General features: G+C 40.9%; 3 protein-coding genes across 5 annotated transcripts; 2 read left to right on the forward strand and 1 right to left on the reverse strand.

The window, feature by feature from the left end:
• Window positions 1-1373: 1373 nt before the first annotated feature.
• GPR149 (G protein-coupled receptor 149) lies at window positions 1374-35253 on the forward strand. Of its 3 annotated transcripts, none has more exons than XR_008734368.1 (5): window positions 1374-2843; window positions 3888-4080; window positions 6030-6493; window positions 28724-33589; window positions 35016-35253. XR_008734368.1 is itself a non-coding variant. In XM_005440150.3 (4 exons), exons 1-4 carry the CDS (start codon window positions 1875-1877, stop codon window positions 29294-29296), a joined length of 2199 nt encoding a protein of 732 aa, XP_005440207.2. In that variant the 5' UTR covers window positions 1374-1874; the 3' UTR covers window positions 29297-35253. The 3 variants fall into 3 exon arrangements, 1 of the variants encoding a protein (XP_005440207.2); XR_008734369.1 differs by having other exon boundaries at window positions 28724-33105; window positions 33422-35253; XM_005440150.3 differs by having other exon boundaries at window positions 28724-35253.
• A 114-nt stretch (window positions 35254-35367) lies between these two features.
• On the forward strand, window positions 35368-55885 carry DHX36 (DEAH-box helicase 36). The gene is made up of 25 exons (XM_005440179.4): window positions 35368-35625; window positions 35761-35882; window positions 36692-36893; window positions 37603-37641; window positions 38918-39088; window positions 40050-40129; window positions 41121-41195; window positions 41333-41499; window positions 42084-42165; window positions 42656-42796; window positions 44103-44205; window positions 45768-45855; window positions 46738-46793; window positions 46895-46959; window positions 47446-47589; window positions 48252-48369; window positions 49017-49115; window positions 49856-50029; window positions 50331-50417; window positions 51066-51149; window positions 51253-51352; window positions 51439-51529; window positions 53091-53211; window positions 53787-53939; window positions 54938-55885. The coding sequence occupies exons 1-25, from the start codon at window positions 35407-35409 to the stop codon at window positions 55121-55123; spliced, it is 2967 nt and encodes a 988-aa protein (XP_005440236.4). The 5' UTR covers window positions 35368-35406; the 3' UTR covers window positions 55124-55885.
• Window positions 55886-62048: 6163 nt separating this feature from the next.
• ARHGEF26 (Rho guanine nucleotide exchange factor 26) lies at window positions 62049-120703 on the reverse strand. The gene is made up of 14 exons (XM_005440180.3): window positions 119488-120703; window positions 117956-117995; window positions 115848-115993; window positions 109514-109570; window positions 105643-105803; window positions 89137-89289; window positions 88510-88639; window positions 86583-86657; window positions 85370-85459; window positions 78903-79057; window positions 70579-70788; window positions 65512-65579; window positions 65146-65250; window positions 62049-64316 (listed from the first exon to the last, which is right to left on the reverse strand). The coding sequence occupies exons 1-14, from the start codon at window positions 120454-120456 to the stop codon at window positions 64174-64176; spliced, it is 2502 nt and encodes an 833-aa protein (XP_005440237.3). The 5' UTR covers window positions 120457-120703; the 3' UTR covers window positions 62049-64173.
• Between the last annotated feature and the right edge of the window lie 23476 nt (window positions 120704-144179).

Genomic DNA, 144179 nt, shown 5'->3' on the forward strand with positions numbered 1-144179 from the left:
CAGATCCAGAACTGTGTCTTTTGTGGAAAACAGGATGGATGCTCCTCTCTTTTGTGGATTTCTTACATGAAGGTTGACTATTGGTCCTGATAGATAACGCAGAATCCTCAAAACAGGAGCAGCTGAGATGTGAAAGGTAGAATGGAGAGGGAAAGGCTCTCGGTCAGGCTGCATAGGAGGACCATGGCTTTACAGCAGGTACTGCAGTGAGGACAGTTCTATGGCTGTACATGGGCTTGACTGGAAGACCTAGCCTGTTTTGGGGCATGAGCCTTCCCACTGGAGATGAATGAGGGATTATTCAGATAAGTTGTCATTTCCCTTGGCTCTTATTGTGTTGTGGTCTTTTGTCGCATGATACAGCTGCAGCCATGCATTCTCTTCCACTGCCTGTCCTGTTTGGGGCTCCAGCACCTCTGAGAATCACTGCCTCCAGCCCTGCCCTGCTCTGGCAGGAGGGAAAACACCCGAGCAATCCAGCTGTTGCCTTGACATTGCTAATGCATTTCAAAGTGGGTAGAATTGAGCAAGGACCAGGTTGTTAACACAGATTCCTAAATGAGTGGATTTTTAATGTTACCCAGACTAGCAAGTAATTGCGGCAGCCTTACAATATTACCCTTAATCAGAAAATACTTGTCCTACATCCCCATCGTGTATTTGAACTCAGAGTGGTGCCAAAAAGAAGAGAAAGGCAGAGTCCCTCAAGAAGATTGCATTGAATCTGCATCTGTCCTCTTAACAACTGAGTATTGGAAATTTTGTTAGTTTCTCAGTTTCACCAGTTTCACTTTCTCAAGAGAAAACATCCATAAGGTGTCAAAATGCACTTGGCTGTGATTCTATCCATGTATTCAACTAAAGCAGACAGTCTCAGCATTTGACGCGGGTCACATTTGAGTCATGCAGGGAATGGAAGTTTTATAAACCCCAGACTGACTTGAGATGTCGCATAGGCAGGCAACACCTGGCAAACGTGCATGGCACTTACCTGCCATTAATGAAAGGTTGTCACTAAGTTACTAAAGAGTTAGCATCCGTGTGCAGTGTATGCACGTACACACTCACACTTGCAGTGGGAGCAGGAATACAAGAAGGCAGGCAGAGCAGACACATCCATTCTGTTTCAGCTTCATAAAAGGTGCCTGTGGCTTTTCCCCTTGCTAAGCTTGGAGTACAGAAGTGCAAAAAAATAAAAGCAGCACTCTAGCTCATGATGCACAGCCCTGGAGCAGCCGTGGGCTTTATGGGAATGACATTTACAGCTGACATCAGATCTGAGTATTTGCATTGGATTTCAGTGTCAGCATTGGAGGTGTGGCTTAACAGGGACACTGCTTCAGTCTTCTGATCCAGCTAAGAGGCAGCTCAGCTCTGTCTGAGAAGATACTCCCTTCCTCTCTGCTATCCTGCTTGCATCTGACTCCTCCCTCCTGCAGCTCAGAACAGTGCAGGGTGAATCCAACAGCCTCTCCTTTCTACTATGTTTCTTCCTGAGCTACTAGAGCTTGGATATACCTGATATTCTGCCTTCCTTTCAACTGAACTTGTGAGTAAGGCACATTGCCTGATATCTGTCAAAAGTGAATGGCATGTTATTACCTGAAGAACCTAAATTAACCATCTTCCAGTACTGAAAGGATTTTGAAGAACTGCATTTTTTTCAGCACCTTTGATACTTGTTGTTGCCTGATTTTTGTAGGGCATGACTTTTTCTGGTTATCAAGGGTGCTTTCACCTGAATATTTCATCAGATGCCGCAAAAGAGAGTCTAGGAAGACAAAGAAACTTGTGATGTGGAACTAACTTCTGGTTTCAGCTAGTGAAAACTTGCAGAGTCAGTGAGAAGGTAAAGAAAAAATTTGCCAAGGACAATGTCAGCAACGCCTAGTAATTTGTCACTTAATGGGACAAGCTTCTTCGTGGAAAATCGTAGCGTTATGGATAAGCCTAGTGAGCAGAGAACTTTGAATGTCTTTCTATTCTGCTTGACTTTTATCATGGCATTCACAGCACTTCTAGGCAGCATTTATTCACTAGTTTCCCTGCTGAAAATGCAAAACAAAACAACGGTTTCAATGATTGTGACCTCTTTGTCAATAGATGATTTGATCAGTGTTGTGCCAGTGATTATTTTCATGCTCACCCAGTGGTCAAGTGATGTCTTCCTCCAGCCTCTGTGCACCACCTCAGCGCTTGTGTATTTATTCCAGGGCATTTCTAGCAACCTGAAAGGTTGTCTTCTAGTTTCTTACAACTTCTACACCATCAACAAAACTGAGACAATATGCTGCAGCACTTCCAAGCAACAAGTGAGTGTGGTATGGGCCATTCTTACTATTTGGGTCATCAGTTTGCTGATCTGCATTTTGCCTCTCTGTGGTTGGGGCGCGTACATCCCCACCTCCTGGGGTTGCTTCACTGACTGTGCCAGTTCCTACATCTTGTTTTTATTTACTGTCTACTCGCTGTGCTTCTGCCTTCTCACAGTGCTGTCTGTTCCTCTAACTTACCAGCTGTTGTGCTCAGATGAGCAACAGCTATTACATACTGATTACCAGGAAATCTCTCGAGGCTACATCACCCCTGGGACACCTGCAGGCTGCAGTACTACTACCCCATCTGTGTCACTGGTGGACCCTGTGGATAAAACCCTGAAGCATTTCCAAAATGCAAGTCCCAGTTCGGAGGCAGTTTTGGGGAAAGGTGTGGCTGAAAGCAGTGCACTCGAGCCCCGTTGCATGAACAGCATACAGAGCAGGAGCTTCGCAGTGGGCTTCGCCCAGAAACGATTCTCACTGATTGTTGCATTGACAAAAGTAATTCTCTGGCTTCCAATGATGGTAAATTATCAGATTGATTTACTTTCTAATGCTTACTTACATTTAAATGGGATGTGACTTGGTGTGCCGTGTATTGAAACAGGTGAACGGTAGGTATTGCAATTGTTCCTTATAGTATAGTTTGTGCCAGCAAAAGTCTTTTTAAGCAGGTCTGTGTCACTACATGAATTTAACTGGCTTTCAGCAGGTTTGGCAGAGCCTGATTCATCAGTATGTTACTCTGTCATCACATCATTTGTATCACCTGAATACAGGGATGGCTGAAGTCCACCCTTTTTTACTGCCACCCTTCTATACTGGCAAGCATTTGTTCAGTATTATGGGGTCTGTGAATTGTACTAAGCTAGCTCTTCTGCCCCTTCTCACAGCTGTGAGTCACGTCCTTTGCCAGACTGGTTAAAAAAAAAAAAAAAAAAAGAGTTTGTTAGAAAAATGAGGTTTGCTTGCATCTTTGTAATCTCTATAGCATTGGTTGGGGCAGGAGGCGTGGTGGGGAGGGAATGTTGTCCATGTCCATGCACTGGTATATTTGAGAACAGGTATAGTTGTGTCTAATTAGAAAGGAGTGTTGAGTACACAGAACATGGGTCGGGGACAGTTACCCTGTCGCCCCTTCCCAGGATATGTATAGACTCAGCACCTGAGATTCTCTCAAAGGAAGGAGAGCATTACAGAGCATCCGCAGTGCAGCCTGGTGTGGTGCTAAGCTCTTGCTTCTGTTCCCCATCAGGAGCTGGAGTTCCTCAATACCATGCAGGAGAGACTGAACTAGCAGCCTCCTCTGAGTTGCTTGTTTTAGTAGTGCTCAAGCATCTATATTTAGCTTAAGCAAGGATTTTTCTGAGAAATACAGAACGAGGAGAGCCTCTGTCAGTGTGTTTTCTCCACTCTGTTAGAAACAAAACTGTTAGGCTTGACAAATATTAATGACAACCTGTGTCCTTTAGTTGTGTCATATTCATAGTGAGATGTTCTGTTTATTCCTGGAAGTATCTCTTTTATGTACCTGAAGAGTTTTAAATTTCAAAATGCTTTGCCTTTCAGATACAAATGGTTGTCCAGCACATCACCGGCTTTCAAAGCTTTCCATTTGAATCCCTTAGCTTCCTGCTGACTTTGCTGGCTTCCACAGCCACCCCAGTATTTGTCCTGTCAGAACACTGGATCCACCTGCCCTGTGGCTGTATCATTAATTGCAGGAGGAACTCATACGCAGTGTCTTCAGAAGAACTCAAAAGTAAGTATGGAAAGGTGATGCAGCTGGAATATATCTTGCAATAAAGAAGGTAGAAAGTCAGTGCCAGTAACAGTACTTTGTACTCCTTGAAATAATTTTCCTGAATGGCATAAACATTACTCAGAACAATATGTGAGACTCGTAACATTAATGTGAGACAGCTGGATGGAAATCATGGATGCTGAGGCACAGAAGCTTGGCTGATTTTCCCAGGTTACTGTCAGATCTTTTAGCAGAGCCCAATGGACTCTGAATCCTAGTTTTTCTCTCCTCTCCTACTCCGGAAAAGATGTATTTACTAAAATCTGAGTTCTACTAACCACATACATGGAACATGCTAAACCTGTTTCATGTTGTGGGGGGAAAAAAGCATGCTAATTGCAAGCAAATTATAAGAAGGAGAGAAGCTATTGTTTGTACAGCTGTCACAAGGACACCAAAAAGCACATAGAGAAGAATGTGATTGCTGGGAGGGGCCTGTATCTCACTGTGTTCATTCTGCTTGTTGAAAGCTGAGGGACTCCTATGCAGTTTTTGCCTAAAAATATTTCCCTGCATGTTTATAAAGTTTACCTTAGTGTAACAGAGGATGCCAGGCCTTCACTGGCAACCTTGGGATCTTCTAAAACCCTGGTTTTCTGAGGGCCTCCATGTAAAACCAGCTGGAGGAATAGAGCAGTTCAGATGGAAGGGACCTAAAAGGCTCCTCTGGTCCAGTGGTGGAAGTTAAGAGCTAAATTACGTTCCAGATTCTGAGGATCTGAGTGTTGTTTCACATTCTCTGGAGTGACAGTCCTCTAACATCATCGGGTGAATTCTTGTCGTTCACTGCATGTTTAGGAAGAAAGCAAGCTCCTGAATCCTCGAGAAAAGCCATTCTCCTTCATGGCTTTCTCTTGCTTTGAACACATTCTTCAAGTGCAAATGGCTTGTGCTGTGGCTGATGCTGTTGTAACCACTTTCCTGGAGAGGATGACTGCAGTTCATCAAGAGGCAGTTTGTTTCAGATGTATTTAATGACACTATTTAGCGAGATAAATGTACAACAGATAGAAAAGTAGCAATTGTAAAATTATTTAAAATAAATCGGTGACTTTTAGATATGCGTACTAAAGACTATGCTCAAGTTTTAACTCAGTGACTGCTAAGGTCAGAATTTCACCCATAGTAAGCACACAAACTGTTGAGCAGAAATATAGGTTGTGTAAATGTGTCCTCATACCTTTTATTTTACAATTTAGCATGAAAATTTTGGTGGGAAGGTGATTTCATTAGTTAAATAAAAAACACTTCTTTAATTTCTACATAATGTGAGATGAAGAGGAGGATGAAGAATCTCAGGTGGTTTGTGTCAGGAGGAATAATGAAGGGGTATAAATAACAAATGAGAATATTTAATTGCTCAGTTACTGTGTCAGATTAGTTGAAGCAATGAGTTTAGAACAGAGAATGCACAAAAATTTCACTGTGTAAATACTTCAAATATTTATTTTTTTATTGTAGAATTCTGTTTTTCTTGCTTAACTGTTGATATTGAAGGTTAGTTAGTTAGATCTTCAGAAATGTTTTATCATTTTGTACGATTTTTTACTTTTAGGAATGTAGCTGAAACAGGCTGTGAAAAAGTGTTAAAACATTTAAGTATTTTCTTCTTTTGTGTATGGCATAAAACATCATATATTGTGTGGTTTTGAAAATGGCAGATGGTCTACCAGTTTCTGGGAATGCATTAGCTTTGGAATGCATAATTACTGAATTTATTAAGAAGGCAGTGTAATAACATACTGAGAGGTCTTTTGTCTCAACAATTTATTCTTTTTATGGATAGAAAATTGTCTGTTTCTAGCAGTAGTTAAATAATTTATTCCAAGTTTTAGAATGTCGTTTTCATTGTGTATGCAATCTCATTTTTATTCTTTTAATACGACATTTCTTTCCTTTCTGCTTAGCGAAACGTAGGGGCTTCGAATTCAACCTGTCATTCCAGCAAGGTTATGGAATCTACAAAATATCCCAGGAACACCATCACCACCACGATGGGGATGGTCAGTCGATGTCCTATCACAGCCTGGTGAGCTACGACTGCGATAGCTCGACAGAACCTGGCAGAGGCAGCGATGCCCGCCCCCGGGCCGGGCGGGCGGCGTTCAGCACCACGGCCCGGGCGGACAGCTCCCGGGGCGGCGGGGGCGGTGGCGGGGGCGCGGCCGGGACGGAGCCCGGCGCGGGGGGCAGCACCGACCGCCTCTTCCCGGACAAACCGGCGCGCTTGGAAAGAGAGGAGGTCAGAAATTTTGATCAGTCGACTTTTTCTGAAGGACCAGAGAGGAGGTTGTCTCATGAGGAAAGCCATAAACCTGAACTCACAGATTGGGAATGGTGCAGGAGTAAATCGGAGAGGACCCCTCGGCAGGTAAAATACAAACTTGCCCTTATTTTTTTCTGATACTAAGATTTACCTTACAAAACAATAATTTTTACTTAAATTGAAATTACTATTAGTCCTATTGTTAGTGTAGTTATTTTTAGTAAGAATCATACTTAGTATTCTATATTTTAGTAACCACACACCTATTTGCAGATTCTCATCCTGCAATAATTTCTCACTTGTCTTCTTAATCATGGGGTTGTAATTATTATTACTATTTTGTGTGCACCTTCATGATTTGTATGTGGTAAGAATTCAGTATGAATTCTGTTAATTCATCATAACAAATAGGGATTTTCTCTCAAAAGACTACATTTTCAAGAGTATTTCCAAGCATCTGGTGACTTTCTGTGTCATGCTTACTTTTTGGGTAGAGGAAAAAAGAGAACTACAAAATCAAATCTGAATGGTAAGTCCACAGAGAAATGCACATTTCAGTCTGGGCACAAAGATTCCTTTTAGATTCAGACAAAAATATTCCCAATAATATATTGCTCTTCCCTTTCATTTAGATTGTGGACAGTTATTGGAAGAAGAAATGCTAATAAACAGATAAGTTTTCAGGAGCTCTTAGGAGAAAGTGAAGTCGGAGTCTTAGTACATCAGCACTTCGGGCGAAAGACCTGTTAAATCTGTCCATAACCTCAGCTTGTGTATTCCTTTGCACAGAGGTTCTGATTCTGCTCTCTCACATTTGCTGTGTGCTGTATTGAATCCCACAGAGCTTTTCAGATTTTGGGAGAAGGGGACTGTCAAAACGATCTAAAATTAATAGAGTGCTGCAATCTTGCTATGTACCTTTCACCTAAAGGGGTGCCCTGTTGAATGAGCCACCGTTGCCATAAAAGTTGGGGTTTGCTTTCAGTTATCAGATTGCAGGACTAAGGTCTGTGCCACTTCAAAAACTTTACTTTTAATTTCTATAATCAGTGTTTGTTTAAGGGGCAAAGTGTCTCAACTGTTGCAGGTTGAATGCTCTTAATGAAAGAAGGGAAAGAGTGTTAGCCATTCCTTGTCAACTGTCTGTTAAGCAGGCAATGAATGTGAGGATTTTCTATCTCCTACAAATTCATGATTGTGAACCAAAGTTTGAACATTGGCTGTTAACTGAACTGAGTGTTGGAAGGTGCAGTGTGGAATTCAGCTGGCATTTACCATGACAATCAGTGGGAGTGGGTAAGAGTTTGTGTTAAGTCCATGGGACAGGCGCTGCAGAAAGCTTTAGGTTGGAGAGGGTCTCTGAAAGTCACCTAATCCAACCTCCTGCTCCAAGCAGGGCTGATGTCAAAGCTAGATCAACTTGCTCTCTACCTTTGGCACATACATAGGTAAGATGTATAAGCTGTATTTTATATCTAAATAAGGGAATCCCTCTCCTTCTGATAAACACAAGTTTATCATGTGAGTCAAAGTAGGAATTTGTTTGATATTTCAAATTTAACTGATTATCCCTTTCATGAAAAAGCAAATGTTCACTCTGTTGCAGTGTGCAGTGATGAACTGCTGTGTTTGTGGGCAAAAGTAAATGGTGTCTCAAACTGGTTTTAATCTACTAGTTCGTGCTAACCTCCTGTGTGCCATGTAGCATTTGCTTAATAAAGTCAGTATATCACTAGGTTCATCCTTAACTGTGGCTCTCCTTGCAGTAGTTTCCAGGTGGTGTTTTAAAAAAGTAAAAAAATCCCTTTTCCCATCTCTTCTGGCTGCTGTTTCAAATTGCTAGACCTGTGACTTCCATTACAGCAGGTGTGAGCACCTCTCTGTGAAGCAGCTGTAACAACTGCACGTGGACGGCTTTGTTTGCCCTGGGGCTTTATATGTCACATTTGGACATACTTCACTACTTTCATTACAAGGAATCCCAATTCATCCTTTTCTGACATTTCCCAAGTTATAACCCAATGTGCAGTTGCCAGGCATTAAGGCTTCTGTGGTCTAGAAGTTCAAGGCTTCTGAGTAACAGATTGCACTGTTTCTGACATTCAGCATGAGTTCCCAGAGCTTCACAGCGCTGACATTTGCTTTGCTGCTGAAAAAGGGCAGAATATGAAACTCCAGCAAGCATTGTAAAATTAACTTTAATGCGTTTCTCAGATGTGTGCTGGATGAAAGATCAATTTGGGGCAAACATTAAATAAGTTGAAACCCATCCCTTTTATTTATCCTGTCTGGAAGTCTCTAAGTATCTGAGAAAAGTCACTGTATCCTCATTACTGTCCATTTTTCACCATTGTTAAAAAAGGAGCCTTTACCTAGAATTTATTGGCCATGTACGTATGCTTAATTTGTCAATTAAGCTAGCCAACTGGGGAGAAGGTACCAAAGCTTACAAAGAAACGGGTGATTATCCAAATACAGTAAAAGTTCCTCATTGTTACTACTTTCAGACTATACATGCTTGATCACAGAAGTAGATACATATGTTCTTACTAGAGTACTTCCAGCTTTCTTTTCAATAAGCAGAACTTGTAATAACTTACAGTAGGGGGAAGAATAGCAATTGCACGTGGATTTTCAGCTTAGGCAGTGTGACAAATGTGTCCTTACATGCTGAATTTCCACATAGCAAAGGGCATAGATGCTCGGCATGAGAGCTTGAGAAAAACATAATATCAGTCCTTCTGCATGTACTTGTTGCAAAACAGACAGTGAATTGTCTTATAAAAAATTAGAATGCATTTTTCTCACATTAAAATTATTTTGTAATTTCTGTTGTACTACCTGTTTGAAAGCTTTTGAATTTAAGAGCACCCATGATAGCCCTGGGAGCAGCCAGGTTGGGGTGCTCTATTTCTCTGATGCTGTTATAGGGGTTCCCCCTCCTGTTGTTGTGCCTATGTGCTCCTTTGTGTTCATGGAGAGAATCTTTTACTCATACAGCCCAATAATTTGCATTTCTGCAGCAAAATGGAGAGCAATGCAGTAATCAAATCTAGAAAGTACCATGCTAATGGAAGTTACAGTTGATAGAACTATGGCCAACTTCAGCCAGGTATTAAAGAAATCATTGTGAGAGTTGCTGCTGCTGAATGGGTGATACAGTGTGCATTGCTGTAGCTGACAGGTGTCCCATTTTGAATAAAACCTGCTTTGCCAAGTGCAATAAACCAGAACATTTTGGACAGGGCCAGAAAGGTATAATAGTCTCACCCTGATCTCCAAACAGCAGATAGCCAGGCATGCAGATTTTTCACAGGGGACAAGTATTTCTTACCAGCAGGACAAGTAAACCCTTTATAGTATAATCCTACTGCTTCCATCAGTGCATCAGCACTGATTTTGCCATGAAGGTGAAGCACAACGTAACTGTCTCAGTCTTCACCTGGTGCTGGCCACGGCATCTTCCTGTACAGCACAGGTCAGCAGAAATGAGCTGGGTGTCACCAGCTTTCTCAGGGCCTTCTGTTCTGCTTTTTTATTAATCCTTCTCGTAGCCACTCTGCAGATTGAACAGGAGAGGACAGAGAAAAGGGTGACAAGATGTAGCATGCAAATAAAAACATGCTTGAACAAGATTTGTTTTGTCACAGAGTAATTGCCCAAAGTTTCTCTGAGAAAGCTCAGGAGGAAAAGCAGTGACATTCTGGAGAACACTGCAGTCTGAGCATGCGGTGGTCCAGAAACAAACCCAGTGCACATCCTGCTCAGGGTGCCTGTGGCACCAGGTTTATGCTTTACAAGGTCACCTACTACTTCAGCCCTTCAAGTGGCACAAGTTACCTGGGACAGAACCTGGCTTGAGGAAGCTGTTGGCACAAGTGGCAGTGACAGGAGTCAGAGCTGGCTGTGCAGAATGGTCTGCTCACCATTTTGGTAGCGGGATGGGTATGAGAGGAAAGGAAAGGCAAAGAGGGTTTCTCCCATAAAAAAGAGTGCACCCATGGTCATGTTCTGTTTGAGGGAGGGACCTGTCTGAATGCACAGGCCTGTCACTCTATATTATTTTTAAAAGCCATGAAATCATTAAAAGGTAAACTGTTAACTTGAAATAAATTCTGCTTTCTCTGTAGACCCCATTATTAAGTGTTGCTTATGTAAGGAAATGTAACTAGGATGTATACTTCTCCTGCAAATCACCTTAAGGCCATATCAGATTCCAGAGTTCATACCGGTAAGAGAGGTTTTTACTGGCACAAATTTATAAAATTGGCATTGATTAAAGAAATTTGCTGCGTGTGTATGCACGCATGTTGATTTATATTAAGCTGGTTAATTAGTTGTGCTGGTTTTGTAGGCATCTGCAATGATCTGGAGGGTGAAATACATTAATCTGATAACACTGAAATGCTGATGCTACTCAGGAGATGCAGTGCAGCTGCATTCCATGTGGAGCGCTTGCTTGGCCCATTGCTTCTGAGAGGTAGCAGGGATTGCACCAGCCCTCCATTGCCTTGCAAGTTGTTCTTACCAGTGAACTGGTGATGAGATCTTGCAGCTATTGGTTTTCTGCTTCTGTTTGCTCAGAACTGGGGAAAAGCAGAGAAAAGCGGGACAGGAAAGAGAGAATTCAGTCATATGCATGAATGTAGCTTAGAGTGAAAGGGCTTTATTTCTGCTCTGACATAAACCACTCTCCAAAGCCACTGAAGTAGTGCTGGTCAAATGCAATACAATTCAAGAAAAATCCATCTTTTATTAGCCTTCTTTTTTGAGGACTGTCTAATTTACTATATACCAATAAATATTTATTTATTTATTTAGCATTCACTAATTTATTCCAGTTCCTCACCCTGTCTTGTGCTGTTGTCTAGTTCTAGTGACTGTGCAGTGGCTGCTGTTCAGGCTTTTAACAGCCTACAAATAACTTACTGCAAAAGCACGATACGAACCATTCTGTTTTTAATTCCCAGAAATATCCATGTGTGCTGACTGTTTTCCCTTCTACTTACCAACAAAACCCCGGATTATTTTGCCATACTCTATTATAAACTCTGTCTGTACTGGCAATACTTCAAAATTCTCTGCGGTTTTTTTCAGGCTGCCATCAAAAAGAATTGACCTAATCTCATGGAAATGGGATGGTCCCTTGCCTAATTGTAGACATTGCTGCTCTCACTGAGAGCTGATCCTAGTTCCAGTCTTAAAAAATTGGGTTACATTAGGAGTTGATACTGTGGGCTGAATTCCACAGGCAGTTCCTCTACCCCTGTGGCTTTATGTTACTGACAATCTACTGGTTTCTTCTGAAACCCAGATGCATGTTATACAAACACTGTGAGGCACTAAAAACTGGAGGTCTAGGCCTGTGGAACTGCAATGTCTCTAATATGTTTCATCTGCCCAGGAGGAATGTGTGAAGCTGCAGGCACTCTGCAGTGCCCAGTTCTCCTCGGCTCATTAGGCTGCTGGCTGTCATGCTGGGAGGGTCCAGGGAAAGGAACCCCAGGCTGAACTGGAGATGGGAATCTGCTTGCTCTGCCAGTACTGGATCCTCTTGAGGTTATAGAGGGAAGGTGGATTTTAGCTCTGTCCTGGACATAATCTGGATAAACTCGGCTGAGCTTCCCCCAAGTCAGGCTGGGGCAAAATACATGTACAGCCCAGTGGTACTACAAGCTGCTGCTGACTGCAACCTCCAGTTGGTCCAGCAAAAAAAGCAGCTGATACCGCTCTGACTGACAGCGCATCCTTTGCCTGCCACTTGCCTGATTAAAGGCAGGATTGCCTTTGCCTTCTGGAAGGAGCCTAACACCAATGCCACTATAAAGCCAGTAGAGATGCAGTGTTTGCTTGTTGCTTTTTTTGTTGTATGGGCTGGCAGTCCATTGCACGGAGTAGGAAGAAATGTCTGATCAGATGAGGCTGAGCCTGGGGCAGACTTCAGGAGTTTCCCTGCCAGGACTTCAGTGCTGGAGCTGAGAGGAAGCCAGAGCTGGGATGGGGATGGGGTGGGGGCAGTGGGGACTGGTATAGCCTTTCTGTGCTGTGGGAGAGAGGACATGTACAAGAGGAGGTGCTAGGAAGGAGCGGGAGGATACAGCTGTTCTCTTGGGTTACTACAGTAAACCCATCCTTGGAACTCCCTTTATAAATGCTTTTATGTGTGCTATATCACAGTCCTAAAAGAACGCAACAATTTTCTTGGCTTGTGTTTGGCCTTTCTTCTAGTCTTCTTTTCTTTTCATAGCCAGAGCCTGATACATTGCCCCACTGTAGCAGTACTGCAAGCAGCAGTACATTCCTTTCAGCAGAACAAAACCTGGTGGCAGTTGAAGGGGGACATCACAATGTGGCTTCCTGTGACGGAGAAGCAAGTGGAAGGAGCAACATGGCATAATAAGCATAAAGCACATTAATGAGGACATACAGTTCTTTAATACTGGTTTACATGTTATAGAACTTTGGATAGACGTGCCTTCCTGCGTGTCAGTATATGAAGAGGTAATTCCAACTCTCTTCCCAAGCTCCTTCCTACCATGTCTTGTCCAGTTTTTCCTTTCTTTCTTCAGCACTTTCCAGTAAATTTACTCAGCCCTTTCACCTGATAGCTGTGGTTTTGCCTCCGTTTCATCACAGGGAAAATAAACGCAAAAATAAAGCTTCCATAAATCTTGCCTTGCTGCAAAGCTAGCATATGGCAGTGGCTGTGCTGATGAAAAGAAGGCAGAGGTGGGAATACTGGGTGCAGTGCTGTGTACTAAATCACAGTGTTTACAGGCAAAAGTATCCTCTTGGGTTGCATCCTAAGGGTAGGGACACAGCTGTGTTTTTCCCATTAACACTAATGGAAGTCAAGAGGCTGAACCACAGGCTGTGCTCTGGAAATGTGCCCCTTTATGTTTCTGTCCTACAAAGCCGTCTTGCACATTTCCTCCTGGTTCTGCTTCTGTAGCAGGAGGTATTCAGAGGTGTTAAATGGCTATAGTCATCATGCTGATGGTCATATGTACTACTCTGTCAGTTAGAAAGGTTACATTTCCTATTTTGCTACCCTCAAACTTACAGTATATACTGGGCTGTTTGGCCCAGTGTGCTTACCGCTTCTTAATAGTAAAAAAAAAACCCCAACCACCTCTGAGGCAAAGGACTTGCTGAAATCTTACTGAATTTTGTGTGATGATTTCCATCTCATTTGAAGGTGGTTTGCACTGCTTGGTAAGGGTAAGGATCTAGTGAAAGGCCTTGCATCTCTGATGCAGAACTAAGAAAGGAACTAGGACTGCTGGTCTCCTCTCAGTGTTAGGCCAGGTACAGTTGGAAATCGTGTCTGGTGTTCTGGTATGACCAAACCACGCAGCTGCACTGTGATTAAGAATTAAAATGTGAAAACTGTGTGCTTAGTAAAACCTGGTCAACACCTTGACAAAAGAGAACTAGTTTCAGCTGAATGGAAATTGGCCAGCATTGAAGACTCTGTGGTTTGAAATTTAAACCCTGCCCATAACACTTGCAACTGGATCCTTGTGAATATGACTTTGGTTTTGCTGATTTTAAAGTTACCAGACTCGCATAGTGAGATAAAGGCATAAGGATTTCATAGTTAAACACACAACCCTGCAGTTACTGTAGAGGTGGTCCTCATTGATGGCCTCTACACACACCGTATGAAGGGTGAGAGTTGCAGGCTGACCTGCTGTCTGCATGTCAGCAAGCAGAGGTGTGATATTGGACTAGTGTTAAAAAGTACAGCTCTTGCCAATAAACCAACCTCTTAGCTCAGGTAATAAACTGGGGTTGGCTTTGGAAGTTGGAAGATCAGAAGCAGATGTGGGTTGGTTAGCTTTACCAACTCAGACTTTATCAAAATGGGGGAAAAATCCAAGCACTTTTTACTAAAGATTGTAAATAGTGAGGTTAGTCAACAGTGGGTCTCATCCAAAGCACCTCATGTCCAAATATCCCAGCTTTTAGTCAGGTAAATATTCCATTCTGTTTAGTGGGGCTTTGTCACAGTTGGCATAAAGCTTTCACTTGAAAAACTGCTGGTACATTTTGTGTCTGATGCCAGCAACCATTCCAGTACCTCAGGGGAAGGTAAGTCTTGGCAGGACTGAGTATTTTTCTGTGCTGTCTGCTGAAAGGAGGTGCTGTTCCACAAATGGAGTTCAGAGTTCATTACCTGCTGTGTGAAAAGCCAGTCTCACACACAGAACCGAGATACCATTTATTGCATGTCTGCACAGAGGTGGGTGCTAGGTGGCAAAGCCACAAAGCTAGCCCACCACTCACACAGGGTAAAACATTTCATACAGTTTGAATAATTGTTTTCAATTGCATTTAGTCAAACCTAATTCTCATGGGTTCTTAGGAGTGTTACATATCTACTATTAGTTAATTAACCACATTTGATTTTAATAGGAATATAGAGTTATAAGAAATATTTTAGTGGAATTTGTGTTTGTGTAGCAACCGACAGCTACTATGAAATCCTCCGTACCAAGGCCGAAGGGATTGGTCAGAATCACCTAGTAGGAATGTTTAGAACTTAGATAACAGTTTCATGATTGGATACAGTGTTTATGCGTAGCCTAGGAGAGTGTATTGAGATGTCAGAATGTAGAATTAATGGGAACTGGGGAGAGCTGAATGAAGCAACTCGTAGTTACCTGCCAAGAAACAGTGAATGTAGGTAAAAGGTAATTCTGGCAGGGGGCATCGCGACCACCGACTCATGTACCACCTACCCGAATAATACCCAGACCCATTTCTAGACCTTTCTAACCTTTACTGCACAGAATCGGATATGGGAGGAGAGTATGTTAATGATTTTTGGGAAATACTATGTTTATGCATGAATACTTAATGAATATGTATAAGTAAGTCCTATATAAGGTGTATGATTTTGAAACTTGGTGTACGTTGATCGTGAGAGCAATCACTCGCGCACCTGCCTGTTAATAAAGAAGTGTCTGCTTATCTGCATCACATTGATGTTGATAAATTCTTTATTCCACGATTTCAGTAACAGGAGCCTCGTCTCCGTTTAAAGGTACAGCATTATTTTTTCCATCGTGTTCTGTGGGGAGGGGGGCTTTGTTAGTAAGGGACTTACTTTGCTCTAGGAAGTATCTTTCAGTATGCTAATTAGGATAGTTCACACATAGTTCAAGTAATTTTCTGTTCGATCTCATTAACCATTTGGTTCTCCTTGAGCTTATCTTGTTATGCCCCAGCTTGACATATTTACCATGCCTATCTCTTCTCCCAAGGCCATGTTTTGCTAACTATTTGTAACATCCTCTGTTTTTCAAATTCTTTCTTGTTTTCATTATAGATATTTACATACTTTGTCTAAATTTCGAGTTTGATTTAATACTGAGCCACTCGACTACAGAGGCATAGTGCATGCCAGCTGGCCTGCACTGCTCATTTGCCTGAAGTCAGTCAGGGAAACAAGGGATGAGAAGTCTCTCCCTACATTACTTTTTTTCACCCTCTGAGGAACAAGTGATACTTGCAGAAGGCTGCCCATTTTAATTTGTGTTGTGAAAGCAGTAGTTTTTATTCTGTTATTTTCAGACCTTAAAAAAGCAGTTAGAAAGGTATCACTTGATTTAGCTTTTTGAAGAGCAGGGTGCCAGACTATGCATGTGATGCCTCTGATTTTCTGTTGAAGCAATGTGCTACCTGGAAGGTGGCGCTACCCTGGAGTGACAGTAATGATGCTGTAACTGGTTGTCTCCTCATTGTCTGTTCTGGGAGTAAAGAGTTACTCCATCAAAGTGGTTTCTCTGGAATATAAGTGTCATGAAAGGAGAATGAGACAGCAGGTTTTATTTAATACCTATATAGGCTAGCTATAATTGAGAGGGAGATAAAAAATGGTACTTGTCATTTCTAACTCTTGCTGAGCCACATTTGTGAAAGATGCCTTTAACATCTCATAAAATACCAGTGTATCTCCCTGTCATAAAGAAATTGAGTGTAAATATGTCATGTATTTTTTTACCTATACTTAAATGCCTTCAGGCAACAGAAATCTCCCAGGCTTGCAATATGTTACAGGCTTTCTGCTTGGTTTTTTTCTTTGACTTGATATCTCATCTATGGGTTGCCTCAAGCAACCTCTTTCAAGAGACTGTCTGTATAGAATCTGTTTATGTGCCCAGCAAAGAGAAAGAGGGGGAAGCTGTGTAATTTCACTGAGGCAGAGTCAGTGCTGTATCACTGTATGTCTGCAGTTTGAAGGATTTTAACAGTGACAAATACACAGGATCTTTCTCAATCCAGGAAGGTATAAACATTCCATTGAACACCAGGCACAGCACAGAAGCTGAGGTATGAATGGACTTGAAGATTGTATTTGCTTTCAACTGGCCTACAGAACTGTACCATGCTGGTCTGCTGCGATGTTCTTGTCTGGTCTCTTCCCACAGGTGGTGTTCCCTTGGCTGGAAAGTCAATGTAGCAATTTACCATCACCTTCTGACTTTGCTCCAAGTGGGACAAAGTGGTGTGGTCCTTGCAGTGCTTGCTGACTCTCTGCTTGCAGTTAAACTGCAGTTGGCACTCTGTTGAATTGCACAAAGGGGAGAAATACTGGGTGTAAAAACATTTGCCCGGGAGGGCAAGGCTGGATATACACAATTTGGAATAGCGCTTCCCTCATGCTGGCACCCTGGTGTGAAGCAGCTAGCTTCCTATGCCTGCTGTTTATTCTGTCTGGTTCAGACAAATAAGCAACAGCTCTCAGATCTGTTGCTTAAACAGGTCTTCATGAATGCTAGGCACAAGTATACATGCACACACAGAACTAGAGAGAAGAAATAAAAACCCAGGCTGTGCAGAATTAATGAGGGTGAATAAGCCTTGTGGAGCTGACCAGTGACACTGTTATATCAGCGTCTCTTAAAGGAATTGATCCTGCAAAGAGCTGCCACTGATTGGTAGCAGTGTTCCTTTTCTGAGAGAACAGACAATGCTACAAACAAAATCAGTATCAGACTGACCAAGGGACCCTTGTACATTTGCACTAGTACCACTTAATGGAATAGGAGTTTCAAAAGCATTGCAATTTACACAGCTCCCAATAAAGCCATTACACTCTAGGCTGATACATTCTCCATCTTTTAAAGGCTTCTACTGTTCTTCAACCTGTTTTTCTTCATTATATTTCCCTAGTAAGCAAAACCACCATTTCAGTTTAACTTTACAATACCTGCCGCTGAGCAGAAAGCCTGTTATGATGCTGACAAATGAACTCAGAACTTTTTTCCAGGACTGGCAGTACACACATCAAATAAACTTCACCAAATCTGGTGAAAAGCGTAAGGCCCAATTTTGCGGCTGTTGCCGAAAAGAGAATGGCTGTCAGCAGATCATCTCCTGTGTAAAGAGTCACCACTTCCTGGTAGCAAGGTGATGGAGGGAGCTGGACCAAACATCCCAAGCTCTGATTTCTGTACCCACCACATGCTGCCCAATAGACCTCTTCTCTCTTCTGCAATACTGACCTTCTTTAGAAGCTGATAATGCAATCAGCCCTGTCAGTCAAGACATAAGAAGTCATTCTCAGATATTCATGGCTGGAAAGCTTTGACAGATAGATAGAACTATGCAAAAGTCATGTTCTTCTTAGTGTGGTATGTAGATTGCAGAGTTGCACCTTTCTAAAGCAGGAAATTTCAGTTCTGTGGACACTGACACTGCTTTAATTGGAGTCCGGTTGACAGAACCCTTATTGAGAGTCATCAGTACTGTGCAGTGGAGATGCAGGGCTGGAGCTATCTCTACAGCTAGGAATGATGTGGTTGCCTCAGTGCAGTTCTAGCCTCATTGGTCTGCTTCTACAGCCTCAGGTAGCTTCTCCGCTTGCCTCTGTGCGTGAACATAGATATACACATAAACCATGATCTTAGGCTTCAGTTGCATGGTCGGTTGTTGCCCACATTCACTGTACCACATGAGGAGACCGCACAAAGTAGAATTCCAAGAGCTAGAATTTATTTGCCCAGGTAGCCACAGTGCTGACATTTTTATGCTTTCAAGTGCATGACTTCACAATTTAAATGTTCCTCTAGCGTAGAGTTTGAAGACTATTTGCTTCTTGCACACACTCCAAATATTTATATTCCCGCAAAGAATTAAAACTAACACTGAATTGTTAATTCCGCACACACTTTTTTACCTGAAAGTGCAAATAAGCTATCAGAAATTGTCATAAATATCTTATACTGTGTTGTGAGAGCAAATGCACAGAATTACATAAAGGCCAAGTCTGTAATTATTCTGAAAATCTTATTAAACCTGACAAGCATACACATCAAAACAGACACATGTGTTTTCCCAGTTATTTTTGAAAGATCAGTGTAGGATTTGAAACAGGTGTCCTGAAGGCAAGAAGTTTGGTGAAAGCCGGACATATCACCAAATCCCATCAGGCAGGCCTGTTTCCATATTGAAGAGAGTTGTTTCTTGTAAAATCAGCTATTCTGTCTGTTAAGAAGACTATTTAAATGTAATAAGACTTGAAACAAAAATCTTTACATGAAAATACAGATTGTTTGTAATAATTCTACCATTAAAAAAATTTACCGTAAGCATCTAGACTTCTGTGGGACATCAGCAGTTACAGACAACAGAGAAACTGAAGCTCATGGCAGATGGCTCCCATCAAGTCCAGCAGCAAGGAGAGACCTGAGATCATCCAAATGGCCTTAAAGCCAGGCACCTTCTGAGCTTCTGTCCATGCAACCCATACCACAGGGGGGTCACTAAATGTGCCATATGCATTATTTGTGGAATATTAAAGGGCTTCCTGTTGAGCTCATTCACTTCAGCACCAGGCAACTGAGTACCGAAGTTCTGGTTATGTAGATGCAAGTATTCTTACCTTGGATGCCTCTGTTGCACTTTCTAATTTGCTCCAAATAAAAGTCTGTCCACATTAGGTAGGCCAACAAGAAACACTGGTTTTCAGGTTATCTGAGGTGAGCTTGTCTCTTCTTTCAGTATCCTATTAGCCCTAAATTTACTGCAGTCAGCCTCTCAAAGGGCAAATCATTGCAGTAATTAATTTTACTGCAGCTAACTTATTTTTAGGAGAGTGGAAGAGTAAGTCTCTGTTTTAAAATAAACGGAAAACACATTGACTCTGGAAAGAAACATCAGGATCCTTACTGGAAACATTCTAAAAATAGAACTTTACATCTAGAGCTGTATTCCACCAAAGTAATTAGGAATGCAAATTATTTAGAACTTTCTTTAGATTGCTGATATTTCTGTTTGGGAAGGCAGCATGGCCCAATTGGAGCGGTGTTGGACTGGGACACAGCAAAACCTGTGCCTGTTCTTGGCTCTACCACTGTGCCATTCTGCAGGCTTGGGAGAGTCACTGTCCATTCTGGGACCTCACATCAGAGCTCTCCTACCTTTTCCAGAGATGAGATACACACTCTAATATGATCTCTACTTCACTGTAACACTGACGTTACAACTATATTATTATTCCAGGGCCTGTGATTCATGATGCGAAGATTGGGCATCGTGAGGGAGAGTCTACAAACTACCTTGTGCTTGAGTCTGTTGCCCAGACACAGGTGTGTAGAAACAGTTGAGATGCGCTCAGGTGTCCCACCTGGCCTCCAGCTGCTGCTTCAGGAGGCTGTAGGTCACCTATTAGTCCTCTGTTACATTTGAAAGTTTTTTGAGGATATCCCAAATCCTCTGTGGCATCTCTGATGACACTAGACACCTATGCCTGGGCAACAAGTTCAAACTAAATGTCTGAGTATGCAGCCTTCTTGCATAGTCAGGGAGGTTAGCTCCTAACTTGGGTGCACTTGAGTATCCTCCAAACAAATTTTTTTCTTCCCCTTGATCATGTAGGGATTCCAGGCTCTTAGGCATTTCCTTTCTTCCCCCAATTAACCTTCTTTTTTTTCTCTCCACTGGCCTTGACCATACTGCAAGAGCAGTTTATTCTCTTTAAAATCAAATAGCTGTGAGCTACATGAGGCACCACTCAGGTCATGTGGCTCTGAACAGTTTATCTTGTATTTCAGTTGCTAACAAGGATTACCTAGTAAGGATCCACTTCTGGAACAGTCTCAGCTTTGTTTTTAGGAGGTGACATATTAATTGATGTGTGTTTGGAGAATGGAGCTGTTCATGCTTTTCTTTCCCTGCTGTGCAGTCATCTGCTGTCTGAAACAAAAAATTACCAGGAAGTCCTGGGAAGTGTGTGCTTATCTAGAGTGGACAATGGTCTCTGCAGGTGCTAAGCATTGGAGAACTGGGACCGCTGAGTTTAAGATCCTTGTAACAGGATGAATCCAGTTACACTTAATACAAAATGCAAAAAGTATGTAGAAATGTTTGGTACTCGGAATATTAATGTGTCAGCCTTAAAGAGTTTTCTAGGCTTCCTCTAGCAGAATAAATCCTTGATCGGTTGTAAACTAGAGTTTTAAATTATTGTGAACATCATACGTAAATACATCAGAAGCAGTAATCAAAGTTGATTGCAGTCCTGCATTCCTGGCTTCTGTAAGTGTCCAGCTCTGCAAATTGCTGATCCGCTCCTGCAGACACTAAAGGGATGCAGAGGGAATGCTGCACACCCTTGGGAGGCACTTACCAGCATGCAGAATGAGGCTCTGCTTTGGCAATTGATGCTATTTTTCTCTGAGTGTACTTGCAGCTTAATACCCCTTTGTTAATATTTCACGTAAGTATAACTTTTATAGCAAACCGAATAGAAAAGGGTGTTTTTCTTTGATCTTTGTTGGTCTGCAAGGAGAAATTCAACAGCAGATTCTGTAAAAGTTATCTACCCCTTTCCTTCCCTTCCCCCTTAAAAAAACTATTTTCTTATTTTCTGTGAAGGGAAGGCTGCGGAGTTTTTAGGCTGCATAAATGGCCTTAGTAGGATTGCTTGGAAACTCTAAGTCAGGTAGCTCTTTGTGGGCCCTTTCTCACTGCGTGAGCATTTCCAAATTGAAGCCTTTCTTGCCAGCACCCGTTACCCAGCGCTGTGGGGCTTGGTTATGTCCTCTGCAGAGGCTGATCCTCCCCTGTGCAACAGTATCCTCCCGTGCTAATCCAGCTCAAACTCTGCCCAGGCAGCCGGAACAGGGCAGGGGGGCCTGGTCTTAGACTGCAATGACTGCGTGGAAGGTTTGCCTCACAGCAACAACTGCTTTCTGTCTGCTGTGAAAACTAGAAGGTGGATAATGTAATTTAATAATGAAAGCATTTGTTTTATCAATTATGCAATGATTTCTCTGTTCAGAATGCATCACCACTCCTTAAGGAGCAAGTACATTTGTGATTTATTTCATTGTAATTTTTTGTCTTTGCTTATTAAAAATGGATGTGCTGGTACATGTAGTTCTCCGGTGAAAGCCCTGTCCCAGATTCTAACAGAATAGCCTCCAGCCATCTCGGGCAGGAGCTGCACAGGGGGCATGCCCTGTGGTGGGACGTGATGGAAGTAAACACTCTCCGCAAAAAGTAGAACTAGGCAAGGGAACGGCCAGCTCCCATTGGCAGGAGCTGGTGGCAGACATCATGGCGTTGGAGATCCTGCAGCGTTCCCAAGTGGTGAGATGTGTGTGGATAGATATTAAGCAGCTTTGAAAATTACCAACTTGCTGTTTCTGTGATGCAGACCTGCAGAAAAGAGTCCTCCAGAGGGCTAGCTCAAACTTTGTGCTAGACTGCAGCTTTTATGAGAACTGGCAGATATTTTGTGGTATTCAGTTAAAGCTGTCCTCAGCATAAAGACAGCGATTTTAGCTTACAGAATGTTTTAATTGGGTAATGCCATGATTTTTCTAATTGAAACATTTGAGCATTTCCAAATTGAAACTTTTCAATCTTAACAGAAATTAAGAAATTAATTGTAAAAAGGGTAAATATTTTATACATATGTGTGTGTACAATGAATAAATAAATAAATACTTGTATGTATCTGTGCATGTGTGCATGCAGAGAAAAGTGTCTATAAGTGGATATAAGAACCAGAACAGACTTCATTTTAAATGTGCTGTGTTCAAGCAGATGAGTGTCTGATCCTTCCTTCACCTCTCCTAGCTGAGAGTGAGCAATGTCTCAGAAAGACGAGTCTTCACAGGATTGGAGTCATTGATGTCAAGGCTTCCTTGTCCTGTGTAGTTGCCATGGATGCCAAATGGGTATGGGATGCGTGAGGGTTAGAAAGAATGCATTTCAGCTGTGGGGTGTCTTTGTGATAGTACTACAAATCCTGGTATAACTAATTCTGATAAAGCAAAACAATACTGGAGTTGTAGAAAAAAATCCACATTCTGTTCAGGAATAATGATAATTATATATGTATATCTAATATGCTGCAAAACTGCTGAGACACAAAAGCTGCAAAATGGCACTTTGGTTGAAAAGACAGGGGTTTATGTTATTTCACAATGCTGTTTAGCTTTATGCTGGTGCCTGATTCCTGCATGCACTCTCAAGATAGAATCAAAATATTGTCTTTCTAAAGATGTTCCAAGAAATAAGTGGCTGTAAGTTTTCTGTACCTTCTTAAAAAGGTCTGTGTAGAAGTGCTTTAAAAGGAGAATGCATAGCATAAATTGTGTGGGAGGAGTTAATATGTGTATTTCTTTTAGAAACTAGGTTTTCTTTTACATGCAAGAATACAAAGCATGTGGGCGAAAGGTCATGGAAAGAGCCCGATGTAGCAATATCCTTTCAAAAAGCATTTTGGGTCCAGGCTGTGGAGAGTGAGATGGCAGATGTTCAGAAACAGCAAGTGGATTTCTTTCTGTTTTCACTGAAGTAAAAATGAATTGTAACCTTTATACAGCTGTGGATGCTCTTGTTCGTGCTAAAATAATGCAGAGATGGAACCCGGATGGATGAGCTGAAGGCCACTGTTAAGTGTTACTCAGATTACTTCCTCTTCCTGCTGCTTTAGAATTAAATTGCATTGTAAGGCTTAAAATCAGAAAGCTGAACTGCAGGTAACAATGGGAGTGGAAGATAAAATACTCACAGGATGCACTGGTATAGTCTGGTTTACTAGTAGATTCCTATTTATTGCCATGGATGTGTCATAAGAAGCAAAATAGATATTTAATAGTGATATCAAGGACAAGATAAGGGTCACATGCTATTCTCATTAATAGTAATTTGGCTGTACATAAAGCCAGAAATGCATTCCTCCCTCCTTTATGCTAACAGTGTTTTTATTCATAGCATTTTTCTGTTGGGCTGCTTGACTGTCGAGTGAAGCTTGCAAAGCAAGCACAAGGGAGGGAGCCTGCCTGTGGTGTGTGCCCTGTGCGCTGCCAAGGAGCTGAGGGGCTGGATCCAGTTCTCAGCCGCTAGCCCCTTGCTGGCTCCGGTACAGAGTCCTTACAGGTACGCTGGCTGCAGGACGGTCACCGTGGGTGGCCGCAGTGGGTCCCCTCTAGTGTGGAGCACAGAAGTCTTCCTAGATTTGTGGCACTTTTGGGCCAGCCAAGGCGGTGCTCGTTCCCCTCAGCAAATAGCGGTGAAGTTTCAGTTCAATGGCTCACTCCTCTCCTCGGGCTTTACTCCTGCCTTCCCCTGTGGTGTAATTCCAGGGTCTGATTTTATTTTTCACAAACTCTGCTTAGTAAGTTCTGTAGTGTCATGTAAATGCCGCTTACTTTTTTTCAGTAATCATTTAGATTTTTTTAAAGTTTGAACATTTTGCGTTGCTGATGAATGGGTTTATTTCACACATACGTGTCAAAGCTTGCTCTTAATAGTCTCGTTTCCTTGCAAATCGATCGCTGCACTGAGGGAATGTAAGCTGTGATTTGAAAGCTGCTCCCTGCAAGGGCAGCAGTCACTAGGCAGGCTGTCACAGTCACAGGTGCATGGCATGATGATGCACAGTTTGCAAAGAGACAAATGGATTCTCTACTTTGCAGAAACAGGTGAAGGTGTCTGTAATTGAACAATATTTCTACTGGAGGTGTTCTAGTGGAAAATGACATCGCTACTGGCTTTCCTATTCAGTGACTGGGGAGTTGCATAGAAGATTTGGTATATCCTTTTCACTTCTAAATGCGAATAATGGTTTCTCAACAGAAAATAGACTTTCGGAAAGAGCCACTACATTCATAGTCACTGGAAATTTTGTCATTCTCCAGAACTGGAGTATTCATTCCAGTGAGTGAGGACTACTCATTCTTCTTCCTGGTGCCTCAGACATAGCATATCCTCCATCTCCTCGATGTTCAGTCTGACAAATCTCCAGTGTTTTATTAAGTAGAACGTAACCTTGTGCTGAAGTAATCAGTTCTTCTTTTTTTTCATACTCTTTAGACATCTTTCTTTATAATTTTGTGCTGGTTTAGACTGTTCTTCAGACTTTGAGCTTGATTAACAGCCAGAAATGCAGACACTCTTAAATGACCCTACAAAGGATATTCAGTGTTGATTGCAGAAACTAGGCTGGGGGCTGGAAACAGAGCTGTAGGGCTTGTATCTGACAAAAAGACCATTCTAAACGTGTGTTCCAAAACTGTTAGGTATCCAGATTGCATTGCAATATACGGGATGCTAAGCTTGTGCTTCTGTCTGTGCTGCTTTAGAACAGTACGCTTTGCCCACTTGATCTTATGCAGAGCTGGATTTGTTGCTCTGTGTCCTAGTGGCCTTGGTAAGCAACTGAGATGGAAGACAAGTGGACAAGAGCTTCCTCAGGCTGAGAAAACAGTTATTCTCACATCTTTCCTTTCTTGGAGGAGTGATCCTAATTACTACAGAAAATACAAGTGCCCACACCTAACTGCGCTTTCAAAAAACCCTCCCTCATTACTACTTTGACACAAAGGCTGCTGGTGCTTCCCCTTAGGAGAGCTACACTTGAGGGAGCCCATGTGCCAACCATGGCTCTGTACTCTGCACAGGAACTGGCAGCGAGCTGCTGTCATCTAACATTCACCGATCTAGGACCTTTGTCAGCTTGACGACACAGCACAGTAGCTGCCTCTGTAACTGCATGTTGGAAGAACACTTGAGGACCATTTTTCTCTGGCAAATCTATTAAGGAGACTAATACAACTTTGATTTTCTTCCAGCAGGGCAAGGCGGCTCCTAGGGTTTTCAGGCAAATTCCTTTGTCAGAGGACCACATTAAGTTACAGTCTGGCAAGATTTTTCTATGCAATGAAAACTAATTTCCTTTTCATGCTCTTTAGTGAAGGTGAGATAATGTGGCACTCGATTTACCTGTGCGTTTGTAAATTTGTGCCTAATTCGATAGAAGTATCATCACAACAGCTTCCTTTAATAATCACAAAATAATTGCCCTTCCCAGCTCCCTGTGAACAATTTCACCTTTCCAACCAATACCCTAAAACTCTCTGGTTTTACTCACTTTCTCAGTTTTACTATAGAAAGGAAACATTAAACAGAACTGATAGAAGTGGAAAGGGTCCTTTTGGTGCTAAAATAATGCTAGCACTTCTCCATAATGCCTATTATCAGACCTGGTCTTTCTGTCACTCCTCTTCTTCCCCTCTTTCTATTCACAGTTTGCACAAAATGAATCAGTACCCAGGAGGACAGTGCTGGAGCTTCTGCTTCTGAGGGTGAGCTCAGGGCATTCCCCCTGTAACTTGCCCAGGAAAGACCCCTTTCCAAAACCCAGGATTTCTTTGATTTGTCTGTTCTTGCAGGTGGATTAATCACAACACTTACAAATAAAAAAGCATATCCTTCTCTCTTAGACAGCTGTCTCCCTCTCTCATCTTAGCCCTCACTTACACAGACAGCAAGAAATGTGAGCGCTATCCAAATCCCTTAAATGCCTCAGGCTTAAACATCCTGATAAATCAACTGTCATTTTTTCACCTCATGCATTGATTGCTGTAAAACTGTTTTGTATTCACAAATCATTCAGAAAATTACATGCTGCTAAGAAGGATCTTCTGTGCATGGGTCTGTAGTGTAGAGGAAGGATGAGGAGGATGAGGTTTGGGCTGGTGATGTGCCCTGCCAGGCAGCAGCAGCAGGTAGGGAGGCACGTTCGCTGGGGACAGAGCTGCAGCACAATAGAGTAAGGTTGCAGTTGACCTGTGAATATTGTGTCCTGGAGGTATTTGAAGCAGAGTTAAAAGATCATCACTGGGTCCTGAAAGCAGCATAGCAACAGCAACACAGAAGACTGTACAGGGTGATTCACCTTGCTACCTGGCAGCTTTTCAGTACCCTCAGTGAACACTTCTCCCAAATGTGTCTGTGGGGGTACAGAGCTGGCTTCTGCAGCTTCCCCTGTTTTCAGTAGTCTTCTCTGTTCTGTATTTCCTTCTAAACCAGTGCAGCCCTTCCTTATGAACTGCCCTCTCCCAAAGTCAGCACTTCACTGCCTGCCAAGGAGCGTGCTTTTGGCAGAGATGCAGTTCATTTTAATAGTATTTTTCTAGTGAGTAAGAGCAAGGTTTCAAATAGTAATCCCTGCCCTTCTCAGTAAAAAGTCAAAGCCCAGCTGTAGCAAACAGATGAGGACAGAGCAATGGATTAGCCCTCAGTGAGATTCTCCAGAACCTGAGTCTGGTGTTTCTTTGCTGTGTGTGTCTACTTCTGCCACCAATGAGTCACTGAGCATGAGTCACTGAATGGACAACTTCCACAGTTAAAAATGACAGTCTTTGGAGCATGAGAGGAGGAGTCAGGGTCTGCCTTGCAGCATTATGGAAGGGAACATGTGTAAAAATCTACCACTTAGTCAGCTACCACAGTCCAATATGAGCAAGCCATGTCCTTTGTTCTCCGCACAGGCGCTCACAGTGATTTCTTTGTGTAATGCTTTTATTTATTTACAGCCTCTGAAACAATATTTTCATTGCAACTGATAAAAACACTTGGTTTGAGCATGACCTTTAGTACTGCAGAGCCATAACTGAATTTTCTTTCTCTGTTTTCAAGTGTGTCAAAAATTCTCTACTGATAAATTCAGCTTTGTTCTAGAAGAGATGTCCTATATTGACTTCTAGTACCCTTGTGAAATGTGTTTGGCAGTGAGGTTCTGGATCTTCCCTCTGGCCCTCAGGGTGGTGGCACTGTAAATCCTTGTTATAGATGTCCAACTGATACCGTTGCATGAACATTATTTCCACTACAAAATTAAACGCACAAAAAAGTTCCTTGAATAATGTGCTGATTTGGGCTAGGGTAGAGTTTAATTTTCTTCGTAGTAGCTGGTATGGGGCCATGTTTTGGATTTGTGCTGAAAACGGTGTTGATAATACAGGGATGGCATCATCAAGCAGTGCTTACACAGAGGCCAGGGCTTTTCTGCTCCTCACCCCACCCACAGCGAGCAGGCTGGGGGCGCGTGAGGAGTTGTAGGGGGACCCAGCCAGTACAGCTGACCCCAGCTGACCCAAGAGATATTCCATGCCATATGACATCGTGCTCAGCATGTAAAGCTGGGGGGAGAAGAAGGATGGGGGGACATTCAGAGGGATGGTGTTTGTCTTCCCAAGTAACTGTTACATGTGATGGAGCCCGGCTTTCCTGGAGGTGGCTGGACACCTGCCTGCCCATGGGAAGTGGTGAATGAATTCCTTGTTTTGCTTTGCTTGCGCGAGTGGTTTTTGCTTTAGCTATTGAACTGCCTTTATCTCAGCCCACCGGTTTTCTCCCTTTCACCCTCCCGATTCTCCCCCCACCCCACAGTGGGGAGTGAGCGAGCAGCTGCCTGGGGCTGCGTTGCCGGTCGGGGTTACACCATGACAACTAATACCTAACAAGTTGTTTTGGAAAATTCAGCTTGGTCGCTAAGCTGTCTGACTTTAGGCACTTAATGTAATTGAGACTAATTAAAAGAGGGTGCCCAAGGGATACAGATGTTGTCAGCATAAGGTCCTGGTTTTGAACAGTCCTCTGGTGTCATTTCTTTTCTTTTGGTCACTGCATGAGAAGCTCTAGGAGATCAGTGTCTTGATCTGATTTAAGCAGGGTGAAAGCACTTTCAGAGGTGCCTGTGAGTACTAGCTGGAGAGGTGCCTGCTAGTGCTGGCTGTGCTGTTGTGGAATGGTTGCAATGAAACGTTAAGTGTAGACTATTCTAATGAAGTGTGTGTGTGTGTCCATAAGCTGTAGTTCAGTCACAATCACTGGGACTTCATTTTTTATACTAAAGTGTGTAATTAGAAAACACCTTTCTACTCCTTAAAGTAGTATCAGGTTTCTAAAATAATGCAAGGAAGAGTCAGTAAAATAAGTCAACAAACTAAGCATAATTGGCTTATTTATGGTGGATTCTAACTTCAAAAATTAGCATTAGATAATGGTCATTCTTTCTCTTTGCAGCGATCAGGTGGGGCCTTAACTATCCCTCTGTGTGCATTTCAAGGAACTGTATCTCTTCAGGCACCCACGGGAAAAACGCTCTCTTTATCTACATATGAGGTAAGCACCAAAGGGCAAAAAATAGCACCTGCATCAAAGAAAATCGAAGTATATCGATCTAAAAGTGTGGGTCACGAGCCAAACCCAGAGGACTCTCCTAATACGCTTGCTGACACAAGTGTTAAAATTCATTTAGAGGTACTTGAAATTTGTGACAATGAAGAGGCCCTGGATACTGTGTCAATCATCAGTAATATCAGCCAGTCCTCCACACAGGTAAGGTCTCCATCCTTACGTTACTCACGGAAGGAAAACAGGTTTGTCTCCTGTGATTTAGGGGAAACTGCCTCCTACTCTCTCTTCATACCATCAAGCAATCCTGACAGTGATATTAACATATCAATTCCAGACACTGTCGAAGCTCATCGGCAGAATAGTAAAAAGCAGCATATGGAAAGAGGTGGTTATCAGGAAGAAATACAAATTTTGAATAAAGCATACAGAAAACGGGAAGAAGATGGCAACAGCAATTAAAAGGCATTCAATCGAGACTTGTAAGCTGATCTGACAGGCGTTGCTTCTCTTGACTCAAGTTACCCTAGCAAGTACAACATCAACTGTTTTGTCCTAATGTATAAATTAATTTTATTCGGGTACAATGTTAAATTGATTAAAACTGCATAGTGAATTTCAAGTTATTTATTTATCTGTTTATTTGAGGAACATGTGTGTCTAAAATGAATCCTAAAAAATGTCTGAAAAAACAGCTTTGGTTGCTTGTTGGCACTGGGTGATCTGCAGGAAATGAGGGAGCAGCTCCACAGCGTGAAGTTATAATAGTTCTGGCTGGCTTGCAATTATGCTCTTGCTGATGTGTCAGACTTGAAACATTTCTCAGACAAAATGTAGCCCAAACCTAAGACTAGCTCATTTAGTTGATGAAGCAGAGGATTAGAGATATGTAAATGGTTTAATTTTCTACTGCTCTAGACATGTTTCATATGTAATACCTCTGTAAGTGGCCACCGTAGATCTTTTAAGTATGGGCTGAAACGTAAGCATGCACATTTTGTAAATACCACGTTGTGAAACTTACGAGTGTTCTCATGGCTGACATTTCTCTGATCATACATGACAGATGTTGGTTAATTTTATGCCAGTTACTTTGAAGAGTCCCCTTCTTTTGCCTCTGTGATCTCTTACCAAGTTAAGAAGTTTCCCAATCTTACAGAATATTTCCAACTTGATCTAGATAAAGGCAGCATTTGAAATGTTTGAAGAGCTAGAATGTCAAAATTAATTTGAATAATTCTTCATGTCTGTGTTGTCCCTAAGCAAGGAATAGTTTTACAGTGTCATTTTCTTCCTCAAGACCCATGTGAAGCCAAAATAAAACCAGTGAATACTCTGTAATTTGTGTCAAATTCAGACAAGTCAAGGTGGAAACAGTGAATGGAGTCCTCAAGTCTTACATTAAATACGCTGCATTTTCTTGAAATGCTAATGCATTTTAACTGAGAGCTCTTTTTCTGAGGGTGTGTCATTCATTTCAGTTAAACAGAAGTAAATACACTCTCAGGACTTTCAGCAGTTTGATTAAAAATTACACTGCTTCTTTAAGGAATAGGTTTCATTTCAAGTGGTAAGTGTGCTGACATAATCATGTAGGGGTCTGCAGTCACCCTGTTTTCCACTCAGTGGGGACGATGCAAGGGAATATAAGCACAACCGTATTCAGGATTCCTTAATGGGATATGAATGGACAGAGCAAAAGAGCCAAATACTGTGTCTGTTTGGACTCAGCATTTGAAACAGAGGCATAAAAACAAGCAGGCGACTTGTCTTCTCACTTCAACATAAATCAGGCCTGCCATCACAATCAGTGGGGCTGCACTGGAGTGACAGTGATGTAGCACTGAAGAAAATCAGGGTCAAAGACTGCAGGTTGCTGTGATAGAGAGGGATTGCTCTACAAGTTCTGCTTTCCGTATGCTGCCTTTCCAAGGTGAAAACAAGGGCTCTCGTTAAGATTGCCTCAAGGCTTTTAGTTCCACTAGGATGCCACGTTATATTTAGCAAGAAACTACAGTAGAAGTTTCTACCAGAAAGAATCTACAGTAGAAGGAAGAACAAGTGGTGAGTCTATTGAATAAAATTGTATCCATACATGTAGAGCAGAGAAACATTCTGCTGTCTCTGAGTATGTTGCTTTTCCGTGTTCTGTAGAAGGAACGCAGAAAGTATCTTTATAGCAACAAACGTGCTCGATCCAGATAAAGGTAGCAAAGTTGTGATGGAGAATGCATCCATTGCAACTTCGGTTTGGTCAGGTGTTCTGTGTTCTCTGGAGGTGATTTGGACTATGTTAATGAGATTACAGGCTGGTGTGTTAAATCTCTGATGAATGTATTTACAAAGGGTTCAAATTTGGAGGCATTAAAATTCTGCATAGCTATGACCTAGAGCTTGACCTTATTGTAGAGTGTTGTCTTGCTGCTGTAATGAAACATAGATTTTATTTGATGAATCTGTAAATTTGATAATGTACAAATGTCTGATTATTTTTTTTTTGCTCTAAATGGTGCATATCATTAAACAATTTAAAGTGTCTGTAAACCCAAGTTGTAATTACTGAGTAGATACCAGCTTCTTGCACAATGCACTGGAAAACTTGCTGTTTGAGAAAATTTGCTCCTGGTTTGTTTATTCACGTAAGTGCTAAGGTGTCTTCATTTATCCTTTGGACTTACTTTTTATAACAATTATTTTGTAAGTGTTTTTAAGGAAAAAAAAATCTTCCTCCTCTGTTGTTTTTCCCTTGTCTGACCTTTTAACGTATTTCAGTGACAGCTTGCCATTTGAGGGCAAAGTGTCTGTCAATGACCGTTTGAAGGTGACTTGAAAGAGGCCTCATCTCTGTTCAGACACCACAGCAACTGACTGAAAAAAGTCCCTTGGAAAATGTGACGTGAAACAGTGCCCACGTTTCCCCTCCTCTTAGGGTGTGGGTTGTTGAATAATGCAAAGGAAAGAAAACAAGAAGCAAGGAAATACTTTTTGAGATAATCTTTGGTAAGCAGTATATCCAGTGCATCAGAGTTTCTTTTCAGTGGCACTCATGTATGCTGAGAATAACATTATGTTAACAGAGGTACAAGAAAAATAAATCTGTAATATGCAAGGCCAGCCCCCAGAATCCCAAGTGCCTCAAAGGATTGTGCTTCTTGAAGAAAAAGATATAGCCAGGTACCGGAATGCAGATTTGCTATATTAATCTTGATAGAAAATATATTTTACAGCATCATACTATTTCAAAAGACAATAATTTCATAGAAAGTAATAAATGTTACCTATATGTTTTTTTTACCTTTATAGATTTGGGGCTAGTGCATAGTTTCTGGAACATGATTTCACTTCCTGGTATGTATCACTGTAGTGATTTCCAAGATGAGTGTTTGAACATTATGTTCCTCTCTTTTAATGAATTTGGCAGATTTAGGTGTCTCAGAGCATAGTAAATTCTGCTTTTCTGGACTCCAGCAACAGCTCCTATAAGAATTACAATATCTGTATCTGCTCCTGTACGTTGTACACTGTATATTTTATAAAACAAACTGAATTTTAAAGCCTTTCTGTCCTTGCACGCACAATCTTCACTGCTGGAGGCAGTCCTGTTGGCTGCAGTACTGCTGGTGTGCAGTAGCAAGATACACTCCCTGGACAGAGAGCTGTTACGTGGGATCCTCTTCTGTTGTGTCTCCCCCTTCTCAGTATCTACCTAACGTGTTTCCTCATTAGGAATGTGATTTTGAGGAGTCTCACTTCAAAGTACTGAAAGGAGAACACTATCTTCTGTCCTCTGAGGGCATGCTGCTGCGTAGACACCCTTATGTACAGATGCATTACTTCACCTCACGATGGTGGAAATGATGAGAACTGAATGTGAACAACGGTTAAAAGGAGTTGAAAAGGCCCAGTAATATGCAAACCACTGAGACCATTTCAAGAAATGTATCTTTTCATATGTATTAGAAAATAATCTTTACATGAATTGATGCACATTTACTATCTTTCCAACATCTAAATCTACAAACTTACTAAAAATTCTGGATTTGTAATGTTTTCTTTAGAATGTGTGGGTTTTTTTGCAGTGCTGGTTAAACAGGAGACAAAAAGGCACGGCTGAAATGCAGTAGCTACATGCATGCATATGGAAATTTCCTCTCACACTGAAATCCTATTTATTTCCAATGTGTGCACTGCTTAGGTGCCCAGATACACTATCATGGAGGGATCCAGGATCAAACAGAGTACATCTGTTCAAGTCACCTGAGTGATTCAAGGTAACCCGAGAACATTTTCTTCAATGATTTTAAGGAGATAAAACAGACAAAACCAGCTTTCTGACAGCTTCCTTAGGCATGCAGAGCCTAACATGACCCACGACTAAGCTGGCATCTGAGAGTGCGGCCACATGCACTGCTGACAGGACATACTATCAGCCCTGGCTGCTGGTGTGTCGTACATGGGTGGTCACCAGGAGCCATTTCCTTCCTGGCCTCACAGGTTTCAGATTAGCATCAGACACATCTCCTGTCCTGGTATATCTAAATAACACAACTAAAGATAATAACTACCTGAATTTATATTCACCTACAGGCTAAAGAAGGCCCAGAAGGCAAGCCCATTTGTGTCTGGGCAATGTTGTGCCATGGACAGGAAAGCTCATACCTGAGCAGCGGGATGCGTTTTCCCAGCACCAGGTATCCTGCCCCCTCCACGCCTTCGGAAGGACGTGGGCCATCCTCCCTCGTTTGGCCTGTATAGGTATGCCAGTGACGTATTTCAACAGGGGGTCTTTTAACATTTCTTAGATTTCTGAGAACTTACTTTGTGCTGATTTTCTTTGGCTCTTTTTTACTCCACAATCGGTTGTCACTGTGAGACTTTCGAAGAATGCCGTGAAATTTGTGTTGGTCTGTGTAGTGACGAACGCGGGGAAGTCATGGAGTGTGCTTCCCTGGGCTGTGTTAAGCCCCAGATGCAGAGTGAGAAGAGGAGGAGTATATTTCCTCCTAGATTTCTCATTTCTTCCCCATGCTCCTTCCTGTAATCTGCCTTTCAGATGATCTTCCTCAGTATCTTCTAGCTCTTGTACTCGCCCCTGGCCCCTCCTTTTCCCTCTTGTCTCCAGGTAACCTCACCCTGAGTGCAGCTACTCCTGGTGCTGATGGTTCACAGATCTTGCTCTCTACCCCTTACTTGTCTCTATTAAAGTGAAAATCTGAGCTTTTCTTGAGATTTCCTTGTACCTGAAACTGGGTATAGCTAAAAAAAGACCCACATGATGTTTCTTGCACTGGCCCTCCTGTGCAGGGCCGTGGCATGGTGCCGTGCCGTTTTGTAGATGTACAGATGCGCGCTGGGGAATTGGTAGATCTGTACAGGTCACCGGGGGTCTCATCCCCAGCGCAGTGCCATTTCATCCTTGGAGGAACAGTCCCTCTTCAGCCATCTGCCACCTACTGCCATGGTCCCTGAGAAGGGTTCCGGTGGCTGCCTTGTCACCTCCGTCACCGGAGGTGTCTTTGAGTAAAAGGCTACAGATGTATGCTGCGACAAAGCATTGTGACTTTGGTTTCGTGTTTTAAGGCCATAGAGATAAGCATTTAAGCATGGAAAAGAATAAACCTAGCAGCCAGTCAGCTGGCTACTTGGGTGCTTAAAGCATTTTGTGAGGGGAAAGGAAAAAAAAAACCAAACAGATCTTTAACTCAATCACTTAGTTCTTCTTTCTTTTCATAGCCAACTGCTGGGAGTTGCTGGACTATCTGTAGGTAAACTGTAGGCAGAGGGAAAAAAAAAAAAAAAAAAAAGAGAAAATGGTTTCCTTTGAAAGGGAGTCCTTTACCTGGACCAAGTTTGCAAATCAGTGTGTAACATTGTATTGCAGAGATGTGAATGCTAGTAATTTTTAAACAAATGTAAATTATACCAACAAAGGAGAAATGGTGAAACAACACGTAAAAAGATGAGATTGAAGAAGCATTTATAGCTTCACAGCGGTACTCAAGGAAACAAAAAGAACATTAATTAACTGTTGAAAGAGTAATAAAGCTGAGTAATTTCATCTGATTTAAAAAGTTTAATTTAAGCCTGGAGAACGTGGACAAGGTATGCCACATAAAGCAGCAATCAGCCGGCAGACCCAGAACTGGTAGCTACTGAAATACGTCTGTTTTATTTTAAAAAGAAACAACAGGAATACCGACCCGGTACAGAGAAAGGGTGGCAACGCCACATGTAATGATGGGGACCGACACGGAACGCGTCCTTAAAATCCTCTCGGAGGCCTCAGAAAGGGACCTCAAAGCTTCAGGGTCTGTACGTTGACACGAGAGGAGGCAGGCGTGCAAGGTGAGCTGCAGGGGCATATTGCTGTGAATATATTTAATCGCGACTGCGCATCGCCCCCGGGTGCGCTGCGCTGCCGTCCCGGTAGGCGGTGCGCAGCACGTTCGGCACCCGCAGGACGCGGGGCTCGAACCGGGGGCGGGGCGGGGCGGGGCGGGGCGGGGCAGGCGGAAGTGAGGCGGCGGATGGGGCGGGGGGCGGCCGTGGGGCGAGCCGGCTGCCGGGCGGCCATGAGCTACGAGCACCGCCGGGACTGGGGCCGGGGCCGGGGCCGCGGCGGCGATGGCGGGTCTGCCTCGGCCCCTTCCTCCTCCTCCTCCTCCGCGGGGGGCCACGGGGGCCGCGGCGGCGGCAGGGGCCGCCATCCCAGCCACCTCAAGGGCCGCGAGATCGGGCTGTGGTACGCGCGGAAGCAGGGCCAGAAGAGCAAGGAGACGGACCGGCAGCAGGTGGGGGGCGGCGGCGGCGGCGCGGGGAGGCCGGTGTCTGCGCGGTGACATTACGCCTGGGGAAGAGCTTGCCGAGTCGCTGGTGGTTGATGTGTAACATCTGGCCGGTGACAGTTGTGTTCCCCTCTTCACCAGAGAGCTGTGGTGCGCATGGATGAGCGCCGGGAGGAGCAGATCGTGCAGCTGTTGAGCACTGTCCAAACGAGAAATGAGAAGGAGCAAGAGGCCATGTCGTGGTGGTCTGGGGACGAAGAAGGGTAAAGAGAAACCAGTACTAATGGTTTTATTTACTTCGCAACAAACAGATTTCCCACAAACTTGCAAGAAGATGTATCAGAAGTTATTTGCATTTAGTCAGTGAATTACATTAGCGAGGGTTCTGGGTTCTTTCCGCGCATATTGTCATGCTGAAAGAGTCAGCTGTAACCATGGCCGTAAAACTCTTCCAGATCATTGCTGAGTTGGGGGTGTTACATTTTTACTTTAAATCATAAAATCCTGTAATTGATTTCCAGGCCTACTAGAGTAGATGTATGGAATTTTTAAGTTCCCCTGCCCTCTGGAATTGCTCTTCCAGAGCAGGCATTCAACTTCATTTTTCAGTTACTGTGAAGTCTCAGAATGTTTTCTCGGTCTCTCTGAACCAGGGTCTGTTTTTTGCACGTAAAGGATTTTAAATAATAACGTGTGTTACTCACAGTCCACTAAAACGAGGTGTTTGGGCCTTTTTGGCTGAATGATCCAGTTACAGGGCAGTGGTTCTGACAGCAGGTTAAGCAGTAATTCTCTGGAGATGTTTTGTTGCTTTGTTAGCTTCATTTCATATAAAAGAACACATTACAATTCTGGATACTGATGTAGTATTTTTGACGGCTGGTGATTTTCAGACTTTACTTTTATCATTGTTTTAATGATATACATTATATTCTTATGGCCTGATGGTCAAGTAACTTGTGGATGTAATGTCTCAAAAACGGATTTGTGGTTTGCCTTGAATGGACTCTTCGCAGTGGCCCAGCACATCCTGGGTAATCTTTGAAGTGTCTCTTCTCTGCACTTATTTCAGACCTACTCCAGAACAGCCTGCAAAAGTGAAACCAGATGCTGAAAAAGCTCCTGTAAGACAGAGACCAGCTTTGGAAAAAACGTTTCTTGATCGGGATGTGGAATATCTTTTTGAAAAAAGTGGACAAGATACTGATTTAGATGAGCAGCTTAAAGAAGACTTAAGAAAGAAGAAATCTGATCCTAGATACATTGAAATGCAGGTACTTTTCCATGTTAAGTAGAAACCTTTTAACTGGGTTTTGGGTTTGTGTTTTTGTTTTCTTTTTTTTTTTAAAAAATTAACCTGAAAACATAAATTCTTGCAGTTTATTTACTAGGAAGTTGTAATGATGTTACTTTTGCTAAAAATTGCCTTCAGCATTTATAAAATGCATGCCTATCAATAGGACAGCAATTTAAAAACAGACTTTCAGTTGCAGTTTTTGATTGCATAGCATCTAAAGTCTGAAGTTTCGCATTGTTTAGTTGGATGGAGGTTTTGGGTTTGGTTTTTTTTTTTAATAGATTGTATCGCCACATTTATGTCTAAATCTGAAAGCACAAAAATGAGCTCTCAAGGAATTGCCTCTTAAAAACATAGTTTATGTTGTTCTAATAGCCATATATAAGGTTGTCAAATAAAGCAGTCTTACCATGAACAGACAGTGCTCCCTTCGATACAAGGCCCTAGTCTTGCAACTGTATATACATACCTCTTCATGTACTGACCAGTTGGTTTTAAATGATTTTAATGAAACCGAAAACATGCATAGAATGAAAGTTACTTTTAGTGGGCCTATGCTTATATAAGTTTTAGCTGAACAGTTTGTCATGTTATTTCACAGCTTAGCCTAGATTGTAGATGAAATCTGTTGTATTAGTTCAGTGTTGAAAAGGTGTTTAAAGATATGTACTGCTGTTTTCTTTCAGAGATTCCGAGAGAAGCTCCCTTCATATGGGATGAGACAGGTAAACATGTGTTTCATTTGAAAGAATATGGGTTTCTGTTTCTCTGTTATAAAATAGGAGAAAACGATTGTGTGACTTGGACAACAGGAAACCTTTGTTGCCTTTTATGAAGGTGCTGAAGCCTCCCAAATTCTGACACTGGGTTTGACTTCTTTCCAGAAAGTAGCTCAGGTTCACTGCTTCATGAAGTGGGTGAAGTGCTGTGGGGCTATATACAGTACAGTTCTATCGGTAGGGGCAGCAGCATTCATGGAAATGGTATTGACTACTAGATACCTTGAAGTACCTTTTTTTTTTTTTTTTTCTTTTTTTTTTTTTTTCCTTAAAGTATAGATCTTTTCTTTCTCTGTCAGTTAAACTTCTAGGGAATGTTCCTAGTTACTTGGATTTTTTTGTAGAGTAATTGGCCACTACATAAATTGTCACGCTTTATTTTTCTTACATAATATACAATTTTGGCCTTTTGTTGAACACTTGCCCAATTTAGAATTTAATAAAATGCTGACTAACCCTTTTTTGATCACAGACTTAATGGCTGTACTGCTGACTCTTGCTGCCATTAGTTTCCTAGTCAAGAGTACAACATCCGTGATAGTATGGGTTATTATTAATTGATGTTAATTCTTCATTTGTTGTCACCTGTATGAAATAGAAATTGAGTATTCAGTTATATCTTCTTTTGTAGGTTCAATGAATGATTAGTGACCTTCCTTTCTAAATTTAACATATTTGGCATAATGTGGTCCTTCCTGTTGGTGTGTGTTTCTAATAGTTGTACTCCCCTTTACAATCCTTTGGATAGAGAGATAGAGGCTGGGAGTGTAAGAAATCTGTTCCTGTTGGTATAAGAAATGTTAAAATACCACGCTGAAAATCTTCAGTTAGTACAGTCTTAGAGTCCAACAGGGAAAATACTTGTTTTCAGTCACCAAAGAGACATAGAAGGCAAGTAGGAGCGAGAAAAGTTTAAAAATGTGTTTCAGGCTTTCGTTTTAGTGATTTTATGTTGTTTTCATACAGGATCTTAAGTATTTGAAGCTAGTATTCAGATTTGATATGCTTTAAACCTTAACACATGTGAAGCGCAAATGTGCAGAAATTACCTGTGTGGTTTAAACTAAACTTTTTTAGTATTATGAGAAACAGATGAGTATCTGTTTCTTTAGTTGCTATGACAGTTTCTCCTAAGTTCACTGCGCAGTAGTAGAGAATTGCCAAATCCTTCTGAAATCTGTTTTGAACAGTAGTACAATAAATACTTTCTTTTTGGAAACAGGAACTTGTAAACCTTATAAACAATAATCGAGTAACTGTGATAAGTGGTGAAACTGGTTGTGGAAAGACAACCCAAGTTACACAGTTCATCTTGGATGATTACATAGAGCGAGGGAAAGGGTCTACATGCAGGATTGTTTGTACTCAGCCTAGGAGGATCAGCGCTATCTCGGTAAGTGCCGTTTTGACAAACTGAGTAACTTCTTGTGATTTGCCCCCCCGCCTCCCCCCCCCATCCCCCCCCCCCCCCCCCCCCCAATAAATCTGAGGAGAAATTGCTGCCTTACTCAGACTCATTACATGAAAATACATTTCTCACTGGACCTAGGATCCATGGGCTAGCTTATGAACTGGGTGTACAGTCTGCTAGATTATTTGAAGTTAAGATCTGAAAAAATTCCAAATGACCAGACAGGTGCTGTACACCTCTCAAAGAAACTGCTCTGCCATCGCATGTACTCATACTAAATTTAAAACTCAAGATAAACATTCCGTCTGTAGTGGACATTGAAGGGGGCTTTTAGTGTGTTCATTTTCAGTCACCTTAGATTCTATTGCATATGACAACTTTGTTAATATACACTAATTTGATACTTCATAAATTTTGGTCATTAGCAGAGTACTGGCATGGCAAGCTTATTCTTCCCTGAATTTAATCACTTTCTGTTTGTGATTTTAATATATTTGGGCAGTGCAGGTGTGAGTAAAGGTAAAAACTAATGTTGTGTCAGGCCCTTTGGAGGTGTAATAATGAGCAAGAAAGAGTTTGGCCTTTAAGTGCACAGTAATTACCCTTCCTGGTAGTTAAGTGTCAGAAAATTACAGAACATTACTTGCTCTGACGAAAAGTTCACCCTGTCAAAAGGGTGATTGTATTGCTAATGCTTAATAATGGTTGTGTTCCTTTAAAATACATCCTGGGTTGCAAACCTGTTCTTGGGTTGCTGATAGGAAATGCTGTTCTCAGTGGAGGAGCAAAAGTGGTTTTCAGGGTGTTTTTTTGTTCTTTACATAACATTTTGGTTCTAGATATTTCCTCCTAATAGGTAGCTAAATCATAGTTTGCCTGGTGGGATTTTATTTTAATTTTGTTTTATTTAATGCACTATTTTGATTTTACTTATTTTTTTAAGGTTGCTGAGAGAGTTGCTGCTGAAAGGGCAGAAGCATGTGGTAATGGCAAGAGTACAGGATACCAAATTCGTCTGCAGAGGTAAGAGAGGCTCCCTTGGCAGTTTTTACGCATTCGTGTATAGTGGCATCTATTCAAGCAAGAAAACTTGAAGCTCTTAACATAGATGACTGCTTTCATTCTGGTATCTTCTCCAAAAGGGATTCCTCTGAAAATAGCTGGTGTGAGGAATAAGGTTTTTGAAATGTAGCAAAATGTTTGAGTGTGATCACTGTATTTTATGTAGCATGTAACAATGGGTAGCACCAAGTTGTACGTTGTCTAGTAAGTCCTTTTACCAGTTCAGCTAAAAGGTTCAGCTATAGATAGCAATGAAACTGATGTCCCTAATCCTTGAATTTCAAGGAAAAATGGAAATGCTAAAGAAGAGAATGTTATAAGCCATATTGCTGTGGAAAGCTATCTATTTGCTACACTTGCCTGTTGAGTAATCCCACTGGGATCAGGTAATAAAAGTTAGGTGCATTGACAGGAGATTGTAGACCTAGTGCTGTAGAGCAGAAGCTATTATATTTGGAGTCATCTGTAATTTAAAAAAAAAAATATCTGAATTTCTTACTAGCAAATAATGGAATCTCAATTACTGTTGAAGAAAAACTGCTGTGAGAGGTGACAGTTGCTTAGTCTTCAACATTCTATTTTGAGTTTATAGAATCTCCTATTTTTCTTTACTGTTTAATCAAGCATGTTATGCTGCTGTAAATTAAGCTGTTGTCTGCGCTGAGCTTAGATAGCTGCAGGAATTTGGGGTCAGCAGATCAATGTGCAGATGATGACAAAAGATATCTGGGAAGTCAGGGCTTCTGGCAGATTACAAGTAGTTCATTCTCCGTCATCAAAAATGCTGCTACTGTGGCCCGGTGCCTTGCTCCTCCAATTGAACTGTAAGTGAGCAAGTTAGAGGCGTAATTCATAGTGTCTATAATGACTACCTGCATTTTGATTTTAAGCTTTTAAAGTACTTTATAAAATACAGAAGAGAACTGAGGCATTCTTAATGTATCTCTTTCAGTCGGTTACCAAGGAAACAAGGTTCAATTTTATACTGTACCACAGGGATTGTCCTACAGTGGCTCCAGTCAGATAAGTAAGTTATCCTATTTAATAAGAAACTGAATACAATTATGATACGACTTGACTACTGAGCTGCTTCTTACAGTCTCAGCTCTGTTTTTTTAATTTTGCTAAAAACAAATGTTTTAACTTCCTCCTCTTCTGTTTTAGGCATTTGTCCAGCATTAGTCATGTAGTCCTTGATGAAATCCATGAAAGAAATCTTCAGTCAGATGTTTTAATGAGCATTATTAAAGATCTTTTGAATATTCGTTTGGATCTGAAAGTAATACTAATGAGTGCTACTTTAAATGCGGAGAAGTTTTCGGAGTATTTTGGTAGGTGAAATGCTTCCTGTCAAAGTTCCTCTTAAGTAATTTAGGCTTCTGTGTTATAATGTAGTTCTCAAATTTTAGGTTTGCTTTTTATCAAAAGAGGTAATGGCTTGAGTTTTACAAATAATTGCCAACTGTTGGACATGCTTATTCCCTTCGTTTTAGCGCATCCTGGGCATATATTGCTTCTGTGTTTGCTTTTCAGACGTATTATGGAAGTGGACTCTGCAGAGTATTTTTATATTAAAATAAATTACTAATGTTTACCATACTTTAGAAGTCTGGGTGTGAGTGGGCAACCAGACTGAAGCCTTCAGTTGCTCAGTCTAACAGCTTTGTGCAGCAGCTGGCACCAGATGAACATGGTGGAGAGCAATATACTGTTTGCTGCCTGTGGGGTTTTTTTATTCAGCAACGTTATTTGGAATTGAATTTTGTACCTTCTTTGAGAATTTAAAAATAAACAGAAAACCCCTTTAGACTTGGCAACTATATAGCAAAAATAGTGAAGAATGTTTATTGCCTCCGTTATTTCAGTACAGTATTTTATCTGCTGTTTTAAAACTGAATTGTGCCTTCCTCAACAGATAATTGTCCAATGATTCACATACCTGGGTTCACTTTCCCTGTGGTGGAGTATCTTCTTGAAGATGTAATTGAGAAGTTGAGGTAAGTGTGTTTTCTGAACACCATTATAGATAATGTTTTAGGGTTTTTTGCTCAGTATGTCTTCTGAAAGATTATCTTTGTGTAGTTAACCAGTGGAAAAATTAGCTGTGCTTCTTCAACAGCAAAAATTTTAATGGGAAGTTTAGTAGCTTTTACTGTAATTAAAAATGATACATAGCTACCTGGAGATGGGGGCCTGAGGAGAAAAAAACCCACTTGTCTGTCTTTTCAGTGTGGTGAATTTTCAGACTGCTAAATCAAGCTACTCTTCCTGTTTGTTCAGTCTTTTTTTCTACATGTTCTCATGCTTACTAGAGTTGGTACCTGTCATCGTAAGTAAGATTTCTTTCAGAAAAGAAATTTTAAGAATCTTATTTACATGATATAGCTAAAGCACGGCATGTTGCCCATAGTTGTAAAACTACTATGCAGCTAGCCTTAAATTACTGTAGTTCCAAAACTGAATTATGTTTGTTATTTAAATTTAAAGGTATACTCCAGAAAATACAGACCGTCGGCCACGGTGGAAGAAAGGCTTCATGCAAGGACACATAAGCAGACCAGAAAAAGAAGAAAAAGAGGAGATTTACAGGGAACGATGGCCAGACTACTTAAGGCAGCTGCGGGGCAGGTTGTCCTCAAGTTACTCTTTTGCATTAAGTTTTTAGATGCTTCTTGACTGAGAGACATAAATGAATGCTGTATTCTATTACTGTGCTTTTATTAACGATGTGATAGTTGCCACTGTGGAAAACAGTAACGATGAAATTGCCAGTACAGTTGGCTGGCAACTGTTGAAGTACTTCAGAGTTATTGCAGAGAATTAGCTTCCTTTGCATGTGCAAACCATAAGAGAACTTACAGGTGTAGAGTTGCTTGCTGTTGGTGTTGGTGGTGTCCGTTACAGTCTGCAGCATAATATCAGGCTTCGTGAGCTTTGGTCAGTAGTTCTCCTCTGATGAATTTTCCCCTTCATTGTTTTTTTTTTTTCTTTGAGAGAGAGCTTGCAGTATTTTAGTCTCATAATTAACATAATACAAAATGAGCTGGTTTAAATAATAATAATAATAAAACAACAAAAAACCCAAACATACAAACAAAAGAAAAAACCCTCCAAACCCAACAAAACAAAAAAGCCCGTCACCACCTTTTCCTCAGAATATCCTAATACTCCTCTAGAGTGGTTTAAACCCAAGCTAAATAATTTTGTGTTTTGAGCACCTAGTAGAGATTGCCCACTTGAAACATTCTTTTGATTACCAGTATTTGACTACTTTGGTAATCGGGATACGTTGATTAATTGTATAGCCTGGCTGATTTATTTCAGGAACAGAGTCTTCCTGGTTTTCTCCTGTCTTATTTGTCCTCTGTGTTTTGGGACTGTCTATATATGGACTGTCTATGTATCCAGCTTGGTAACAACCAAGCCACCTATATTCATTATTTAATTTCTCTTTTCTAAGGGAAGTGTCCTCAGTGCTATATCTGTCTGGCTTATCCCGTGCTCTGCTCATCCCATTTCTACTCCTCCTTCCCTTTCCCACCATGTCTTTAGAAGCAATTAGCAATTCTTTTCATAGTGTTAGCTTTCATGAGATCAAAGTGTAGGACGGATGAGATGCCTCCAGTACTCACTGTGAACGAGAAGTAGATTGAAGGGTGAACTCTGATTGTTAGGTCCTAGCTAATCCACGAGGAGGAGAGAGATCCAGTGAATGCTTCAAACGCAGTTCAGTCATAATGTGGTAATTCTTAAATTTACTGTTCTAAACCGGCAATAATTGCACTAAACTAAATCTCAAGAGTACAGGCAAAGAAATACAGTGATCAGTAACGAGTTACACAGATGCGTGATTGCAGAGCCCTGCAAGAGAAACATGAGTGCATGACTTCATATGTTCCTAAGTTCCCAACATGTATGCTATCAACACCTGTAGGTATTCGGCAAGCACTATAGATGCCTTGGAAATGATGGATGATGACAAGGTCGACCTGGACCTTATAGCAGCGCTTATCAGACACATCGTTCTGGAAGAAGAGGTACACTGCTGTCTCCTATCGTCACATTTCAATGATGTGACTGAATTGTGATTGGTGGCGGTTGAGAATGTCAGAGCTGATAGTTTGGCTTATCGTACAGATAGAAAGAAGGAAAAAAAAATTGTTTTGCTCTTCAGAGAAGTCATCTTAACAGCTTTAAATATCTACTTACTATTTAAGCCCTGAGTTCAGAATGTAGTTAATTACAGCATTTTGTTGAAATGATGGGACAGAACCCACGTTTGAAGGGGAGCACACATCTAAGCATTTTCTTGAATAGGGGTTGTGGATACTAATAAGGGCTAGGTACATAAGAAACGTGGAGAATTTACCAGTGCATTCGATGTGCTCATTTGTGGTCCCTTCTGAACGGGGGGGGGGTGTGGGGTTGGGGGGAAAAGGAAGAGCCTGACTTTTTGCACTGACAGTAGAGATTGTCCTGTAACTAAAATGGGGTGGATACGTGAAGGTTTGGGTGCCATTTTGCTTTAGATTTCTGCTGCTTTTTTTTTTTCTTTTGACTAAGCTTTTAAATAAGCCTTCAAATTAATTATACATCTTAGTTATTTGATGGAAAGTAGTATAATTACAAATGAAATTTTAACGTTTAGTAGTTTCTGTGACTGTGTACATGTTTGTCAAAGATAGTATTCATTGTAATCTGTAGTAAAAGTTAATGTTTTGTGAAATAGCTGTAGAAAACTGTCTGAAAACCTTTTTAGTGTACAAGTGTACAACTAAATCTCCAGTCTTAATTCTTCAGCGATGGGAGGGAGAGGGCAAGAGCAGTACCTAAGTGTTGATGTTCACTGCCTCATATCTACACTGTGCAGTTGGCTTTAATGGTTTTTCTGCCTGAGTAATCTAATTATGACTTAAGATGCTATGAAGACTGAATTTTTATACAGTCTAGCACTAGGAGACTCTTCCAGCTTTCAGCTTGTCAAAATCAGTAGTTAATACAACTGTGTTAGTAGTTTTCCCCAAATGTGCATTAATATTATCAGATTATCAATTATCAGAAGGATCCTGTGCCTGAAGCAGTGACAAACATGAAGTGAGTTACCGTAGGTAACATGTATGTAGGATGTCATAACCTGAAGTTACATATTTGTTTCTGTGTTCAAAAACATCTGCCGAAGAGCTGATGCCTTGGCTGATTCCTTAAAGAGAATTTTGATTATCAAAAACAGCAAATAATTTAATATTTCACTTGATAGACCATTTAAGCTGTGGATAATGAGCATAAGTTGCTTTTTGTGTATTGTTCTTCCTGTGTTGAAAATTACACACTAGTTTCTCTCTTTTATTTGCAGCTCAAATTCTTCTAGTGTTGACATGGCTGTATTTAAAACACCGCAGGGGAAAATTTTTAAAATCCTATTTTTATTTGTAACATTTTGATGGATAGATGCAGCTAACTTTTATAGAAAACCATCTTACAAACGTTGTTCCAAATATCACCTATCCAACATGTATGTGTTACGGTGCAAGTAGCTGGTTCTTTGCATAGCATAATTAACTCTAACCCCTTTTCCCTTCACTCCCTCACTTATATATAGGATGGTGCAATTCTAGTGTTTCTTCCAGGCTGGGACAACATTAGCACTCTGCATGATCTCTTGATGTCACAAGTCATGTTTAAGTCAGGTAAAAACAAAATTTTACATGGGAATTCTAGCAGTAGTGTTAGTGGCAAACTAATTTTTGCATGTGATTCCTGGTATTGCACTGGATTTCTCTTTCTTTTTTTCTTTTTTTTTTTTTTTTTTCCTCTTCTCTCAAAATGATTGCAGTGTGTTCAGCATTTCTTGCATTTCTGTGGTATTTTTAATCTGTTAATGATAATAACTAATTTTTCCTCGGTGTGGGGGTGAACAGTAGGAACAACAATCTCAGACCTGCATCTTTTTCCTTTTATCCTTTCTTGTAGCTATAACTGCCATCCAAAACTAAACTCTCTCTCTTCATTTTGTGTTCATTTCTTCTTTTCTTCGTTCTTCAGCAGCTTGTCTGCTGCTTTACTGATAGTTGTTTTAACTCCTATTTATTCCTAGAAGCTTTTTTCAATAAGACACTAAAAGACTGTATGCCTGATACACTTTAATTTGTCCTGTTTGCATAACTTAACATCTTCATCTAACTTATCTAACTGTGCTCTTGAATATTCATATAGTTATCTTACGGTTCGTGTTGCATACATTCCATAAAGAGTTTCAATTTGATGAAAGACTGTTAGTTTACTTACTAAACTTGAGCAATTATTGAATAACTTGAGAATTTAAAAATGAAAAATAAATTGCTGTACATAACTTCATATATTTTCTTTGTCAGGTCATTGTAGCATAGTAAAAAAAAAAATCCTTTATACATTTTTACTTTTAGAATTTGCTATTGTGATACGTATATCTGTGAATTCAGAATAAGAAACAGGCTTACCTGCAGCATATTTTCTTATTCTGCGTAGTTGATTTTCCTGTAATTAAAGTTTCTTTGCTCACACTGTATCTTTTATTGGTTTTTAATTTTCAGATAGGTTTATTATTATACCTTTACATTCATTGATGCCTACTGTTAACCAGACTCAGGTATGCTTTTCTTTTATCGTAATATTTCACAACTACAAAAACAATTAATTAAGCATATGTTGATTTTGGCAAACATATAAATGGGCCATGGATAATTACAGGTTTTTAAGAAGACCCCGCCAGGAGTAAGGAAAATCGTGATTGCTACCAACATTGCAGAGACTAGGTAAATAGCTAGCTATACAAACCAAACAAAGCTATACATTTCACAAAAGAAACAAAAGTGATAATTTAAAGTATAAACCTGTTTAATCTTTCCAAGAACACATTTTTGTGTTTGTAGCATTTGTTTATAACACTTCATCTTTAGAAATGTTTATAGACTAAGCAGTTTTCCTTGAATTGTTTTAAACAACTAAAATGTGGATGTGACTATAATGACTTGGCTTTGTTGTACATGGTAAATCTGAGCTGCCAATCTGCAGACTTCATAACCCCATGTGATGACTTTTGCCAGGCCTAGGAGCATAAATCAGGCTCTTTCTTGAATTGCTTAGTAACATAATACTTAATGAAATTCCAAACACGGGTTTTTATTGTTGGCTCACTGTTTGGGAGGGGATAAAGAGAGGCTAAACCCCTTTCAAATCGTAGGTCCAGCTTGCAAAGATGAAGAGTTGCATTTTTTTTCTCTCTCTCTTTTTTTAAACAGCATTACAATAGATGACGTCGTGTTTGTTATAGATGGTGGGAAAATAAAGGAGACTCACTTCGACACGCAGAACAACATTAGCACAATGGCAGCAGAGTGGGTTAGTAAAGCTAATGCCAAGCAGAGGAAAGGTCGAGCAGGAAGGTAAGGATAACTGGGACAGTTAGAAAAGTCTTGTGATAAGTTCCCATCAGTCTTGGAGCATGTGTATGCTGAAGATACTACTTCATTATTCATACTTTCAGTAGCAGATGCTAGCACAACTGTCTCTTGTTCTTACAGAGAGAATGGTTTCTTTGTCTTTCTAGGCAACTGACTTAAGTTGTGTTGTATTTAGCTCGTGAGTTTCCTTTATAAGTCCTGCTTTTTTTTTTTTCTTTTATTCTGTCATTTTTGTTGCTAATGTTTGCCTGCACACCTGATTTTTGAGGCTATGATACGTTGGAGTGAAAATTGCCTACCAATTAGTACCACTTAGCTATATACCTTTTTTTTTTTAAAAAAAAAAAATCTCTCTCAAAATACCTTGTGGAGTATTTTTCTCTCTTGTTCAAGCTTACAGTTCTTCTCTGGTCCCTTCATTGCTGGTTTTGAGTGGTTGATGGGAGGCTTCTGTGTTCTGCGTGCCTTTTTACTGTTGATAGGCCTATGTTTCAGAATGCTGGAATGGCTTTTACAATTGAATACGCTTTAGTTCTAATTCCTTGAGGTGTTTTGGAAAGCTGTTTATAAACAAACATAATCATAATGTGGCAGTGTCATAGGAAAAAAACAAACCCCAAACCTGTTTATTTAAATAATTCCAGAGTTCAGCCAGGCCACTGTTACCATCTATACAATGGACTACGAGCTAGCCTTCTAGATGATTATCAGTTGCCAGAGATCTTGAGGACACCTTTGGAAGAACTCTGTTTACAAATCAAGGTAAACATGAATCTTCAAACATGTTTATTACTTTCCATTAGAGTCAGAGGTTGAGAGATTAAGTTAATGCAGCTGTGAGCCCAGGGTTGTCTTAAAGTCAAAATTCTGTTACAGCAGAAGTACAATCTATTTAGCTAGTAATTGCAGTTAACTTTTGCAAAATGCATGCTTGTATCTTAATGCATCAAACCCATGACAAACAGGATTGTCTAGTATGAATAAAAGCTTAAGTGTACTAACAAAAATCTGGACTGTGCGTCCGCTCCCTCTCCCTTCAAATATAATTCAATCAGAGAAGCTTCAGTGAAAATGCCATTAAGTTGGGGGATATGAAGTCTTAATTTTACTAAAAAGTAGTTTAGAACTGATGCGAGTTTTCCTTTTTGGCAGTTTGTATTGAATTCCTTACGTATGCATAAGGAATACCATGTGTGTATATATGCTGAATGAAGAGTAGATCCTTATGTTTTAAATTTTATCAATAATACATTTTTAGTTTTGTCCTTAGTTCTGAATTAGTGAAATTGTAACTCAAGCTGTGAATTATTCACGCTTTTTTAATTAGTGTGGCCATTGCTTACTAATTTTAGGTAACCGTCTTTCTCCAGTTGCTGTAGGTTTTTGGTGTTTTATTGGGTTTTTTTCAGATTCTAAAGCTTGGTGGAATTGCTTATTTTCTGAGCAAGCTAATGGATCCACCATCTCACGATGCTGTAATGTTGGCCATAAATCATCTAATGGAGCTGGTAAAGTATCACTTAATGCACATGCAAGGAAATATCTGTTTAGAACCATGTTACTGCATTGTTTGTTATCAGGCAGTTCTGATTCTACAGGTCTGGATGTTTGCAACCCCTTACTGTAATGTGTAGACCCTTTATATTTCTTGACTGAACAGAGGACATTTCACATTATGCTTATGGGCCACATAGGGTTCCTGAGGAACTTTGTAAATTACTCAAAACGGATGCATGCACTTTGCATTTAAAGTCCCTACAGATACTTATTTAACTCACTACTTCTGTACCACCCTGCTGACAGCTGCATGCATCCACCAAGCCTTCCTATCCCAGTCAGACTAGTGAAGTGTTTGAGATACTTTTCTGTAGGCGATAAGGTATATGGAGAAGGGTCTTGTATGTCATTGCCCCTTTGGATGCTGGGGAAGGAGAAGTTAATGACACATACGTACTACCAACTTCCTGCTCTGATATTATTTGTACAAATAATGTTGTAGCAATAAATTAAAACATTGGATTTAGGTGAAGGGCAGTGTTTAGACTGATAGCAATTCTGAACATTTCAATATCTCCATAATTTGCTTAATCACTTTCCTAGCTTACCTTACCACAGCTAGCTGTGTCCTCCAGCTATTAGGCTTTCCTTTGTTCTCTAGATATACTAGTGGCTATTTCAAGGAAATCCTCCCCATTTCAAATACGGTGTTTAATCTTTTTTTTTTTTTTTTCTTTTTTTCTTCTGACAGAATGCTTTGGACAGACAGGAAGAACTGACTCCACTAGGTGTCCATTTAGCGCGATTACCAGTTGAACCACATATTGGAAAAATGATCCTCTTTGGAGCTTTATTCTGCTGTTTGGATCCAGTGCTTACAATTGCAGCTAGCCTCAGCTTCAAAGACCCTTTTGTCATTCCTTTGGTAAAGTTTCTGAGAGGAGAATTACACCTAAGATTTTAAGAATCTCAGAAGGGTATTGGGACTTACGGAGATGTTGTAGTTCAAAAGCACTTTAATCTTACTTTCATGTTAATTACATTTTTATTAGTAAAAGAGTGCCTTCACATACTATGAAGTATTGTCTTTGCCTATGGAATGTTGGAAAGAGTTTTAATTTTCATGTATGTTGCATACAAAGTATTGCTTTATATATGTACTTTAATTTGCAAAAAAGAACTGTTGTGTCAGTCATGAATATTTTATAGGTTCTACTTTTTCTTAGGGCAAAGAGAAAGTAGCAGATGCAAGAAGAAAGGAACTGTCAAAGAACACTAAAAGTGATCATCTAACTGTGGTGAATGCTTTCACGGTAGGCATGTTTTAATGTTGTTTTCTTCTAGAGTTTTAATTTGAGTAATGTGGTTTGTTCAAAGGAATAAACCTGATTACTTTGTGCTCTGTAGTGTTTCTTTCTTGACTCCTACAGAAACATAAAACTAAATTAATTTTCAGCCTTCTAGTGTTGAGGCATCTTGTCTTCAGGTTCAGTAACCTGATTTCTTGTGGATAAGCCTGGGAAAGACAAAGAAAACTTAATGTTATAGTTACCTTGCTGAAGTCATAAAATCTTGTCCTTCTGGCCTCTACAAACAACTGAAGCTGACTTTAAAAGTGCAGGGGATGTAGCTGTGTAGAGTTGGGGCAAGAGGAAGAGGAAAGAAATGGCCTGGAATGCAGTTTCTACCCAGGACTGTTAATAACAGCAGATGAAGTTCTGGCAAACTTAGCTAGATTTTACCTCCTTGCCATGGAAAAAGGAAGTTTTTGATTCGAAGTAAAGGTATGGGTCTCCGCTCTGTGCAGCATGTACATAAACAAAGAGATCAAAGGATTTACTTTCTCTCTTGTAGAGAAAAATATAACTGTATTGTTTGCCAACCACCAGTTTTTGGTGTCCTTAATTTGTTAGTATATGTTTACTTATGAAACACCTTTGAACTATGGTTTTCATTTTTAGGGCTGGGAAGAGACTCGGCGTCGTGGTTTCAGAACTGAGAAAGACTATTGCTGGGAGTACTTCTTGTCTTCAAATACACTGCAGGTAACGTCCTGACAGTTTAAAAAAAGAGGATCATGTCTGTGGGGAAGAGGGGAGGAGCCTTTTGGCACAGCATCAATCTGGGATAATTTTTGTGGCTTCCTAGATGCTGCATAACATGAAAGGACAGTTTGCTGAGCATCTCCTTGCAGCTGGATTTGTGAGTAGCAGAGACCCCAAGGATCCCAAATCTAATACCAACTCAGGTAAACAGTGGAAGGAGATGGAAAATTTCTGATGGCTGAGATCTTAGTTTGCAGAACTGCGTTATTCACTTTGCTGTCTTCTACAGATAATGAGAAGTTGCTCAAAGCAGTCATCTGTGCTGGCTTATATCCAAAAGTTGCAAAGATCCGGCCAAGCTTCAGCAAAAAGAGAAAAATGTAAGGATTTGGTTCGATGCTGGTTTGTATTTGAGGTGTTTTCTACATTAGGTAGTTTAGCAAGGTGAGGCAGTGGCTTGAATGTATGAATGAATCTCTTTACAGCTCAAGTCATGGTTGTGGGTTACTTCGTTAGAGAAGGGTAGATGAGAGCATGGGATTGTTGATCTTTGTTTAACATTTGGATACCCGCTAGTCTGTGAAAAAATTTGCGTGACCTTTATCATCCCATGGCTAATGTTACGACGTGTCAATAATGCTGTTGCCAAAGGAGTCCTACGCTATCCTTTCTTCTTATTTGCCAAGATAGAGCCCAGAAATTCTGCTGTTGATTTAATACTTTTTGTATTATCAGGCTGTTTTATTAATTGTTACTCCAGTAACAGTACATTCATCAGAATATAGATATCCTTCTTCATGGACATGATATTAAGGCAGAATGAAGGGTTGAACATTTGGATCAGATTTCTGGGTGTGTAATGTTGAAACAGCAAGACAAGAGCAATCGTTATGCCTGTAATTACAAAGAAACCCCCAAACAAACCCGAGTGATTATTTCTATGAAAGGAGTAAGAACAGGTAGTCAATATTATACTTCAGATTGCATAATTTAGACCCGTCTGTAGCTGACACCGCTAGGCAGTTGGTATTCCCTTTTAAACAAAGTCCGGTGTGTTCGAGTCACCTAGTGGATGCAGTAATTTTGCAAACCTGATGGAAATTAATGTGTGTCTCTCTCTGCTGCACGGTGGGGCTAGGTGTAAGCCAGCTGCCCAGGAAGGCTCTGTGATCCTATAAGCAAGAGGAATTGTTACACTTAACAGCGCTGTTTCAGTTTCAAACACAGAATTCTATGTTTTACAAAATACTTCTGCACACAGGGAGGGAGTAGAGAGCTCAGTGGTACACACTCAAAAGAATTACATCTCTGGAATATGGGAAGACGGAGAACAGTAGTGCTTCATATGTATTGTGGTTGGTTTCTGCTTTTTATTGTCTGATGGCATTATTATGTTAGAAAGGAAATGTGATTTCAGGTAGTAAGTATAACCAAAGCAGGTGACAGTTACCCCTTGAGTCAGATCAAAGGCGCACGGTACAAACAGAGGTACACCACTCTAGGCTGGTCGGTCGACAGTAGTGTAACTGATCCCTTGTTCCATGCCAAGCAAAGAATTTGGATATGCAGGCTCATATGTGGTTTTTCCAGAAAGCTGCTTCAAACTTGGTTTATGTAACCAAATTCAGTAATTCATGGAGTCCTTCATTTGGAGAAAGAATACTAATTGTTTTTTCTACTTGAGAGAATGAGAGGGTTTTTTAAGGGGATAAATTTGACAAAGAAATCAAACTTTTTAAATGCAGAGGGATGTCTAAAAATTCATACTGAAGATTCAGTTTTAATTTTTTGGGAAGGGAGTTAAAGTTTCTTCAAACATCCTTGTACTTTCAGACTTTAGTATTCTAGTAGAGAATTGGAGGGTTTTTTTAACTTGGGATTCAATTGTGCTAAACTTTCAAGATCTTATTTCAATCCTAAAATAATTTTCTTTTTTTTAAGGGTGAAAGTTTGCACCAAGACGGATGGAACAGTGAATATTCATCCGAAATCAGTTAATGTGGAAGAAACGGAGTTCCATTATAACTGGCTTGTGTACCATTTGAAGATGAGAACTAGCAGTGTATGTGAAGGGTTTACATTTATAATTTATTTTTCTAGCTCTTTAATAAGGTTGGATCAAGGTTCAAAGGGGATGTGAACATGCCTTTGTTTTGAGGCCTTCCTGTCTTGGGTCATTCCTTTTGCATGCCATCAGATGATGTTCTTTGTGATACTGGTGGTATTGTTCCACAAGTAACTACCTACTGTGGTTTTCTGGTTTTTTTGGAGGGGTTGTTTGGTTTTGGGTTTTTTTTTTAAAGTTCTGGCAATAACAGGTGTTAAGTCTTTTCCTTGATTTCAAATCAGTGTAACATTTCTTGACTTCCTTCTCCACCCCCACCCCCCCCTTGATTCTTACAGCATAGTTGCTTTAATTTCACCACTTAGTGTGAAGGACTATATTTGGGACCATTTTTGCTCCTGTTCAATCTGATTTCAGTTAACTTTTATCCAACTGAGTTGCTTCAGATATTTTTCCAATATATCTTGCTAATTTGTGAATGATTCTGGAATTCTGAGTTTCGTTAAGTGTTACTGTTGTTGCTTAAGATATTTTGAAGGGTGACTGGACAATTTTTTCTTATGTTCTTTCAGATTTATTTGTATGACTGTACAGAGGTCTCTCCATATTGTCTCTTGTTCTTTGGAGGAGATATATCCATTCAGAAGGATAAAGATCAGGATACCATTGCTGTGGATGAGTGGATTGTTTTCCAGTCTCCAGCAAGAATAGCGCACTTAGTTAAGGTGAGTATGTTTAATAATAATGTCTGTGGAAGATTTAGTATAACACTGATTCTTCTTAGAGATTTCTATATTTGATATTACAGCGTAGCTACTGATTTATTACGAAAGAGTGATGATAATGTTTTCAGTGTATTCCCAGTAAGCAGTTCAAGTACACAAAGTAAACAAAAGAGATCTACTGAAGGTGTGTAGATGAATGTAAGATAAAATGCAGCAGTAAAAATAACATTCTGAAAAGTAAACTGGGCAGAAGTAAACAGCAATGTACTCCCTTATGTTTGGCCTTAAAGGCATTCACATTAATTTTTTTGTTTGTTTCCAGTGTAATAGCTTGGCCAATGAGAATGAGGCTGTATGCCTGTTGAGGCTTCAGGAATGTGGCGGTGGTGATGTTCAGCCAGTGCAGCCTCTACCGAAAATTTCATGGGGTATTGAAAAACTGTAGAAGCTTTAGAGAAGAAGAGTTACAGGGTGAACTGGAAGGATTTACAAACATGTGCTACAGTGAGAAATTTGGAGAGCTGTCGTTTTTTGTAGCACAGGCTGTAAGATTACTTTTATCAGCCCATGAAATGTCTATGTAGATATGGAAATGTGAGGATGGGGCTCTTCAGCTAACAGTAACAAGTTCCAGTGGAAAGAGGAGCTGAATAGAGCTCTGTTTAATATTAGACCTTAGAAATTGCAGCTGACTCGTTTTTTTTAAACTCAGATATTTTTAATCCTGAGATAGTCAGCTAGGGGATGTATAGGCTGTTAAAGGCCATCACATCCAGAGATGGTCATCTGTCATAAAAGGTAAAACTGCTAAAACAGTTGAGAAACAGCTTTTGATTTGGAAAGTAGCAATATTAAAATGCATTGATCAGAGAACAGCAGATGTAAACAGAGAACAGAGGAGCCCAAGGGATTTTAACTTACTGTACTAATGTGTGTAGCCCTAATTGCCACTTTTCTTTTTCCCTCCCCCCCTCTTCATTCCAACAAACTCTTTCCAGAATTTAAGACAAGAGCTCGATGATCTTCTACAAGAGAAAATAGAAAACCCTCATCCTGTGGACTGGAATGATATTAAATCCAGGGATACGGCAGTTCTGACAGCTATTATAGACTTAATCACAACACAGGAGAATGAAAGTGCCAGAAACTATGCTCCACGATTCCAGAGTGAATGCTATAGTTGACACACTTTCATCTGTATTGATAAAGCCAATGTATTCACCTGTCTTGTTTTTTATAGCATTTATTTAGCTAGAGGAAAAACTTTTTTTAGGGTAAGCTGGTATTTCCCTCATGCTGAAGAGCAGTTACTTCAAAATAGTTCGTAATATCTGTATATGCATGGTATTCTGTGTTCAGTGTAGCCTTTTAAGTAAGAGAAATGCAATGCTAGCAATGTTAGTTGATGTATGTATGGTTCTTGACCTGCTGTAGCATTATTTTTTTTTTTTAAACCCATCAGGTAACAGACATTAAAAAAACCTGCTAAAATACTGCTCAATACTTAAAACTGTTCTTCCTACTGGTAGAAACATCTCAGAAGACTTTTTTTTTTTTTTTTTTATTGGGGGTGGTGAGTAATTATACTTAATGTGTTATTCCAGCTGTGCAGCAGTCTTCTCACCAACACTTCCACAGAAGCTAATTATAGCTTAATTAAACTAAACTCAAAAACACTTATTAAATTTGTACTGTGGGAAGAAACAATCTTCAGAAATATTCCCTTCTTCTGCCTTTTATCCCATTCAGTCAATCTTTCTCCACTTTCTGTCTCCATCCATCATCGCTGCTGACTATAACTTCAGATTACAGGAAGCACGGTTAGAGAAAAGTCATGATGGAATACGCTTTAAGGTTTCATTGCATTCTGATGTTTTCTTTTTTAAAAACAGTCCATGTACGGGTTACAGTATTACATTAAAAGTCTTTTCTTTAAAGTGTTATTACATCTGCTCTTAGTGGTGAATGTTTCAAATGCTTCCACCTGTGTAAGAGCATCTGAGAAACAATGGTTGTTTGGGATTTTGAGTAGAGTGACTTGAGATATACTGTTGTGATCCGGCTCATGCAGGGGTGGCAGACTGCTGGGGCCTTTCAATGTGGGGGGCTGGATTTGGGGCCAGGCTCTGTTCCCCCACTGCCTGGGGAGCTAAAATGGAGGGCTGGTGTTCAACTAGGCACTGAAAAGTGCTGGCACTTCACTTGGCAGCCTCGTACCTGCACTTTGCAGCCATAGCTGCAGTTATTTCCAGGGGAACACAGCTCCTGCATCTCATTTTTGGTCACCTGGAGATGTAACCCCTCTCCCTTCTTGGGGTTTAGTTCAGTTTTGTTTCTTGTGCTTTGCAAAATGATCTTGAGGATTTATGAGCCTTATCTTGAAGAAAACAACTGGTCAGGTGAAGCTTTTTTTTTTTTTTTTTTTAAATACAGAAATAAGTCTTAACTTAGTGACTGTACTGTGCCTAACAGGAGCCTTATCCTGAAGAAAATAGAATTGGTCAAGTGAAACCTTTTTTTTATACAGAAGTAGATCTAACATAGTGACTAGACTGGTGAACAAGAGCCTTATCCTGAAGAAAACAGAATTGGTTGAGTCAAACTTTTTTTTTAAATACAGAAGTAGATATAGCTTAGTGCCTAGACCATGGCTGACAAGAGCCTTATCCTGAAGAAAACAGAACTAGAAAAATTATTTTTTTTTATACAGAAGTAGATCTAACTTAGGGACTAGACAGTGGTGAACAAGAACCTTATCCTGAAAAAAACAGAATGGGTCAGGTGAAGCTTATTATTTTTTTAGACACAAATAGGTCTAACCTAGCGCCTAGACTGTGTCTAACAGGGAGTGGTTAACAAGCTCGTTATTTCTGCAACACAGCTGCAAAAAAGCCCCTGACGCGCAGTTACACTGATTGGGGAGGTCGATTATTTTACCCCCAGGTGCTGATGGTTGTGCTTTAAATAGGAGGGAGGAGGGATATCCTGCCCTGGCCTGGGGGTGGCGGTTGCAGGAGGTGATTTAAGGGGCAGACGGAAACGCCACGGCGGCTCCAGCGAATAGGGGGTTTGGCGGGCATTTGCTGCTGGGTGGGAGCGGACCGTCCCGGCGGGCGGCAGTGCCCGCAAGCCCACTTCCCTGGAGCCCCCCCGCGGTTGGGATCTCGAAGATCGGAGCTTTGGGGGTCTCCGGACCCTACCGGAGACGGCCGGGACCTGCCTGGAGATCGGGACGCAGGTAAACGCGGGAGGTGGAGGGTGCGTTTACCTCAGGACGGCGAGTTGCTGTGAGGGCCTCGCGTCTGAGGAGGCGGGAAGGCAGGGGGACACCGGTGTAAAGTAAACGCCTGAAGTGGAAAGACGAAAGAATAATCCAGAACAAACACAAGAAATTTACTTGTAATTTGTGTGAAAATGATAGTGAAATTACTAGTTCTTCAGCTCGGGCCTCTGGGTTTGGAAAAGGGGTGTTGTGCAGGGAGAGGGGGGCCGATGCAGGAGGACTCAAAATGGCGGTTAGAGATGAGGGTGGAGCAAGGGGGTGTGTGGGGCCTGCTGCTGCACTGACACAGTTGAGGTTCATGATGAAGCACCTGCAGTAGGGCTGTTTATGGCAGGGTTGGATTAAAATCTGGGAAGAAGATAAAGGATGGTGAGTGGTTTTATTCCTGTTGTTCTTGGTTTTTGCAGTGCTTTAGATGATGGCTAATATTTTGCCTAATAAAACAAAGGGCAAACAGAAATACAGCAACAGCAGAACTTGGGTAACAATATCAGTGTTTGTGCTGGTGTCTAGCTCTTGACCAAGTCTGAGACTAGGATCGGACCTAGCTACACCTAAACTTTATTAATAACAGAGGTTAGAAAGCAAGGGGGTCCACTCTGAATGTTGTGACTCAGTGGGAGATTTTCCCTTTGTTCTCTTTGTATTTCTTTAGATATAAACCGTTGACCAAGTCTGAGACTAGGATTGGATCTAGCCGCACCTAAGCTCTATTAGTAATAGAGTTTAGAAAGCAAGGGGGTCCATTCTGAACCTCGTGACTCAACGGGAGGTTTTCCACTACTCTCTTACTCCTTAAGTTTCTTTAGATATAAACAGTTGACCAAGTCTGAGACTAGGATTGGATCTAGCCGCACCTAAGCTCTATTAGTAATAGAGTTTAGAAAGCAAGGGGGTCCATTCTGAACCTCGTGACTCAGCGGGACGCTTTTCCCTTATTCTCTTTATTTCTTAAAATCTTTAGATATAAACCGTTGACCAAGTCTGAGACTAGGATTGGATCTAGCCGCACCTAAGCTCTATTAGTAATAGAGTTTAGAAAGCAAGGGGGTCCAATCTGAACCTCGTGACTCAACGGGAGGTTTTCCACTACTCTTACTCCTTAAGTTTCTTTAGATATAAACCGTTGACCAAGTCTGAGACTAGGATTGGATCTAGCCGCACCTAAGCTCTGTTAGTAATAGAGTTTAGAAAGCAAGGGGGTCCATTCTGAACCTCGTGACTCAGCGGGAGGCTCTCCCCTACCTTTCTGCATTTTTAATTTCTGTATAAATTATTCCAGTTTAATTTTGATTTTATTCTTTGTGTGATTTATCTATGTAGCAAGCAAGTGAACCTTGACCTTTATGAAGTCTCACTCCCACAAATTCCTATTAAAACTTTTGTTCAATACTTTTAATGGTGATTCTTTAAGCACCTCTACATAAAGCACTTGTTTGTGACGGTGTTGACTAAACAAATCAAACCACCATCCCAAATTGTGGAGGATCAGAGCGTGGTATAAAGGCTGCTGCTAGGAAGAAATGTGTGCTGAGGGGTTGTGGCTTGGTATGGCCAGATATTTACTACTACTGTGTGAGTAATCATTGGCTGTACTTTCCCAACTGTGCTTAAAGCTTTTCTGCTTTAAAACATATGTTGAGTATCAGTAAACCTCTGTGTTCTTTGGAGTTTGAAAATTGGCCTTTTTGAGATGTCAGGTGTGCTGGTTTTGGCTGGGATGGAGTTAATTTTCCTCACAGTAGTGTGTATGGTGCTGTGTTTTGGATTTGTGATGGTATGATGTTCCTAGCACAGTCTCTGGGCCTTTCTTGTTTCTTGGGCTGCCCCACCAGTGAGGGGGTTGTGGGGCACAGGGAGCTGTGAGGCAGCTCAGCCAGGACAGCTGACCCAAGGGATGGCCCACACTAGGTGTGTGGCTCATACTGCTCAGCAGTAAAAGCTGGGGAAGGAAGGAGGGGAGATGTTCAGAGTTGGGATGTTTGTCTTCCTGAGTTACAGTTTAACGTGCTGGAGCCCAGATTTCCTGGGGATGGCTGAGTTACCTGCCCGTCCATGGAAACGTTGAAATTAATTCCTTGTTTAGCTTTGTGTGTGCGGTTTTTGCTTTACCTATTGAACTGTCTTGATCTCAACCCATGAGTTCTGATACTTCTGCCCTTCTGTGAGTCTCTTGCTCATCTCGCCCCCAGGGAAGGAGCAAGTGGCTGGGTGGCGTTTAGCTGCATACCAGGGTCAAACCACAACTATCTCTGAATATCTGTGAATGCTTGATGTAAGGTTTTTAACCTTTTTTCATATGGCTAGCTAGAGACCATGAATGTTTTGCTTCCCAGTTCCTACTGCATTTAATGAAGGCTGTGTCTGCCTGTGTGTTAAAGAGTTTCTAGTACCTTCTGGAACTCCAGGGTATAGAAGGAAACAATTCAGTGATGGTAATTAATTTTTCCTAATGTTTGTGTTCTCTCCAGTTTGCCTAAATGATGTAGTTGTTACAACACAGTGTTGAATATCATTTGCAGATTACAATGGAGCCAAGACTTAACACTCCCTGTGTTAATTCTCAGGAAAAAAGATCTCAGAGTTCCTCAATCTTTGAATCAAAATTTACTCTAGGTTTGTTTCTACTACTTGTGTCTACTTGTTTGATCTAAGTATGTTACTTTAGAAACAGGAAATACGAGGGAAAAAATGAAGCTTGTATGAATATATTCTAGAGATGCAGTGTTTTAAGGTGTGTGCATGTAAATGTGCTGCTGCGCAAAGACACTGTTTCATGAGGTTGTGTAGGTTGACTAAAGTGGTATAACTTTATTTTCAGCAAATTAGCTTTGCATAATGTAGAAAGAGGTTATTCCTTGGTATGAAAGTCGGGAACAATACAACATTGTAGCATTTTTTTTTAAAGTTCAGTAGAAAAAAATGTATTTACTATGCTGTAGGGATGATACAAAGAAGAGACTGACTGTTCTTTATATAATCTCTCTTTTATAACTAAACTGTTCTTCAGTTATGAGTATTTAGAAATTGCCAGGACAGGTTGAAGTCAGAAGAGTACTGGTGTTCTGAAAGGGTACTTGAAGGCCCTGTGGGGGCATCCAGGCTTACCAGGACTGAAGCAGGTTCCTTCAGTTGGGTACAGCCTCAGCTTTAGAGGGGTAAACATAAACCTGAGACTTTGTTCTGATCTGATCTGATCTAATCACCGTGCCAGTTGTACATGTTGGCTTCACGTAGTTGACCATACATAAGGTCTACTTAATTGCATCATGTAAAATGAAACTTTGATTCAGGGAAATGAGAGCCTGTTTTGTTTTGTTTGTGTGTGGGTTTTTTTGGTTTTGGTGGTTTGTTTTTTTTTTTTGGGGGGGGGGGGGGGGGAGTTGGTCAATTTGCTTAAAATCTGATTAGAGAAGTCACGTATGGAAGGGGTAGTACAGATTCCAGGCCCTGCAAAAATGAAAGTTAATTTTACAGCCACAAACTCCTGTGGTCTATTGCTGTAAAAAGGACAAACTAGTGTAATCTCTTCCTTGGGCAGTTTTGCTGATGAAAATATCACGGAGTTGCTAAGGGGGGGACACACCACAAAAAAATTAGTTTTTAAAAACCTACTTTTAAATAAATAGCTTGTCATGCTGTCTTAAGTTTCTCAGACCTCTTTGAGCTACCATGGAATGTTAACTTCCATTTTAAGAGGTCGTACCATTTACCGGTGTTGTGCCTGCCTCAGGCCTATGTGCTGATGCTACCCTAAACAGAATGCGATGCAGTGTAGTTTTTTTTCTGTGGATGGGGGAATTATGTAGAGCTGTGTAGTTTAGAAAACACTGATGGCATCAGCTGCTTCCCTCGAAAATTCTCCAGGAAGTACTGCCTCAGTAGCTTGCCAAAAAGGCCACTTTTTTCTATTTTGATCCTTTGTTTAGCATCAAACAAGCTATATGTGAACAGACGAGTGGGACAAATGTGCAGATGTGCACAGGGAGGTTGCAACAGCCGCTTGGCTAAGGGTGAGGTTGCTGCTGCTGCTGAGAAGGTCCCCAGACCGCTGTTGTGGCCAGCAGACATCAGCCAGTCCCAAGCTGTCAGCACTAACACAAGTTAACGATCTTCTTGTGTATACTAACCCCTACAGAAGTTACAGTATATTATAAATAATTGCAGTACAATATTCCAGCATTTATTGCATGCAGAATACTTGGGCTCCCATGGCTGGTGAAGGGGCAGGAAGGCATGTCCAGTGAGGAGCAGCTGGGTGCTCTGGGTCTGTGTAGTTCTGAGGGAAGAGAGGCTGAGGGCTGCGCTCACTGTGCTCTGCAGGTTCTTGATGGAGGGAAGGGAGCTGCTGAGCTCTTCTCCCTGGACCCCTGGCAATGGTTCAAAGCTGTGTCTGTCAGAGGAGGTTCCGACTGGACATGAGGAAGCGTTTCTTTACTGAGAGGGTGGTCAAACCCTGGAACGGGCTTCCAGGAGAGGTGATTGATGCCCCGTGCCTTATTTGTGTGTCAGAGGCATTCAGGCAATAACCTTAATGCCATGGTTCAAGTTTTGGTCAGCCCTGAAGTGGTGGAACTGGGTGATTGTTGTAGGTCCCTTCTGACTGGAACTAGGCTATGCTTATAGAAAGCTACAATAGTTGAAGCACTCTCTATTCCTGACTCCCTCTCTACCAGTACAATCTGAGACATGAGATGCTGTCCTGGCCTGCATTTTACGCATTGCTCCAAGTTTGTGGGCATATGTGTAAATTGGTTCTATGACTGACAAAGTAGGGCACATGATGGTGCCGTTTCTCTTTACAGAACGGAAAACTTTAAATGCCACAGGTTACAGAACAGATTTAATGTCTTTTGACAAGAATGTTAACAACTTGCAGTATAATGGTGTTTCTTGAAAAAAACCTGAAGCTTTTTTTAGTAAGGACTTAAAAACATTTTATTGATTGTTGTCCTGTAAAATCATGGATGTCTAATTCCTGAAGAACTGTGTCCAGCAACAGGAAAAATATGCCTTTAAATAAACCATTACATTATTTTTGGAAAAAGTAGGTATGAAAAATACATACAATGGTATTAAAAAATCCAATAAAATTAATGTCTGGATTTATACATCCAGTTGTGTTAAACATCTGCCTGTGTACAATAATATTTGTTACAATATTAGCAGTATTTTTGCTTTATTAAATAAGTCTTTGTTCAATTTACAGTTTCTCACTACTATTTATCAGTCCACTTATAAATTAATTCACAAGGCTGTATAACCACTGTCAGACTGTCAAGGTAAGTATTTTTGTACAAAATTATTGCCCTCCTAATGTATTTTAAAAATTGTTACAGAGATATATTTCTATAAACATACAATTCATTCACAAATTGAACCAACATATTACAGTATATAAAACAACTTACAACCCCTTGAAAAACATGGGGAATACAACAATAAGAAAGCCTTTGTACTACATGTTCTCCCCATGGTTTTGTTGAATGTGTATTCTATGCTGTTGAGTTACCAGCTGGTCCTTAAAAAGGTGAAGATTTTTATAGTACAAACTGTCATGCTTATATACAGAAAAGATGCACTGAAATTTACTTAGAGTGCGTTTTGTTCACACAACATCAAGTGATGTCTCTTCTGTGAAACTCCAAAGCTAAACTGCAGATGCAAAAAATTTTAGCAGGTGTTGTGTAGTGCAATTGTGAGCAGTCTTCTCTAAAGCAGAGAAGAGTATGTGTGAAGCAGCACCAATGTGAGCTCCTCTGAGAGCAAGGTTGGAGTAGTATTTTGGCTCCCAGCTCTTGCCTGAAGCACCTCATGACGTCAAGTGGCACTGCCAATCAGGGAAGGCAAAGGTAACAAAATACCAAGTTAAATCGTAGTGCTAAGCCTTCTCCTTCCATGTCTTTCCTCAGTGGTGGTCCTACTCTTCATACATATAATAGCATGAGAAGACCTGGCACCTTAAGAAAACTCTACACCTCTTCATTCTCCCTTATTTTTGCCTGCAGGTTCGACGTGATGCTAGCAAATACTAAAGATGTAGGTAAACTGAAGTTCAGTTAGTTCTTCTCCCTCCACAGAATGGAAGTACAGAAAGACTAAGAAACAAAACAAAAAATCCCTACCAAAACACCCACCCCACCCCATAACAAAGTATTTCATGTTTTCTCTAGTCCTCATCAAAACCCTTGCTTTAAAAGCGTTAACTTGAACTAAATCTTCATATTAATACACAAGGAAAACAGAAACAAAATGGACGCGTTTCCAGTTCTACTCCTTTAAAACACCTCTGTTAAAATGGATCTGAGGAGGAGATCATCAACATCATCTATTGTCCAGAGTTCCTACCTCTTGCTTTCAGAAAGCCTTTCACCACTGCAACACTAGAAGGAGAAAATGTCTGAGCTGTCTGAACAAGTATGGGGAGGTACTTCTCTCTGAATTCCTCCCTGGAGCTTGTGTCAGGTTTGCTAAGGCTGATTAGGGATCTGCTTGCTTCTTACAGAGGAATGTAATGCTGCAGTTTGAGGACCAGGAAACCCTCAGTACTGCTGTCCTCCTCTAGCTCTATGGGTGGGGGGGAGTTCCTGGTGTTTTTAGTCTCCTGCACAAGAGCTCTGCTTCTGAAAGAAAGCCAAAATGCTCAAAACCAGATGGAGGGACTAAATATGGTGAAACTGATATTTGAGTCAGGAAGATGTATGGCTGATCTCTAGTGCCTAAGAAACTACTTCTAGTTGAAATCTGTTACTGGTCAAGCCAGGTTTCAGTACACCGCTCAAAATGCATAACAAGAAGGGATGAGTATCTGAACCATCAGTGCTCTTAATAAGTAGATTTTTTGCATTGGTGACTCACACCTTCTGTGTGAGAGCTGTAGCGTGCTGTCCATGGGGTACAGCAGCACAATTAGTGCAAATCCTGTGGTATAGTATAAAGAAGCAAAACAGACTACACGTTGGTTTCAAGTCCAAGTAAGCGGCCCATCCGTTCCATGTTCTTGTCAATTGTGGCGCGGCATGTGATTTCTTTAGCGCACTCCACGGGAAACCAGCCTCTCTCACCATCCCGCAGTCGTTCCCCTTCGTACCAACCTGGGGGGGGTGGGGGGTGGGGGGTGTGTGGAACAGATGACACAAGGAGTAACAAACCTTTGCAAGTAATGTTAAACATACTTTTGTCAGAACTCCATGTGTTGCACTGGAGTAGACACGGTCATAGTGTTGCACAGTTACCTTTTTAGTGAATATAGTACCAAATTAAGATAGTTTTGGCAGATTGTTTTTAAATTTTTTTTTTAATGCAGGCAGACTAGGAACAACAAGAAAAATAATGTGAAAAATAATTTTGTATTGTAATTCAACAGTGCAGCACAATTGATGGGATATTTGATTTCACATGTAATATTAAATAACATCATTAAAAGTTAGGATTTGGTGCTTCAAGCATCACTGAGTCAGCACATAGTGAGATACTACTATAATTGCTTCCATGTCTGGGTAAGAATCACTCTTCACTGTGCTAGACCCCTCTACCTAACAGGCAGGGAAGCACAGCATGTAGCACACTAATATGTATGTTTCTTTCAGACAGACCTGGTGCTCACTCACAAAAATGGCTGAGCCCTGTGATTTTAGGTAGAATTCAATTTATGGACATTTCATGCGTCAAAACCAGCCAGTACATACTTTCTGCAGCTATTTATCTATAAAAATTATGATGGGTGGTGAGTTACACCTTGAACAGCTGTTGCCTAAGCAGAGGCTGTCATTTAGAAACCTGAACCAAAAGGCTCACGTTTTTCTTGGAAGCTAAACCTTTATTCATTGTATGGCCCAGTGCTATGAGGAAAAATACTTTTTTCCTAGCTCGATTCACCTGCAGTGGTGACAGATGGTTACTGCCAGCAAAATTCTCACTCACCATCGTTTACTTTTTGATAAACTAGAACAACGTCGGCAACTTGAAGAGACAGTTCATCTGACTGCTTTGCTGTGTAAGTTCTGATGATCTCCACCTGAGTTAAAGCTGTGGAAGAAATAAGTAAAGGCTGAATTAAACACTTCGCGTAAAAGAAAGGTGATGCATGCAAATAGAAACACCGCCTTAAACGGAACTCCTCAAAGAAGCTCCTGTGTGCAGGAAGAGATGGCAGCTTCACACATGTGAAGCATAAAGCAACAGAGCCTAGGAGATTTCTATGGTTATGCTTGCTCACATCCCTACTAAGGGGCAGTGCATTTCCATTCCCTGCCAAAGCTCTCAGAAATCTTGTTAGTTGTAACTTACTTGTCCTGTCAGTTTTCTGCCTGTCTCTGTCCTGTCCAAGCACTGTAATCCAGCGAGCTCTGTCACTCCTGTAAACAAAGGCAAAACTCAGTTTCCAGCTCTTAATAATGGTCAAGCCTACTACCACTTCCAAGAATCTATATTTACGTGTTTCCTCTTGATTACTGGGTGAAGAAAACAAAACTACTTTTCCCCTCAAAATACGGCAAGAAAAGGTGTGCTAGTACTTCTAGTAATACGTTATTCAAACATATTTTAACTATTTTAAGCAGATTTGATTAGGAAAAAGGCCTATAAACATGGGACCTACGGGCATCATGTCCTGCATGCCTTTGTTGTATTTATTTTTAAGTAATACAGGTGAACGTCTCCACAAGTATCTGTGACTGATGCATCTTTGTAATCTTATTTTTTTAAAAACAACCCATCAAACATACAAAACATCTAATAAAGGCAATACAAACCAAAAGAGTCTCTGTGCTCTCAGAAGGACACGTTCATGTTTCCAGAAGTGTTGGTTTGGGAACTTGCACCAATAAGCAAGGGCCCAACAAAGGCCTAAATTATTAGTCACTTGAATCTCACCTTGTTTAACCCAGGAAAAATATAAGCAATCTCTGATGACGTGTGTCAGTACTTCTGAGGAAAGCAGAAAGGCTTTACCTAGGTCCCAAGTGTTACACAACAAAGCACAGAAGCACGGATTACTGACAACTGATTTTGAAGGGAGTGGAACAGATTAAAGTGATGTCAGACGGTAAAGGAAAACTAATCCTACATCACCTCTGTTAACCTAAGATGAGCTATAACTACTTAAATCATTATAACTTCAAATCTTGGCAATTGAAACTTCATTCCCAAGCCAAAATTTCAGTGAAATTAGATTTTTTTTCATATTTGTTGGGTTCTGCTATCAGTACAGATTAGAATAACTCAAGGGAGTTTCAGGCTTGAATTTTTCCTATTTCCCCTCCCCTAAAAAAAAAGCATTGCTATCTTTGGATAACTGCAGTTTTTAACTAAAAATAATAACACGTGCCTTCTGCTGAGACTTGTTATTTTGTCAAAAATCTGAAACATCTTGAAACTAGTGCTGTTTCCAAAGTGTCAGAAGATGGGACATTTTACACAGACTGTAAGAGACTTCTCTAGATCTAGAGTACATCTCCCAAGACATACTGTTGCTCAGCACGTGTTGCAGTTTGACTGTGAAGCCCAGTCTCCACCATTCTACTACACATCATTCCATGATAAAGTTTATCAGTCTCTTCTAAGAATGCCGACACTGTCTTTTGTAGCCTTTCTTCCAGCTAGCTCTAGGAGTCTCTGCTCACAGACTAGCAAAACTTCCAGGGGATGAAGTTGTTCTGACCACACTTCTTTCAGAATGAAAAAAATACCCTGCAGATGATTTTGAATGGACATATTTTTACTGTTTCTTTGGCATTTATAGTTAGAAACTGGTGTTAGGGGTTTTTTTTTTAATCCTAACACAAATTCTTCCTCAAAGATGGAACTTGGGCATGTGTCGTACTAACATTTGCTACCTGTTGCGCCTTATACAGGTGGCCAAAACTACAACTTCATGCCGCTTCAGACATTTCAGTCATTAAAAGTAGGTAACAGGTGTTGGACTATTTTTCCTTCCCCTGTAACCATTTGTAACAGGAAAACTACATTTCCTTTCAGACAACTCTTAAGAAAAATTGGGTAATGCCAGACTCCCAGTTTAAGTATATATTTCTGCATAATCTCTGTGCACCGTACATTTTGTGCCTTTATTCACAGGGCCATATAAAGTTCCTGACCTAACCCTGGTACTTTTGTACTTGGAAACCACAATCCACATGAAGTGACAAAACGTGATTAAAACTATGCTAGAAATTTTTGCGTCACAGAACATTTCGGTTTACATACGCAACAGTATTCAGTAAGCATGCTAAAACCATCCAGCTTGGGCTTCCCTATTGCAGAAAGTTTTTCTGTACCTTCTGTGTACATGATAATTACCCTATAAAAATAAGAAATTTTTAAATTTAATTCTTTTCAGAATCTTTACCTCTGAATAACAATCTGCTAAGACTGCTATTTATATTACAGTTTATAGCAAATCAATAATAAATCTGCAGGACAAAATGTCTTTTCATAAAAAGCCCAGACAACTAAAAATGTACAGCATTTTCTTCCCAAACAAGTCTGAATCATCTGATTACTTTATAATGAGATCTTTAATAGAAATCATTCATGATCTACGGTTTCTTTCAGAGTTATTCTAAGCTTTGAAAGCAAACCTAAAACTGTAAATTTTTCCAGGCTGGGATATGTCTGGAGCAGTCTGTTTCATGTCCTCTATCCCGCCTCCAGCTTCCACTAAAACAGATAAAATCTTTCATTTTTGTGAACAGTTGTGTGGAAGTTAATGGCACCATAGAGAAATGACAGCCTTTCGGATATTTGCACCCAAAAGAACAAGACACTTCTTGTTGCTCATTTCTAAAGCAGACGCTCTTCAAAACCATGACAGGAGAACAAGGACCGCCTCTATCCCAGCACAGGCAGCTCCGTGGCTTCCCCAGGGAAATGTCAAACTCCTTCCATTTAACCCAGTACAGTTTCCACTTCTGCACCACACAGCTAATATAATAAATAATTCACAAATCACTGCTCTGGGACAAAAGTATTCTGCACTCATACCCTAACGTTTGTCTGCCACCACAGTTATGCCTCAGGATACAGCTGTGCTTGTTTCTTCCTGGTAATACAGTGTTCTACATACAGAAAACATGGTATAAATGCCACATCGCCAAAACGACTTTTAATTGAGGTAAGATACCTTAAAACAATAAAAAACAAATGAGCACTGAAAAGTATGAGATGCAGAGCAAGCCTAAATGAGTATCTGCCATCAGATTACTCAAAAGTCATCTTACCTTGATAAGTATCAAGAACACATCCCTTAACTACAGCAGCAAAAGCAACACTTCCCCTGTAGTAACCTGCATTACACTCAGATCCACACGCTCGATTACAGGGCATGTACAGCAGCACATGTGCCATAGGATGAGATGGGAACACTCCTACACAGAGCCTGTAGCTCTGACTCCACAGTGCCTCGATCAGTTTAATGGACCTTTCATTAGAAATTTAAGAACCCGCAGGCCCTTGGCACAAGTTCTGCTCTTTGAGGTCTGTAGTAGTCTGAACCATTCATAGAATAACTATATATTAAGCTGTAGAATGTGTACATACAGTGCTTTCAAGTACAGTACACCATTTGCTGTTCTGGTTTACTTTAGGCACTCACCCTCTGGACATAATGATTATTAGATAAAAGCGCTATGTTAACAGGTAAGGTAAGCACAGACTTGCAGTTCTTGGAAGGTTTGTTAAGAGTAAGTATTTGAACACTCTGTAATTATGCTAGAACAACTCAGTGACAAATCAGATACTTAAGTAATGTTTGTAGGTCAAATTGCAATACAGAAATTTCTTACTGTTTAATATGTGAACATATCATTGTGTAGTGTACTACACAGTTATGTGGCAAAACTTTTGATTTCTTCTTAACTTCAATTCAGTGAAAATTCCTTCTGCAACCCCCAAGAAATCCAGACTGCTTAAATCTGTACTGTCGGTCCTCATTTGTTTGCCTCGCCAGCGGAAGAGGTAGCCAGGATCTTGTCTGAACTTCAGAGTGTGATGTACAGAAACTTTCCCTTTTGTATACATACTAGACCCAAGAACTATGTCTGCTCTGTATCTCACTTGATGCCACAAACTTCGGTCTTGCTCTCTCCAGACCTCTTTTAGGTCAGATCTTCAGCCCTATGTGTTAAACTTTGATCCTGTGCTGATTTCAGTGACGTTACGCTGACTTTCTATGTATATTCTGTGCTTTCCCTCTGATCATAAACTCCCACTGCCCAGAAAGTGACAGAACTCTGTGCTGTTTATGAATGGTCTTACATCAATGCCCAACTCTTTCACAAAAATGTGTTCAAGATCTTCAGTTCCTGGCTTATTTTATAAGCATCTGTATGCAAAGCTATCACTGATAAAATGCCTTGAAGCAACGTATGACTAGAATGTACTGTACCTTTCATCACTGCTCCCTTTGCATTACCTCAGCATCATTTCTGCTCCTTTCTTCTGTACTGAACTACTTGGGGAAAACACACCGCCACCAAATCTACTTCTGCATTCAGCTGTGGGTCTGGGAGAGACACTCAGCTGTTCACAGGATGCATAGCAGTGCCTTTGTGGAGAACTCTTGTTTCAGGCCACACCGGTTTCACGTACATGTGAAGCTTTGCTTGTGACGTCTCTGTTCTGTTCTACCCTCCAACAGAGTCTTAAGTTACCCCTCTCAGTAACGACATGCTGCAAGTGCAGCCGCACCATTATTTACTGGCTAGGGAGCTGGCAGTTTCCAAGACAGAGGCATAGTTAATTCTTGACCTGAAGCCCCAAAACAGTAGCACATAATAACTGATACTTCAATTAACAGAATTTCTACATGTGCATACAATTTTTCATGGTTCCTACACTGTAACCTCAAAGAAAGAGAATAACACTAACAACCGGAGTCGTCTTGTGACAAGATTAGAGAAACTGAGCTAGGTTTGCAGAGGCTTTATACTTCATATCAGTAAATACTTACGTTAATGTCCTGCTGGATATTGGCATAACTGCATATTCTCCTGCTCTTGGCACGCATTAAGAATCAGAAAAGCTTGTCGAGGCTACCTTGTCCTGCTTTGAAACTACCCGATTGCAACACAGTGCACATTGCAGCAGCGTACAGGCATCACGAGGAGGGCTTTGGTGTCCCCAAGCAGGGCACCAGCACACTTGACGACACACACACAGGGTCGTTCCGGCAGCAGTGCTCCTGCGGTCACTGCTGTGCAGACATTGCAAAGTGCCTGCTTGGGAACTTGTTTAATTTCATTTCAATTTTAAGTTGCCAGACAGAAGCTGGGCATTTCATACTACCTTGGCTGGGGTGGGAGGGGCAGCCTGTTGTGCTGAACAGGTGAAAAATTACAGAAGCAATCAGTTACTTACTGGGTCTCTGCTCCCAGGAGCATCTCCACTCTCTCTCCTGCGTGGTTACTGAGGACGGCTAGTCTGAAGAGGTGAGTTGCAGAACTCTGCCGTGAGTAGAGCACAGTCGAGGTGTTCTTTACAGGGGAAGAAGTCAGGTCCTCACTGTCGCACTGTTGGACCACCAGCCGGTCCCTTAGAGAGTAATCTGTGACATTGTAACTCTCTTCGCTGCAGAACCAAGAAGGGAATAAATGTTAAACTTGTGGGATTTTTTTTTTTTTTTTCATTTTCCATAAAGTATATCTGGAAGCGGACTCAGTCATGGAATCCACTTTTAGCTACATAGTATGGCACAGTTCTCACACCTCAGATCTTCCATCTTTCTTACTTTGTTTTGAAATTGCCGATTTTGCAAGATACAAAGCAGATCAGGTTTTTTAAACCCTGTGGAATTTCATTTAGTGACACAGTTAAATATGACTTTGGCATTCTTGAGAGGGTGTAATCTCAGCTTCACTGAATTTGAAAAAACAAATACAACAATTACATAGAATTTTACTTTTTTCTTCTGTAGCATCAAATGAACAGCAGACTTTAATTTTAGAATGTTACAGGAAAAAAAAGTAAAATTTCCCTTTTCCTGTGCTTGTACAACTGTGGGTACATACATTGCTTCCAGATAAACACTACTGATCTTCATTTTAAAAAAAGGACAGTCATCTTGCACTCCTTGTCCAATCTGCATGTAGAAGGTCTAGTTCAAAAACTATTCTATGATATTCTGGAACATAACCTTGATGAATTGCTAATTATAAAAATGGGGAAAGGCTTGTCACACATTACTGGTCTTGCAGAACGCACTGTGCAATTTACCTTTTAGAAAGTACTTTGCAAATAAATGGGACAGCTCTAAGGGATATGAATAGATTGCTGTGTGTGGTTAGTAACTTTCCAAAAGTGACTAAAAAGAATTCCAGAAGATACGTGAGTTAGAAGCTTTGCTTTCCTTATGCAAAATGTGAGCTAAGAGGTGGACAAAACATTAGATGCTGCAAATCGGAACATAAAAGTGTGACTGAAAATACGTGCTCTTCCCTGAACAGCAGCCTTTCATTTCTAAATGTGAGAATCACTTCAGCTAATCAAGGTCTTCTTGACAGGTGAAGACAGGAAGAAGCATGTCTGGACAATGCAGGGAACAGTTCCTTCAACCCCCCTGTTCTTCAATCCATGACTGTATTTATGACACATGCTTCAGCTCCAGGCTACCCAGATACCTTAAGCAGCGTTCTTCAGCACTCCTATGCAAGTTAAACTAGTTTTCTTAACTATTGCTTTTGCTACTTAAGGCAATACTGGAAATGTATTTCTTCTTCCAAGTGGAAAACAACTGTGCATTTCTAAACGTTTATAAAGTCATGAAACATAGTTAAATAAATAGTTAATAGAATCTACATCACTTCAAGAAATAGCATTTGATCACAAGAATAGAAACCAGCTGAAAAAGGCTTTCAGGATTCCACTGAAAGTTTGCCAGGGTATACCATGAACTCAGAACACTGATAAACTAATTACCTCATGATTTCACATAAGCTTGTAAACTTTTTCAGATTTACTGTCCTACACAGGTGCAACAAGAAAAGATAGAAAAAAACCTTTTACATGGGCATAAAGCCAGTTCCCCCTCCTAGCCCGTATGTTGCAGTGTTCATCAAATTTGTAGTAAATTACATCAAATTTTAAAGTGCAACTACACATATTCCACCTTTAAAGTAAAATGTGTTTAGACCTCAAGTGATGAAAAGCTATGTTAAAGCCTCAGATTACCAAGTGTTTGTTAAAAGAATTTAAATTGAAAAAATACTTGAAGATTAATTTTGCTGCCAGGGATATATGGAAACCTTAGCACTGAACTCCTACAAATCCCAAACACCTGAAACTAAAGCCCTCTGAAATGCTGGTGGTGACACACAACATTCTGACAGGCACAAATGAAGTGTATTCTTACTTCGTGGTTGCTCAGATACTGTAAGAGAACAGAGATGATGACACTGTCTGTGGGGATATATTATACCTGTTTTGCCAACTGTCAAAAAAACCCCTGCGAATACCTTGGTAGTTGATGCAATGGTCTTTGTAATTCTTACTTTAAATTCTTCAGAAAAAGTATTGCGAAAACCCAACTGAGCAACGGTACAACTCAGAACAGAAGTGACTGCTGATTTCAGTGACTTGTACAGCGATAGAAGAATTTATCTTTCAAGTGATGATGGGTCTACAGATCACATTGTATTTATGGATTAATAGTTTCTGCTAATGTCTAGTGTAAAAGTTATTTCAGCAATGTGGGGTATGTTTTTACTTTTTTTCTGTGAATTCAATACTTGAAATGGTTTTTTTTGCAGTGCAGCTTTGTACCTTCTCACATGATTCACGAGAACATGATACTAATGGAACTAATCCTTCTCACAAGTATTTGTTGAGGAGTTTTGGGGGCTTTACAAAAGGAAGCAGAAGCAACAACAGACAAACTTAGTAAGATTTACCATATAGGATGACTGAAATCACTGTGGCTCATAAGGTGATGAATGTTTCCCTGTTTCTTCTTCTCCAAGTCTAAAACACTACCACCAAGTCCCCCCAGCCTGCTGGCGTTCCCACTTCTGTGGGCTGCAACTGCAACTCCCCATTCAGATGCTGCTGACCGATGCACACATACCAAAACTTCAGGGAGCACGGCTGCAAGAACTTAGCTTTGAAATACATTATTAAACATTTAAAAATCAAATAGCTTTTAAAACTGCCCACAGTTTTGATTAACCTAGCTTTTGATCAGACTATTGTTTCCATGTTCCTTAGAGTAAAAAACTTCTAAAAAGCCAGTCACCTAGAAAAATGAATGCAGCAAACTCAAGAGTTCTCTAAAAATGAAGCCAGGTTAATTATGCTATTACACATTACTTCTTGGGTCCCAAAGTAGAAAGAATACAAATAGGTTTTGGTCTGATTAAAGGAATTTAACACAAGCACCTGAGACGCTGGAAGAATCTTCAATATTTCAGCATGTGGGAAGCTAAATTTCAATTTCTGACATACAACCCAGGGATGCTAAAAGGAATCTTTAGTTATTCAGTATGCCCTTCTGGGAAAGGTGTGCACACAGCTCTTCCCTGAAAGAAGAAATGTAAAGTTACTGTGATGGTTTTACTGTAGAAAAGCATAAGTGTTCTAAGAGAGGCTGTGAGAGGGGAGGGAGTAGAGACTGTAGATTCAGGTTTCACATTCCCCTAAATCCAGCTCTAAATTCAAATCATTTATCTACAAAAAGATTATACTCATTATCACTTGAGGATAGATGTTTCAAGTGCCGTCCATAGTATGAGGGGTCCTACTGGAAAAGGAAAAAACCTCTTTATGTTCATTAGTCTCCCTCTCCCTTTCTTTTTTCTTAAAATACATACTTCATTAGTATAAACAGGGAAAGGTAGGTAGGTTTTTTTTGGTCTGGGTTTTTCTGGTGGGTTTTGTTTTGCTGGTGTTTGCTAAGTTTGGGTTTTCTTAAGTTCAGTATTTTATTCTGGGCAACCTCTGCTTAGACAAGGGTGGAACTAGCAAAAACACCTAGGGGGATGCTGCTGTAGTTATATTATCTGAAAAAAATCAGGTACTCTATACAACTTGTAAATGCGCTCTATGAATCCTTCCTCTTTCTTATTATCTCCATTCAACAAAATAGTCTGATTTGGAACCTCTAGGCAGTCCTCATCTCTTTTTACCTCCTGTGTCCTCTGGGAGACCTGCACACACTCCTCCTTCCAAACGGATAATGAAATCTGCTGATAAGGCTGACGGCGCTGGAGTGAGCAGATGTGCATAAACGGAAACTTAATCTGCTTAGCCAGGCAGTGGAGTAACAGGCAGGACATAGAACACATTCCTTAAAATTACTGTAATCAGATAATACAATAATGCTGAACATTCACTTTCTGTTTAGAGTCAGAACATGGAAGAAGAGGACTATTTTATATCACTTTGCAGGGAATGTGTGCAAATTTTACAGGCACTTCTATGAAGACCTAGTATCTATTGAGGTAATACCATCTGTTCTAGGCCACCTATACTGTAACAGGAGCCACATGGTCAGTCTGCCCATTGCCTTTACTCTTTCCAGCTGCACCACTCAGAAATCCTTGGCATTCCAATAGAAGCTACTTTGCATTTAATCAAAAAATCACCCGTGGCATCCTGAGAAAAAACTTGGCTTTGCCAGAAGCTGTGAACAGGTAACATTCCCAAGCAGCAGTGAGCCTTTGGGTGAAGTCCAGCTGCATTCCACTGTGAAGGTGTCTCAGGAGCTGACGAGCCATAGAACTGTTAAGACAGACAGGATTCTAGTGATACCCGTAGGCTGTTACGGAAAACTGAACATTCAATAAATGTATGCTCATTCAAAAACATAAGCCCCTCTGGAGTTCACCTGAAGTCCTCTAAAAGCACTTGGGATGTAACTGTTGGATTTTTTGAACAGCTGGATAAGGCAGATGTTTAATTGTATGTAACAAAACTGTATTTATTCTGGAGTTCTCCCGAGCTCTGCAGGACACGGAGCTAGCTCACAGGCTCCTCTGAGCATTGTAACTAAAATATATGTAACCAGATCACCATGGTCCCAGGAGGGCATGTGGCATAAACGGGAGGCATCTGACTTTGGTGGAGTTCAAAGCTAGCTGTAATTTTAGCAGAACACTTGTTACAGCATACAAAAGGTGTTGCAGAAATTACCTCCTCTGTAGCCTGGTCCTCTCCAAATCTACCATGCCCAGCAACGGCCCAGTGTGTATCTAAACCCAGCAGTTACACTCATCAGCGGTGCAGGAGAGGTATGGATGAGACTGACACCCATACCTGTGGTTTAGAAAGGGGAAAAAACTGAAAAGTGAAAACTCATGAAGGAAATACATACAAACCTAGAAGTATGTGTATTTAAAGTAATTTCATGATGCTTTGTAGAACCTAGAATCGTTTCTTCACTAGCCCAAGAGAAAGCAAATCTCCCACTCGTGACATAAGTAACAACCATTATACTGTAGTGCACACAGGGTTAATTATGTTGCATGTTACTCCTTATGTCAGAATACTACCTTCAAAATGTAGTGATAGCGGAAGCTATTGGTTTACTGGTCCCTGTAGTGGATGTCATGGCCAAAATGGTGGCAATTCACACCACAGCAAGGAGATTGATAGAAGAAGGACAGAAGCCAGAGAAGGAACAAAGGAGAATGGAATTGAGAGAATGAAACAGGAGGGTAAAACTGCCACAAAGCTGAAAGAACAATACATTAAATATTTAGGTTACTTAAAGTCAGTCTACACTTATCTTTGCAGAGTATTCACAGTGTTAAACTTCACGAATATCTAAATTAACTTCCCAGAAATACCTAGACAGTCAGAGCGAGAGAGATGCTCTTCTAGAGGGCAATCTGGTCCAGCTGAGCTAGGTTGCTGCTTAGAACTGCTCTCCAAAGGGACCTGCCTCCTCCACCCACAGCACAGGTAGCCCTGGCAGAGGACACTGAGCTGTCCAAACACCACCCAGCTCTTTACTGCCTGCCAAAACCCGGCTGACTTCCCTGTTCACATCTTCCTGTGCACCAGCCATACAAAAGTTGGCCTTTCCACCAGGACTACACATGCTGGCACTGCCTGTTCTTTTCAAAGTAACACACTAAAACTTCACAAGTATTCAGAGGGAGTATTCTAATTTTGTAAAATTTTAAGAATTCAGATTGTGTCTACACAGAAGGGGCTACAAGAAATGACTACTGAACAGGGAAAAAGTTCCAAATAAGCTAAAAGCTGAGCAGCAGGGATATGCAGATTTTTTTAATTTTCAAAAATCTTGCGTAGAATGACATCACAAGTTCACATGTACCTTTTTGGCCTAATCCCAGTGCCTGGTCTTGAGTATTACTCAGCAGCCATTTGCCTTACTTCTCCGAAGGGCAAGCATGATAAAGCAACCAACTTTACAGCACACAAATCAGAGCCTAAATGATAACCAAGGTATCTGTAACACACATAAAAATGGACTGCCCAGTAGCTAACAGGGAAAGCATTAAGCCTCTGAAATATTTCATAGAGGCATGAGATCCAGCCATACAGCGTCCGTTAAAAATTTGATAGCTGAATTCCATTTAGCTGGCTTCATGGATGAGGGAAGGCAGTGAAACCTTGCCGTCAGGAGGTGAAACTGTAGCTGAGCAAGATTATGATGGATGAAGTACCATTACAATTAGAATATACACACCAACACAAGACTGCCCTTTACCTTTTCCACAGCTAAAACTTAACAGTCCTCATTATGAGGAGAAGTGTGGGACGCTTCCTCACTCCATACGAAAATCACGGTTCTTCCAACGATGATTCTGACATTGGAAAAGTGTCCCCAAAACAAGGGCATGAGCAGTGATATATGCCGCATCTGCTAGGACTAAAATTATTTAGCCGTCACCAAGATGACGTCTTTGATGGGTACCATCAAGCCTGGCCTTTCAAGAAGTCGGGACTGAGCCACTGCCAGCTGCAGGCGCGAGGTTCTACATATATGGCAAACTGCTCAGACAGGATAGCTGCAGATTAACTTTTGGGTGAAGATTAAACTGAATGATTGGAGCACTTAAGTAATTAGTATTTTTAGTGCAGTAGTGAGGAGTGATATTTTTGTGCCATGTTAAGAATCTTCTGAAACGCAACTGCTCAAGCAGAAATACGAACATTGAAACTCAACCAGCAACAAATACTTCTGTCCACTGCTGAGGTGACCATGGTAACACTGGCTGAGAGAACGGTTCACCAAAAGCTCTAAAATTACCAATAAGCTTATTCGCTTGGGCAAAGTGTATGAAACCTGCTCAGAGTTATCTGGCAGGCTCGCAGAAATTGGTCTTTTTCAATTACACCCATTTGTTTAGGAGGTCTTGGGAGAGTGACTGTGTGAATCCCATCATTAATATGAGTTTGTTAACTTTGGCTTCATTTCAATTCCAGCAGCTGGAAACTATCGTAGATCAGAAGCCTCAAAGTTTGGATGAGAATTTATAAAAATCTGCTTTATGATCTGGACAACAAGCCATCACGTAGGAAACCAATAAACAACGTAACAACACATAATAGATTTTTCAGTTTTTCCAACTCAAACATTTAGTTCGCTACCAACGCAACAATATATTAACAGCAGTCCCATGAGAAAAGAAATGCACTGTTTAAAAAAAGTGTGATACAACTCTGTGCTTCCAGTGAGCCAGTGATTTACCAAGCGATTCTCGTAGAAACATCTCAGCATAAGCTTTGATAAACGCTGACACTCATAAACACGTTTACATCAGGAAGATAGTGGGGAGAAATTACTCACTTTTCTTCTCATCTTTATAAAAAACCCAAGCTTTACTTTAAATATTCCCCCCCTCTTTTACATTTAGTTTTTTCTTTGCTTAAATACTAGCATTTTCTTCACAGATTTTATCCTGCTTCTCAAAATTTACATTGGATTTCACAGAAGGGTGTTGTGTAAAAATAACTCGATTTGGGTTAACTGGTCAACCCAGATGCAAAATAATTGTTCTTCAAAATAGTTAGGTTTATCCATTGATTATTTATTTAACCACCACAACGGAGGATGTAAATTCCATTCAATTATTCTAAACCTCTGCTCAAATCTAGTGATAAGAATTTAAACATGGAGTCTGCTAGAAGTTGTATCCCTCATATCATTCTCAAAAACAGCCCAACTGTGGAAACCACGGAAGGGAATGAAAACTACTACTTGATCCCTCCAAAACTTCTCCCTTTGCTAAGGCATCAAGTATGAACTTTAATTTGTTTGACAATTTGGAATTTCAATTGGGTTTCCCAAAAATAAATCCTGTTTAACAGGTAGTCACTTCCATTTCTAAATGCAGTCTGATAGAGCAGTATTAGAAACTCAAATAACTTCTTTATTTACTCTGACACAGCAGATTAAAACATCTAAATGGTTTTACAGATATTTACTGGACTTAAAACATGTTTAGTCCATATTACATCTGCAGTATAAACCAGAAGAATCAGGCCCACTTGCTTCTCTCTGAGTCTCCTTCATTCTTTGAAACAAGCAAGTGGCTAGAAAATTCTGTAAAGATGCTGTGGATGCAATCAAGTTTGCCATTCCAAAGCCAGAAAGCTTCAGTTTTCATTTCCCCTCACACACAACAGTTGCAGTAATTTTAAAAGACAACGATAACTAAACGGTTCTCTCCGATTCGAGGGGTAACACAAAGGTGATTCTGTATCAGTGAAGCTCTTACCTTTTCTTCTTGGTGATAATGAGGACGTCATTAAAGAGGAAGAAGTACAACTGCTGTTTAGAAGTCCTTTTAGAAAAAATTCCGGTGTCTTCTACATATGCTGTTAACTCACCCCTTTTCACTAACCATCGTGAAGAGGAAACCAGTGGAAATGGCTACAAAGCAAGAAAGTAACATTTTAATCCTCAAAAAACAGATTTTTAGAAGTCAGGTAACTAGAATACTATGTATTTTGGGGGAAAAATGCTTGAATAAACTTCAAAGGTGATGAGTACAATCATAAAAGAGATAATTGAGGTTTAAGGTGTCTTCATCAATTCATACAGTACCCAAGTTAACAGCCTGCAAATACTTCACCACCACTCAGGCACCTGACACTATGGCTCATCTAAGGTAAAAATGAACAGACTTGACTGGTCGTACTTGGGATGGAACAGCTATGTGAGATCTTCCTAAAGAGATAAAAAATGAAGAGACACTCTTCCAGGAGGAACATGTAAATTTTTGTACAGTAAGTAATCATTCTTTAAGCACATTCAGAACCTAGATTTTCCTCTAGGTACCTCACAGCTTTTCTGCCTGCACAGTCAGAAGAGCTTCAGCTTCTTACCTCAGACATGAGGGGTCCTGTACTCTGCATTTCATCACAGCCCTAAGGCCAGTTAAAACGGCGCTGTACCTTCTTTCTGATGTGTGTTCTGTACCACACACAGAAATGAAAGAAACTTAAAATCCTTTTAACACATAAACACACTGTACATTCCACTTTACAAACGGCTTATGGAGATTGCATCCACAATTAGATAGGTCCTAATGCAGTACTGAACTGTAACTTGACATGTTCAGGGTGTGCAGACCTTTTTTTCCATTAAAAAGTAAGGAAAGTGAAAGATGCCAGAAAGCTTAGCAGTCAAATGTGGTAGCATCATTTTCTACTCTGTCCAACACAGCTACACAAAGGAATGGGTAAAGCAGTATGTGATACGTAGGGCTTGAAATAGCTGCCCGCTTTAATGCCGAAACGCTAATGGTTTGCTCCTATCATAAATTCACTGGTGGTTTCAAAGGCATATCTGAAAGCTTTTAGAGAACATCTCAAGATACCACTTAGGAAAGGCTGTATTAACAAGTAACTGTTCTCTCTCAGGATGAACTTAAGCTTTTTGCCCCATCTTCCGCTGTGTCTGAAAATGGTGACTGTTGCATTTGACCGTAATTGCTTTGTGATTTGCTCCTGCAGCTGACGGGGACAGGCAAGCCAGGCTGAGGGCTTGAGGCCATCGGAGCACCCTCTCGGGACAGAGGCAGCAACTTGCTGTGCGCACGTCACTGCTGCCCAGAAACGTCGGTCAGGTTTGCATAAACCTTCGCCCCTCGGTTTGCGAGGTGTAGGCAGCATCGCTCTTCCAGGGTAACCACCACAGTAAACCAGTTAAGTTCTCCCCCTTGATAGCGGCAAGGGAAGTTTTCCATGTACTTGCTGTTGACCTGCTTGGGGCCTAACTTGAATACCGAAGATGCTGGTGCACCTGCAGGTATTGACCACATGCTGGGCAGAGCATCAGATGTCTGGAACCTTCTCCCAGGCACAAAAAAGGATGAGGCTCTGGGGAACTTCTGCAAGCAAAGCCCGAGCTGCACAGCCTGACCTTACAGCTGGTTCAGCGGGTACACAACGCCACAGGAACAGGAGAGGCAGCTGCTTTGCCCACACTGCTGAACATTTGTACCCAAGACCTGACACAGTAAGTAAGTGCTTACTGCTATATTTTTTGGAGCTTATATATTTTTCTTCATCCCCAAGCAAAATAATCAAATTGTTGTTTCTACTTTCAATGTAACTGGCTTGCTGCTTATTAAATGTGCCTGCTTCCTTTGCTGCTGTTCAAATTCACTGTTGGTCTCACATGATTAAGACTAATGAAGACAACTGCTTTTTACCCCTCATTTAAAGCACCTTTCACATGCTTGTAAAGAAGTATTTCTTCATTCAGTTTGTCAGCTGTCATCTTCATTGGGCCTGGGTTGTCTTTCTGCATCTTTTAATCGCTTTAGCTGCCTTTCTAAGCTAACTTCAACATGTCAATACTTGCCCCACATCCTACGCCAAAACCAAAACAGTGCTTTGACTGGGATCTTGCTGCTGGAAGAATAAAATAATAACTCTAAATTGATGTGCAGACACGCCCGTGGTTTTGAATTTTGAGGTATGATTTTACATTGACTGAAACGGCACACAATGGAATTTTTCACGGAGATGCCTTTTCTACCACCACGCAGGCAGGGAACTCTCTTCCTTGCACTTTCCCTTGGGAGGCAGCTAGTGTGTACCAATAGCAGGTGAAGGCTGCTCATAGCGCAGCAACCCTCGGGAGCTACTGCAGTTTTGTTGATTGCAATTGATACTGCAAATTGTTACAGGTTGAAGAAGCCTTGAGCTTTTTGACCTTGCCCTAGAGTGATGTATGTCCCCACACACCCAGAACAGGTGGCAATGACCATTCAGCGTCACCTGGCACTTGCACACAGGCATCCACTAGAACAAAACCTTTGCTGCACTTTCAGGACCTCTCAACACTTGCATCCTTCCACAGTGACTACAAATAAATACCAACATATTTAATTTACCTGCTGTGATTCCTAGTATTTTTGCATTCACACTACCAAGATAGTATTAATGGATTGAATCCTGGTGAAATTCCCTTTGGACATTTCCTCCAAATCAACCTAATCTCACATATGCTGGTTTTATTGGTGTAACTTTTTTTTTTTTTTTTTTTCTTTCACATCTCTAGTTTTGTATTACCCATTTGTTTTTTAAATGCATTTCCTACTGTATTCTCCAATTTGGAAATGCAGAATTTAGTTTCAAATCTGTGTTTCATAAACAGATTTTTATCGAAGTCTGTTAGTGTATCGGAGTATATCAGCCTGGTTATAAGTCCCTGTAACTTCAAGTTCATTAATTGATACTGCGATTTGTTTTGGAGCAGTGGCTAACAGACTTCTACCAAGTCAACTTTATTACTTTCTCTTAGGACTGTATCACGCAATTTTTCTTACGGAAGGTCATTTTTTTAAAGACCCCGTTAAAGCCCACAGGGTGTTAATGACAGGCTAGTTTCGCTCAGTACTCAGATACAACACTCACAGAGAACTCCCAAGCTCAGTCATTGAAATCAAGCAAAGTTTTATCATCGTTTGGCTTTAAAAAATTTGGCATACTTCCAATCAAAACTTGGCTGGTTCCATACCTTCAAGTAACATCAAAATGCATTGTTTAAAAATACAGCTTTTACATTTACTGAAATGCAGTCATGGCTCCACGTGACACCACCAGCCCACCCCCTAACAGTTACATCCCACTGCGTTTTCTGTGACACTACAAAACTGAAAGACTTTGGGCTACATGGTCCTTGAACACAGAAGTCACAAAAGAAAAACACACCACAGTTTTTCTGGGGCTGAATTTGAGAAACTCAGGAATAAAAACTTCTGAATCTTCATGAAAAACTGAATTTACAGATTAGCTACATAAAAAGGTGACAATATTTGAGTAGCTTCCCTTGTCTCCCCATAAAATGCTCTACAGTTACATCTAACAAAACAATAAACAAAAATCCCAGAACACAGGGATGCTGAAGCGAGAATAGAAATAGTTTACCTAATTTATAGTGGTTACAAAACAGAGTTACAGCACCATGATGCTTGTTTTACAGACAAAATGTACTTTGAAGATTTCTATTTCAGGATGAACTAAAAACTCATCTGTCCTCCAAGCAAGTTCACCACATTGTCCTATATTCTTGGACTATATTCCAGAGGCAGCTTGTTTTTACTGTAATATTAAATCTTTCCTTAATTGCCAAAAGAGTACATCGTGTATACCATCTCTTTTCTGTATAAAAAAAGCTGTCAGAACTTAAAAATGTATTGAAATGTGGCCAAGGCAGTCTTTCATATGCCAGCTGGCAAGCTCTCAAGCCACTGATAAGGTCTAAACCACAAATATGTTATATTTAAGATGCACAAAGAATTTTGCATTAAAAAACACAGAAAAGCAAAATGGATGAAGTTGTTGTTACTCCCATGAAAACAGCAAGAACTGCCAGTTAGAGCGTGTGCAGCGAATTGTGCAGGGCCTCTGGCTTCTGTGAAGTCGGGAGCAATAGCGTGCGTCCTCTTCCCGTGGGGAAAGTGAGGGGCTATAAACTATACGCACGTAACGCACTGTTCGGTACTTCTGTGCATTTGAAAACTGAATCAAACTGCAAGGTGAATCACCCAAGGACTTCAGAAGATCCAAACTATTTTAGGCTATTATCACCACACTTAGCAAATGTAGCCATGTCACTCGGTAAGAAGTGTTTGTTACAAGTAAATACTGTAATTGCTTACAGTTTTTAGTCCAAGCCTGAAAAGCAAAATACTTGAGACAAGTTGAAAATCATCTTCTGGGGACACAGCACTTCCTCAAAGGCCGACCAAGATCCTTTAAAGAACTGTTTTAAAAACATGGACCTCTACTTACTACATGTGTAGTAGTAACGAAGTCTTCTCACAAAGGGACACTCATTATGTAACCATGAGACATTGGTTATAGAAATGGTATTTTAACAAACACTGAAAAGAAAAAAAGTAACTGTACTTGGAAGAAATACCTTGAAAGTACAATAAAACGGCTACTAACTATGACTATAGTGTCTGCTATTTTTTCCTGCTAGAAAAACAAAAATTTTAATACTGCAGTAGCCTAGGAGTTTTTAAAATTACTTGAGGGTTAGCAGCACCTGCACTAGCAAGACAGAGCTGTGGGATTACCAAAGTGAAGTGCATTAATAAAGGTGTCGTTTAGCTGGGATTATTTCCCCACCCTGGAGCCTGCTGCTGCAGAGCGTGCAGTCCCAGGCAGGCGTCGCAGGATCTCAGCTGCGCAGCCACGCTGCTGCCAGATGTGCTGTCGCAGGCCGGGGCAGCAGCTTCTGCCCTCAGGCACAGCCAGAGCCAGCTCCTGGGGGAGCCAGCCAGGCCGGGGGGTTGCAGCGCTGCCTCCGTGGACACCACCCTGTTCTCCAGCATCTCCCACAAAGAGGATGACACCTCACACAGGCCATTTTTTTACAGCAGGCCATCAGACTCCTGTACAAACAGACCGTAATTCCAAGTAGAAACAGGCCTGGGTTGTTAATTCATGCTGCTGTAGATCTGGGTAGTCCAATACCAGTTTTCAGACAGTCAAATACTACTGGGATCCTTCCCTGGCCTAAAGGCATTTACCTGAGCGTACTCCTGTCACGTATGGGAGAGCATCTCTGTGCCAAGCAGCAGCAGTTGGCCTCTCCTAACAGCAAAATCTTCACAGCAACTTAACTTTGTCTTTACAGCAAAGAATACTTAATTCAATATATATTTTAAAACCGTTTTGCTAAAACACAACCTTTCTACTTAAAGTGAAAATACTTGACAAAAGTTTTGTTATCCTGCCATCACAGATCATTTCAATGCAAGAATTTCTGTGCGATAGGAAAGTGCTGTTCGAGTCCCACTGTTTACAGCTCCAATTACACACACTAATTCACTCCCTACAAATGCACCATTTGTCCTTCAGCTGCAGCCAGAAGCCCAAGCAGAACGTCAAACCTCCCCACACCTTGCAGACCAGTCAGTTCAGGGATGATGGAATTTACCACCCCTTGCTCGTGCACAGCCAGCCGTGCCAGCACAGCAGACAGAACTGTTCCACAGCTCGCTGCAGCACCTCCCCAAAAAACAGTTCTTAATCCACCCAGCAAGTTCCCATCCTATGAGAGCCTTCCACAGCACAGGCAGCTGGCCAGGTGCGCTGCGCAGCAACACAGCCTCCCTTTGCGCGGAAGGGCTACTGTGCATTCTTCCGCTTTTGTTTCACATGAGGAGAAAGAGACAAAAAAGCAGTTAATACCCTGGCAAGCCGTGAGGGAATGGATGACGGGACGGACACAGAGGCACCGCAGCATATGACTCTGTGTGAGTGGTGACGAGACCATCACACACATTGTTACAAATTACGTCAAACAGCAGAAAACCGTACCGTGACTGGTGGCACAGGTGCTGTCCCCCCAGTGGGGACAGGGTTTAATCCACAAAGGTAAACCCAGAGTCTGGGCATACCTCATTCTTCAGTAATTAATGCTAAAATTACTCTTTTTAAAAATATATATCCAGATACTCCCTTTCCCTGAAAAGCCTCATCTGGAAGCTTAATCTGCTTGGTTAGATGCAACAGTCCTTGGTGGTTACCCTCCAGGCTTCCAGGGCTTCAGCTACTCCAGAACATGAACCTGTCTTCCTTGACTGAAAAGTCACATCAGTATTTACAGCCCATGCTAATTTACTTCGCTTACGCTGGCAATAAACCCATCAAAACTTAACACGCAGTCAAAGCTATTTCTAAGCTACATGACTTATGGTCAGAAGTATCATCATACCTTGATTTTAAATTCCAGTTGGGAGTTGATCGTGTACATCATTTCCGTCCTTTCCATTTTCCGAGCACCTTCGTTGCATAAACGCACCAGCTAAAACCAAGACATTTATTTAACAGGTTTAATGTACTCAAGACTTGTAAGACAAACTCTTGTTCCTTTATAAAACACACTTCCAGGGACGCATAAAATTTATGAAGGAACTGACATTTTCACACTGGATCACAAAGTTTTCAAGACCAGGCTGAAGGTGGCCCCCAGTAAGCAGGTCTGACCCCACAGCCGATTCCACCCAGAGGCTGCACTGGCTGATCTCCTGAGATCCCCGCAACCTGAGTTACCCTACAAAGCCATGAGAATCAGTTGTTCTTCAGGGGAGTCTACATGGTACAAAGGTTCAGCCCAAAGTTCTGACTGAGAAGGGTTACAGCTCTCCTGTAGCCCCCCGCTACCCAACCAGGCCACGCAAACCCACTACACATGCAGAGAAAGCTTTGGTTTTAATAAAGAATGCCCAGTACTTCGCAGCTCCAAACAGCCTACAATGCACTGTAGTTTTGGAAATTCCCAGATCTTGGAAGCAAAAAATAGCTAGCCCTTAGATCCTTAAGTTTTTGTACCACCATGTTCTGTTTTAAAGAACTGTCTAGTTCCAGAACATAAATATTAAACAGATGGACTGTAATTTCCCACTATTTTTTTTTTTTAAAAGGTAATCTGATTGCTCGGATTCAAATGGAAGGAACTGGAATTTATTATACAAGTGCTGTTGAAATTTGCAATTCACTCATGGAAAATGGACTTGTGCTCTTCTGCCATCCGTTCTTGGCAGAAGAGCATGACTACAGGAGAACAGTTTTGAACAACTGACAGAAGATAATCTGATTAATTTACAACAAAAGCTGAAGTTTGCTCAGAAAATTCAGACTTTCACTGTCAGGACAGCATTTTGGCTTTTTTTGTATCTGTGGCCCACCATATGGCTTTCTGTTGGAAGGAGTGGTAGCAAACAGGATCAATTTGTCCAGCTACACAATGAAAGCAGTGAACAAAATGGGTAATAAACATGAAAATTAATTCTCTAGTGACTAACAAAAAGCAAAAGCAGCCACTTCTCCAAGTGGATTTTTGAAATAACAAAAGCATGCAGTGCAATTTAGACGGGAAAACAAAGTAGAAAGAATTCTGCATCCAGATTAAACTTCTAGGAACATACCTTGCTCACTTCTTTCAGAGCTTGCTTGCAGTTCTCGTATTTTGATGAATCCTTAGGAGTTTTCTGACAAATAGTCTGAAATAAAATGTCAGTTACTTCAGAAAACTAAGAAGCACAGACCGTAACAAATACAGAATTTTATGTACATATTAATTGGAAACCCAGTGATAGCTGTGGACTGGGGTAAGCGAGGGAACACCAGATCACTCCTTCAGAGTGCGCGGTCACACGAAGGAATGCCTCCCATGAAAGCTTTCTAGAGCCACGTGATGTAAATGATGTTTTGCCCCTCTGGGCCAACCTCCACCCGCAGGCACGCTGCGGCAGAGCTGGGCTGTGCCCTCCCGGCGAGGGGAGTTGCTGCTGCCCTGCCTCTTCCTTCTTCCCAAACCACAATGGGATCCCCTGCAGCCGCACAGGAACAGGTCATTCCTGCTGCAGCATTACGGTTTTCCTGGAAGCTGAACTGCCCACTGAAGTACAACCGTAAGTGCAATAAGAAAACTGCGCCGGGTTACTCTGTCTGACCTTTTTGTGGAAGGTAGGTATTCCCAAAGGATTCACAGAAACAGCTCGTAAGGCTATGCTGTTATGTGTACCGTAGAAAAATATACATAACTATTATTTTATTAAAACAAACAAGCACATGGGAGAGAAGGCAGCTGCAGCATCCAGACAGAGCAAGTACTGGAAAGTAATGAGAAATAAATTCTATGACTTACACATGACAGTTTTAACTATTGACAGAGTTTTTCTTATGAGTTCGAGGTGGAGATGAAGTGCTGTCAGAAACAGGCATCTAAATCGATGACAGACCAGTTAAATCACTTTTTTTCATTTGTTTTAATGTAGTTGGAGCCATATTTCTGGTACTGAAGCCTTAAAAATCAAATTCACTTTGAAGTCTCGATATAAGGTTTACACAACCATCTCCAAGAAAAACAAACAAAACAAAACTGTAACAGTGGAAAGTAAAATGCTTGGTTTGCTTGTTTAGATTCTTTTAGCCAAAGAGGGGAAGGATGCAAGGGGAAGGATGCAAAGAAAAGAAAAAACTGAAGAAGGGAAGGCACACCTAGTGGGTTATTATTCCATTTTTCACCTAGAAACGTACTGCAGGGAAGACAGTTTTCAGTGTCCATGAATGAACTAAGTAACTATCTACATGATCAAATTAATCAGCGCACAGTTTGCAAATATATAAAACAAAACTGTTAGTCCTGCTTCTGGATCCTGCCAATGCTAGAATCAGAGCCTGGATTTTCATCTGCACTGTTGCTGGTGGTCAAGCTCATAAATTTAGTTCTAGCGTTGTGAACTTCGCTTCACAAACGCTCACTGGCACATCATCAGGCTTCCTAAGTCACGCAGTAACCTGCGGAGGAAGGGAACATCCCAGTGTAGCACACTGTGGGGACAGCAAGCGCATCAATACTGTCCCGCTCGCCAACAGCCACCATGCGCTCGAGAGCGGAGTTCGTTCTTCGGGGTTACACCAGGACCCTTTTACCTGAGGGTCTTAACGACCCTGTTCCTGGAAGTATTTACTGTTAAAGGACCCTCACCTAACGTATATGACAGGAAGTCCTGTTTCTTAAACTGTAGGGTTTAATTTTAACCCAAATACTATATACAGGTTTTGTGCTAGGTTCCTCCTTGGTTTCATCATTGTTTTGACCCTTTCCTACACCATTTTTCTATCAGAATGTCAAATATTTAATTTTTGAATGGAGGATCAGGAAAAGGAGATACCAGGCACAGTAAGCAAAAAACCACAACAGCACTTCACAATCAACAGAGCAGTATCTACAGCCCCGGACTTGGTGTAAGTAAGAAGATATGAAGAGAACCAGGAATTTTGTAAGGAACAATGTAACATTAAAAGAATATGCATCAAGGAAAAATAGAAAAATAACTCTGTTCTCACATCCATCAGTAAGGGGAGACGAGTAACTCTCTGCATGGGAAGAATGAGGAAAGAGATCATTGGTAAATTCCGGCAATCTTCATGGGACTCGATCCGTGATAACACCTCTTTAAATGCTGGATTTGTGGCTCTGTTGGGGAAAATGGGAAGAGAACTAAACAGTATGTTTTACCGAAGAATTGTGAAAGTTGCTAGATTTTAAATAAATCGTTATTCTATTAATAGGAAAGTGTGATCTGCAGGAGTCATACTGACTAAGCCTTCAGCTTTATTTACGTACAACGCCAGACCAGTATTGCCATTTAGAAACCTCAAGTTCTCCTGTAGACAAACGTGAGTGCAGCAGCCTCCCGTGGGACAAACACGGCATGTGTGTCTGACACTGACTAAACCATACTTGTCAGTGGAGAGGGAACGTAACACATGACCACAAACAGACCGGCCCGCACAGCCAGGTGTACTTTCACTCTCAATTACTTCAAAGGAACCTGTACATTGAGGAACGCTGAGCATGTAAGTACATGCTCAGCTGGAAGCCATAGGTTTTGCACCAAACACCACAGCCTACTACCCACTCGTCCTACAAAGGGAGTGATTTTGCAATCGTATTTTAAAATCAGTTCTTACAGTAATTTCTGAAGCGTTCGCTGCTGATAGACTTCATTGGTGCAGTATTTTACATATGGATCAAACGTTGAGGAGGTATGCTTTTCAACTATATCACTGATATCATCAATAAAGATGTTGTTTTGATGTCTTGCTTCAAGTTCTTTAAAGAACCTGTGAAAAAATAAAATAAAATAAATTACTTGTTCTTACAAAAAAATTGGACTTTCTCTCACATTTTACACTTCACCTGACACAACCCCTGACTTTCATAAGCTAAGGACAACTTAAATGGTTTGTGGAAGGGCGAGATCAGCTCTCCTTTGGCAGAGGAGTACGGGAAACCTTCAGACGATACAAGTCAAAGGGTGGCGATGTCACCTGGCAGAGCTCAGTGTAAGCGATGCTGGCAAAGCGACTTCCCATTCTCTAGCTGCAGCTGCCAAACCCAAGAAACAGCACTGCTGATCTGGTTAGACTAGAATTTCTAGAAACAAACCACTTCAAGCACACATTAATACATTTCCTCTTGTAACAAAGGCAGTATGATACCAGAAATGTTCAATGAAATAAAGCTCTGTGTGACTGCTAAACGATGAACAAAACCAATACACAGCAGGCTGAGCTGGACACGGTGCTCATGTGCCATATGCTCCAGTCTGCCACCGACACCAAACACAGATTGGAAACAGGGAAAATGGGAACAGAAACCGAAACCCTGTGCTGACTTCTTACCCTAAACATGCCTGCTCTAAGAACTGCCCTATCATTTGCCCTCTGGTCCATATATGCAAGTCTCTTTGGCCTCTGAAAGCTTTCCAATCCTCCCTGCATTTTGAATTTTACCAGAAAACAAAATCATTTACTTCCACAATGCTCATTAGAAGTACTTTACAGTTTGGGGTATAAGAGCTCATGCAGATCAGCTATTGCAGGTCATTAGAATTACCTACACTGGCACGCCAACGTCAGTGCAATCCTTAAAAACGCAGAAGCTGCTGCAACCCATACACTGATCTTGCCTTCAGCCTCTATACTGAATAGCGAATGCTGTACCACTTAAAGGATGACGCACCTATGTTGAGTTAAAAGTCGGGAAGTGTCCAAGGACCCTTATTGCCACATGACGGATGCACAGACTGCTAAGTCCTTGTGTTGGTTATCTTTAGAAGGGACATTTGGTCTTAGATTCCTGTTGTACATGCAACGTGGTGAAGATGGAGACTTTAAACGTGACCGCTAAGGAATAAGAGTCTGTGCAGAGACAACTCCTCAAGGACATTGCGCAGGCACGAGATATGTAAATGAATTCTCAGAATTGTAATGAATATATAAACAATTTCTTGGAAAACTAATGAATAGGTCTGAGTAGCTTGTATAAAGGGGGGACTGAAAAGTCCCCTCAGTGTGCATGACTTTGGTGGAGCGATCCCCCATGCACCCAGCGCTCCAGAATAAAGATAACCTCTGCTCGCCTGCATATTGCTGACTGATTCTTCAAATCAATACAGGATGAGTCCCTCAAAGAATCCTGAACTCCCTAGAGTAAACCAGCTAACAAAAAAGTTCTCTTATAGCACAGGGGAAAAAAAAGAAAAAAAAGCTAAAGTATTTTGAAATGTTTTATTTCAGCCCTTTATTACATTATCTAATTACTAACACTGGCTCTTCAAAATCCTTCTTCTTGCAGCATTTCCTTTTTTTTTTTCTTTTTTTAAAGTGCACCACCAGTGTTCTCCATAGTTTGTTTTACAAACAAACCTCAAACATGTAAGAGGAGGACAACAGGATGAACAGAGACTTGCCATGCAAGTGTTTAACAACACGGGTAAACCAAAACGAAGACATTTTTTCAGGGGTGCTTAGAAGCAGCTGCCTAAATTGAGTGGTTGCCAGAGTCTGTCTCAATCACACAGAATAATCAAGGGGTGGGGTGTTTTGTTTGGGATTTTTTTGTTTAGTTTTGTTTTTTAAAGGTCTGACACTAACTGCAGATTGCACTGCAATGTTTATCAGTATTATCATTTAATGAAAAACAGGACACTGCCTACAGACACACCTAATGCTGTCTACTACAGTGCACAGTTCTCTCCTCACTCTTCCCCTTTAAGCGGTGCCACAAAATTTTCCAATAGCCTGGCTGCTTCGTGCAGGCAGCCCTCCAGCAGCCTTCTGTCCTCCACCCATCTTATTTCAAAGCACAAAATATTTCAAGTTGTCGCTGGCTTGCATTATGCTACATACTTGGTTTTTTAGTGTCAAGAGCAGCACTAACTGGCAAAGCACACAAAGTTGCTATAAGATCTCATACGATCATGGACAAGTACTACAGTTAACAGTTGCCTGAAATTTCACTGGCACTGGCATCCAAGAAGGAAATAAAAAAAAAAAATTAAAAAGTTTCCAAGTTACACAGTCTACAATTTCTCACGAACCAGATATCAACCGCTGACCACCATTGGCTGCAGACAACTGCAATTCATTTCTACTCTACTCAGACATGTTTATAGTTGGGAGAACTCGTCGGTGCGCTGCCAATTTACTCTGCTCAGGAAATTAGGAAATACAACATTTCTTCCTGCTGTATATGTTATGGCACGCTGACAGGGTGTGTGACCATGCTGGGTTACAACTTCCACTTTTAGAATCTATCCAGTCACAGTCACTGTAAGGAACAGTAGAAATCTTGGATAGTAATTTTTTTTTTTTTTTAAGACAATAAAAAGAGAGGGACAGAGAGAAGCAGCATTCCCAAGTACCACCCTCCACAGAACGTACTATTACCTCTGGAAACCATGCATCAAAGTTTGATTAAAAGGTTGTCTTTTTTTGCATCCATCTGCTAATTACAATATCAATCAGTGATAGACGCATCATAAAAACCTTTTTCTTAAAATTTTATGACAGAATCTCTCAAAGATCAGTACTGAGTGCCTGAGTGATTATATTCAATATAACCAACTACAAATCGGTTGCACTGTGTAACTGGCTTTTTTTGCTTAATATCAAAAAGATTTATTTAAAGCATCTGTTTCTGGTAAATCCAAAACTTTCCTGGTTAAAGTTAGATCCAATTCAGTGAAAGTCAAACAGCATCACAAGACAGTATTTGATCTCCCTCATCTTGCCCTTATGTTGTTTAAAAGAAACATCCAATTTGTAATACTCAGGCTCCCCCTCCCCTAAAGGCTACGTGCCAAATTTAGAAATACAGGTTTAACTCATATCCTGCTTGTTTCTTTTTATAGTACAGGATCTAGAAACACCAGAGATCTCACCAGTACTGGACTTTGCCCATCTCTAAGACAAGAGTTTCCTCAAAGTTTTGGTGGGTCCTGTTAAGGGTGTTCCCATGTCCTTAGGTAGATTGTTAACAAGCTGGTAATTGCCACCAGGAACAACATCCTAACAGGCTTACTCGGGCAATTTTCTTAACCTGTTTTTTTCTACTCATTAGCACTGCTTTAATCAATGACTGATACCCACAACTTTCTCAAAAACTCAAGTTAATTCAGCTGTACAAACACAAACGTGCAGTGGTACACGCACAGTTACAAACAATTCCTACAATTCCCCTTTATAAGGCCTCAACAATGTCTCATTCCCAACTGCAAAACTCCCATCAACAGAGTTCTACTTAAACAGGTGCCATGAACCATTCTGGGCAACATTTCTTCTCAACATTTACTCTCCCATCACCCCTAAATAAAGGTATTAGCTGGGCAAGGCTTACATTCACATGAATACTACATCTTGCTATCTGAATATTCCAGAACTAAATTGTACTGAATTAAAAATAATTCAAATTAGGCAGATAAAAGAGATTTTTAAATCAGCAGTCAAAAAACAATTATCTTACAGAATCAATTATTATCTGGGAGCAAGTAGCATGTAGAACCAAATGACAGCACGTAAAAGGAATATACAGAAGGGTCAGAGCTACTGCAAAAAAATTAACAGTTTATTTACGTCAAGGGTCACTACAGAAGACAAGTGACAGCAAAGCCTTTGCGGTGAGTGAGACTAGGAAAGAGCAAGCGTGGTAGAAGATCTGTCAGAAACCAAAGTAACTGGGGAACACCAAAAGCCCCCAGAATGAGGTGATCAGCACCTGAGAGCAATAAGATTTATGAGGTCATTTTATTCTGTTTGCAAAACGACAGAATACATGCAACAGCACTACTAGGCTGGCGAGAGGGACAGATGGCACGGCATCCTTGTGGGTTTGAACACGGGTCATTACGTAGCGATCGAATGCAGGTTCTCAAACATTTATCTGACTTTTTCTACTGCCAGCGGGTTCATGCAGCTCTCTGTTGCCTGCCATGCTGGACAGTGCTGTTGCTCCTCTGGCCAACCCCACACTCACTGAAAGCATCAGTCCATGACCAAAGCTGTTCAGTATATGGAAGCCAACTGCAGTCTGGCTTGCAGCTCGCTTATTTCAAAGTTCATTATTATTACTGTTCTTGCTTAATGTTTTTAAGTCATAATGACCTGTATGTCTGGCATAAAAAAGATTATAATGCGGATTTAGCTTCATAGTGGTGTTGCTGCTGACAACATTACTGCCCACTAACACAAAAAGCTGCTGCTGGAATGGAAGCAAGTACAATTTAGCTGCCTCCTCTTAGCAAGAAGGGAGCTGACAAAACAACTGCTAATTTCTGATAACTTCACATCAAAGTAATAAAAATTTCTGATCAGCCTCTCCAAATCTGTATCTTCTCATCAGGAACAAAAGCTTAACATCTGCATTACAGATCTGGGTTGGTTTTGTTTGCTTTTGATTGTTTTTTGTTTGGTTTGTTGGGGTTTGGTTTGGTGTTTTTGTTTGGGGAGGGGGGGTGGTAAAATAAGGCTTTCCACAAAAAATTTTATGCTGAATCAGAATCAGAGCTCTTAGCAAAACAATGGCTGCAAAGAGGGCATTTAAAGTGAGGGACTGCATCCACAGGCCTTTGAAATAATTTGTTTGTTACAGGGGTTAACCTTAAGTAATGGAAAACAATAATACATACACACAATACACACAATAATACATGCACACACATCTATTTATAATGCCTAACACCACAAAGCTAATAGCCCATAAAAATACCTTTTGTTAGGCAATATCCACTGAGCGATTACAAAGCCAAACAAGGGGGGTGGGGGGTGGGGGGAAGGGGGTGGGGAAGACCCTGACAGCATATTCATTCACTCTTCAACAAAGTGGCACAACTGTCAGGGAGCCTCCCCCCCATGTCACTGCCCCAACGGTAAGCTGCCTGCCTTTTCAACTCTGCACAGCATTCCGGCAGAAATCCAGAACAACAAAACGGCCGTGGCAACCCTGCCAATATATTTTGTTACAGTGAGATTCTTGAGATAGCAGGTAAGTGCTCACAGCATCTAGCTCAATGGATGCATTTCAGAAAAACAGATCTTGATTCAGCTGATTAATACCCACTGACGAATGAACACACAAAGAATGCTCTGTGGCACCAGAAATGTAAATCTTTCTGATCAATGAGGACATCGCAACAGGAGTCTTCATTTTAAAAACCTTTCCCATGCCAAACAAAGTAACGCTTTTTACACTACCGAGAAGCAGCAGGGTACTGTAGAGGAATTTTTAAAGGACCTCGGTCCTTTAAAAATTCCTCTACAGGGTACTTCTGCCTGTCTCCACGAGTCTGAAAAGTTACCTACATACTCACCTGTCACAGAACAAAAAGATCTCTTGCATGTCACAATTTTTAAGCCATTTTGTGAAGCTTTCTAGCAACAAGGATGAAGACTTTCCCCATGTATATACCCACTAGAACGGCCACACCAACACACACAGCAAGCAAAGACCTCAGAGAAGGACTGGACACGTCCCACCCCTCAGCCCTGGGCTGTCACCTCTAACCCCTAGCTCCGAACAGCCACCTGTGGGCAAATACCGACGCTGCTGCATGCAGGAGAGCTAATCAGTCCTGCTATCTGGGAAGAAATTTCTGTTAATATAAAAACTGAACCATACACAAATACAAACTAAGCACTGCTGAGTCTTGAGGGAAGCGAAATCAGCCAGGGAACTCTCCAGCACAGTCTAGAAATAATGGTGATTTACAGAGCGCTCAGGAAACTCTTCAGAGAAAGTCTGGCATTTGTCATCTTGTTTCCAACTACAACCCCCCACCCGCTCCGCCAGGCTCCTGCCCCACCTCCCCAGAGCCCAATGGGCACAGCCCCACAGCAGCTCCGGGTTCATCTCTGCCCCGGGGCAGCCCTGTCAGGCTGGCAGCTGCCTGGCTTCGGCAGCTGAGGGCACACGGGTTCGAAGTGCAAGTGTGCTCCGCGCCCTGCGCCAGCGCCGTCTGAAGGAGAGCAGCAATGCCCGTCACCAGCAAGGCCAAGGGGCAGGACATGCGACACTGCACACCTTCAAATGCTGCTGGATTCCTCCTTGTGCCATCACAGGCACTTCAGCCTCTTTCCTACACATTGGTAGCAGTTACCTGGGGCAGCAAACTATCACACATGCTAGAAGGTAGGGAGAAAGTTGCAGGTTTTGATACTGCTGCACATAAAGCTGCTTTTCCTATAAAATGTATAAATAAACACCTGTATACACAATGTTCATGTTGATACAGCCACACCTATAGCAGAAGTTACAGCACAACACGCAGGAGGCAACATTTCCTAGGTGTAAACACTGCACAGACCTGCCTTGCTGTTGGCAAAGTAATGTGGAACAACATAACCTAACTCATTACCTGCAATGAGAGCTTTCTCCTCACAAATTTCAAGTTGAAAATCTCATCTAAACAAAGCACACCAACCAACAATACATGAGAGGAGCCAAGGGAACACCTGTATCTCTACCACCATGACAGCACTTCTAGACTTAACAACTCTGTGCCTTTTACACATGGAGGGCAACAGCAGTTCTCTGAAACAAGACTGACATCTTGAAGACTTCTCAGTCTCAACCAAGAAAGGCTGCTTTGTCACTCCTTATCGGTCTCTGCACAAGGAAAGCAGAGATGCAAGGTCGGGAACTGTTGGACATCCATCCACTTTACTACCAGAGAAATATGCAGATAAATAGCTTCCCTCTTCCTGCAGCAACAGTGTCTCTGGAAACTGGTGAAAGATTCGTAAGCTGCTGCTAGAACAAGCCCTGCAAGACCAACCACAAAGCACAACTGCTTGATGGGATCTGTGTGAGCACTAAGTTTCAGATGCTCACGACAGTGATGCTCTGCAGGAAAGGATGCGTAAACACCTACTGGATAAATAGTTTTTGGGTTACAGCTGGAAGGCTTTAAGTATTTTTGTTCTACTGTCCTTAAGCACAAATATTCTCATAAAGAACTCCCTATGCAGAGGTTCGGCCACAGAAGAAGAGCCAGAGGTTCCACGAAGTGCATTACAAATGCTGCTGTGCAATTAGTTTTTTTAACAGAGAATATGTTTTTACAGAATATAGGAAGGGGTTGCAGTACAAGTAAGTACTGTGGCAGATGGCAGCTTCATCCATAGTTACGGCAATGCCAGCTTCGACAGCTCCTGTCCAACTTACTCATTCCTTTTCCTACCATGCTCTTTCAGGTACATCAGCACAGCTGCTCATGGGCTGAGAGCTGATGAGATCTGGAAGCTGCTCTGATGGGGATGCAAAGGAGGCAAGAGAAAAAAACCTCTGACCAGGTTTGCTTTGCAAGTTATTTTTCAGCTGTATCTCATCTGGCTGGTAGTTGGCTGACCTGAGGGAGTAATGGAGGAGGCGGGAAAACTCCAGGCACCACCAGCACCAAAACTACCCCTTTTACATCAGAGTGCAAAAAATAAAAGGATACAAATAAACTCTACTACGCTGGTCCTACAGCAGCCCTCTACAACAGAGGGGGCTGTTACAACTCTTTGGGTTAAACTCACAGTTTTAAGGCCATTCATCTAGAATATGGTTTCAATCCTTGTTTCAAACAGTATTTAATCTCAAAATGAGTTATTTTTATTTGATGCCAAAACTATCTGTTGCTGGATAACACAAACCATCTTAAGTCACTGGTGAAGGAAGGCAGGGGGGTTGGGTGGTTAACGTTAAAAACAGTCATTTAGAAGACAATTAGGTAGAGAAGTATCAGTTCTTAGGCTGAGGACCTCAGCTAGAGAAAGAAGTATCTCCAAAAGTACTTGAGACAGAAGTAAAGGAAAAACTGACCACGAAATCCTAACGACTGGCAGAAGAGTTCTGAAAAGTAATCTAATCAGAAGAGGAAAGGTTCTAAGGGGACCTGACGGTGAGTCTCTCCTTGGAAGAATCTGGGACACTGAGTTACATACCATCTGTGCTGCATTTCCACAGGAAGATAAATTGACAGTACAGCGCTTCAGTCATATTTTTTTCAGAAAGGACACAAAGACAATTAATTTGTCAACATAATTTTGGCAGTAATGCAACACATGAAGAATACAGAGAGGACAGCATGCAGATTAAGTTTTGAATACAAGTATAGATAGGCTAGAAAAAACATCACCTCTTTCTAGAGAATTCTAGTAAAACAAGTACGATTCTAATGGCCACTATTCAATAATACTGTTTCTGTAAATTTAAAATAGAAATTGAGTTACCTTTCAGCTGACAAACACCATTGATGTCATCCAGCAACCACAATTAAAATCCAGTAAAAATGCACACCCACCATCATGCAGCTGAGATGGCACAGCAACTGTACCACTGTAACCAGCATCTCACAGCCTCGGGTGCTTTGCAGTTGTTTTTACTGAACCCTTTCCCCCTGAAATATACACTATTCCGCAACATTTGCTGTCAGTCCAGTTCAGGCGAGAAGGAAACAGAATCATGTTTTGCAGGAAAAAAAGGAACCAGAGACAGCATTACACAGCACAGGCTGCCAAGGCCTCAAGAGAAAACCAGAGTAGCACAGAGAACAGCCAAGTGGTTCACAGTGCAGCCAGTATCCTGTGCCTTTTCAGGTGAGCTCAACCCCACCACAACAGTTTAAATCAACCCCTACCACAGACGAGGGTTGAGCAGGACTGTTCTTAGTTCTTTCCTCACCTGGCATGCAAATGCTTGAGAATATTGTCATCATATTATTTCAGAGAAGTTAAGGGGAAAAAAGAATGCATTGAAAAACGACCTTGATTTACTGCAGAAAATTCTTGAGTAAAACTCATCAGAAGAATGGGTTCCCCCTACCCTTCAGGCAGTACTGCAGTTTGTGATGAGAGGACCTTCATCTGTTGCTTGTGATCTGGGCAAACAGTAGTCATTTAGGTTTTGATTACGCGGCAAAAAGAGCTGATCAATACAGGATACATCTACACTGCCAAGTAAGAAAATCCTAAAATCCAAACAAGATACTTAATCTAATACTTCATCATGTAATCTCTTTCAGAAACAATGCCCTGAAGGGTCTACTCAGAGCAAAGCAGGAGGTGGCAGCTCCAGGGATCTGGAAAACACTGGCAATTCGGTTGGTTGGTTTTTTTTTTTCTTTTAAACGTAATCCAGCTACATAGTGTCTATTTTAATTAGCAAAGTAAGTTAAGACAATCATCAACATGATCTGAAGTTCTCCTTAAAAAGATCACACCAGCTAGTACAATTTTAAATGGATTAAACCGTGACTATACAAAGCTTGACACAACTTTTCAAGATCTGCTGGGTAGAACACCATGGAGGCAAGGTGCTAGAGAGAAACAAAACCATGGTTACACAGTCAGCATGTAAATGACTCCTGGGACACAGAAGATTTTCTGAAGAAATACAAGTTTTATGCAACTAATGTTTACACTTCATATATCCGGCAGGGGGGATATAACTGCATAAATGCAGTTTAAGGTTTATGTTTATGTTGGTGTTTCTTGAAGATACTGTACAGTCCACGTGACAAAGTAAAGCAAGTTTATTCTAGCTTCTAGTCCCATCTAGCTTTAATAGCTGGCTTCAGGCTGAAGCTAAACCCATTGGTAACAGAGACACAACTGCAAATGCCCTCCACCAACACTTTCTGCGCCACACACAGCGTTACTGAAGACTCTCAGACAGCCTCTCCAAAAGTCATTTTTTACAACACCTCTGAGCAGGCGTGAAGGCAAAGATAAAGATGCCTGAGCAGAGACTGTGAAATCTAACACACGCTATATTTAATTTCACGGAGGGTCACACAAGTCTGAGACAAGCAAACCGTGAATAGATTCAGTTTTCTTTGCGATTAGCTGGCATTCCTACAGAGGGGCACCTGAAATGGAAAACACTGACAGCCTGACAGCTTGAGCAGGACTCTACACAGGACAGAGGGGAACGTACAGAAAAACACTTCTGTCCACTACTCTAAACCAGTGTTTTAATATAACACTAACTGTTTCAGAAAATCTTTTCAGAGTTAAACCCATCCCTATTGGCAACCCCCCACAGCTCACTATCAGCAGTATCTTGGGCTGAGAAACTCTTCCATAGGTGCTAGCCAAAAAACCACTTCCCTGCTTTGGTCACCACTGTGGCTGCAGGTGACACATCAGAGCTACAGGAAAGGAAAGCTCTGGGATCAAAGTCTGGGTTACCAGGAAGGGCAGCGCAGCAGCAGAGGGAAGAACAGGCTCACAAACAGTGTCATCATTCTCCAGTCACTGTGGCAGAGTCACTGTCCAAATATGTTCCTGTTGCATCCTCCTCCTACACGTAGCAACAGCTGGCAACAGTTCAGTCTATTTGTACAGCACGAAAATACACATGAAGGTGATGCATGCAGATCTCTGAGTTCAGGGTATTCTTTTCAGTATGTTTAAGTGAATAAGCTTACTCTATTTTCTGGGAAACTATATTTTCTTCAAGGGCACTTTTTGTATAGGTAATTGCCAGGTATTTACTAAATTAAGTATTACACAATGCATATATGTATATGTACAAAAAATTCTAAACTTGTTCAAAAAAAAGAAACCATTCTTTCTCTTAAGTTCTGTTCACACAAGGAAATGAATGGAGGGAAGTATGATTCTGTTCAGATTTGTTGTTCCTGAGTGTTGAAGTCATATCTAATCTTGTCTCCAATAAGGAAGCTAAACTATAAAAGAACAATCACTGGGTCAGGAATGCAAGTACCAGCTGCGTATTATTTTAAAGCTGCGGTCTACCAACACTGCTAGTCATTTGCAAAGACACAGTGCAAGTCAACTCAGAGTTATTTCAGCTGCCAGAAGAACCCTCTGAACAAGTACCTCCTAGATATTCAAGCCAAAGAGTTCAGCAATGAGTGCTGATGCCAGAATGAACCATGAAGGAAGCAATCTGAGGAAACACAAGGATAAATGCACTGTCTCAAGTCATCAATATGATGCAAATCCACAAACGTGTTCTATGGGCACATAAATTTAAAGAAAAAATACAGTATTTTGCACTCACTGCTCTACAATACTTCCTCCAGAATCCCTGGAATCTCCTGACAATCAAAAAAGGCCCCATCAGTAGTAAAAGCAGATTATTCAGCTAGGCTGGGAGAAAAGCAAAAACCGCAAATGAGGGAGAAAAGCAAAAACCACAAATGATAAACGTAGCCATGCTCTGCAACACCTCAAGAACCCAAGCATCACCTGTGGTCAAGTGCTCACCAACATCTGCCATGGGTACCAGTGCTCACCAGCATCAGCTTCTGCACAGAGCCACAGACACCCCACATCCTGCTTCCACATCATTTGGGAGGATTTTCCCCCCCATTTGTTCCCATTACTCTGTCCAACATAACCAACATCACTCAGACTTACTGATAAGGAAGCTGCTTATCCGTGTCACAATGTCCCAGTATGAACATCTTTGAAAGGGCAGAGAAATTCTCCCCCAGAATATACCTCAGTGCCACTTCACCAACACAGTAACCACATGCAGCTGGGTGCCCTCAAGACATTACTCAGCTTTCTTCAAAAACTGCTAATGGCCACAACTGGGATAAAACACCGAACACAGACTAAGTTTATCAGTCTAGACCAAACAGGAAAAAAGGATGTTAATGATTTATACCACTGTCACCTGGAGATCAAATTGGTGATCTGTAACTTAGGAATAATTCTCTATCATTGTAGTTCACCTGAATCACCCAGGGTCTACTCACTGTATTTAAGTTTTTATTTTTACTTTTTTTGTTTTATGTGGGTTTGGGGTTGGGTGGTGGTGGCGTTTGCAATCTTCTAAAGAAAGTGAGCAACAGAACTCTGCATTCTCTAAAAGTAATCTATTTAATGTCTAGTTAACTGATTCAATACACACACTCCTTAAATAAACACTACGACTGTATTTTCCTATGGAAAAAGATGAAGCTGGATCATTTAAGGTATGCTGGGAAGAGGTGAAACATGAACCTGATTTACAAAACAGTCCTAGGAGAAAGCTTACCTGGCTCCTAACTTATATTCACACATACAAAATTAAATTGAAGATACTCAGATAAGACGTTAACGTACCTCACAAACCCACACAAGCTTCACTACCAAAGTCAAGACAGAGTTTAAAAAGTCAGACCTGTCAAAACATTTTTTGTTCCTGCTTTTCCCTGCTAATCTTGTGATACTCTATAAGCTTTTTGCCTTTCGCTGACCTAATGGCAGACAGAAACAATGCTAAAGCTTTCCTTTCTCCTATAAATTTGCTGATTTGACCCGTCAGACCAATTGTTCTTCAAGGCATTTCACTAATTTCCCTGTAACTCCCCTTTCCCAAGCCAAGCTCTTGGGAAACTGACCTCTTTTGCACTGCATACTGAGACTGGAGAGTTTTTCTCACTAGTAAGATAGATTGCACAGTATTCTCAGACTACACAAGCACAGCACACAACTTTTACTGCTGAATAAGCTGGCCTATGGCATCCTCCATCACATCTCTAACAGCTTGCACTGACTCAGGTTGCAATTTGTGGGATTTTGTGTTCGATCAGTTATGAATTCCCCTATTACACATACAGGCAAATCCGCAATAAAAACCTTAAGCTTTCTGAAGCCACCTTACAAGACATTTTCATAAACAAACACATTGTATGCTGCACAAATTATTCAGATCAACTCTTCTGTGTTACAGACATTCCAATAAGCTCCCAAAAGCAGAGGCTGTCTTTGCTGTCTGTACTCTGCTTCTCACAAAGGCAGCTTTGTTCCATCAGAAATGGCCTTGTCATGCATCAGAAGCATATCTTGGCATTTCTAGAGAGTTTCCATTAAACATGTTCCAAGTCAAAGTTCCTAGATATAAGCTTTAAGCAATTTTGACTAAAGATAGTATTTTTATCAGTTCATGTTCCTCAGCTCACCAAACCTTTGTCTGAGCAACCAAAACCACTGATAAAAATATGTTTGAGTACAAGTGTGGTTAAGTAAAGGAAAGGTTGCCTAAAATACAGCATAACGGAACAGATCTTCAACTTTATTGCAAATTTATAACAAAAGCTTGAAAATGGGAAGCAATAGTTTGGAGATACCAAGAAAAAGGCTTCTGTTTTAAAATCACTTTCGTTATTTACACAAATGAGGTTGTGAAAAGCAGCACAAAGTTTTGTTATAGTTTAACAGTATTGCATAACTCGGGAAATAAAGTATGTTTTCATTTAAGCTTAAAAAGGAGTTACAAATTCTGGTTTTACTCCAAGCTATAAAACCCCCAAGTTCTTAAACCGTTAAGACTTCCCAAACAAGAAAGAATTAAGATTATAATTTTAGGATAGTGTAGTATTTTTCCATTCTCCCACCACGCCCCCATCCCACTTCCTCTGAAGACTGTTAATCAAAAGGGTTGTAAGAATTCCCCTAAAAATATTGCTTCCCCCACCTCCATCTCTGCTTTAATTATTTTAAGTAAGAAATTTAAAAGTGGATTTAAGTGACTTGGAAGGCTTATTCAACAGAGGGAAAAAACCAAACACACATCTGTTCACACAGCTATTACTAGTATGGTCAGCTGTATCTTAGAGAAACAATCCAAAGGAAAGGCAACGTCTGCACACCAATTAAACCTTTGATTTCTATTAAGCCATCTAAAAAAGATGGCAATCACCCTCTAATATATGACGGTCCTGTGACATCAATGTTTGTCTAACAAAAAACAGGCTCATGACACTTTTACAGTTCACATTTTGTCTAAGGAGAAGACTGTAAATTCCTTGAAAATAAGGTCTTTGTTAACCTGCACTCACTGAGAACACTACTGTCACACCACTCTCATTCCTGCAGTAGCTGTGGATTCAGACAATATCCAACTTCTGGCAAAAGACCTCAACTATGAGAGAAACAAAAGGGAACAGGGAGATGGAGAAATGATTGTACACCCAATAAGTCCAAATATACACCTGTTCTGTATCTCCTAAATTAGGTATGCACTTGACACCATACATTAGACACTCTCACATGTATGCTCCATGAAACTAAATCTTATTACTGCATAAACTTCAGAAGACAAAGTCAAACTGCTGCACAAAGAGGTAAAATTCCACAGACTTCACGGGGTTTCAGAGCAATAGAAGCAAGAAAGGCCATTACCATGACTGTGAACATAAAACTTGAAAAGTTCCACAAAGTTAAATACAGGTTTAACGCTAAAGAATTCAGAACATCACATTTTCTACAAGAAGGAAACAAAAAAAAAAAAAAAAAAAAAAAAAAGCTGAAAAGGTAGGAAGGTCTGGCTCCAGAAACATTCCCAGCCTGAAAGATTCCTTATCCAACCATTAGCCCCATTTCTGAAACGATGCTAGTATTTTTCTGTTCCACAGGTAAAGAGAGAGACATTTAAAGCTGTACAGTGCTATAGTTATGATCAATCAGTATCTTAACTAGGCCATCTGCATCCTTTAGCCATTGTGCTTGAATTCAAACTGGAAATAAGGTCTATGAAAGGAAGCATTGACATTTTTATTTTTTAGTTATGTAGACCCCAGTAATTCACCTGCTGTTACTACTATTAACCAGGCTAAATAATGTACAAATTGAAACAAAGCAAAGCCTCATTAAACAACTGTTTGAAGTATTCATACCCTGCAGTACACCGTGAGTGCACATACATATGCATGTCCTGTATTAAATAATCCTGGCAGTAATTACCAACAATCATACAACAGACTTTTCAGCGTTTGTATCATGTAAGATCTGACATTTCCTTTTTGTAGTGTGCCCGTTTTTCTTGTTATTGACTTTGTACCAAAGGAACTTATATAATAAAAACAATAAAAAGAGCACAGCAGATCATCTTCTTTTTAACAGAAATACATGTCTCTGGTGTCAGGTGCTATGGTGTGCACAGCACTGTTCATAAACAGCAAAATGCCTACGCTGTTTACATAAAAGATACCACAGCCACACAGTATGCTGCACATTGAGTCCTCAGTAGAAAGTAAACAGTGATTCAACTGATTAAGGAAAACACTGGCAAGAGTCAGTTCTTAAGGGCAAGTATGAAACTCTTGCTCAATCCTTAGCAGTTCAGTAAGGGCAGACCAAGTTTAATTCAACAGACTGTAAAGACTAGGTACAAACGCTTAATGTATCAACACTGAGCTTTGGAGCTGTTTAGATTTGAAGGACGCTTATTTCCACTAAAATACACTATGTTCTTTCCTTCTTACCAATTTTCAGAGAAACTAATACCAAGCCTACCCCATTAAATGGGGCTCCAACATAGTGGCAGGGTGAGTCTGTCAAACTCATGCGGCATGTCCACTGTTGGTCGTACTCTCCATCTTCAAACTAGCACAACAGTTTTGGAAGAAATGGTTACCACTAAAACGGTTACTTGAGATTCCAATAAAAAACTTGCTTTCATGTTCAAACAGGTATTAAAATAACCTGACATCTCCAGTTCAGCCTACCTGCAAGCTCTCCTTACTAAATCATACACGCAGAAAAATAAACAACTTTAAAAATGCAGTGTTCTAGCAAGAAAAGCTAAGATTTTTCCAAATAACAGCAAGATGCTTCAGAGAACAAGAGTGTAGGTAAGGCACAGCTTGAGTCTGCAAATACTACCATATATCTTAGCCAGCACTAACCAAAGTTCTACTATTTAAGGAGCTGTCTGTGAGGTATGTAAGGAAAATATAATCCAAATAAACAGGGGCTTACTCGTATTACGACAGAATCTATGGTCAGCAAAATAAAACCTTAGCTGTTTGTAATATATGATTCTTTAGCACTGCAGAGCACATACTTGGTGCTCTCAAAGAACAGAGAATCAATTTCCATTCTGATTTATTTACAGCTTATAAAAAACTAAGACACTGCATATTAATATGTGCAGCATTTGATTTCTCTTCTTAAATTGTCAGGCCTAAATTTATGCTGAATTTGCTACTTTGCAGCTGTTCCTCTGATGTGTGGTAACACTAAAGACATTATTCTGTACGCTACATTTCATTACTTGTTTGAAATGTTTTTTGACTAGCAGTAATCAGATATAATTTTAAAAAGTAAACAATTTAAATCTAAATTTTAGATTTTATTTCTAATCTAAAATGCGTACTTTTTTTAAATGTAGAAATGCATTGCTACACTTACTTTTTGCTTGCTTCATAAACATCCGTGATATTGGAGAAAAGGTGATGGCTCTCTGTTTTGGTCATCGTAAGGCTCAGTTCCCTGGAATTTTTAAACATCCGGATGAGAATCTCCAAGCTCAGCAAATAAGAATGCTCAGAAGATATCACTTCAAATATTGCCTGCAAAGCAGAGGGGGAAAGAAAAGACTTACTATTGACTACACTTTCTTTTTTTTTTTAAAAAAAAAAAAAAAAAAAAGGAAAACGTGGAGGTGGTGTGCAAAGAAAAGTTATTGGATATAAGCTAGAGATTATACCGTAAATATTCATTTCTATGATAGCTGCATCATTTACTTAGAAATAAGTTATTTAATACAACAAAAAAAATTTAAGTGTCTATATTAGACTTTTCAATGCAAGCACAAACAGAGAGTTTGAAAACAAAAAACCAACTGTGATCACTCCCCATTCATACTCCTGAAAGGTGGGGTTTGCATTTGGTTTTTTTAGCTAAAAAAACCCCAAACATGTCGGTTTTTCTGTGGTCCAGTTGGAAGCTTTGTATCAGTCATACTACTGTTCACCAGCCAGTATTTGCTTTTGCTCTTTTTTAAGCAGAAGCTGCTGCATTATTTACTTGAAAGTGTTCCTGGGTAACAGAACTCTGCTTACTCAAGCATCTGCCAAAAAGCAAAACCCTTTGCAAAATTCAGGTTTTAGTCTTGTATCAGCAGCGATATCTTGGTTACTTTCAAAACATCAAGTTAGGAGCAGGCAGATGAGAAGCTGAGCTATCTGCAACAGGGGCAGGAGCCTAGAGGCAGAGCAGACAGGAGGGGGTAACAGCCACAATCCCCTTTAGTGATTAGCGACCAGACACCAGCCAGGCAGCCCTCCAGTACATTCCCTCACCTTCCACAAACAACTTCTGCTTTATCACCCTACCACTTTCTAAGTAGCCACTGTAACTTCCATCAGCAGGCTGACATACAAAGCAAACTTTTAATGGATTTTGGACTTTGAAATCCACATCTTTGTTCCATTGGAAATTTTCATCTCTCAAATAGAAACCATTTCAGCTTTTAGACACCTTTTGCCTCCCTAGGCTTTATTTGTTGTTAATCTAACAGAGTTCTTGTATGTATATACATGGAAAAAAGTAAATAGTTTTTGTGAACCCTTCTGTCACAAGCTCCACACCAAGTCACATTTGTCATCAGTGCCACATTCCAGGCATTACTAGCACAGAATAATACCACCAGCAGAAGTAATACAGCTTTCTTCTCAATATAGCTAATGGCAATACTTGTGCATATAGTTTCATTAGCTACTTGCAACTAACTTCCCTAAGCATTCTCAAACCAAAGGAGAAATAGATACTTTAAATGCTGCAGTGCACAAGTTAAGTATTTGGAAAGGCTGATGCCCATGGCTCTGCATATACAGAGAGAAACAGAGAGAGTGTCTTGCAGCTGACAGGCTGCAGGAAGAGCTCACTGAGATGGGCTGATGTATGTGCTTCAGAGGAACCCTGCTCCTCCAGGGACAGGTATAAAGTCAAGGGCGACTACAGGCAGGTTGAAGGTGGTCTCCCTGGATATTGCCAGCTGCGACAAACTGTACCGGGAGTGGGGTGGGGGGAGAGCAAAATATTCTGCTGGGAGTATTTGCTCCTAAGATTTCTTAAAACACTTCAAGCCTAGTGAATTCTGGTGGTGTTAAGGTAAGTTTTTCATTAAATACAATTTCTCTTGGGTATCCTGAGACTCAGTGTTCCCAGACTCTGCTTTCAAAATTACTCTTGCTCTTCTAAAAAAGTCTTCTTCAAAGAACTGAGATTTTAATAATGAAATAATAAGTTCTGGATTTCTTAGAACCTGCTTTAGCTGAAGCCTTCAAGATTTATGCAGTCCAAAGACAACTGCACTCCACAGAAAGCCTACAGGACCGTTATATGTACAAGGAAAGGAAGTCTAATGTACTTATCAGTAGCCTCTGTCTTATTACCTACCTAAAAAGCTGAAGGGATCTTGGTAAGAGACACAGCAGCAGATAGGTTACAGCTACAACATGTTATTTGCAGGAGTGAGTACTGCTGTGCAAGAAGATGCACAAACGTGATGCTTAAAATGACATTACATTGCCTGCTTGCCAACTCCCATCAGCCTCAAGAATCTAGAGCACATATACATAAATCAGCCAAACTCTGGTGGCAAATCTACATCCTGCTTGGCTAACAGAGTGCAGAAAGGTACCTAAAATGGGCATTCTGGCCTCTGCCCAGCAGTTAAGTTTCCAGTCTTCAGTCCAATATATATTTAGACAAAGATGCACATCCATCCATCTCACTAATGTGTTCTGAAAGATGGGATGTGCATGACTGTATGACATTGACATTTAATCAAGGTAGAAAGCAAACAAATTATTTTTCTACAGTGACTATATTACAATGGCAAAAATAATCTAATAGGGTATAAAAAGCAATTTAAAGAATAGATAACGAATAATTGATAAAAGGCAATTTAAAAGAAATACAACAAAAGCACGAGTTGGCAATACAGCTAGGAATATTTATTTAGGCTCTCTCTGCAGGAACAGGCCTCTAACATTCAAATAAAAAACCCTCAGGCTTGAAAACATTTTTTTGGTAACATTAAAAACTTTTCATTTAAAAGGCATCTAAAGAACTTGTTCTCTTTGACAGGATGTAAATATGACTCCCAGAAACATAGACTTAAGGCTCCTAAAGGATATGACTGAAAGAAATGCTTTTGTGTCTTAAAGCTTCCCAGCAGGAGGAGACAGAAAAGCAGAACACATGGCCTGAACTGCTGCACAGCCCCAAAAGATAAGCAAAGAACTGGAACATGATAAAAGACCCCCCAAACCATTGTACAAATCCCACATATGCAATACAAGATGTTTCTGTATTTCACATATGAACACAATAGCTGTAGGTCATGCAGCTAAATTAATATTTGAGGCTTGCTATACACATCTGTGGACTTCACAGAAAACCCCAGTCAGGTCTCACTCGGCTACACTCACTGAGGTATGTCCTGAAGATAATGAAACAACCATGGCAGGTAATGCTACAGTGTTTCTACTGAAAAAAACTTGGGGTTTTTTCCCTATTGAAGGACATACCTCAAGAACTGCAGGTATACAGTTGGCTAGGTCAGGCTATTCTTTTCAACACCTCTCATTCATTTGAAATAGACCCTGTAAGTAAGGAAGGAGGGTAAAGCAGATAAAGGGGACAAAAGGAGCAAAGAGGAAGAGGAAAGTGGATAAAGAGGACAAAAGGAACAAAGGGGAAAGAGACAGAGAGAGAAAAGGTAACTACATCAGTAATTGCTGCTGTTGTCTGTACTGTTGACAGCATGGATGCACCTACTCCATTGCAGAATGAAAGGAAAAAGGTTAGTTACGCCAGCTACACAGTGCTCGCAGGTTCAAATTTGTTCATAGGATTAGTTACAACTAAGAGGCACTGTAAAAAGCTGTTAATTTTTCCTCACTGCCTTTAAAAATGTGCCACCTCCTACCCTCTGTGAATACAAGGTTAATTTTACACCTTCCCCAGCACAGCATGCAGCAGTGCCTGCCTGCTGCTACTGAGTAGCCACCAACCATGCTACATCTGCTGGAGTGAGCGTACCTAGGCAAGAGCTGCAGCGGGTTGGTAGGAGACCTGTGGCAGGGGGTCATGCACATCAGCAATAGACAGGTTTTGTTTATTTATTCTCCCTGAGGAAAGACGGCACTTCACTCTAGGACAGAAAACAGCCCAATGAACTTGCCTTCTTATCAACAAATAGAGTATTTAATCAGGCATGCAGTGCGCCCCTAAACAAGCAACGAGAAAGAATGTTACTTTAAAGGAGTACCTCCTGTCTTTTTCTTTCTTCCTGGCTGATCACTTCAGATAATCCATTCTTCTTCACCTAAAAAATAAATCAGGTTTTTTTAACATGTTTTGTAGAAAAATGTGATTTTTATATATATATATATATGCAGGACTATCAAAATATTGCCCTAAGAATGCAGCTGAAGAATCTATTCATTTCAGAAAGACAGCAGTGAACTAGCAGAAATGAAATAATTTTAAAAAGTTAATAACATCTGTCATTTGACTTACCAAAAGAAGTAAATTTATTTCATTAAAAACTATCCCAAGACACAAACACAGAACTACTGCAGCAAAAGCACGCACAGCTGAATCATGGTGACCCTGTACAACCTCCTTGGATTTCACACACACACAGAAGCATGAAAACTACTTTCTCTTTTTAAGTTAGGTTTCTTGACTGACACATGTACATCACAAGGTTTGTTTTCCGACTTGCCCTGGATAATCTTAGTGCCTTCATTTGTTAAACACCTAAAGGCATAGACAAACTATGTAGACAGGTAGATTGTTGGCCAAAAAATTATTCTGGAGGAGCTCCAGCTTTACTATAAACAACATGGCAAAGTCCTGAGTAAATACCCCAGTATTTCTATCCTCAACCCTACGATGACACCTCCCCCCACCCAGCACCCTACAGCCAAATCAGCCAAGACAAGTTTGCCCCAGCCCTCCGTATGCAACCATCATGAACTCCAGCTGTAGCCATTTTCCACGAAACCTAACAGATGCACTTTCATGCTCCCATTTCTCTTTCAGTCTTTTCCAAAAGCTCCCAATGCACTATCATCATCAGCTTTCTCTTCTTACTCCACTTGTTCCCTGGAATTTTAGAGGATGTATTATTCCTCATTTTATGCCTGCCTACCAGGCACCACAAATCTGAATAGGAGGCTCAACAGTCAAGATGGCACAAGAGGCTCAACAGTCAAGATGGCACAAGGTTAACAAGTGCCACACTTTGGTTTGCATGCACACCAAAGTATACACATGCACGTATATACTTGCAAAAATAACAAATATTCCAGTGCGCGAGCAATTGTTCTTGTGAACTTAATTGAACTTGTGAACTTAAGCTACAGATCCCTCACCACAAACATACACTTCTGAATACCAAGCAAGAATTAAAGTACCTTTCAATCAACAACCTGAAAGCTTTAAAGCACTCACTAGGAAGCACAATGTCACTTTTTTCTGGGTGCAGTGGAAGACGTTTCTAAAAATATGCCAACACAGGAAATACCTATGAACATATCCAAGAGATTTCAATGCTTCCTGTTAACAGAGCAACTGCAAATTTCCAGTGAGGTCACTGCGGCAACCACTGTATTAATGTTCAAAAAGTGTAGCTGTGTTTTGTGATCATTATTCTGTCATATATGGATGTGTACATAAAAGTATACATATAAATTAATTGCATAAGCAAATGGCTCAACCTTATATTCTTAATCAATGGCAACGCTTCCAAAGAGGCCCAAATATGGAGACTATTTTTGGCGCACAGTGAAAGAAAATTCAATTCCTATTCCAAAATGTTTTAGCTGAAATAGCCTAAAAATTATATTTATCATACTATGCAAACAAAAAGTTAATATAAGCTTAAGAACATAACCAGAAAGAAGAGGCCCAACACTACAGCTACTACCGCTGACTTACTGTCCCACTGGACTTTTTCCAACTCACTTATGACTGATTCAGCCGCAGAGATGAGGAGGAAAAGATGAAAAGAACAACAGGTTAACTCTGTGGTTAAGTACAAGACATTCCTCCAAATACAGAGGTGCTGGATGGGGGTAACTCACCAGAAATATTTCTCTGACAAATATAGGAAGCAGCTGCACCATAAACAATTTTAACATAAGCCCTCTGATAATGGGAGAGAAATGGGAGCTAAAGCAAAGATTAGCCCTGAAGATCCTCAACAATAAAACCAGGCAGCTTTTGTATGATACCACAGGGAAGAGGCAGTCATGGAAAGGTGACAGTGCGAGTGGCTTGGTAAAGCAACTTAGAGCAGCTTTTTAAATGAATAAGAAAAACCACAGCTGCACTTTTCCCAAGCCAGAGAAAGAGATGATCAGAAAAATGAAACACAAGATGACCAAAGCTTGGAAAGAGTTTCAGGTTAGAGAAACAGCAGTTGAGAGAACATGCAAAATCTTGATGCAGCGCTACACAAACACATTGAACCTACTGGGTATGAGATCAAATACATCAATAATTCTAAGAATTACCCATGCTATGGGACATTGTTTCCAGTGTAGATCTCAAGAATATTTGTAAGAATCATAGCAGCATTGACAGTAGTAATGAAAAGTAAACATGCTTCGTATCTCCAGGCTGTATGGTAAGGACCTCGAAAAACACACATTTAAGTTCAAAGTCCACCAGTCAGACACAGTGGTCAAACCCTGCAGCATGTTTCCCAGGGAGGTGGCGAGGTCTCCACCCATGGAAATGTTAACAACCTGGACACAGTCGGACAACTTGCTCCAGCCAACTCTCCTGAAGCAGGGGTCTGGACAAGATCTCAAGGGGACCCTTCCAACCTAACTGATGCTGTGATTCTTCGAATGCACAGTAACACACATTGTCATTATCCATACCATACCAACTGAATGCTGCATTTGTTGGAAAGTAAACACATTTAATATAGTGCACAAGTTAGTATCACTGCCTATGATTTGCTGGAAATCTTCACAATTATCGAAAGATACTTTTCAAATATATTTGGAAATATTGGTTATTCTCCCTAAATTAAACTTTTAAATTAACAGATGAAGGTTGCAAGGAACAGAGATAGTAGATAAGGTAGCTCTTTACCTAGTCACCTGCTTCACTACTGCTAGCTGTCTAATCTGCAACAGGAAGAAGGTTCAAGAGAAGAATTTGAAAGGAACTGGACTTAAACAGCACCCCATTTCAGAGTCTGTATATGTTCTCTGAAAAGCTCAATCTTACTTTCACATGGGTGCATACACTGCAGGAAGAGAGAAACATGTTTTTATTATTATCATAAAGGATTCAACAACTCTATACATGAAGGTTTCACTACTCCCCTCAAATGGCAAGTCTGGTCAGAACTGACTGCATCAGCCATCAAGCCTGTATGGCCAAAGAAACATCCTGCAGAAAGAGCAGATTCATTCTGCTGCCTCCCCCCTCTATTTCCTAGCATAGTCACTCCTAACAAATACCATAAATGTATTATTCTCCTTCTTTCCTAACATATGTTGAAACCCAATACTTTGACATTTTCCAGCTGACCTCCTGTTACAATTCCACACTCGCTTTTTAATACACACTGACAGCATGTAATTTTTCCAGGGAGTTATAAACAGAGACACTACAAGATTCAGATTCCCATATTTTGTTTTCACAGTCCACTACCTTTTCCCATATACTCCCCACCTCCATCCTTGTAAATCAAGTAAAGACACTGACCAAGTCTGCTGTGCTGGAAATCGTGAAGAACAAGCTGGTTTGTATAACTGTAAGCATGGCATAGGCATGGCTCTCTTACTGAAATGATCTTTGTACTATTTTGGTCTTGCAACAAATCAATGTTTTTGAAATTATTATTATTACTGAATAGCATTCCTCCCAAAATACCTCAGCTGTTGAACATTTAACTGCTGGTTTGCCTAAAGGCAGAAAAAAACCTGACTTCATTATAAACAATTTTTTTTGCAGCATTGAGCAAATAAACTACATTTAATGTACTTTCTTTGTTGAAAAAAAAAAATTAAAGCTAATCTTTTCAAAACCACATTGTCTTGCCTGCTTCATAATTATTGAATCAAAGAGGGATTCCTATTTCCATACCTTAAACAGCAAAAGGTCATCAACACCTGTAAGACAGCTCTTCTAAACAGACAACATAAATAGCCTTAGAAGATATTGCTGAGGCTTAATAACTAATCTATACAGGATATACAAAGACAATGGCCCCAACTGTTGAATATTCTAGGTGATCGTAGAATCACTGAATCATTCAGGTTGAAAAAGACCTTTAAGATGATCCGAGTCCAACCATTAACCCAGTGCTGATGTCACGTAACATTCCAATGCTGCATACAGAGATGAAGTTCTGCAACATTCTGCAAGTTACATAAACAAAAACCAACAAAACCCCAAACCCTTCATTTTAGGGATATCCCTCTAGAAGCCACAGAAATGATCAAAGGATAACAAAATTAACCACAGATTTATTTACAGTTCCTTTAGTCTCAAAATCATGCACATGATGAAAGCCTGTTGAAATATCAACCAGTATCATTAATTTACTAGCAGGGAAGCTAGCAAGATTACATTACTGATTAAAACAGCTGAATTCTACTTTGTTTAACAACGCTACTAAGAAAAAGCCACTGCGGATGCTTCACGGACTGTGCTATGGGTAGCAGAATACCACTGTCTGAATACTCAGCTTTTTAAAAATGGTTTCCATTAATACATGCAGTCAAATCAACCTAGAGTAGTAAGGTAGGTAAGGAGTAAGGTAAGGAGTAAGGTAAGGAGTAAGGTAAGGAGTAAGGTAAGGAGTAAGGTAAGGAGTAAGGTAAGGAGTAAGGTAAGGAGTAAGGTAAGGAGTAAGGTAAGGAGTAAGGTAAGGAGTAAGGTAAGGAGTAAGGTAAGGAGTAAGGTAAGGAGTAAGGTAAGGAGTAAGGTAAGGAGTAAGGTAAGGAGTAAGGTAAGGAGTAAGGTAAGGAGTAAGGTAAGGAGTAAGGTAAGGAGTAAGGTAAGGAGTAAGGTAAGGAGTAAGGTAAGGAGTAAGGTAAGGAGTAAGGTAAGGAGTAAGGTAAGGAGTAAGGTAAGGAGTAAGGTAAGGAGTAAGGTAAGGAGTAAGGTAAGGAGTAAGGTAAGGAGTAAGGTAAGGAGTAAGGTAAGGAGTAAGGTAAGGAGTAAGGTAAGGAGTAAGGTAAGGAGTAAGGTAAGGAGTAAGGTAAGGAGTAAGGTAAGGAGTAAGGTAAGGAGTAAGGTAAGGAGTAAGGTAAGGAGTAAGGTAAGGAGTAAGGTAAGGAGTAAGGTAAGGAGTAAGGTAAGGAGTAAGGTAAGGAGTAAGGTAAGGAGTAAGGTAAGGAGTAAGGTAAGGAGTAAGGTAAGGAGTAAGGTAAGGAGTAAGGTAAGGAGTAAGGTAAGGAGTAAGGTAAGGAGTAAGGTAAGGAGTAAGGTAAGGAGTAAGGTAAGGAGTAAGGTAAGGAGTAAGGTAAGGAGTAAGGTAAGGAGTAAGGTAAGGAGTAAGGTAAGGAGTAAGGTAAGGAGTAAGGTAAAGTTCTGTCTTTGCCAAATAAAGGACCCTAAACTGGACCTTCTCAATTGTATTGATTGTTATGCAAAACAAAGACCAGTAATTGATCAGGACTTCCATGTCCCTCTCATGAAATGAAAAACAATGTTTAGCAAAAACAGCAAAACCCAACCAACCAAACGCAAACAAACAAACTAGCCAAACAGGACTAAATCCTGTTCAAGGTTTAGTCCACACAAATTTATTGAATGGTACCACAAAGCACAGTTTTCGCTCTGAGTTTACACACTGTTAGGATTTCAACCTGTCTTTTCAGGCTGGCATTACCTCATTCAGAACAGCCAGATACAGTAACATGCATTGGCGTAAACCGTAACTCTTCTGAGGACCTCCATCAGCACAGCTGCCAGCACCCTGTGCAGGTAAGGCCTAAGCAACCACCTCCAGTGATTGTGGAAAGTACAAAGTTAGGGTCTTAAATTCAATGCACATACAAAAGAGACATGCTTGATTATTTTTTTTTCCAGCATAGTTGAAAAAGAAAAGAAAAAAAAGTATCTTAAAGCATAAAATTGTGAAATATTAATTCCTTTGCATTTCAAAGTTGCATTTGATTTCACCTTAAACTACACTGATTTTTTTATTATTATTATTATTTTGGTGATTTCAAATCACATACTCTGTTGTGTGGCCACACGAGCCTACAAACACACTTGCACTAGAAAAAGGAAGGTGTCGGTATAACCAGGGATTCTGGCAGGAGCATCAGTCTATACCTACTAAAATTGACTGAGAAGACATGATTTATGCTTTCTTTAAGCTGTTATGAGTTACTATACATGAAACCTGAACAAAAGCTAAATTGAGACCTCTGGATTTGTATTATTAATATTTGAATAGTTGCAAACTTGTAAAAAAAAAAATTGAGACATCTTTTATTTTGGAAGGGAAAAAGGAGATGACAAACTTCAGCCAAAAATTCCAGTAGCAAATAAAAAGACCTGCTTCAATACATTCTTAGATACTCTGTCTTTGTCTGGCTATATGATGATCAAATACTCACAACAGACAGCTGACTCCATGTTGATCTCAGGGGCTTACAGTGAAAAACAATCTTTTCATCCAACTTCTGCTCTCGGGGCTCAGACTCTTCATCGGAATCTATGTCCAGAGCTTTTTCTTTATAGTTCTGATATAATACAGCATTTTCTATAAAACAACAATAGTATGTCAGTAATTGCTAGAAAGTTTGTTTAGCTGCTTTCATAAAATTGTAAGTAACACTTAAACAATGCAAAAACCCCAAATGTCAATGTGCTGTTCACAAACTCCGAGACAAAGATAGTATCTTATTTAGGATGGACAATGGTGCAGTACAGTAACAATGGATCACTGTACCACTACCAAAAGATCCACACTGACTGAATTAAATAACAGATGTGTTCTTTGTAAAAAAAAAAAAAACAACAACCAGAAAACAGTTTTTTCTTCCTTGGTTTGCTGCACAATGTTTCAAAATTAGCCAGCAATTTAAAAACTGAACAAGCATGTTGAGCAGAGTCACTAACCTGGAGGTCTAGCTATTTTAATCTACAAGTCCACTACCCATGCCAACTTTCATTCCATCAGCTTTAAGTACCATCTTTGCACTTCACTAAGGAAATGATACAAATTTCAAAATTTTGAGGTCAGAACTATTCCAAATAGAAACTTCAAAGGTTGCTTGAGTAAACATGAGGCCTATGAACCTTAAGACAAAATACACTCGTTGTATCAGTAGTGCCAGCATTCATTCAGTATCATCGATGGCAACGAAATGCAGGTGTGGAGCACACCCTTTCCATTTCCCAATCTCCTTGACCACACACTCTTCTCAAAAGCAGCCAGAAAAGGACAGAGAAATTCAAGACCAGAACAACCTAACAGGCAGATCAAGCTGTTAAGAAAGCAAGCTCTAAAAGGTACTTTAGAGATGGGCCAGGCTTTGGACAATATCCAGTCCTCCCCTACCAGATAAAAGGGAAAGAAGTGAACAGTCTGGATGCTCCACACACAGGTGCAACTCCTGAGGTCTGATGCTGGACTGGGTAGGTATGTTCCACCTCTCAGACCACACAGCCCTCACCTGAGTATTATACAACATCTGGCCTTTTGTATTTGCCCTCTGGAACAGGTCTACACAGCATATATGCTTTTAAGGCCAGAAATATGTACAGCAACTGAATTCTGAGAGGCATTACAGAGAAAGGTACTAGCTGGGATCAGTTCAAGATAGAAAGGAGACATTGAAAGAGAATCTAGAAAACGTCATCAGGAGATAGTGTGAGAGAAGATGAAAGTAAGATAGAGAGCAATGCAAATGGAGCAAAGTAGAAAAGTCTTGACAATAGAAGTAAGAGGAAAAGGAAGGTAACACAGCAGCTGATACGACCTTAAGGAGGCATTAAGCAGAGAAAAGCCAAGAGAGTAGCAGTTGCTAGAATTAAACTTCCATAGACTAATAATGGAGTCATAGCCAGGAAAGATTTTTTTTCTTGTTGAAATATTGCGAATAGCAGCAAACTTGGCAAAGCCCAGAATTAACGAGTAACATTAACAGTGTTTTTCTGACACTTAAAACTTGAAGCCTAGGTAGCAAGAAAAGGATTACGAATTCACAGAACACACCCCAGCACCCCTGCCTTATGAGGAAAAGGGAGAAACACATGAACCATAAACTCTGAGAACAGCAACCTGGGCATCTGCTTGCAAGCGATGACCCCAAACCCATAAACTGATCCACAAAAGTTACATCTTGCACCTAGGGAGTCACAGGGAATATGCAGGAAGGCAGTCCCAACAGGAGGAAGAAGCCTCATTATGTAATTCTACAGAACTGTTAGGGCCAAGACAGAAACATTGATCAATTAATCTTTTAGGAAGGAATGGAATTGAAATTGGAAAGAAGCCCTTCAAACAAAACCCCATTTTTAGCCTGCCATTTTGTATTCTTTAAAACATTCCCTGAAGTATGTCTAGTGCCAAAACTATGGTTCCATGGTTTAGGCAGTGTACTGAAAAACAAGGCACTTAAGTCTTTGACTACATATGAAAGAAGCGTGCAAAATAATCTTGGAGTTCATCTCTCTTGTGATTGAGCAGATTATCAAGTCTGTACAGAAAAGGGCTTACCTTCCCCATCAAATGTCCCTTGTCCTTTCAGCATTTTCTTCTGATAATTTTAACAAGAAAGAGATATATACACATTAAAAGAATGCAAAACAATCAATGGTAACAAGAACTTCTGTTTTGATACTTAGGCACCACATTAGCAGGCCCTAATCTATAAACTTCTGGTATTGGACAAGTATTCATGAAAACAATGGTTTCACCACAGAAAGTGAAAAGCTACTCTAGCTTTCCTTCTCTCACATGCTGTTTATACATACTTGTCCCCAATGCTTCTCTTATGTTTCAAAAGCGTAGTACACTAGCTTTACAAGAGTTCTGTGAATCTGCAACTCATTCCACTGTCACTGGACTTTCCTATGAGGACAGAAGGTACACAACTGAGCGGCTCTTTTCACACACTTTGCAAAGAGCAACCACATTAAGTATTTTATAAACTAATGTTTTGAGACCAAAACAAAACTTTGAGGCAAAACAGATGTTTTGGTGCAACAGGTCATACGGTCTAAGAAGTCTGTTTTAAAAAAATGCTACTAGCAAAAAGGGGGTTGTGTGTAAAGCCAGGACAACATCACATGCTCCTATTTTAAACAAAACATACTGTTAAAGACTACTACCAAAACCAAATCACATCACCACCTCCCTACTCTGCAGCAGTCTACAATTTGATTGATTACTATTTCGCCACTTATAGCGTTTTCACAAAAGCTGCCATAACCATGATTTTTAATTTGGTTGAAAACTGATAATTATTCTAATAGCTAGAGCATTACCCTTAGCCTTGAGTACTTTATTACACAATTCCAAACTCTGCAGAAATCTACCAATATATTTTTCAAAAAGTACCAGATTATATTAAAAAAGAAATACAATATTACAATAAGATATGTTCAAGTAAAAGTATTTTCAGTAAGTCTTTATAATTTAATACATTAACATTCAATATAAATCTACTACTCCTAAGAGATTACAACCAAGAATTAAAAACGGGCATTCTGCTTTTACTTGCAGTCATTAAAATCAAGCTACAAATAAACATACCTGAAGTGGCTGCTATCAGTTTAAAAAACACATTCCGATTTTTAAAAATACTAACGTCCCAGAGGAGCAAGGGTGAAAGTTCATTTTTTCTGTCCGTCTGCCTACCTTCGCAGGTAGCCTTTACTAGGTCAAAGTCTTTTTTTTCCATGTTTACTACTTTCTGGGGAAAAGTTTTAGAACATCACTTGATTGTGGAAGAGAACCTCTATGTGTTGGGGAATCCTGCAGGAAACGCAAGCAGGAGGCTGCCATCACACATTTTTGAGCTGCCTGGATTTCAACAGAGCCCTGTCCCTGAAGCCTCCACCACTTCACTTTGAAAACAACATTTGTAAGTGATCTGCGAGACTCACCAATAACTATGAGAAGTTCTGTGGTAGCAAGAAGCAGACTGGAAGGACTCCAGCATCTATGGAAAACCTAGAGACTGCAAATCGCCGCCAGTGTCGCCTACACCACTCAAAATCAACGTGTCTCCGTTCATCACCACTTACCTTCATCCTGCCCAGGCTTGAAAATTTCTCTTTATCCTCAACAACCGCTTTAAGTATGGGCTGGGACATTCGGTTTTTTTTCTTAAAATTGGAAGAGCCGTCGAAGTCCACGCCGCTCACCACGGCTCTGCGGTAGGACGTCGAGCGCAGGCCGCGCCTCAGGGTCCCCGGGCTGTCCAGGTCTCCCTCGGCTTCTTCCTCCGCATCGGCCGCCAACGGCGCGCTGAGGCTCTCCACCATGCTGCGCACCTTCAGCACCCTCCTGCTTGCCTCCGCGCTCTGGCCGCTGTGCTTGCTCGTCACCTTTATCTCGGAGGCCAGGCTCCTGGGGATGATCTGCTGCGTGCCCACCCTGCGGGCGGCCGGACTGTCGGTGCTCAGGACGGCGGGCGGGCCCGCGGCGGCCGCGCCGGGCGGCGGGGAGGTCGCGGGGGATCCCGGCGGCGGCCGGCCCGGCGCTCGGGGGAGCCGGTTGCACTGCGAGGTTGCGCTGCCAGCGGGCGAGAGCTGCGGGCTGCCCGCGAGAGCGGTCTGCTCCCGCTGCGGGGACAGTGCCGGCTGCCCGGGGACCCTCAGGGGATGATGGCCCGGCGGGCTGCCCGGCGAGGTGACGGCGCCGTTGGCGCTAACGCCGACCGGAGCGTCAGAGGCCGGAGCGGGCGGCTCAGGGGAGACCGCTTCGCGGGCTGGAGGCCGCACCTTCCCGTTGGACACGGAGCCCATGGCGGGGCCCCTCCGCGGCGCTCCGCCGCCCGGGCAGGTGCTGACGGTACCGGCCGGCTGAGTCACGGTGAAGCAGCTGCACCTGTCCCCTACGGGGAAGTCGGTGTAGAGCACCCCGCTGGGGCTCTGGTACGACTGCAGCCGGGCTTTGCTCCAGGCGCGGGGCTGCGGCCGGGGGGTCGCCCTCCTCCTCCAGCGCGGCGCCGCCTCGTCGCCGCAGAGATCCGCCTCGCCCGCCCCATCCATCGCCCGCTCCGCGGGGCGCCGCCAGCTCCCCCTGCCCGCCGCCAGCCAGAAGGGACGCGAATGCCCTCGGGGAGAGGCTGCTCCCCCCTGCCAGGAGCCCGCCCTGGGCCGCCCGGCCGCGGGGAGCGCGGGGCCCGAGCCCGTTCCCGCTCTCGGCAGCGGCCCGGCCCTCACCTCACGGCAGCGCCCGCCGGGGGCGGGGGGACACGGCCGCCTCCCCGCCCCACCTGCGGCCCGGCTGCGGCGGAGGGCGGCGCGCCTTCCCCCACTGCCTTCCGCCAGCCCCCGCGGCCCCGCCGCGCCCGGCCCCGCCGCCGGGCCCCTCCCCGGGCCTGCCTTGCCCTGCCCCCCCTGCTCCCCAGGCCGAGCGCGGGCCAGCGCCACGCAGGTGGCGGGCGGCGGGTCGGGAGCAGCGGGCGCCGCCGGCCGACCTCACCTAGCGCTGCCCAAGGCGGGCGGGCCGCGCGCGGGGCGTACAGCGGCGCGCGGGGCGTACAGCGGCGCGCGGGGCGTACAGCGGCGCGCGGGGCGTACAGCCGTGCGCGGGCGCCTGGGGCCAGCCCAGCAGCGACAGCCCCGGGCCGTGGCTGCGGGGACGCAGTGGTGCCGGCACACCAGGAAAATGCTGCATCTGCGCCAGGAGCCGTGCAGCCCCAACGCCCCCCCGGTGCCGTGCCCCCCCCAGGCCATGCCCCTGTGCCACCCCCACGGCGCCCACCCGGGCAGGGGCTGGCGCGAGCCCGCGGCCCGTGCGCTGCTCCGGCCTTAGAGAAGGCGTTGGAGCACCTAACAAACAAGTGGTGGGAGAAAGCTGGAAAAAGGAGCAGCTTTTTGTTAAGAAAACAGGACATAAACCGTGAACCTGCTCGGAACTCCAACAGGTTACACCACCCTGAAAAAATGGTGTCGGTAAAAACATAGAAACTTAACTGTAACTTTGGTACATCATAGAACATAATTAAAGGAGAACCAACTAGGTTTTGAAAAGTAAAGTAAAGCCAAGAGCATGCTTCATGCTTTTGCACGGGTCCCTGCGCATGGTGCCACCCTGCTGCCAGCCCTGCAGCCTAGCCAAGGCTGCTGCCACCCACACCACAGGGCCCGGCGCTGAGAGCCTCAGCGGCAGAGTCCCCGGCATAAATAGCACAGATAATTTTTCTATTACATTTAGTAATAATTCCAGCGTGCCCTTACTTCACTATCTGCTTCTCTGCAGTTAAAATTGTCTCTGCTTCTGTTGGGGAAAAAATAAGGATCCCTATGTTTTAAAAGCTACCTTGTGACAGTATGTAGAACATTTAGCATGAGTAATTATTTAGCTCTGCTACTAAACGTCACATTGGATACGAATGTAAAATATAATTTAGAATGCTTCCCTAGTATCAAATTGCAAACCTGCATTATTTGTCAGGCTTCCTTCAAATGCGTGAAAGATCAAATCTAGGTATGGTTTCTGTTCCTGTGCAATGTACCCAGTCCAGATGGCAGGACAGAAACACCTGGAACAGTTGAAGAGTCCAGGCCCTGCTTTCACAGCTTGGGGCACTCTGCAATCCAGAGGTTTGGAGATGGGACGATAAAGCACATACCTATTTCCCTTAATCTTGGCCTTCACTCTCAGGTTTTCTGCCACTGAAATCAGTGGTTGAAACACGCAGGTCATTTACACCTAAGTGACCATCAGGAAATGGCCAAGCAGCTAGGAGCTGCGAAAGCTTTGTTAGGCGGAACTGGTTTCCTCACACCTGGCTGAGAGGGCACTTTGCTTTCATTACCTGCAAGATGCAAACTTGATTTCTCCACAGATTTCAACTGAAAAAGAGTAATACAAAAAGCTTTGATGTAGAGACTGGGCCAGCAACACCCCGGCAATGGCAGGTGCCTGGCTGGGGAAGCCCTGCCAGCTACTAACCGCTCCAGGGGCTTTCTTCAGGGCTGTAGACACCAGCTAGGGGGTTTGTCAGGGGGTTCTAGGGGGGTGCAGAGCTGGCCCTGCTCTATGCATCTGTGACACAGGTGTTCCTGAATGAATGATGAGAGCTCTGTCCTCTGGGTATTAGAAACACAGGTTTAGAAAACTGGTCCAGTCGCTATGGTTGGCAGAAAGAGGGGGGCAGGGAGGGATGTCGCCCCCCTGAGCGTGTGTTTAACCAAAAACCCCACCAGGTTTCTACTTGGCAGATGCCAAATCTTGGACTGCTACTTAGGAAGTTTGAAAGCCAAGGTGATGATCATGTTTGTTACAAGAAAGGAATTAAATTAGAAAAGAGAACTGTAACAAAGAGAAGGGCTATCATCAGGCTTGATGGCAAACTATTGCAAAGGCTAAGTGATTCCTGCCCCGCCCCCCCCCCCCCCCCCCCCAAACATACCCATGAGTACGGAAGCAGAGGAGAAAGGGCCAGGTAGCCTCACATGGGCTATAATGTGCTCTGGTGCATCAGCACATGCCTAACTTCAAGAGTGCTAATGTTCTGACTTGAGTTCAACAAAATAACTTGCTGATTGAAAGATGGGTATCTGCTTAAACTCCTGGCTAAACTTGAAAGGAGAAGGGCTGGAAAAAATATTATTAGATTTTTAATTGTTCTCTCCAAACTTGGAAGAGTTCATGTATCACTGAATCAGAAAAAAATAGATTATAAGTGCTCTATTACCTTTTTAAAGATATTATACCATACTATTTAAATTTTGCATATATGTAAAAATACTACAAGCACAGAAGGAGAAGCCACAGGTGTAACCTAAAATGCTAGTTCAGTTGACACTTAGGATTTCACAGCCTTGTGCATTAATTATAAATAAAATTCACACAGAGGATTATTCCTAAAATTATCTCTCAGCTTTCCACATGAAATTGCCAAGGAATTGGATATAGTTGCAGCCTATTACTTAACTTGTAAATCCTAATTATTAATAACTGAGGTAATCAGCTTTTACAAGATTATTCTCTTACACATACTTATTAACTATGATGCAATTGCAAAAATAATTTTGGTTTCTGGACAGCCACCTCAGTGTTCAATTTCAGACACGGTAAAAAAGAAATAAACCCCTTACAATAAGATTGCCATCATAAGAAAAGTAAAATCAACTATATCACTTAAGAGAGAAAAAGAAATTTAAATGTAGTTATTAACACCTCATACAAAGCAAGGTCTCAGTATAAAATCACTGAGGTACTTTTTTAGAAAAGAAAAAACCTTAAATTAGCTAAGTACCGGCAGGGAGAGCGTGCCTTTCTACAGGGCCCGTTACAGACAGAGCGGTTGCTTGCCAAGGGTAAAACCTGGAACGCTGTACACCCCGTCATGTCGAGAGCAGACATCTGCCAGCAAAGCTCTCAGCCGTGTCTTCACAGCCATCGGGTTAATCCAGTTAGTGACCTTGAACATTTTCTAGGGAAAATTTTAAGCAAACGCACCATTTGCTAGCAAGTACAACATACCTAAAAGCTAGTGTTATAAATCTATACCAAACCAGAAAGCGTTTCTATACCTGCTTGCCACTAAACATTCCTTGATAGCCAGAAGACTATGTTTATCATAACCAGTATGAGACAGAGATTAGCAGACATGTGCAGATATTTTCAGTGGTGAATATGGTTATTCCCTGAAAATCTACCAAGGGAAATGGAGGATTATTCATCTTTTCCCCACATCCAAATTAAGAGCATACTTATCCTCTCTCTGAAATCCAAGAGAGAAAGCATTGCTGAGACTCTGCCTTCATTTATTAAATGAATGGCTGTGCTTCAGTCCCAAATGCAGTGCTTATTATATGGGTCCTGTAGGATAAATTTTAATAGATGGCAGTGTAATCAGTATCGTACTCTACATATTTTAGATTATATTAATGTATGTATATTATTATATATACATATATAAGTATATGTATGTTAAATACACCATTTTCTCTTCTCCAGTTCCGTACAGCAGAATTATATCTTGTCACTCAGATGCGAACGAGAGATTCTCTCAAGTTCACAAGCCAACAAGTAATGGTAAGATTAAACATAACTTTGGAAAGGTTGCAAGTTTCAATATATATATTTTTGTAAAATCTTAATGTAATCAAATTAAAATGTTCATGCAGGAACTTACGGGAGATGTGTAAAAACTCAAGAGTTGTGACTATGCTTTCTGGTTAACAACAGAAGAGGAAGAAAAATACTTGAACACTTTGTATGTTCAATTTCAAAACCATTTAGAATGTATCATCAAGCTCACGGCTGTCTCTCAGGGGTGCGCTGGGCTATAGCTCTTCAGCCTTGCACATACCTAGACATGTTCAGGAAACACCTGTAATTCATTGTTTTTAAATAAACTGACTGACTTTGTTTGCTGTACGGAGTGCTTCTTAATCCATCCTTGTATCAGTCCTCTCTATCTCCCAGGCAGTTTTAGGGTGTAAGGAGGTGTGAAGCGAGACCCAGTGCCAGTGGACCGTAGCAGAAACAATTCCCATGCAGGTGCTGTGAGTTGCATTTACTTTGGAAACTGTCCCTTCCGCAAATCAGGTCCCAGACTAGCCATGCCCCTAAAACTTCAGAACAGTGCAGATGATCTTCACTGCTGTTTGGGGTCTGCAACTCTTTCACTGCAGCCAACCTCGTGCTGTCGGCATTTTCAGTGACACCTGTCCTCTTGTGTGCCTGCAAGCAGAGGTGAAGGGACTAGCTGCTGCGTAATCTGCAGTGAAATCGCCTGTATGTCCCACCTGTGTTAACTGGCAGCTATGAAATACTAGTATAAATAACATTATTTTAAAACTCTTCTCTTTTCATTACTTTGGTCTGTTTACAGTCAGCTGAAAAAGAACCAACTGTTCTCAGAAGATTAGTGCAAGTCTCTATCTCATAATTAGCATGCATGAAGGAATAAGACTCTTACTGTCTCACAAAATCCTGACCACAACAACAGGAGTGACAGAGGTCACCCCAAACTGAAAAAAAGATGAGATGTAAGTGTGATGGAGCCAGGCCACTGCTGAAATATTTCTGTCACTGCTCCGCTCTGGCAGGGCCATGAACTGCAAGGGAGTGGAGCTTGCCAGGGAAAGTAGCAGGATTTTACCGAGAAGGACACTTGTTACTTCAGCAACACAGGCAATCCCAGCGCGCTCAGAGCCATGCCATGTAGAGAGGGCAGAGCCTTCTTAGCCTCTTCCTCCCTCTGTCTTTTCTATACAACTGTACGCTGTGAGAGGTTTTACTCTGAATTACGCTCAGCTAAATTTTAACTGTAAGTCAAAACCAGCAGAAGACAGTTTCATTATTTCTATTTTCCCCTTAATTGTTTTTGCTGTTAAAATAATCAGCAATAGTATAAAGCCTTCCAGCATTAACTAAAAGCTTTTAGGGGAAAACCAAATCCCATTGTACTGCAGTAATAAAGGACCTGTTAATGCTCATGGAGTATCAATGTTGGAATAAGATGCTATTTTTACTGTTAGACTGGGATGTAGCTTGGAATAGAACAGCAGAAAAAGAGTAAGAAAGAATGAGGATCCTGAGAAACATGACAAATGACTGAGGTACTGCTACCTCTGATTCTAGTAATGGAAGTTACAAATTTCTTATCTACATGATCATAAAAATAACCTCATGTTTACTAAGTCTTAAAATGATATTACTTGTTACCCAGGTACTTCAACGGCAACATTTCCTGATAATGTCTTTTCATTTACTGCATCAGAAGTGGGTCCACCGATCATGTCCTACTGTGAGAGAAGGAAGCTACCTGGCAACTGCATCATTTGGGAGGCACTTGGGAATTTTCCAACAGGAAGTATCTGAGGTTTCAGTATCTTAACCAAATTTTGTGTGTGTATGTGGTATTTCAAATTTTGATGAGAAAAGCATTTCCTGCCTTGCTTGAATTATATGTCCTTCTTTGCTGACATACAAAGTTGGTATCTACAATACTTTTACTAGTGAAGCTCCCATGGACTTCAATGTAGATAGTTAGGTCCAGCAGGATTAGGCCTGTCTATTGTTAAAGTAGGTAACTTCTGTAAAAGGTTATCAAACTTTCCAAAAGTTACATCTATTTCTGTCTTTTGTTCAGTGAATGTGCAACGAATCTGGATTTTAAAGGAGAGTTGTGAAACTGAAAACTGGGTCCCTTCATCTTCAGTTTATGTATATACACTGTTTTTCCAGTTTTAGGTTTCCATTTACAATGTTTGAAATGCTGACAGTGAACTTCATCTCAATAATTGTAAGAACATCCCTTCTATAGGAGAACAGTTAAGGAAAAGTCTCTGAAAAATGTGGATATAAACTCTTTTAACCGATTACTGTAGTTCATAAGATGTTGCTATTTAAACAGTTTAGTAGGAAGATAAGGTACCTCAAACATTTCCTAACAAAAGGATTGAAGCATTGCTTGCCATAGCTGAAGACATTTTGTGGTTGCTATTAGAAACTAAAGAAAGCTTGGGAGCCTGCAAAAACATGTCTTTGCAACTAAAGGATGCTTTTCTCTGTGTCTGCTCTTTCTTTATTCTTTCTTTGTCTGCATGTTGCACAGAAAATGCCTGAACAAATGACAGGAGGAAGAGAGGATCATTACTGTCGGTATGTCTCCAAAGAGCTGCTTCTTATCCTGTAAGTTCATTTTTCAGTTGAGCTTTTTTGTGGTGGTTTGTTTTTTGTTTTTTTGTTTTGTTTGTTTTTTTTAAAGGAATGAACATTCTGCTTATACAGAAATGAAATAAAAAATATTGGAGAACCACTATGTTTTTGATCTGCCTCCTTAGTGACAGATAATAATTTATAGGTTTGAATCACTGCTGTCATTTTCAGCAGTCAGAGCAGGAGTCACCTGTTCTGTAGCCCCTTTCAGGCTGTGACCATCCAGCCTCTCTGTGTCACTGGACTTGGCCAGTCCACCCTGCAGTGTCAAGTGAGACGTGGTTCCACTTGCAGATTGCTGAACCTCCATACCACATAACTCCAGTGGACCACTCGCAACTCAGTGCTGCTGCCTGCACAGATGGGGTAGCTGTTGTAAATCGAGGCTGAGATTTTCAAACCTGAATCTCTCAGGGTAGATACCTAAACCCTATTTAATGGCTTACCTAAATGTGGATGATTTTCAGAAACACTGAACCTGGTTTAGTTTCAAAAAACTGGACAACTGATTAACCCAGAGTTAATCCCAGATTTCCCTTTGATGCATTAAAATGCTGGAATTTTATGAATGCCATAGCAACAGAATCAGAAAATTAGGAGATGTGGAGTGTGAGGCATGGAAGCTTCTCTCTTTTTCTCTAATGAGCTGAAACTCTGAAGTGTGCATTTCCTCCCTAAGTTCAAGTTTCCCATTTGTACTCTCTACATTCAGATTTCACGCTTCACTTAGCTTCTTGGCTGAAGTTCCTTCAGTGGAAACTATGCATCAATGCGTGAGTAACGGGTGAGATCCTGGTTCTGCGAAAGGCTGTGGGAGTTTTATTATTGACTTCAACAAGACCATAATTTTGGCTGCAGTAGGGCTAATTGGACCTGAATAACCATGAGTTTGACAGAATTCCCTGATCTACTTAGTGAGAGGCCATTCCCACATTGTGCAATTCCCAATATATTGTGCAACTAATGCATCAATAGCAGTATATGTAAGGGTGTTCCTTTCCTAAACATTCTGAAAAATTGGCACTTCTTTTATTATCTTTCCTCTTCAGGCTTTTAGAATTGTTCCTAATTCAGCTCTGAACCCACTAATTAGCTCAAATACATTTTAATTAGTGGGATATATTCTGTTGTTGTACGTGCCAAAATTCAGCTATATAGTTTCTCTAAGCTCAAGTTTTCTAAATTTGTCTCCCTCCCAGTCAGATTCATGCTCTTCTTTTCTAGCAGTCACTTCAGTGTTCTCCTCATTTGGAAATAATTTATATCATATTATCTAAGTCTTTTTTTCATCCTTCACCTTGGTTGTCACTTATTTCCTAGCCTACCATACAAAACTGCAAGGTTAATTTACTTCTCTGCTTCTCAAAAGATTCTTAAGAACGAAAAGACACATCCCATACTGAACCTTCCATTTTCTCATCCACTACACCACCATTTTCAGAATGGATTATCTTTCTTCTTCAGACAATAAGCCCGTCTGAAATAATTTTCATCATTCACTTCTCTCAACTTCATGTTAATTAAGATAGGAGACTATTAATAACGAACACAATTAGATATGCAATGCACAAGAACCTGTAGAGCTCTAACAAAATAATTCTCATACTTAAATTATACATGTTTTCATGTGTGTATGTATGTCTCTATAAAAAAAGTACAGAAAACTCCAAAGCACATCTCAGCACTTTTGATGTAGCACTTCTCTCTTGAAAGCACAAGCATTAACCAATCAACTCAAGCATCTCTTACAAATACTTGTCTTAGTACCTGGTCAGCTTAAGAGCTGTTGTTGCACTTGGCTCTGCTGGTAAGGACCGTTCTCCCCAGTTCATTGTCTAGCCATGAAGACATAAATGACATGCCCATGGACAGCCAGGAGTCATTACATAAAGAAGGATTGGTCAGAGAGTCATGTGCTTCAGCCCCACTTCTGCTGCAGTAAGAAACATAAAACTGGTGACACCAGAGCTTTCTATAGCTCAGTGTCTCTCCTGTACAAAGGAGATCTCCAGCTGTCCTTTTGGATCTACTTTCCAATGGCCTGTGCTGGGTGCAGGCTAGTAAAAGCAATAGCAGAGAACCTGGGTTTATTTTCAAACACAGCTTGGCCAGCACTACACCTCCCATTGTAAGAGATTTCGGGAAGTACTTCCTCCTGCAGGAGCAAAGCACGGGTGCATGTCTCAACAGACTGAGATGGTGATGTGCTTGCACAGGTCTCAGTACCACAAAGTGTTACAGAAGCATAATTTACAAAGCACATTTATTTTGTGGTTTGTAAGTAGTAGTTCTGGCAATTGAAATTCTAGAACGATAGGTGCAGTTATGGGGAAGACAAAAAGGAGAGGGGGTATGTATAACAGAATATTGCAGGAAAAGAAAGAAAAGACCTTCAGCTGAAACAACAACCAGTTAGAAGCAGAATGAGAAGTCTGAGAATTCATACAACACTTTTAACAAGACTAAAGAGAGAGAAGATGGGGGTAAAGACACTTACTGAGCCAAGAACACAACAGAATCCCAGAAGAAAGAACTCGGGATTCAAAAGGAAGAAAAAACAAAAAGAAGTGAATAGACACAAGTACCGTTTTGCCAAAGGCCTCTGTCTGAAGGAGAACAGCTAGTGCACTCTGCCTGAGCAGTAAATTATTAATTTTATCTGTGAAGCAAGTCCTCATAGACAAAACATTTTTATTGCTTTTCAGTTGGTTTCAAAATTAGTCACAGACTGATTTTATCCCTTAACTCAAACTGAAGGTGATCAAGACCTTGAAAAAGGCATTCTTCCAGAGAGGCAATACTGGACCCAAAATAAGCAGAAACCTTGCCCAGCATAGCTGCTGTGGAGAATAGGCTGTCTTAGAAATGTTAACAGAGTTTAAATACTTCCAAGTTACTCTGAAAAATCTTAGCATGAGAGCCATGCAAACTTATTTATGCCAGCAGGTCAGCTGGCCAGTGTGCACGAGCGTGGGACTAACAAAGAGCAGACTGCTCGGGCAATTTCAAGTCCACATACCTTACCTAGTTGGGAAGAGCTTTGGTAGGCAAGAGCCTTTTTCAAAGGATGAGCACTTAGCTGAGTTCCACTGACTTGGTAAAGGCCTTACAAGTACCTGAAACTGGAAGTGAACATGGCACTCGCCTGGTGGCTGTGGAAACAAAACATGAGCTGCCCCGAATGTGCTGGGGCATCACCTCAAATGTTTTCATGATCCATTAAGCTGAGCAGCAACAACTAGCAGTGCTGGCTTTCAGCCAGCTTTAGGGAGCTGAAAAAAGTCATTTGAGCTAGTACACGGACTGCAACTTCTCAGTGGTTTTACAGCACAGGTGACAATGCTCTGTGGCCTTCTGAATGATTAGAAGGATCTCCGTGCGTTGTGGTTACTGATACAACATTGCTCATATTTGTGCATGGTCTTACTGTGCTTTGGGTTTCTATTTTTACAGGATGATATGTATTTTGTATGGAGGGTTTTTTTTAATGTTGAATTATGCTCCTCTGGGGTATAGAAGAAGAAAGGGTAAGAGTGGATGAAGGTACGCACGCATACAGCAAGAATGTTTCTTTGCAGCTCTCAGAAATTTTGCCTGACTTTTTCCTAGTGAGCTCTGTGCTGTTAAATACACATCTGGATTTGTGTGTAGTGTCAAAGTGCTTGTGTTTCATTTACAGTTTTATTCAAAGTTTCTCAGGAGATGAAAGACAAAGTGGCTGAAAATATTCTAAACTGCAGTCTGAAAGAAAGAAAAAAAATTAACCTTTGTGTCATTACTTGGAAAACCTAAAAAGAACTGCAAGCCACAGTTTGTCTATGATACTGTGAAGTGCTTCCTGTTCTTGTTCCTGCATGTTCCTTCTGTCTTAAAAAAATTAGACTAATAAGAAAAGAGTTACTAAATTGCTAGCATCCTCTGTCCAATGGTACTGAATTAAGCTGGTATTTGTCAGGCCAACATTTGGAACTACCCGACTGCAGTGTCAGTGTGTTCACTGGCTGAACGAGAGGTTACTGAAGCAATGGGTAACATTCCTAGGCAATGTTATGATGTGGTTTATGTTCTTGTTTTCTTAAGTGATAAAAGCCAGAAGCTAGAAGGAAACAGAAAACACGTTTTTCTCTCTAAGACAAACAAGAAGAACGTGCATTACAAACCAGTTTACTTAGCTTGATACCTACTTGCTCTGTATCACAATTAATCCATTCTTCAAGTAGAAAAATAAGCAAAATAAATTATCTTGGTCATCTCACTTTGAGCTACATAGGCTCTTTGATAGGAACAATTATTTTTAAGACCTATCTCAGGGATGTTAAATATCAGGTGCAAACGCTTGCAAGAGGTGAACTCTCATGTGCTGAATGGGAGAGAATGTTCATTTTTGTAAAGCAAGATTTTTTTTCCCCTCCAGACACTTTCTATGGATTTTAGTGTACTCTAGTTTGTGTGTGCCTTTATGGACTCTTGTGACTTGGCAACAACGATGCAGTAAAGCTCACAGGAAAGGAATTTGGTCTTACATTACAGTCTGAGCCATGGCACAATCCACACCTCTCAAGCTGTGTAACTAATAATTCTTTATGACCCATTCGGTTAAGCCTGTCCAAACTCCTTTGTAAATACTCCTAAATGAGTTTACTGATTTAGAATTAATTTTTAAGCTCAGTTTATATATGCAAGGTTTAAACAGATCTAAGTGCATCCAATGGCAATACAATAAAGATCATAGCTCAACATGCACAACTGGGATATGGAGGAAGTCCTGCAGTAGCTTCGATGCTGAATTTACACCATCTAGAGAAATAGCAAAGTGCAAATCAACTATCATCCACTATAAACAGTATGACAGCTTTTTCTTTTCAACTTCATTTTTTTAGTGGTATAAAACTAACTTCTCAGAGGAACTAATGATTCGAGGAACAATTGAAACACTAAATAAATGTATGAAAGTTTTTTGCCGAACATAAAGACATGCATATGCCTTTACAAAACAGACACATAATCCTTCCTCTTGTACCCTGATTGTCTTTTCTTTGCTGATGATGTTTAGCTTGATTTCTATTAATGATAATATTCACTGTAGTGCCCCAGATCATGAGGAAACTGATTCTGAAATAGCCATCTTTTGCATTACTATAAGCCCTCAGCACGAAGAAGTCACAAGAACTGGAAATACTCAGATCCTGTGCAAGGACAAGGCAGTAACATTTGACCAGCTACACAATACTAATCACTGCTGTGTAGGTTATTAACCACTGCCCTGTATCATAAATTCTTCAGTCACCAGCAGCAAGTACCTGGCTCCCACTGAGGGCAGAATCCAGCCATGCTCTGGTAAGAGACCTTTGGCAAACGTCAGCCGTACTCATGATATTTATGACAGTGGTATCAATAGTCCATGAAAATGTATAGGGAAAAAGTGTATATGTCCTTTTCTAACTTGGCCACATTAGTAATAATAAGCAAAATCTTTTGCAAGGAGTTGAAATAAGTTGTTCTCTGCCATCCTTGAGCTGGGTGGAACACTTAGATGACGGATTAGTCCAGGCATCGGCAGCCTCCTCACTCATGTTAACAGGCTTTGCAATGGAGTCTTGTTGCACGATATCCATCAGAACGGCCTGCTAGGTGTTGAGCTACAACTAATCAGTAACTCAAAGTTTAAAAAGCTATTCCCAAATCTCCTGAGAATTCCAAGAGAAATATTTAATCCAGCAGTGAGAGACATTAGAAAGGACAGGCAGCTACAGATGTTCTTATCCTTGTGAGTGAAAACCTAGAAATACTTGAAATACTCCAGATAGTTATGACTGGCCAGCAAATGCCACAGCAAATATATATCTTTGTTTTAAGTAAACCATTAACAGAACAGTCCAATCACAATGATAAAAACCACACTAATATTCTTGGACTAAACTACCTAACTGTAACTAGCCATCCAAAACTAAAGCTATAAAAATGGAGACGCTTCCAATAGGGGGGAAAAAAGAGCAAGCTTCTATGACACAAAAGCTTTGAAAGCTATCTTTGAAACACAGGAGATTTATTAGAAGTACATTGTATTACAACAAAAGAAGTCTGCTCTAAAATTTAAGTCTAAAAATAGCCTTTCTCACAGCATCCTACTTTGAGTGAAAGATTTATTTAAATTACAATGTAATTAGAAACCTTTCTTTGCACTTTGCAGAGTCAAATTCTGATTCTTAATTACCCAACTGATTTAATTCATGGTTATGATTTCAGAAAGAAAAGTGTATTTTAACAACAGTCCATACCTGTTTTAATAAAATCCTTACATTATTTCACTGGGAGGGATTTTAAATGCATATATATTTATCATTATACACAGTTTGTATTTTGAACCAAAAAGTTTTCTGGGGAAAAAAAAATTTAAAAAGGGTTTCTCAGTTCTCCACTGTTTTATGTCGCCATACACACTGTTCAAGCACAGCAGGGAAATCAAGTCTTTAGTTTAAAAAACTGAGTTTGTTACATGAAGTTCTATACAGATAGGAAATTGATACAGAAAGGGAGAAGGTAACGATAACGAAAATCTTTCTTTCTAGTTTCATGCATCTTAAACCTGCAAGTCCTTGCTTCTATAAACCCCATACAAATATTTTTTTCCCACAATGTTTCAATTAATAACGCAGTCTTTAAAAAAATAAGGCAAAAGATAGCAGCTGCTCTGCTCCTTACAGTAGGTGATGTCTATTTAAAAAGATCAGCCTGAGCTATCTCAAATCTTATCATTCACCTTTTTCTGATAAAGTATAATTGTAGTTCTTTTTTTCCTTGGAGGAAAGCGCAATAGAGGTGTGGCCTTAATCCATTAAAAACACTAAGTCAGATTTTTAAATTATGGGCTTTTGGCTCCATTCTCATAATGGGAATATCATTCATGTGGTAATACATGCCTCTGAGATCTTCCTGGCAGCCCTCATCATGCTGAAGAGAGGCGGAAGGAGCCAAGCGACATGGTAGATCTCCTATCCTTATTCTATCAGCGTGCAATGGAAACATGGCCACAGTCCATACCAAGGGTGCTATACACTGCCATTCATCACAGAAACAGGAAAGAGGTATGCATTATTTTGGGATGAACACTTAAACACTGCTTTTATTCTGCATACATCTGTTAATGAATTATTCGGGCATTTTAGACACATTATTAAATATGTATGTATATGTATTTTTATACATATATATTATAGTGGAAGGTGTCCCTGCCCATGGCAGGAGGGTTGGAACTAGATGATCTTTAAGGTCCTGTCCAACCCAAACCATTCTATGAATCTATGATTCTACATCTATATAGATATTCTATATCTATAAATGTACTCCGTGCCCCACCCAGTGATTTATTTTCCTTCTGTCTACAACTGCCAAATGCACCCACAGCTGCCTGTCTTTCCCAGACTTGCTTTCATGTGAAGGGCTGCTCAGAAATAGCACAGACCTGGCTCAGAGAAAGGCACGCAGACAGGAGCAGGGTGAGGACAGGTACCACTCCACCACTCCTGACACTCACTGAAATGCACCCTTAGCTGAAAGGGCAGACCAAATGGCCACATCCCATATACCAAGGATGGGACTGCTGGAGAAGCTGTGAGCAAGTCATACAGAAAGGATTCGAGAGGCCCTTGGCAGGGCTATAAAAGCATGTGAAAAGTCCCCTGTTGCATGATACAGCAGCCCCAAAAGGAAATAGAGCTGAAAGGGGAGCTCTGGCTTTTTGCCCATTCAGCTCTTGATTTCTTTACTCAGACTGTTGAGAGATGTACAAAACAATGTCAGGCATGTTTCTTAGCAAGTTATAGTTAAAGCAAGTACTTTTCAAGTTCTTGTAGCATGCTTATTTTCATTAATCTTGTACCTATATATATTCATATACTGACATATGCCTTTCTTTAAAAAATAGCTCACTTAGAAATCAATCAAATAATCATAGATTATTTTTCTCAATCCATCATCACTAGTACCTGCCAGAAGAGTATTCTGCATGCCTTGCATACCTCCAAACCTGCTAGGCAGAGCAGCTGAAGTTAAGGTTATTCCATAGACTATCAGCATATATGTACAGTACATGTTTGTTTGGGGAAACACAAATATTCACAGCTGACTTGTCACTGACAAAGAGTCTGAGGTCTCTTTATCAAGAAGGGGACTGTTTTCCATTGTCCCTATCCCTCCCAAAGGGAACAAATATTTCCCTCATTCATGTAAAGGGGGGACAGGTAAATAACAAATCAAAAAATGGGTTGCTCCCTTCAGAAGCTCCTAGTAACCAGAGGTGATGCCAGGATGGTAGGGCTATCTATTTCTAAAATGCACAGAGCTTTGCCCAGGACTAAAGAACAAGATAGCAAATGGGCGACAGCCACTGCACACACAGAAAAGCTCTTGTCAGGGCAAAAGAAAAGCTCAGCATGGTTTTAGTTCTGTATTTAAAAAATACAGTATGAAAAGCTCTTCGCAAAGCTAAACAGAGGCAGCTGAGCTAGCAGTTATAATAGACCCACATTAACAAGCAAGGAAGCAGGCAACTTCCAAATCCATTAAGAAGAAAACTTCAAGATTTTTATTTTTTGAAAGATCCACTTTCTTCACCAGGCTGTACACCATCATTTCACTTACACACACTTCATATTTTGTCCATTCTTGTTTTCTTTGGAGAAGGAAAAGTGAAAAGACTATTCTGAAACCCAGAATGGAACAGAATAGATTTAAATGTGCATTTGTGTTAAACACTGTTAAAGAGCGTTCACTTAACGAAGAGTAAGATTAGTAAAGGAGTCCTTTTAAAAAGGGTAATAACAGGTAAAGGAGGGATTGTTGATATGATTCTTAAAAACCTTATGAATTATTTCATACATTTCAACACCTATTAAAAGTAAGGCAAAAAGCACAAGCGTCCTGCCTTGGACAATTTCTTTTATAAAGCCGCAGATCAGCAGACACTGTGTTCTTATGGGGAAAAAGATGTAGCTGGGACAAAACATGACTGGAGTGAGAATGTCCAAGATGTGGAAAAACAAGTGAAGAACAGACAGTTCCAAATTCTGTATCCACAGGCCAAAAACCTCGTCAGTGAAAATGAATACATGACTTAATCATTTTAGTAAATAAGGCCTCTGTTTTAATTTCTGTGGTTTGAGAGCATTTCTGTCAGGCTTCTTCCCTTCTGCCATGCCTCGCTGCAGTACAGGACTTTGCTAGGGCAGCAGTTACGAGGTCCATCAGCAGTTACAAGGAATTGTGATGGTCCATCACCTCCCCAGCGCAGCTACCATGTATTTCTCTCTGTTGTGTGTAACATGAACCTCATGGTGGTCCCAGGGCCGGGGAGTGTTGTCCCCAGTCTACAAGAAGTGCTGCTCATGCATAAATGAAGTCTAAGTTGTGTTTAGAGCAAGTCTTCTGAGTCCCATCCAGGACCTAAGCTAGAATACAAGACTCTTTAGCCAGGAACCATTAAGAAACAAATGTCCTCTTATCTGCTTTCTGCTGGTAGACAGTGGCTCACCGATCTGCAGGCAAAGGTGTAACTGAACACTGCCAACAGCCCTTTTTTGCTGGGGAGATGCGGCCAAGCCATTGTCCACATCTGCTCTGCAGAGAGCTGGTTTGTTGTCTAAACACACAGGTGGACAGCAGAAGAGCTGAGCACAGGCTAATGTACCTGGCAGCTCCTTCACTTCATGGAAAAATGAGCAGGTGCAGAAAGGCTTATGAAGCTACATCTGAAATCTCACTGGAGAAGCTTCAGAGAATGGTTTAACCATTGCCCTTTCCTTGCTAGAAAGGAAAAAGGAAAAACATTCTCTCTTTGCTTTAGGACACTCTCACTCGCCCAGTGTCCAGCCAGCAGCGCCTGTCCCTCATCAGCACCCATCCTGTTAGTGCCTAACCATACACAACTCCAGTTTAGTTTTAATGTACAAAGAAACCGTAGGCTTACAGTTAGCTGTCTGCTCGAGGATCCACTCTACTGTATGCTACAGTAACAGACATTATAACGTCTGTGACATAAAAATCCAAGACCTATTAATCCTTTGTTTCTTCTGCATTCAAATTCTTATGTTAGATAAAGAGCTAATGAGGTTCATGACTTGCATTCCTAGACTGATAAGCTTGCTTCCAACTAACCTTTAGAAGCCTCTAGCTGAAAACGTATTATGACTAAAACTGTGAAGATGGAAAAAATGTGGAAGTGTTTGACCCCAGCCATTGTTTCACCTAGTAGCAACAGAAGAACTAGATTCACTCTTTGTTCACCTTTAGTCCAAAAAAGAGCCTAGCAGCAGTAGAAATGTGAAAGGCAAATGCTAGATTTCCCTGTCCTTGAGGAGGTAAAATTCATTAAAAAAAAAAAAAGTTACCCTGGTTAAATTGTTGGTTGATAAATTGATGAACCTTTCTCCCCAAGCCTCCCTTGAAACTTAAGACTCATTCCTACCAGCATTTTTCACCTACTTCCAAAAACTGCCGAAGCTGAACTCATGGAGGTTTTTCTACAACTGACTGATCTCACCTAGAGACAGATGATAAAGTAAAAGATTAAAGGTACAGGAAAATTTGAGAGGAATCTACTGCTCTTCTTTGCCAATTTCTTCGAGAAGCACAATCCCCATCCTAATTATTCACAACTCCCAAGTATTATAGCTTGATGTAAATCCAGAAGAGCCCGAGCTGAGGTAGGTCACCCTCCTGTGAGACTTTTCCAGAGAGGGGTTTCCATACAAGGGCCAATGCATCTGTGCCACCTCTCCAGGCTGTTTTGGCAAAATGCTGTGAAGGTCCGTGTTTTGCAGGAAGTAAGGAAAAGTCCTCAAGGTAACACCCAGGCAAACCTGCATCTGCTGCCATTTGGCAACACAGGTGAAGGGCCAGGATATAGTGAATTCTACTGCATGCAAAATTATCTACACAATTGCTTTTACGAAAGGAAGACAACTCATTATTTTCTGTTATGTAAAACCCACATTAGGTCTAGAACTTTCTACAATTGTCATCATTAGCCTTTGTTCTCATTAGGTGAGTGGCAAGATTTGTATCCTTCCTTGCCTGAGAATTGAGCTAAGCCAGCAATTTGAGTTTTTGAGAAAATCCTTCCCTAAAAAAAATAACACACAGCATTATGAAATTTGTCCACATAGCAACTTATCCAGTACACATTTCTGTTCACTTCTCTCCATAGGGTGAGGTTATAAATCTATCAATGGAATTAATTCACAGAACACACAATTATGCATTTATATTTCTTTTCCTGTCCCTTTCCCTTGCATACATAAAAGAAGCAGATGCTTAACGTTACAGATTAAGCTTTGTTCTCATTTCCATTCACACAAGTCCCCTGACACTGTTCTTCACAAATCTGCATACAACTCAGCAATAAGAGTCCATCCAAGAGTCCAGTTCCTAATCAGGCTAAATTACTGCTGACCCAATTCCATTTAAATTCTGCACACATAAAATAGAGTTGCAGCTAAGACATCTAGGGTGATAGTCACTATTGGACATTAATTAATAGTTATTTTCATTTCATATGTACATGTTAGCTTACTAATCATATTACTCCAGAATTAATGCTACATATTTGAGGCAGAAAAATGCAAAAAATGCTTTAAACAGTGATTGATACTCAGTTACAAGCATTCACCCAACCAGCAATTGAATCACTTGCAAAAAAGTGGTCTGTAAGAGATAAACTAATTTAAACAGATCCAACAAGCAGCACATGTATGATTTGCAAACATATCAACTGACCGTGAGTTCCAGACACTGTTTTTTCTCACATTGCCTTTGACTGCTGAGATGCCTCCAACTGCACACTGTCCTTATCTGTTACAGCCTTCCATACTGCATGGCTGCTTGATATTCTCTGGGTTAATGCCTACCACTGAGCAGACATGAAGGAATGGTGATTTTACTGATTTTCATTTTGCATACTGCAGCAATTATCAACCATTCACTGCATGTTCTGGTGCCCTGCTACTGACTGCTCTTGAAAAACATACGCAGGCAAACCCTCATACAAAATCTACTGTGTCTTCAGATTTCTCCCTTCAGCAAGATTCAGTGTTTGGTTCTAGGACCTTTCTGCTTCTCCATTTACTCTGGCTGCTGTGAAGAGCAGTGATCCTTAGCAGAGTGCTTTAAATATAAGCATTGTTAAGTGACAGTTATACTTACAGATTAGGGTATCTTCAATACAAGAATTTAAGGAGCAAATGAAAGACAGTTTACATGAATCACTGGAGAGCAGTACCCTGAGATTTGCATTTCAGACTCCACTTAAGGCATAATGCCTTTGGCATTCACTGCAGTATTTCAGCTGTGATGAACACATCTGGCATTAATAAGAAACATAACATACTTTAACAAGAGTCCCACTGCTATCAATTGCAACTCATGAAAGTAAATAGAAAACATTTATAAAAACACCAAATCATAAAAAGAGTATTCAGGAGTCTGTAACAGAGAAATCTGCACAGTTTATCATTATGCGTCTAGTTTATATGAACCCTAAGGCAAAGATAACCAAACCTCTTAGCTGCTATTAGCTGGATGACCTGTATGAATCGTGGCACATCACACATGCACAGAGCGTGTACCAGCCAGGGCAGTGTAACTACTCTGCCTGCGCCGTGGGCTCACGCTGTGGGCACAGCTTACTGGGCTACCGGACTTGAGCTACCGGACAGGTTTCAGCTCAGCGAAGGACACCGACTGCTGCGTGAAGGGTGTCTGTTCCAGTGAGAATGGCTGAAGGGTTGCTTAAAATGCAGTGTGCACTAGCTACTGAAGGCACTAAGTGTGGGACAACTAACCACCAGACTATTTCTGCCTGTTCCAAAAACAGCAGCTCTGGGAGCAATGTCTGTGAATTGTACTTTTCTGCCTACACAGAAACAGTGTGTGTAGAATGGGATTTGTGTTTTTAAATATATACATACGCACATGTATGTGCATATATTTATAAGCAGACATCCTTACCCAGGGAATTTGATGAGGGTAACATTACTACAAAAGAGGTTATAATAGCTAATGAAGTAAAAAAAAGGTGGTTGCCTTATGTGATCAGTCATATATTGCGAGTGATCAGTATGATCAAAAATATTATGCAAAACCCCCAAAGGCAGAAAGATCTGGTTATAATTGTATATTGTATATGAATACAACTTAGTTCAACTTAGTGGAAAGACTTATAGCTTCTCATTGACTTATAATTTTTTTTAGTCCAGCACATAAATTTATTCCAATCATGCAAATACTTTGCAGAAGTCAAGGCTGACATGGAGAAAGAAGGGGTTACATTTGCAAAGAACATTCATTAATTAATGACCATATGGCCTATTCATACAAACGTATAAACAGATTAATGAATAACACAATATTCTAGCCTCAGGATGAGACAAGAGTTTCCTTCTCTATTTGTATATGCCAGTATGCAATTATTATGTTAGTTATAATTGGCAAAGATGACATGAGAAATTACTGCCTTGATATTACAGGTTGAACACCAAGCCTGCAACAAATGTTCCTCCAGCTACTAAGTCTGATACAGACCTCTCACTTACAGACTGGCAAACGCCTCTGTAAGCAAAAGTATGTATTTCTAGACCCACAGACTTAATCTTTCTGTGTCCCTGTTTGCCACAGAGGTGAAATAAAGACAAAGGAAAAGAGAAGTATGAGAGTGACTGTGACCACTTAATGTTAAAATAGGCAATTTTGGTTTATATGTTATTGACGTACACACTTTTTGTTACATAAAAAAGCAGGAAAATGGCCATTTGATACAACCTGAAACCACTAGAACAGCAACACAATTTCAAAACAGCAGTGAGCTTAAAGGAAGGCTTAGAAATGTGTTTGTAAAGAGAAGAGAAGAGCCAGTAGTAAAAAGATACAGACGTGAACATTTTTATTGACATACTCATTTCAAATTTGTAGTACTTATCTAAGTGTTGGCCTGGAAAAAAATCCCAGAATTTCTTCTCTGTAAATTAGCGAGCCTCTCACATTCAGTTGTACATGATTGTTTGGGGGAAACACTCTTTATAGCAAATGGGAAGAGTAAAATAAACCTGCCAGAATAATGCTGTCTGTCATCTCTTGCCTTCCCCAAGTTTATCAACAAATTTAATTGTTTAGCATATATAGATCATTGGAGCCTATTAAAACTTTGAATTTTGGTTTGTCTACAGACTTTGCTCTGTAAAGAGGTAGCTGAGAGTCCTTTGCACTTTGAGTAAAGCCTCCAGGAGCATATTTAAACAAATCTCTATACCACCCTTCTGAATTCATTATGCTCCAAGTCAGGTTGTGAAAGAACATTCTTATTTTCCTTGTGCCTGGAGAGAGTTCAATGCAGGGCCAAAGGAGAAATGATTAGAAGTATCAAAAAAGAGAGGAAATAAAAAAGGAAAAACATCTCAAGAGAGCAGCTTCTAGAAATAATAAAGTTTAAAGTCTGAGAATTGGCAGGCAGCCAAGAAACATACTGAGTGCAGAAGACGACATGGGATTGCAAGGCATTGGCAGGCAGACATCATGGGAGATGCCAAATGAGAGCACACAGAGAGAGTGAAATGAGTCAGAACTTATAAAAGGAGGTATAAGAAAGAAAACCGAGCACAAGGGGAGAATGAGAAAAAGGAGACATGATCCAGGACTTGCAGCTTTAAAATGTTGGACAAAAATAACAGAAAAACCTAAGTTGCCAGAACCAATCTGGTGTATGACAGAGAAAGGCAACGACCCAAAGTGATGGGGCACAGTAAAAGCACTTGCAGAGAACTTAGAGAAAGCAATAGAATTAAAGTCTGGAATTCTTTCCGGGCAGGGCAATTTGCAAACTGCAGGTTTCTATTATTGTTTCTCTCTCCTTATCTTCAGTCTTTGCTTATACAAAAAGTAAGTCAAGGCTGCAGGCTATGTTGCTGAGTGGAGGTGTTGCAAGGGAGGAGACGTTTAAAAGAATGCATTCCTTGTATAAAATTCTGTTGGCTTCAGTGGAGATTTCAGACAAATGTGTAAGTTTAGACTTCATACTAAAGTTCTGCTGCACATGATTCTCATCACAGCTTTAATTCTGTCTCTACCTGCTTGTCATGATTAAGAAATAAAGCCTTGCCTGCCTAGAAAAAGCAGAGTCCTTGTTTCAAGAGAGTTTTAAATATAAAAGGATTGTGCCACTTGTGGTCCAATCTATACAGCATCTGCTTTTTAGCTTCAATCTCTTACTGCAGCAGAGACATGTTGTCTGCCCCATTGCTGGCTATGCATTTTGTCTGAAATCTTGAGCAACTTCCAGTGAGCACATCTTGCATCTTTTAGGCTCTGACCTTTGATCGTCCTGGTACACTGAAGTCATTAGACCAGGATAGCATTCTGAATCTTTACACTGAAATGCTTTATGCACTCTATTATTTGTGCTCACTTATTTTGATTTACCACAATTAATACGGGCAGCTGTAGTCTCAGATCTAGGCAGCATATACGACAGAAATATACAACTCATAATTCCAGCAATTTCACTGACTTCTCCCTTCACACCCATTTTCCCTTTTGATAGAAAGGTATTTTTTTACCATCAACATCTTGAGTACAAGTATGCTTTGAGTCATTCTCAAAGAATCAATTAAAGTAGATAAGGAGTGGGTGGGTGTGGAGGTGGGCAGGTGGCTTTGGGTTTCCAAACCCTCTCATCTTGATGAGCACACAGCTCCGTATAACAGAGCAAGAAAAGCAAGACTGGGTAGGTGGTTGTCAGGCTGCTAAAACTTAACAGACCAGAGATAACACCTTAGCACCTGGGAACTGCTAAGGGCCATGCACAAGGAGTATCTGCACAATACACTCCACACCAGAGGTAGCACTTATGCTGACTGCTAAATGCCACAGTCCACATCATCTCTATTACAGCACAGATGGGTTTTAACCGGCTGTTGGGTCCAGCACATTTCTTTAACTGAACCTCAAGATACTCAAGCTAATAGTGTGTGCATACAAAGACTTGAGATCTCCAGGTCATCTGCAAATAAAGTAAGCATCTGCTGTCCCCTGTCATCTTCTGTCAAGTGGAACACCAGCCACTTGCCTTTATGCCAGCCTCAACAAAACCGGAGGTGCAAACTCTGAACCGAAAGAGTGGGCTATCACCATCATCCTGCCTTGTGGCTATCACCTAGGTGTTATCTAACAGTGCTGGAATCAGCCTCGTTATTAACAGGTTGCCAGAGAAGATGACCACACATCGTAGCACCTCAGGTAAAGTCCTCGACACAGAAAACCAGAGGCACAAAGTGGAAGAGGCTACCTTTCAGATGCCCACACTCAAAGGTTTCTCTGCTTCGACTATGTTGAAATATTTTATGCAGTATAAAGCTCAGGGACAATTTCTGTAACCTAATGGCATGAAAGTGCTTGTATCAGTTGAATTACTTCCAACTGAGGAATAAGTTCTGTTTGTCTAGGCCCATTTATACCAGCATAATTTCATCCATGTGAAGGAATGGATCACTACAAGAAGAAAAAAATCACCTCACATTTAGCAGAGATGATCTGTTCAAAGAAAGATCATTGTTTTCCTAACTTGTATGTAAGACTTTATTCATTAACATACCTTTTCTCTAAAGCTTGCAGGGCTCTGAAAGTGTTTTATTACAATGTACCACTGTGAAAATTGAGGCATGGTCTAAATCTGTTGAAAATTGAGACACAGGCACAATCTAAATCAGCACTGTAGAAAGGGTGGCCTTGCACGCTACAGAAAACCTGAGAATACTTTATAAGCAAGCTATAGAAAAAGAATTTTTGCTTTTCTTAGCATTTGAAGTTGCCACAGGCATGATCTTAGTTCTCTGGCAGCTTCAAATGTCTCTGCAAAGGTTCAACTGAACTTGCTTGCACTTAGCCTTTTTTTTCCACATAAGACCCGTGTTCTTAAACAGAACAGCGATTTAGCACAGATGACAAGCAATAGTATCTATGGATGTGTCTCAGTAGCTTGTTATGACTTTATGGAAGCATCCTTTGAGATAGATGTTAACAGAATAGCCACCGGACGATTTGT

The sequence above is a fragment of the Falco cherrug genome, chromosome 11 (genome assembly GCF_023634085.1).
Source record: "Falco cherrug isolate bFalChe1 chromosome 11, bFalChe1.pri, whole genome shotgun sequence".
Taxonomy (NCBI): Eukaryota; Metazoa; Chordata; class Aves; order Falconiformes; family Falconidae; genus Falco; species Falco cherrug.

Bases quoted from the DNA above. Each gene is read 5' to 3' on its own strand.
- GPR149 (XM_005440150.3), top strand. From the start codon at position 1,875: ATGTCAGCAACGCCTAGTAATTTGTCACTTAATGGGACAAGCTTCTTC. The intron at 4,081-6,029 runs GTAAGTATGGAA...CTTTCTGCTTAG, and splicing joins GTCTTCAGAAGAACTCAAAA to CGAAACGTAGGGGCTTCGAA. The intron at 6,494-28,723 runs GTAAAATACAAA...TTCTCTTTGCAG, and splicing joins CGGAGAGGACCCCTCGGCAG to CGATCAGGTGGGGCCTTAAC.
- DHX36 (XM_005440179.4), top strand. From the start codon at position 35,407: ATGAGCTACGAGCACCGCCGGGACTGGGGCCGGGGCCGGGGCCGCGGC. The intron at 35,883-36,691 runs GTAAAGAGAAAC...CACTTATTTCAG, and splicing joins TGGTCTGGGGACGAAGAAGG to ACCTACTCCAGAACAGCCTG. The intron at 39,089-40,049 runs GTAAGTGCCGTT...TATTTTTTTAAG, and splicing joins GGAGGATCAGCGCTATCTCG to GTTGCTGAGAGAGTTGCTGC.
- ARHGEF26 (XM_005440180.3), bottom strand. From the start codon at position 120,456: ATGGATGGGGCGGGCGAGGCGGATCTCTGCGGCGACGAGGCGGCGCCG. The intron at 89,290-105,642 runs GTAAGTGTAGCA...ATTTTTTCACAG, and splicing joins GTTTATGAAGCAAGCAAAAA to GTTCTTTAAAGAACTTGAAG. The intron at 85,460-86,582 runs GTATGTTCCTAG...TCTTGGTTTTAG, and splicing joins CTCTGAAAGAAGTGAGCAAG to CTGGTGCGTTTATGCAACGA.